Source organism: Physcomitrium patens, chromosome 7, assembly GCF_059467195.1.
Source record: "Physcomitrium patens ecotype Gransden chromosome 7, ASM5946719v1, whole genome shotgun sequence".
Taxonomy (NCBI): domain Eukaryota; kingdom Viridiplantae; phylum Streptophyta; class Bryopsida; order Funariales; family Funariaceae; genus Physcomitrium; species Physcomitrium patens.
The window spans coordinates 18273939-18416853 of record NC_143416.1 but is presented as its reverse complement, the minus strand read 5'-3'; the positions used below and the strand labels follow the sequence as shown (position 1 = coordinate 18416853).

The window sequence follows — 142915 nt, the reverse complement described above, 5'->3', positions numbered from 1 at the left end:
AACTGGACTGATGACTCTCTATTTGATTAATTACATTATTAATTATACTTTTAGAGAAAGTAAGAGTTTGAAAAATCCAATCTATTTGAGGGTTGTATTTTTCTAATCACAATAAACTTAAAATGATTAGATTAGAGGAAGATCTAATGATATTAAATACTACAAAATTATTATGACCATTGATTATTACTTCTATAAGAAAGGTTTCATGAGTAATATCTCTAGAAGACAATAGACGACCATCTATGACTTCTACATGAACAGGTTTAGTTTTCTTTACTAAAGATATGTTATGTCTTTTAGTAAATTCTTCATCTAAGAAACATACTGAGGCTCCTGAATCTAACAAGGTAAAGGCTTTGTAATATTTAGGTCCTAAAATAATATTTAATGTAAAACAAAGAGAAGGCTTTGAGGAGAAAATAGGACCTTTACTAGATATTGTGCAAGATTTTAGCCACATGATCCCTATTGTAGCTGGACAATCTCGTTTTTTGACATATTGTGTTCTTTGATAGCCATACTCCTCATTTTGTGGTTGCGTCATTTCTTTGAACAATGTTGAGCAGTGTGTTTTGGTTTTCCATAATATAAACATAATCCTTCTTGACGACAATGAGTCTTTTCTTGCTCAGAAAGAGGTTTGAAATGTACTTCATCAATTTACATATCCTCTACTTCCAAATGAATTTGTTGAAGTGATATTGGTATTGCCATTGAATTATAGTAACGTTGAGGTTCACTTATATGGTTCTCAGATCGAAATTCAAAAAAGTGATTGTCGCACTTCACAACAAAGTCAATTATTTGACTCAATGTTTGAGGATCAAGTAAGTTGAGCATTAATTTTTTACCCTCATATTGTAATCTATAGAAAAATTGGCTAATAAGTGCAGCATCATTCCACTTGATATCAGTTGCAAGTTATCAAAATTGTGAAGCATACAACGTTACTGATTGATTGACTTATCATAAAATATGGATCTTATTAGTTGCAACATGAATTGCATCATGTTCTCCATACATGGATCAAAACTCTGCCAAAAAAGCCTCTAGATTATCCAATATTGGATCTCGACATTCAAAAAAAGATGAAAATCACAATAGTGCTGAATTTGAAAGAAGTGTATTAATAAATTTAACTTACGATCCTAGACTTGGATAGCTTTGGAGTTGAAGTTCAATCACAAGTTGTACTTGATTGGTAAATCCTCGAAACTTAGATCTAGTACCATCAAACTTCTCAAATAGGACAATTCTTGATTCTCTGACACTGGAAGGGCATTCCACCATAAGAAAAAGAACATGATTTGGTGCAGATGTTGAAGCAGCTCCAACCATTTTTATATTTTCACTTCCTACCAATCTTATTGCTCTTTGTGGTGGTAAATTGAGTTGATGCATCGCAAGCATTAATTTCCTCAATTGCTCTTGCATTTGTGCCATTGCACTCTTCATTTCAATAAGTTCTACCATAATAACACTTAGAAAAGAGAAGATGTCTAATACCATTCAAGACAAATAGAAGAGAGGACTTAGGAACAAAAAAAATACTAAGGACAATATCAGTTTAGAAGAGGGTAATCTGTAACTTCTAATATGCTTATATCTTATTAAAAAAAAAAAGGAGTAATCCGTTCTTACTGAAGATTAGACAAAGCTCTGGTATTATAGGTGTACTCTTATCAATCTGTCAAGGATAAGAATTCGATGAAAAAGCAAAGGGCCAATTCAACCCAATTATGGAGACATCCAATCTAGGTCCTGACATGGGCCCCTTACTCAGTATAAGACCTGAATCGGTTGTGCACCCTAATGAGGTACCAATTATGGAAGCTTCAGTTCTATATTGAGCTATTCTGTTTTCTATACACTTTTGGAAAATATCCTTTTTGTTGAAAGATCCTCTAATAGGCATGAATTCCAAGGAATCAATGTCAGTCCAATTGGGAGATCAATCTTATCCATTGAAAGAACCAATTTTACAAGCTCTGTCAAATTCAATTTCAGTAGCTTTACCAATTTTCAATAAAGAGAAAATGAATTTATCTACATTTGTGCCTAGGACTGAGAAGAAGAAACGGATATTAGACATTACCACTAATACAGAACCATATGATATTCTAAAAGATTTGGATACCATACAGCTCACAATCTCTATGAAGCAACTATTGGTGGTAGCACCTGAGTGCCAAACTATCTTGAATTCCTCATTAATTCATCGTAGATCTCAAAATAAAGAAATCTAAAAAGTAAGTTTGAATCCCGATCCGGATGCACCAACAATTGATGTCTCAATTGATGGAGTGTTATTATCAAAAGTGCAAGTAGACGGAGGATCTTGTATAAATCTTATGAATGCCGCTATAATGGAGGAGCTAGATTTGGATCACTTATTGCCTAATATAGTAGTTTTGAGAATGGCTGACTCCAGTCGAGTTAAACCTATGGATATTTTACAAAGTATTGATATAGTAATTATGGGGATTACTTATAAAATTAATTATATTATTTTTCAATTACGAAGCGCTATATTATCATATCTAATTTTATTGGGGCGACCATGGTTGTATCAAGCTAAAGCTCGAAATGATTGGGGCCATGGTACATTGACAATTGAAAAAGGTAATGATAAAATTGTGCTTCAAATATACCATGTCTAATATCACAGAGAAACTCAAGTGGCCAATTCAGAATTCATGTCGGATTGTGAAGATGAGTCTATAGAAGAAGAAATTGATGTATCTGACCTAATTTATGCTGATACAAGGCAAGTTATCGAGCACACTAGAATAAACTATGAGTGTAGGGGATCGAGAGAGTACTTAGTTCTTCTAGATGTTATTGACGATTTTGATCATATGATTGCATATTGGATGAATAGATGGGATGTTTATCATGTTAGTACTATAGAACTGGAGTTGGAAAGTTCTAATGTGTCGGGTTTTATGAAAGATTTTGGAATTGAGTAGAAGATCAATCCAGGGACACCTGAAATTCTACAATGTCAATCAATTAATTTAGATATAGGGGAGGCTCTTCAAATCATTCAGATTTACGATGGTATAAAAGGCAACGAGAAAGAAATTTGGATGGATTACTTTTTAATACATAAAACTGCTTTTGCATGGTCGTATGCAGATTTGTAAGGAATTCTAGCTGAAGTTTGTGAGCATTGAATTATATTGGAGGAGAATACTACACTAGTATGCCAAAGACAACATTGACTTAATTCAAAATATTCACTTATGATAAAAGAAGAACTAAATAAACTCTTGGAGGTTGGATTTATCTATTTGGTTCTTTTCAATGAATGGATTTTACTAATTATTATGGGACCAAAAAAGAATGGAAAAATTTGCATCTATCAAGATTTATACAAATTAAATACGGCAGTAAGAAGGATTATTTTTCTTTACCATTCACGGATAGTATATTGGATGTTGTCGTTGGACATGAATGTTATTCATTTCTTGATGGATTTTTCGGTTATAATCAAGTTAAGATTGCAAAAGAAGACCACTTAAAAACTACTTTTATTATGGATTGGGGGACATTTGCCTAAAAAGTTATGCTATTTGGATTTTGTAATGCACCAGCTTTATTTCAAAGGATAATGACACAAGCATTCCAAGATTATCTACAAATTTTAATGGAAATATTTTTAGATGATTTTTATACATTTAGTATGACAGTCAGGCATTTAGAATGTCTAGGTCAATGTTTGAATCAATGTGCCAAATATGGAATTTCTTTAAATTTAAAAAAGTTTCAATTTGGTATACCTTCTGGTAATTTCTTGGGTCATAGTTTCGACGACAGGCATTGCTACAGATCCGGATAAAATAAAGATTATAGTAGAATTAAAGCAACCAGACACTGTTATGGGTGTTCGAGTATTTGTCGGCCATGTCAGTTATTATCAAAAATTTATCTATCTATTTGTAGTTATATGCCTTTCTTTGACAAATCTCTTGAAGAAACTATGAACCGATGGAACTAGTCCATTTTCGACAAAAGAATGTACAATTGCATTCAAAACATTGAAATAAAAATTGGTTTCAGCACCAATATTGGAGGCACCTTGTTAAACAAAACCATTCCAAGTTTATATGGATGCATCTAATGTTGCGATTGGTTCTGTGCTAAGCCAGAAAGATGACCGAGATTTTGATCATCTTATTTATTATGCAAGTTGTCAATTGATAGCAGCTGAAAGAAATTATACAACAATCGAAATAGAAGCATTGAGAATGATTTATTCTGTACAAAAGTTTTGACATTATCTTCTTGGTTATAAATTTGTTTTCCATGTCAACTATGATGCTTTAAAATATATGATTAATAAGCCTCAATTGAGTGGTTGTATTACACAATGGATTCTACTCTTGGAAAAATTTGACTTTACTATTCAGATAAGACCAGAAAAATCACATTCCAATACGGACTTTTTATCTCAGTTATCTAATATATTGGATAATGAACCCATTAACAATGCATTACCTGATGCGAAACTGTTTGCGGTAGATGTAATTACTTTGGAGTATCGTGAAATAATTCAATACTTGACATTTCAAATCTTTCAACCCAATTTCAATGAAAAGCTTAAACAACGCTTAATATTAAAATATGCACCTTATATGATGATTGGTGAAGCTTTATATAAACAAGGCAAGGATGGAGTTATGCTATATTGTATTTATTAGACTGAAGTACATACTATATTGGAAGGTTGCCACTTGGACAATTTTGGTGGACATTTTGCGGGAGACAACATAGCTTGTAAAGCTTTACATGCTAGTTATTGGTGGCCAACAATGTTTGTAGATGCCCACCAATTCGTCCGTCATTGTGATCCATGTCAGAGAATGGATTGATCTACCGGAACTTCAGCAATGTCATTGATATCAATTCTGGGTGAAGCACCTTTTAAAAAATGGAGAATTGATTTTGTGGGAACAATTGCACGAGCTTCAAGAAATGAATAAAAATGATATATACTGATAGCAATGGATTACATAACAAAATGGATTGAAGCAGTAGCTACGAAAACCGATAGTGCAAGTACAGTAGCAACCTCTTTGTATGAAAATATTATTACATAGTTCGGTTGTCCATGAGAATTGGTTAGTGATCAAGGAATTCATTTTATAAATAGTACAATTGAAGCACTCACGGCTAAATACGAGATAAAACATTGGAAGACTATACCATATCATCCTAGAGCCAATGGACAAACTTAAAAGACTAATGGAATTTTATGTAAAATCTTAACAAAAATAGTTTTAGGAGTGGAAACAGATTGAGACACTAAGTTGTTCGTAGCTTTATGGGCATACCGTACTGCATATAAAGTTACTACCAATGCTACCCATTTTCAATTGGTTTATGGCCAGGAAGAAATACTACCTATTGAATTGGAAGTCCAAAGTTTATAAATTGCTATAGATACTAGATTGGGAGATCAAGATTTATTATGACACTATTTAGAAGAATTAAAAAAATAAGATGAAACTAGAGCTAATGCATTAATGATAATAGAAAGGATACAAAAATAAAGGAAGATTTATTATGATAGTAAGCTTAGACCAAAAGCTTTTATGCCAAATGATTTGGTACTTCTTTATGATAGTCAATTTAAAAAATTTCTAGGAAAATTTCAAGTTTGATGGCATGGACCATATCAAGTTATTGAAGGATTTTCAAATGATTCAATACAATTGGAAGATTTTATGGATACTAAATTAATGACATGGATTAATGGTAATCGGCTTAAACTTTACTATACATTAATCCGGTGTCGTGTTGTAACACGAGTATACAGTGAAAATAAAAAGAAAGGGGAATTTTATTAATATTCAGTTACCTCGAATATTGGGAGCATCGACCAACTCCAGTACAAATACTGAGTGGTCAAGTTCAGTCACTCCATTACAGTCAGCCGGGGCATACTGAAATGCTCCATTCGATTCCAATAACGGGAGTCAGCAGGAAGAGAAGGACCAATTCACACGACGGGTTCGAGGAGCCAATTGGATCCAATTTCGATAATCCAATCCGGGTCCTCTTATCCAATATGAGACCTGAATTGGCCGGTCAACCCGATGCAGTCTAATTACGGGGAATCCAGGTCTTACTACGGGTCTTAGCCAATCTGACGCGAGGACCAATTTGTCCCAATTACGGGAACATCCAGGTTACTACGGGCATCTTTCCCAATATAGGACCTGAATTGGTCGGGCGACTCAATGTGGCCCCGATTACGGGGTTCGATTCTGTTTCAAGCTGTCCTGTTCTCTGTGCCGTTTCAGGGAACGTTGTTTTCGGTAAATGGATTTCTTAAAGGTAAAAACGGAGGAGAAAGTTTGACGGCGAGAGCCAATTTCGGATCCAAGCTTGAGGTGGGAGCCAATTCCGGATCTAAGACGGAAGATTGAAGAAATTCAGAGGATAAGGTTAGGGGGGGAATTGGGGGAGGGGGAGTTTTTCAAGCTTTTGCAAGGTTACCAGTTCGGGTTTTTCATTGGAGTTTTTTGAAGATCAAGGGAATTAGAGAGAGGAGCTTCATGCTTCGGGTCGGGGAAGGAAAGACATAGAATTTGGATTTTTCTTCTTCATAGAGTTTTGGGAAGACTAAGGCAATCGCTGCTGAAGTCAGTGTTGTAATGGTGAATCGGGATTTTTAAATAAAGTAGGTTTGAATACTCTTGACTGTTTTGTAAAATCGAGTTACGTCTGTGATTGAAGGATTAAAGGGGTGTCTATAGGATTGAGTATGCGGAGTGAATGAAATTTATTGGGTTAATCTAACAAGACAGTCAGTGGATACAAGATCGTAAGTACAAAGGGGTATTGAAGATTAACAGTTTGGGTTGTTCGGGGTTCTCTGTAACGTCTAGAGACCTATCGGCTTGGGCAAAAAAAAGACTTCGACAAGCAGTCGAAGAGCATCTGTATAGATTTATGATACATTGTTGCAGTCGTTTATATTCCAACAGTCAAAAACTGATAGACTGCTTGACTATCGGCGAATCTCCATACTACCTTCTACAGTCAGACGCCCGGCGCGTTCTCGAGCAGGAAAGCACGTGATACGACACCGGGACGAGTTTTCTGTTACAAAAAGGGGAGTCGACCGAATTGATTGGACCATAGTAAGAAGTAGGAGGGAGGCTCTTGATAAGTATCGTATTTTTTTTTGTGGTTAAAGAGAAGATGGCGAACATGGTATCTGAGATAGTAAAGATGGAGACCGATTGGAAGGAATGGCAAGAACGATTATGGGTAGAGGTTGTGATGTTGTAGACTAAATTAGATACATTAGCGAAGAAGGCCAATAATTTAGTACAGACCAATATGCAAGTTTTAGCAACAATACCTTCGAAGATATCTTTGAAACCGATAAAAGAATGATAGAAGATGTTGAAAGAGCGTGACAACCAAATTGCTTCACGTGAGTCTCAAGGATAAAAATTGGGTTTGTTGAATGAAGATCTGATGGTACATTTGCATAGAGAACCATCGAATACCAAGGCAGACGATGAAGATGTAAAGAGGAGAAGGTCATCATTTCAAAAGGTGGTAAGCCAACACCATTGATTGAAGAAACCAATGCTGCTATGTCTTTATAAGTTGAGGTTAAATAAAATTTGTTAAGATACTGCACAATTAGGAGTAGAGCTATGTAGAATAGGTAAATAAACTTTGTGATAAGTTACTAGTTGATTATTGACAACCTTGAGAATTAGATTGATAGTTAGGCAATTTAGTTGGTAACAGTAGGTTGTTAGTGGAATAAATGGTTAAGAATTCAAAAGATCATAACCTTTGGAATCCGCTGGCCTACAGATCATCTTTTTGGTATGAGAGCTAGACTGAAAGTCGTAAGCTCAGAGCCAGACTAAGAGTTGTAAGCCGAGGTAAGCTTGGTACTACCTCTTTCTTTTCTTTATTATTTGCTTATGAAGAATTGTGATTGAGAGAAGTATTGTTGAATTGATAATCGTAGAATGGATTATAAGTTGAATTAAGAGAGAAGTAGTAAGCCTGAATATTTTGTAGTTTTATAATTGATTTCAGATAGCCAGAGTACAGTTAATTGTGACACTAATAGACCCAATTCATATAACCAATCTTTTCTCATGTTTGAACCCACCTCTATTAGTTCAATTGCTTTGGTCTACTGAAACTTGAACGCAATGAGAACAACAACTATCATCAAGATGATTGGACAACTCTTTTGTCATTGACAAAGTTTACATACAATAATTTGGTACATTCTTCTATTCAACAAATACCTTTCTTTAATGATTATGGTTATCATCTATGACTTGATACTTTTCACTTTTTAAAGTTGATAATCCTATAATATAAGATTTAGCAAATTATTTGTCAAAGCTACATCCAACAATAAAGATATAATTAAAAAAAATTCAAAGATGGCAAAAGACCAACGTAGATGCCTATTACAAGGAGCAAGCATAATTTAATATAAATAACAAGGTATGATTATTTCATCGCAATATCAAAACTAATCGTCTATGTGATAAGTTGGACTATCGTAGGTTGAGACTTTTTTCTATTTGTGAACAATCAATATTGTTGCTTATCAATTACATCTACCAGGATCTTTGAAGATCCATCTTATATTTTATGTGTCCCTTCTTGAGCCATATAAGACAATGAATATTTTGAAAAGAAGATAAATGCCACCTTCTCTTATAGAAGTAGATAATAATCAAGAGTTTGAGGTAGAAGAAGTCTTAAATTCAAAGCGGTGCCAAAATAGGTTGAAAAAACTTTTTCATTGGCACAAATATGATATCAGTTAATGTACATGGCAGCTATCAAAGAATCTTCCAAATGGAGCAAAGAAAGTTGAAGCTTTTCATCAACGAAATGTATCAAAATATTAAGATGAAGAATAACAAATCTTTGTTATAAAAAAAATAAGATCAAAAGAAGATAACATTCTGCCTTCTATTTTTATTTATAGCTTATATATATTTATGATGCTAAAGAGATAGAGAACCAATAGCTAGTAGATTTAACTCAAGAGCTTTCATTTGTAGACATACCAGATGAAATATTGCGATTGTTATAACCTTCAAGATAATGAAATTAAGATGAAGATCCTCAAGAATGACATATCTTTCTTTAAATAGATGGTGAGATATAATATATTTGATATCACGATCTTAAAAAAAACTCCCATTGCTTGGTGATTTTATTAGACGTAGGAGCAATTCCAAATAATGTTCCAAATATTTTATTTGAAGGAAGTTACAAAGACCTCAACAATGACCAAATAATAAGGTGGTCTTCTTGCCCTAGTATGAGACACTATCAATGGTTGAGACAGCCTATCAAACATCTTTGAAGAAAATAAAGATTGGAATATATAGCAAATATAATTCGTCGCATCTTAGACTTCCTAAATATATGAAGATTGCTCCTCATGGAACTCGTCTCTAGAGGAGAAGATTATATCATGGATATATATATTTACTTCAATAATTACTTATATGATTAGGTAGAAGTAGGTAAATATAGATTAATTTCATAAAGTCTTTTAGTGAAGCTTTCGAAAAGCTTTATAGATACGATTTTGACTTTAGATGTATTTATAGGTTAAAAACTTGACCAACAAATCAATCATGTATTGCTAGCTTGTGGAACAAGTTAATTCCACATAGTAGCTTGTGAAACAAGCTAATTATGTGGCGCATATATAGATAACTTGCCTTATAAGTTAAGTCATGTGGCTAACAAAGTCAACGTGTTTTAATGGTCTTATAGGACATTACTACATAGCTCCTAGTTAAGAGTATATATGGAAGCTAGAGTAAAGCCTTTTCTACTCTTGTCAATACCATTCTAGTTCTTAGTTTTGTTTCAAGACTTTTTAGTCTTCTTGTTTTTGGTAATAGCCATTTTAGTTAATATTATACTACTTTTTGAGTGACTTTCTAATTCTCTTCAGTGACATAAGAGTATATCGAGGATTCTCTTTTTTTGAGATTTATGTCCTTGATATAGGATTAAAAATGATTACGTAATATCAAAAATAATATGCAAGTAACAATGTATATTAGCACATCTCTAACATGCTTTACAAATGGTATGAGTTACAATTCAATACCTTTCACAACCATAAAATAAATAAAATAAGAATATTTATATACCTCCATTAAAATTAAAAATAGAAGTGGTTCTAGGAACATAAAGAACTATATCAAAGTCAAGGCCAATTAAGCTTCTTTTACTAATAGGTGAGTTGAATAGACATCTAGCAAGTAGAAGGTTTGACTACAAAATATTAAACCAAACCATATATTGGCACTACGAAAGGACTATGATGTACAATGATAGGACTAAGTTTAAGCAATACTCCTCATTTAAAGCCTCAACTTGAAAAAGATGAGCCCTTCTTGGTATTCAAAGAGATCATTGATCTTAAGGTCTTAATTGAGATACCAATAATCCATCCAAAGTCTATATTACTTGTTATTTTAAAGAATGACATCCAAACTTCTTTCTAACTCTCTTATCATTCTTCTATTGTCTTTATATCTTTGCACCATGATCCCATACTAAATAATTCCATATCCAATATATACAAATATTGAGTTATACTATCTTAACAACTATTGTACATAACTATATTTTGTGTATATTAATTTATACAATCAAAAATGATTGTACAATACCAACAATAATATGCAAGTTACAATGTATATTAGTACATTTCCAACATGCTTTATAAATGGTATAAGTAACAACTCAATATCTTTTACAACCATAAAATAAATCAAACAAGAATATTTGTATGCCTCCATTAAAATATAAAATAGAAGTGATTTAAAGAGCACAAAAAACCATAGTAGATCAAAGGCCAAATGAGTTTTTTTTAGGCCAATTTGGCCTCCTATATTCATTCTTTTTACCATCAATGAAGCCCCTTTCATGATGGTATACTACAATCATTATTACTTGATTATAGGATTTTATAATGATAAATTAAATAGCTCCTACCAACATATTAGTATTCCTCAAATTTCTCTTGATATCATAAGCAAATCTATATTAACAAATCTATTTTAATAAGAATTTGATCTAAAGGTGGGATTAAACAACTCATATGCCATTGTGTTGAATAAAGATTGTAAAGAATCAATGTAGTAGTTTCTTGAGCTTTTTCACATAGCATACATTTCAAGCTAGTAGGAGTTATATACAAACTAGGATCAACATTACCATCAATGTTTGGCACATTGCAAGGAGCATAATTCTTAGAATGATTTTTGAATTAAATTATATTCAAAGATTCTAATAATTTTTGTTACTTGTGATTTAGAACAAGCCTTCTAATAGGTGAATTCTCTTAATCCACAACTACTAATTGACTTATAGAATAATCAAATAAAATTATCTCTTTCTTCCTAATAAGACTTTAAATTTTTTCACTAGTTAAAATTCACCTATATCAATTCAATTATAATGTAAATTACATAACTATAAAGAATTATATATAAAATTGAAAGAAATTTAAATTTTTTAAATTTTTTATAAGATTTTTTATTTTAATATAATTTATATTTTATTTTATATTTTATATTATAAAAATGAAATCCTCTAAGTTAAATTTCATCCAATATTTATAGGTTATCGTTGATGTCCTACAAGACAACTTCCACTCATTGATTTTTACATACATAATCCTTGGTCCTAGGATCCCTTGATATCTAACGTACCTTGAAGATATCCTATGGTCTTTGAATCCTTTGGCATCTTACTAACCACAAAGATATCCTATGCCAAACACTAATTATTCTTACCTAATCTTTGAATATTCCCTAGTTCATATTTTATCCTCTTCACTTTGACTTTTGGTCCTTAACTTCGTCCTATATCCATAGGATGCCTTTTCTATACACCAAGAGTCAACCCTTTCACCATTAGCAACTTATTTAAGATAATATCTTTTACAAGGTAACTTATTTTACTTTCAATTTTATTTCAATAGTATTTGCATCTGCATTCGCATGAGGGCACACTACTGCCATCTCTTCCCACATCCATGTAGGTGTTGGTAGATATTAACTCTTTAAATTTTATACGTTCTTTTTCTAGGGGCCTCTACTCTTTGCAACCTCTTTTTCCAAGTACTACTTCCATTTCTATCTTTGGCTTCAATTCCTTGTCCTGAGAGGTTGCTTCCCTTCCAATTTTCTTTCTCTATTATGGTTGTCGAGGTAAAGAGTGTTTGCCTCAAAAAAGCGCTAAGCTTTTGGCTACAACTATTTGCTCAATCAAGTCTTGAAATAAAGAAGACCAAATTTGTATATATGTATAATACTTTTAGGAGCAATTACATCAAATATATAAGTCTTAAGTTTCCAATAACATCCAAAATATGATAAAAAAAAACTCTAAACCTTTATAGATCCTTATGGGGTATTATTTTCAAACTTCAACAACTCATATCTTCCAATCAGATCATTCAAACACATTCAATTTTACATAAAGTATTGATATACTTCTAACAACCATGACAATAATTTTCAACTACAAATTCATCACGGATCTTAAAATATCACCAAAACCCTAATAGTCGCTTTAAACCCTAGTTTTTATACACATGTGTACAATTTTCTTCATATCTCACAAACTAAGTACACAAATGCCACAAAATTTATATATTTAGCTTTCTAACATAATAATCTATCTTCTTCAAAAGGTTTAGCTAAAAATTTGTCAAGAAACTCAAGATATGGCTCAAACCATTATTATGAATAAAATCACTTACTTACTATCCTTGATTTGGATGCACTGACTTCAATCCTCTGTAATATCTTCATCCAAATTCCAAATTTATCAAACAATATACAAAAAATATAATTAAAAAAGTTTTTTCTTTAATCCTTATTGCTGATCTTTTGTTGCTCTTCGTAAACATATGTTATGCCCCAAAGAGTGACAGTAAGTACAAAATTGACACCTTAACTTTAAGTGCCAATAATTCTTTCATAAAAACTCCAAATTATATAAAATTTGCATCCAATTTGTATCCAAAATCCTAAACTTATTGATCCAAACCTCCAAAGCTAAAATGCCCTTATGAAAGAAATCCTAATCTCTAATAAGGCCTCGGGTAGCCTCCATGAAGCCCATTAGGCATGACATTCGACTAATATGGATGAAGGTCTTCATCCCTTACCTTCATCCAACCATACCTTACTTTCATCCTTCCTAATAAGCCTCCTAATAGTTTAGAATTTCATCTTTAAACTCCAACCTTCTTTTAAGTTTTATACTAAATATCTAAATCCTACATAATATAAATATTATAATCAAAATAGATAAATCTCCAAATAAAATTTTTTATATTAATTTCCTTTAAATTTATTTACTAACTACTCTAATCTACTTCAAGACTTATAAACATATTATATGTCTTAATTAATTTTTACATACTATAAGCAATTACAGTATGACACCACTTTCTTCCTAATCCTCTTCTTCTTTCCTACTATGCTCTTTGTCTTTCTCTCTTAGCTTCTCTATGCTTAAAGATCATGTCATAGACTCCATCAAAGTGAGGTATGCTGTTCTATGCATGCTTGGCCAATAGTTGAATGCATGTCTACCAATTAGAATTGTATGGCCACAAATTGAAATTGGCTGCCTTTGTTTACTACCATTGCTCATTTCTAGGGCCTGACATGAAGAAAATTTAGTAGGTTGGTAAGCATAAAAGAATGAGACAATATAATGATATGGACGTTGGCTGATATTGATGGCAATGAACACAACAACATGAGATGAAGGATGAATCCAACGTATTGCTATAGCCACTGCAATATCCAATTACGTGTGGATTATAGAACAGGGATAGAGAGATGGAAGGGAGATTAAGAAATGTCCGATTGAGCATGAGTTGTAATACAAGGTCAAATGATGGAATTTTTTCATTGAGGAACGATTTTAGAGCCTCTCAAAGTTGGATTTTTTTGGATGTGGTGAGGCTTGTGTGACCAAATTAATGATAGAGCTTATTGCAATGCTGTAATAATTGGAAACTTGGGATGCATCTCTAGCATTGGTTGTATAGTGGCTTCAGCAGTAATACACAATGAGGCCATCGTCGCTGTGTTGAAACTCATAAAGTATGACCAAGATGCCGACAAAGGTGTTGAAACAATGGAATCAGAAGGAATAATAGTAAGTAGAGGAGAACGAAGATGGAGAGTCAATGATATAGCAAGTAAAGAGCAGGCAAATCAAGGGATAAAGATATACAAGCCATTGAGCCAAAATTTGTTGAACGAGACAAAAAGCGGTGTGAGAGACTCTTCGGACCTAGACTAGATGAACGACCTATCTATTGGATTTGTTTTGGCTAAGCAGAGTTCTATACGCATTTCAACTCTATACACAATTCTTACATCTTAACAAATAAGAAACTTAAATCTCTAATTATGGTCTTTAAACTCTTAATTAAGATTCTAAAATCCTAAATTATAAGTGAAATACATACTTTCGAAAAAAAAAATATTAGTAAAAGTCTTTGAAAAAATATAAGCCTTGGTAAAATTTTAGAATAGAAAAAATTGTGATAAATTGTGAGATATTTAGAATCAAAAACCTCAAGAATATTCTTGTAATCCTAAATCCTAAACCCTAAAATCCTAAATCGTAAATCCTAAATTATGCTCATTTTTTAGAAATACATATATAACATAAATTCTTAATACTTAACTCCTAAATTCCAAATCTTAAACCCTCAAATGAATCCAATGAACCTTTTAAAAATTTCAAAAACCTTTGTATGACAAAAGTCAATATCTTAAAGTCTAAATCAAAGTAGCTATATCTTTTAAATTATGAATATGTATAGGAAAATAAATACACCATTGAAATCCTAGATGCCACAAATAGGGAGGTAGATCAAGTCAAAACCTAAAAATATTAATGCCTAAAAATCGGACACACCTTTATAATCCTAAATCCTAAATCTTAAAAAGATATATACCTACATATTCTATTTAAAATATTATTATTATATATAGGTACTTCTATGTATTTATTACATATTTTTTTTAAAAAAATTATCATATATTAATCAAAGTCAACTTTTGTGATTTTGAAAACCTCATATCTCTTAAACTATAAACTTGCTCAAGATTTCAAATATACCATTAGAATCAAAAGCATTGTAAATAGTGAGGTAGGTCGAATCAAAACTTCAAAAAGACAAAGTACAAAAAAAATCAACAGAAAATTGTATCAAGTCAAATGCCTTATATTTCAAAATTAAAAAATATTTATAAGATTTCAAGTCCACTACTATATTTCAAGATCCTTAAAATAGAAAGGTAGGTTAATTTAAAATTCAAAATTTCTTATTCATATTCAAAGTCAACTCAAAAGTCAAAATAATCAAATACTTAATATCTCCAAATGTATGCACTTTTTGAAAACTTCAAGTACATGTTTAAAATTGACGATTCTTAAATGGATCCAATGGACTTTTCAAAAATTTCAAAAACCTTTGTATGATAAAAATCAAAATCCTAAAGTCCAAGTCAAAGTAGTTATATCTTTCAAACTATGAATATATATAGAAAAATAATTATACTATTAAAATTTTAGATACCATAAATAAGAAGATAGGTCAAGTCAAAATCTAAAAATATTGATGCTCAAATATTGGAGACACCTATGTAATTCTAAACCTTATATCCTAAACCATAATTCCTAACTCAATTGATTGCTCTTAAAGTAGCTCTCAATGAAAGCACCAATATGTTGTACTAAGATTCTACTTTAGATAGATGTAGGATCCTACTTTGTATTCAAGTTGGGTCTAATATGCACAAAACCTTCTTAGATTTCCCATTGAGTATTTACAAAACTATATTTGTAATAAATGAACAAACTTGAAGCTTGAAAATTTATTATCCAAGATCTAGCTATTCAAATAAGCTTAAAATTTGAAATTATGGAATTTATATCTTTAATCATTGTCACACAAATTCTTAGCCACAAATTTATTACCAATCGTCTAATATCACCAAAACCTTAGCATGTACATTTGAAAGTTAAAATCAAATCAAAAACTTAAAAATTCATATCTCAAGTTCCACCTATTCAAATAAGCTCAAAATTTGGAAATACAAAATCTACATATTTGATCATCATTATACAAATTTTTAATTATAAATTTATTACCAATCGTCTAATATCACTAAAACCATAGCAAGTACTTTTGAAAGTCAAAACCAAACTGGAAACTTAATATTTACATTCCAAGATTTAGCCATTCAAATAAGTTTAAAATTTTGGAGTATAAAACTTATATCTTTGATCATCACAATACAAATTTTTAGCTATAAATTCATTGCTAATTGACTGATATCACCAAATCCTTATCAAATACTTTTGAAAGTAAAAACCTTAGATATCTAAGAACAAATTTTTCCATTTCTCTCAAATCAGAGTCTCAATTGATATGAAATTTTAGAAATAAGCTCTTTATATTATAAATAAGATGTACACAAAAAATGAGCTTTAAATTCGTCTTGAAGCTCAAATTTTAGCTTAAAATCAAAACCCTCTATTTCTCTAATTTCTTCAAAATCCTAGTTTTAGTTTGATGGTTTTAACTAGCCATATCTCACTCATTTTAGATTCAATTCTATTGATCCTTCAATGTATAATATTTAACTTAAATTCTAGTTTTTAATCTAATTCCTTGATTTCTTGTTAGTATCTTAAAACTCTTAATATGCATGAAAAAGTAACAATAGATATCAAATTAGTAGCTTAAGTTTAAACAAGTATATCTCTCTTATTTGAGTTTTAATTCATACATTTTTTTAATCTAAACTCATGCAAAGAAGCTCCTCTATTTGAATACTACTTTTCTACTTATAAAACAAAAAAATACTTTATTGCTTTTGGACTCGTCAAAGAAGTCACAGCCAAGGTATGAATGCATTTATATCACAATTTCAAATGAATTGAGGAAGGAAAATCTTCCATTCCAAGATGATCAAAAAATATGGCTTCTTTAGCACAACATAAAAACCAATAGGCCATGTGATAAATTAGACTACCAAAGGTTGAGACTATTTGTGATTCAGAAACAAATCAATAATGTAACTTATTGCTTGGAATTACCTTCATCCATGAAGATTCATCTAGTCTTTCATGTTTCACTTTTAGAAAGGTATAAAGAATCAAACATATTTGGTTGAAGACAACCACCATATCCTATGGTTGAAATCAATGATTATGTTAAATTTGAGAAAAAAGAGGTATTAGATTTAAGAATAAGACATAGAAGGCTTGAGTATCTTGTCCATTAGCAAAGATATGATATCAATGATTGCACGTTAGAACTAGCTAGCAACCTTATAAATGCACAAATGAAGGTTCATAAGTTCTGTCAATAATATCCATCTAGACCAAAAGTGGCAAAATCAAGAATAGTAGCTTAATAAAATAGCTTGACTATGAAGATTCTTAGTTCTTGGTCATTTAAAGAAGGAGAAGAGGCATTTTTTTTAAATGTTTAGAATAGTATAAGTTAATAATTTAAGTTCAAGACTACAACTTATTTATATTCTTTTGGTCTTATCTACTTCATGTGATATGGATAGTCAAGAGATAGACATTATGTCGGTCATGCCATCTCAACTAAGTAGCTCATAAAGACGATTTTGAGATGAAGAGCTACTTGAACCACGAAGACGTGAAAGGATATCTAATAATAGGTCACTAGTAATTGAGTTTGAAGAATAATCTATCTATAAAGGATGCCCAAAAAGAATATTTGTAAGATAATTCTATAACAAAGATACCAAAGTTCATGTTTGGTCACAAGTAGAAGGCTTAGGGTACTATCAATGGCTATATGAACCTATGAACCATTTGCTTCATAAAAAATAATTAGAATTTATAACAGACACTATACGACAGATTTTCAACTTCTTGCGCATATACTAACTAGAAATAATATTGCTTCTCGAAGACCTCAAAGCTAGAGGAGAAGGTGATGTCACAGATATACAATTGAAGAAGGTTTGAAAAGATTTTCGAAGGTTTTAAGAAGATTCTTATAAATCCTAGAAGATTTTAGAAAGTTCTAGTAGATTTTGAAAAGATTCCAAAAGGTTCTAGTAGATTCTAAGAAAGTTCTAGAATATCATAGGACATCTTGGAAGGTTCTAAGAGACTTTAGATGATTTAAGGAAAGTTACTAAGGTGGCGGTTAGGGTTTAAAGTGACGGCTAGGTTAAGAAGAATCTAGGATTTAGTTAGATGAAAGTAACATGAATACTAGTCAAAATGGATGTAACATCTATCTATAAGTAAAGGGTGTTGGAAGTGAGAGGCATCTCATTCCACACTTTTCTTGTGTCTAACCTTGCTGATTTCTACTTATTTGTGTCTTGCTTATTCTATTTCTTCAATAGGTTATGGGCCCACACACACTTTGTTGTGATATTCAAGTAAGTTGAAGTAATTTGTTGGTTGTTGTTCTTATGTGGAATAGATCTTATAGTGTTTGCTGATGTTAGAGATTGTATGATCTAATCTGGTGTTTTGACTTGTGGAGGTTCTGATTTGGGCCTTATAGATCTCTTACATCAGTTTGAAGGTTCTTAATTCCAAAGATTGAGTGATTAAGACCTTATACAAAGACCTTGATAGTGTCTTTGATTATGTGATGAGAAAGTGAGTTTTTATGAGTAGAAAAATTAGATGGTGACGTTGATTGGAGTTCACATACTTGTTAGAAGCTTCAAAAGTTGATTTGGGAGTGTTTGGAGTGAAAAAAACATTCATTTGTTCATAAGAGGGCATTCTGAGATTTTATTAGTACAAAATTGTTTTAGTAATTTTAAGCACATAGAGACTCTTTTTCTTGATATTTTTTGATAGACCTCTTCTAAGATATGGCTTCAAGTGACAGTGAAGGTTTGAGAGTGATTGAGAAGTTTAGAGGTGACAATTTCTACCATTGGAAGGTCAAAATTGAACTTTTGTTGGCGTCTTTGGACCTTTGGGACATTGTAGATGAAAGTGAAGAGCCTCCAAGCACGCATGCTGATACTAAAGAGAGGAAGGACTTCACAAGATTTGAAAAGAAGGCTTTTGACATGATTGCCAGTAATTTGGATGAAGCCAATTTTTCTCACATCATCTCTTGTAAAGAACGAGCAGAAGTATAGAAGACTCTTTGCAACATATATGAGAGCAAGAACTTATCCAATATCATCTTCACAAGGAGGAAATTCTTCACTTGCAAGATGGAAGAAGGTGAAGACCTCATGACTCATGTCAACAAGGTAAAGGTCCTTGCTAATCAACTTGCTATTATTGACAAGCCTTTAGAAGAGAGTGATATTGTCATGACCTTATTTATGAGCTTTCTTGATTCCTATAACTATGTCATTGTGGCATTGAAATCCATCAAAGTAAAAGAACTCACAATGGATTATGTGATGGCAGGACTTGCCCATGAAGTGACTAAGAGAAAAGAAAAAGAGTCCCAAAGTGAGGATTCGGCTCTCTTTTTTAGGCAAGGCAAGGGGAGTCATCCTAACCAATGTGGCAATGTGAGAACTTGCTTCATTTGTGGAAAACTAGGTCACTTTGTTCGAAATTGCTACAAGGCTAAGAAAGGAGACAGAGAAAGTGCAAACAATACTCATGATGAATATGGAGGTGATGATTATGCATTCATAGAAAGTGAAGGTACTTTCATGGCTGCCATGTCTAAGTAGATCATTGATTCTGGTGCCACCAAGCTCATGATTCCATACAAGTGTTCATTTGACACTTATGAAGAGATTTCAACATCAAATATCGTCATCGGAGACAATGGCATATTACAAGCTATTGGAATGGGCTCTATTGTTATAGAGATTGTTGTGAAAGGCTAAACCAAGAGGATCAGATTCAAGGACGTCTTATATGTGCCAAAGATGAAGAAAAATCTCTTCTCGGTAAATAAACTTGTTTCATATGGTTGTAAAGTGCAATTTGATAAGAATGGGTGTTTTGTGAAGACATTGAAAGGAGATCATATTACAAAAGGCTTTAGAGATGGCAACTTCTACTTCATTAAGTGTAAGAAGGTCAATGGAGTTGAAGTGGCAGTATTTTTTGAATTTCCTCAAGATCAAGACAAATTTGGTATTTGGCATCGACACCTTGGTCATTTGAATGTCAAGAGCATGAAAGAGCTCTAATCCATGGTAAGTGGCTTAGATCTTGGTCATATAAGCCACAATGCTCTGACACTTGCTTGTGAAGGTTGTATTCAAGGCAAACAATAAAGAGCCTCATTTCCAAGTAGAGCTGCAACACATTGTCGTAATACGTGAAATCTTGCTTGAGAATGCTTCAGGCACATGGCTATGGAAGGAAGAATGGAAATTAAAATAACAAAATCCTAATTTTAATAGAATATTAATAATTCTCTAATTAAACTATAATAATGCTAAGCAAGCTTAATCAAATTCAAAAAAACCTCAAAGAAATTTCAAACAAATAATATGAATTTTTAAAGAAACATTAGAAAGGACACAAATGTCATTCAAATACATTTCAATTCAATCTTAATTTAATTCTAGTTAAAATCCTATTGAACTTCATTCAAAATTTAGGCCAAAATTAATAAAATATTAAATCCTAATAAAATCCTAAACCCTAAATCAAACCCTAATCAAATCGTAAACCAAATCTTAACCAAATCCTAAATAAAATCCTAAACCTTAAATCAAATCCTAACCAAATCCTAATCCAAATCCTAAACCCTAAATCAAATTCTAAATCCTAAATCAAATCCTAACCAAACTCTAAACCAAATGCTAATCCAAATCCTAAATCTGAAATCAGACCCTAATCAAATCCTAAACCCTAAACTAAATCCTATCCAAACCTTAAATCCTAAATCAAACCCTAATTCAAACCCTAAACTCTAAACCAAATCCTAAATCTTAAATCAAATCCTAATCCAAACCCTAAATCCCAAACCAAATCCTAACCAAATCCTAAACGAAATCCTAACTAAATCCTAAACCAAATCCTAATAATTCTTACAATAGATTTAAACCTTAATAACTAATGAATAAATTATTGATCTTAATTTAAATTTTTTACCCTTCTAAAAAAATAAGTTAAAAACAAGTACAAAAAAATTGATAAGGATCAGAGTTACCAAATTCACGATATCTTCAAAAATGTGCTCAGATATTGGCCGACCTACTTCTCCAATCTTGATGCCAATCTTTCAGAGCCAATATCTCTCCTTTGCACTATTCGATTGATCTCAAAATTCTCAACCGCATAGAAAAACAAGTTTAATATTCTCTCACATAAGTTTCACTCCAACCCAATCAATAGATTGTAAGAAATCTCAAAAATCCCTACTAGATCTAAAATTCTACTTTCTTATACCTTGACCGACTTAAACCTCAATATTTCTCAATTCAACTATTAGATCAAGCTCAAATTAACAACACATATTAAATACAACTATAACCATAAATCCACAAATTTTCATCTATAGATCTATTACAAAACTCTTGAAATCATCCAAAACGTAAATCCTATTTTATTTCATAAAATCCAAGTCATCTGAAACAAATCTTGACTTTGCAAAGCTCTTACAAAGTCATATCAACTCTAAATCATCCAAACTCAATGCTTATAGAAAGCCTATTTATTTTGCTATCAAACCTCATTCTTTGATCTCCAAAAGAACCCCGAAGTCATCGTCAAGACTCAATTTTGTGCCCTAGGGTCTGATTTCGACCTTGGTTCATAATTGGCCCTCTCTGAGCATCAATATCTAGTTTTTCTAAGTAAATTTTTTCAAGAATTTACTCTTAACTTCTTTCTAAAGATTCCTATATTATTTATTTTTCTAATCTACTTTGATTTGCCTTACTTATGGTGCTACAAACTAAGTAGAAGTCACCTTTCTAAAAGGCAGCATTGGTACCTTTTAATTTTTCTACCCCTTTGATTATTAACTATATTTTTAAGATAATTTGTTCTAATACTTTGAACTAAGATCTCCTAAATTATAATAATCTCCACACTCTTTCACCTATTAGTCGTGTTACATCATGACATCCACCTCCCTTGAATCTGTGTATTCTTTGACATGCCCCAATGATTCTTCAATATGTTGATGTAGAATGTTCTTCATCTTGGTACAATTCTTGATCTTGAATATGCTCTTCTATTTCAATCTCAATATCTTTTATTGGAGTTTATTCTTCATCAAAACAAATACCTTCATCTCTTTGTTTAAATAACTTAATTCGTTTACCTGCTATGGGTACCTTCAATTCTATACTATCAAGTTCTTGTAATGAATATGTTCCATTGTTGTGTGCCTTTTTGACAATATAAGGTCCAAACCATCTCTTTGCAAACTTCTTCATAGTGCTATGTTGATTTTCTAAGCTACTATCATAAACTAATACCCAATCACTATCTTCAATAGCCTTGGGTCGTAGTCGATGTTTTTTATCAAATCTTTTCTTATTCTTTTTTCTTGCTTCTTTCAATTTTTTTATTGCTATTTCAATATCATTGGGTCTTCTTTCTAGTTGTTGAATCCATAATGCTAAAAGTTCTTCTCTACTAAGATCATTCTTCCAAGGCAATACACTCCATGTAGGTACTACATCTTCTATTGGCATTACTGGTTTTTGACCATATATTAATTCAGAAGGCATATAACCTATTACCGAACTATGAGTTGTACAATCTGCCCATAGTACAAATGGTAGTAGTCTAGGCCATTCATGTGCTTTGCCATTGCATGCCTTTACTCTTATATATACTAGCTCCTAGATATTTAATATTTTAAAATTTTATTTCAAAAAATATAAAATTAAATAGAATTTTTAATTTGAAAATTTTAATATCTAAATAAGATTAAAAAAATCTTTATATATAGATCCATCAATTAAGATACATTGGTGGAACTCACAAAAGTTAATATTTTCCTATGTAAAAATCTAAGAATATATTATGATTTGATACCATTGAAATCTTACATGTAAAAGATGAAGAGTTAGATTTAGTTAAAAAATTTAAAAATAATAATTCTGAAGACTTATCAAGACCCTCATGTAACTTCAAATGCTAAAATTTGAAACATAAGTTATATAATTTTTATCATTTAATTTAAAAATCTAAGATCATTTGTTTAAAAATCTTTAGTCTTGTCATTTATTTAATATTAAATTTTTAATTTACAAGATAGAACATCAATATAATCTACTTAAATAATCATTTTTAGTTTAGTATCATATGACAACTAATTTTAAAACTAATAATTTTAGATTGTACGTTTGATAATATAAGCATTATATATAATTAAGTTGTCATAAGACTAAGTAAACAATAGAATAAAATAAATATAAATATCATAGAATATTTTTTGATACATCTATATTTTAATCCATAAAAATAATTTGTAAAAACAGTCACTTGTGAATATAAATATTTATAGATACTAATTATTATAGTTTAATATATTTAAAAGAATTTATCACATAGATTATCAATATGAGTATGTGTGTATACAACTATATATATATATATATATATATATATATATATTTACTTGTAATTTGATAATTCTAAATGATAAATAATAAAAACCGGAGTAAAATCAAATAAAATCTTCAATTTAGCTATAATACAGATTCAAATTATTCTAAAGCTTTTATCAATAATAAAGATTTAATTAAAAAAACATAATCAATACTATAATATATTTAAAATCAACTGAAAGGGAAAAAATTAAAATAAATTAATTAAATATTAGTAAAATTTATATTTTAAATTTAAATTACAAAAAAAATCTAGTAAATTTTATAATAAACTGAAAATGGGTTAGTTTTTTAAAATACTATATATATATATATATATATATATATATATATATATTCGATTTTTTCAGTATAAAAAAAGATAAAAATCATAGATAACTTGTGAATTAATTATACATTTCTAATAGTTTGGTACATAGATACAATATAAACTACTTATCTTGTTTCTACAATATAAACCAAATTAACCAATATATTACTTATTTTATTGATAAAACATAATCAGGGATCTTATTTATACCAGTTTCTTCATTATTATAGTGTAAAACAAATCCGGTAATAAACTAATCTATACAATTAAATTAATAAATTAAACTAATATAATTAAACAAATCACTTCAATACCACAAATAAATAGTGTGAAATACTTAATTTTTTGAATTGGGAGCCATAACACAACAGAAAGTATCCATAACCTAGCTACTTGAATGTTACAGTCCAATTAAAGTTCAACCATAACTTTTATTTAAATACCATAGAGTAATCAAGAATATAGTTTAAACCAATTATATTATTAATCTTGTGTAAGCAAAGAATAATTTGAAATAAAAATTTTAAAAACCATAAAAATGACACTATTTAATTTATGATTTTAATTGTTCTTACTTCCAAATCTGAAAGTCTTTTTAAATCATAAGTATGCCTCTAGAAATGTAACCAACAAAATTAGAAGTCAATGAATTCAACCCCAGAAAAAAGATATAATAATTTTGTAATTCTAAAACCTATAAATTCCAAATTCTAAATGTTAAAATTCTAAATCTCAAATCTTAACTCTATATTGTAACTAAAAATATTTTTTATTTATTTTGTATCTTTTTTAAGGTTATAATATTAATGAAAGTATTTTATAATTTGACGAAATTTTTTTATGCATGATGTCAGATTCTATGTTAGTTTATATATTTAGATTGAAGAATAGTATAGTAATATCAATAATTATTATTTTTTAATGTTTGAAGCTTAATTTTACTGAAATCTCCTCTAATTTTAATTTTGAACTGGATTTATGCACTGTGACAACTTAAGTAAAGAACTGCTTTAAGTAAAGATTTCTTGGGATGATGGATCTAAATTGTAAAAAAATTCTCCCTTTTTTGGAACACATGTTTATAAAAATTTCCTCTACATTTTTCATTCCCTTGAAAAAGAATCTTCAAGGTTTTAATTTAATAATATTATTCCTGAGTTACCCATCATCATATTCTTTCAATGTAAAAATGTGCATTGTTTGTATATGAATGTTCTTATGTATATGTATATGTGTATGTATATACACAAACAAGACTCAGAAGGAAAAATGGAAATAATAAATAGAAATAACATGGAGACAGTTTGATCCATGTTGATCAAGCTTATATTGCAAGCACCCTGATGCAGTTAAAATTTTCAACTGTACATGAGATGCTACATTTTAGGTGGATGCAAATTTGATGTCTTCGTTTGCAGTAAATCCTTTCAAATATTACAATGTGTATGGAGGCATACTTATGATACACCAGGTATAATTATGATACACCAGGTCAGGTATGATACACCAGGTCACAATCATAAGTACGCCTCTAGAAATGTAGTGTCTTTTTTCTTTTCTTTTCTTCAAGCAGGGATAGGTTTGAGGATGTACCAAAAATGATTTAAACCAAGGTACACTATTTTGCCACATTGGATTGGTATAGGTGAATTAAAATGAAGATGTACATGTGTAAGAGCATTGTTGGAGAATGTATGCGTAAAGAGAATTTGTTTGTGAGTTGAGACATGAAGAGGCACCACAACAGCATTAAAATTAAATTAATATTGAAACACAATTCCATTGTCTTGCTCTGGTTCCAACACTGACCACTTGACTAAAATTGGAGCATACACTCAAGATACAAAGAACAAAAACAATCCAATTCTTTTGCAATGGCAACTCAACTGTTGTCAGGGTCACAGCAAAATTAATGCACCTGGTATAGGGAAAGACATCACAGCTTCAACCAATGGCAGGGATGGCAGCAATTGTGCCATCAGGATTAATGTCAACCCAGACACGATCCTTTTGAAAGTCTTGGATGTGCATGAAGCCCTTGGGTCCATATACAATGGTGACACCCAAATAATCTTGCTTGATACTGTTCATGCCTGCTACACAATCTAAACCTGCCAAGTCTGGCCATCCTGGAGCCACTCCTGTCCCATCATGAAGCACCCATCTCACTGGCATTCATCATTCTTGATAATTACATGAAATGAACTTTCAGTGTTATTACACAACCTAATTATAAGAAACCTGGTCCAATGTACCAGTTGATTCCATTATCAAGGGGCCAACCCCTGCCAACATATCTGTCTTGTTTACAACTCATCACCTATCCAAGTGTGTACATGCACACACTTTGGATACATTATTCCAGCATTGTAGTTTCTTTTGAAGGGCTAGAGAGTTTGTGAGGTGTGTGTGAAGAGTGAAGCACACACGATTGGGATGCCAGAGGCCTCGTTTGGGAATTTCATACACAATATCAGCTCCATCTGTGTAGACCCAGATGTCTGCAGGGGTGCCCATGTTGGCAGGGGGCAACCCTGAGCTTGGTGGCTGCACATACACATTCTTCACAATGCCTGCGGTGTTGATGGCAGATAAAGCATCACCCACTGTGGTGTGCAAAAGCTCAGGCCACGCATCCTTCTCACACCCTGTTCAATTGTTGCAGCCAGTTATTGACTAGTTCCAAGGTTTGGTTGCAGGGACACATTACAATGTAAGGGGACCATGTGCTGCCATGCAAATTCAAATGTATACACCATTTGCAGTGGCATTAGTGGCATACAAATGTGGGGGTAATGTGTAAGAAATCCAAGAGTAATATTGAATGCAAAATAGAACAGGAGATGGGAGACAACCCTAAATTACAGCACACAATCAGTCAGCCAGGATTTCCAAGTCAGGGTGTGAGTGGGAGCATGAGAGAGAGTGTCTCACCAAAGAGTGTGAAAGCACCATGCACAGGGCACATCCACACAAAAGGAACCAGCATTACAGCCACCAACACTGGCCATCTTTGCTGCTGAATCACTATTATCATCACTGTTGTTGTGCTCCTCCTCCTCCTAAATCCTTAAATTGTGCCCTCCTGAGTATGTGTGTTCATGGATTTCCCTAACTTCCTCTTAAAGCAGAATTCCAAGCCTACAGACTCTTTTGTTACAGATGTTGGAGAGAGGGAGACACACACAGACATGTACAAAGTTTGGTTGTTGCAAATCAACTGCTTCTTCTATTATACCCCTCAAGATGTGACATTCAGATAACCAAACCATGTTCCTAAAAACAACCACATCATAACCCTAATTGAACCCATTTCAACCCTGTCATGTTCCTTATAAGGATGGAGACCTCCAACTGGTTCATTGCTGTTCAAAGATCTCCACTTTTGCATTAATTTACAGTATTTCATAAAATCACATTACACATGCATTTTCAGTATGTACACAATTTTAAGAATATCAGATTTTGCTAAAATTATGTAAATCAAACTCTCAAAATATTTAATTTTTCCAACATACTCTTTCATTCAATTTATTGCATTGATAAACACTTTAAAAAGACACATATCAAAACAAATAAACTATTAATTAATTGATTAATTATTACATTGAAATTTTGAAATGAATATTTTAAAAGTTGATGAGGAATTGAAGTTTTTAATTCAGTAATTTGAATTATGAATTCATATTTTTATTATGAATTTTTTGTCTTAAAAATAATGAAAAGAATAGAAAAAAAAATCATATTTTCAATTATGAGTCTGTAAAAGTTGTTTGAACATCTATGCTACATATTGAATAATATTTTTAATTAAAAATTAATTTTATTAATTTTACTTACTCATATAGATACCTAATGAATTGAATATTAAATTTTGTATTATGAATATATAATTCGTTCAGTCATCATTACAGTACAGTACAAATATAATTTTGGTATGATATGTGGTAACAAAAATTTTAAAATACTAACAACAAATGCTAAGCCTCAAATTTAGGATTTGAGATTTGTGTTCCATGCACTCTAAATGTATGACGTATTTTCAAAATGATGCAAACTACTTGAAATTGTTGGTACGGTGTATTTTTTTTTAGAATTATTTTTGGTTTGTCATCAATAAATTCAATTTTATTAAAGACATGTAAAACAATATTTTAATTAAACACATGTCAAAAAAATTTGAATAGTGAAAATTAATTACTTAAAAAGTATTTTTAGATAATGATAGCTTCAATGGCTTAATAATGTTAGCAAGGGGTTGTTTAATATTTCTTATCAATTTTATAATTGATTTCAATAGAGTAGAGATGATATATAAGATGCTATTCTTAAGAACGTTTATACAATTAGAATTTAGAAGAAAATAGATTTTGATATCAATAGTTATGTTATAGATCCAAGGTCAGCAAGAGTATGGGCCAAAATCCATTGTCAAAAGATCTTTGGTTTTCTTAAAACTAATTAATTCTTGACATGATAGAAAATGGACTTCGAAAAGCCTTGACGCCACTAAAACTTTTAACAAACCCCCTCTCAAGCAAAGATAATTTCTCTTCTAAAGTTGGGCGATGTAGGCTGCTAAGGCAATTAACCACTCTTTACTTAAATTTTTATTAAAACTCTATCACCATTCTATATATATATATTTTTATCTCTTTAGAAAATGTGACTTAAGGATTTATTACCACTCAAATATATAATAATAACCTTCTCTAGTGCTGACAACCACTCTTCTAAATTAATTTTTAAAATTATTTGTAATTGAAAAAAAAAAAAAAAAGGCTAGTAGAATTTTTAAAATATATATATATATATATATATATATATATATATTAAAAAGTTAAAAATAAAATAAAATATATCTAGTAAAGAGAATTGTTAAAAGGAAGAGCACCTTATTTTCCTTCTTTTGATAATACTCTTAGTTGCTTTGTTTTCAATTAATATTTTATTAAAAAAAATAGTATCCATTATGATCAAACTAAAATCATAATTATCTTAACTAATATCAACTATCTTTATTCACATTCAAGTCAAGTGGTTGTTTCATTTCTTATTTACTTGTATCTATGTTAGTTTTTTTCTATTTTAACATTAGTTATATTTACAATAGAAAAACCCCGAAAAAAAATTAAGAATAAAATAATATTAATAATTATTAATATTATATTACATAACATTTCATTTTTTAATAATAATTTAATTTATATTGAATTAAGGAATAATTATTTAGAAATATTTTTAATATATTTATCCAATTTTTTATAATTATATTTTATATTTTTTTCTATTTAATAAGAAATATAAAGATAATTATAGAAAAGAGTAATATTTTTTTAAAATTAAAGATTTAAAAAAAAATCACTGAAATTTCAAATCAATATTATAAAATTATTCATTTATTTAGTATACATATATTATATTTAATCTTATATTAAACATATTACTATTAAAAATAAATCAAATATAAAATCTATTCAATTGATTTTGATCAAAAAACAATTAATCAAAGATCAAACAAAAGATAGAATAAAAAATCGTTTGCAATTATGTATTTATATTGATTGAAACATCTTATAATCAAAAATAAAATAAAATTTAGAAGCAAAATAAAATAGATCATAAAGCTTTTAAATTTTTGTTAAATTTTATAAATAATATTTATTATTCTTAAGGTTATTATTAACTTTTGTTAGTAATTTTACTAATTCTAATTTGAATAAAAAAAACTTTTTAACTTTGAAGAAAATTTAAGAATTGCAAAAAATCAAAAACACATAAGTTTTACAAAAATGTAGCTTTATGGGGAGAAAAAAAAATAAATAATAAATAAATAAAAAAATGAAGATATTTTTTGTAACCTCAAATATGTAAAGTTTAAGAATAAATTTTAAAACCTTCTGATACTTTTCTTTTTAAGAAAACATTCGACATTGTTAACCATATGAATATTTATAATTTTCATCTATAATAAAACAACCAAGATTATATCTTAATAAGGATCCTATGTGTAATAAGTAAATTATAAATTTATTGGTAACAAGTGAGACAAAATCATTTATTCTATGTAAAAAAATACCATGAAAAATATTTTTGATAATTCATAATCAACTACACAAAAAATGACGAACTTAATATTTTGAATAATTGACTTTAATTTTAAATACATACAAAAACAAAGACATATAAAATACATACCAAATATGAAAGACCTACACAACTGACACTATGAATATATGTACACACACCCATGCATATGTGATTTTAGAAATCTCAATTTATGCTTGCATAATAACAACAATTCTTATCTGTTTCAACTTATTAAAATACAACTGTTTTAATTCTCTTTCTACGAATAATTTTAGAGCTTTTCGAAGTATGGAACTTAGTAGTAAAACTTTAAAACATCATGCTTGGTTCCATTGTTTTCACATATTTTGATGCTTATGATTAAAAAATAAAACTTTAAAATAAATTACATTTGAAAATTTTAGGAAACATTAGAGTGACTAAGATAAAAGATGTAAAGTTTCAAATTGGAATTTTTGAAATAAATGAAATATATTTCAATAAAAATGATAATGTTCTTAATCCTCTTCCTCTCCTCAAATTTTTTCAGATTGATTTGATAGTTAGTTTGAAATGTACAGTTTTCTTCTATTTTAACTTTTCCAACATCTTCAAAATTTATCAAACATGTTTGATTTTCAAGTTGAAAATATATTAAATTCTGTTGCTAGTGAACATTCAAATATTTTTTTTTGGTAAAACTGTATTTGTTTTTTAAATTATATATATTTTAGGGATTATATATATCTATGAGTTCATCTTTACCAAGTATTTTTAACTTTCTAGTTCCAAATATTTTAAAATATGTAAAAGTCAAATATTAAAGTGCAGGTTTATATATATATATATATATATATATATATATATATTATTTTACAATCTATTTCTCAAATATGTGGCTAATATGCTTACTAAAGTGTGTTGATTTCAACTTAAATTTTTTTAAAGAATTGCTTTGCATTACATATTAAGTTGCCTTAGGGTCAAGAATTTACTACTCTTTACCATTTTTTATTATATATGTAAAAAACTCAAATTTTTCCAAATATTATGTAATTTATATGTTTTACAATGAAACTACCAATTCTATTTAATTTTTATTTATTAATAAGTATACAAATGTAAAATAAAATTTCAATGAAAAGTTAGTCTTTATAAGTTAAGTAGTGACATCTTAAAAAAGGTTAACTGTCTAACACTATTTATTTGTTTTTCCAAATTAGATGTGAAAACCTATTTGTGCACAATGCGTGTAAAAACACACATCATGTAGTAGTGTAATTCTACTAGTTATCACTTCTACTTCACAACTTTTCTCTTACATGAAATGGTTGTATTTAGTATATTTTTCTACAATAGCATACTTCTATATTTACATTTTCATTACTGATTAAAACCTGCAATACTTTAGCATAAAAAAAAACCATTTGAATATATATGAGTTTTTTTATATTTTAATTTATATATATAAATTAAAATATCAATGAGCTATATATATATATATATATATATATATATATAGCTCATTGATACCAAGTGATTACAAAATGTGACTATAAATTGATGCATTTTCAGAAAAAAAAGAAAAAAAAATTAAATTAAATTAAAAATATTTTTCGTAATAAAATCGATGGTTTAGTAGTATATTTGTATGTGTCTATATTTATTAATTAAGATAATATATTAATTAAAAGAATTAGTTTTAATAATATCATATAATTAGTGGTATTTTTTGAAAAATAATTAACACGTATTTTCATTAAATTTCGTATGTTTATAATAGATAATATACACAATTATTTTACACTTGTATAAAATAATTAAATTAAATTCAAAATTTGGTTCAAAATCAATCAGTAAAATCATCTCATAAAATCTACCTATGATGATAATAAAACTAATTGTTAATATTCTTTATGATCAATATTTAACTTATTTTCTTCAAAATTCCATTTAAACCTACTTCCAGTATTAACAATGCTATTTCAATCAGAAAAAAGGATTTAGTATGATTAATAATAGAGTAATATGATAATAGATTTCTTCTATACACACACACACACACACACACACACATATATATATATATATATATATACAAAGAAAATTTTAGTTAAAGAAAAATAGAGTTTTTAAATTACAACTTATTGTTTGTATTCCTATTTTATTTTTAAAAATATCTTAGAGTTATTCGAACATCAATTTTTGGCTTAATGTCATTTTTAGTAATTGATCAAGTCTCTTTAGTTTAAAAAATTATGGCTTTATAAATGTTAGCAAATAATTTTTGTTTAAACTGTCTTATATCGTTAAATGTGACGTTATTCTTTTCTAGCTACATAGTTCAGAAAATTATTCTTTGCACAACTTTTTAAATATGTGTCTTCTTTGATAGTTATTTGTATAAATTTTTGAAAAATGACAGAAATTTTTAGTAGATCTCGAATTACTTTGTACAATTAATTTTTGAAAATATCCTCAAAAACCTATAAAGCCAAAATGCCCTACACATTGAGCATGGTTCCAAAATCAATGATGTGTAGTCTTTAAGTTTTATTATAGAATCAAAGAAAAGAAGAAAAACACATTCTTTTCTAATTAAATTTTCTTCTTTGTGAATTAAAAGTAAGTCCTTGTTGCCAAAAGTGGCTATATAAATTCTACTTCTTTGGAGTTGTAAGCTTGATTCTAAAATTCTCTATATTTAAAGGAAGGAAGATTTAAAATTTTATTGTGCCATTCAGAAGAATTTATTGATTTTTATTTTATTTTAAATATTAATATAATTCAATTCAAAAAAAATCTATATTAAAATATAAAAAACTCAATTTTTTCTATTTATTGTAATAAAAATAATTCTTTTGTAAGTGAATTAATTGGATTAGAGTATAAAAAAGAAAAAGAAAAATAAAAATAAATAAATAAATATTTTTAAAATATAGATTTTTTTAGATGATTATTTGCCTTACATTATTTTATTTTCACAATAGTGACGTCACTTGAAATAGCTAATAAAATATTTGGTTTTACCAATATAGTTTTATATAATTATTACTTATATATATGTATATATATATATTGCTGAATCATAAACATGAACTAATTTTTAATTAAAAAGAAAATTTAATAAATATTTTGGAATAAAGTAAGATTATTGGCTGTTTGTTTAAATCCATTAAATAGATTATTGGAGTTGCAAATTTTAGGAAAAAGACCACAACTAGGTGGCGATCTCTAAATTATATTGTTTAATCATAGTTTTAAAGATGGATAATTTATTCAATACATGGAAGTTGGTTGTCTACCTTATTTTTAACGGATTTAAAAATAAAATAAAATGGTTGAATTATTCATAAAAACTACATATATTAACCAATTGGTATCAATTTTTAAATGTTGATATTTATTAACGTCAAATCCTACAATTTTTTAAAAACTATTGTTATGAAATAAAATATATTATTTTTATAATTTTGAATTATTATAGACTTTAAATTTAGATTTCTATTGAGTTCTTGGTAAGAAGATAAAATTAAAATTTAAGGTAGATAGATTTTATTGAGATACTTTAGGAATATCCAAATATTGTAATTCCAAAGATGTCGAATGAAGACAAAACATATTCTATGTTGTATCTAAAGTCAAATCTATTCATTTCTATTTCTTATGCTAAAAGAATCTAAAGTAAATATTGAAGCATGTATTATTAAGATTCTATTACTCAAAAGCCACCCTATATCTTTTTTATAACTCAAGTTAGGTAGGTTATTTTTGTTATAACTTTGCTCCACTTAATATATGTAGGTATACTTTTCCAAACTGTTGTGATATTAAAAAAAAAAAAAAAAAAAAAAAAAAAAAAAAAAAAAAAAACAACAACAACCAGAGTTTGGTTAATGTTAAAAACCTTAACAAGTAAATTAAATTTAGATTAGTTCTTATAATACAAAAATTAATGTTTCAGAGTATATATATATATATATATATATATACATATATATAAATGTCAATTTATATAATGTGAAAAAAGTTAGCCTAAAATTTTTATTTAAGAGCATGCATCAAGTAATTTATAATCTATTTTATTATAAAGAATAGTATAAAATGAGCATAATATTTCCAATGATGTAAACACAAGCTTGAATTTTGAATAATATATCATTTTTTATTGGATTTTAATTAATTTTTTATATATTATTCTTAGTTATACCCAAAATTTTAGTATTATAAATATTATGTGCAAAAATATCTAATATTTAAAAAAAAAAAAAATGGAACGAAAAGACACTTTTGACATTTATCAAGATTAAGTAAAATATAATAATAATTTTTTTATTAAGACCTATTGTAGTCTTTGCATCCAAAATAAATATGTTTAATTAAATGTCTAAATATAAATATATAAATATGATATAAATTTAAAAAATATTTAAGATTTTAAAGTGCTTTGAATTTTTTTAATTCAAGAATAAATGATTTCATATCTTAAATCTTAGTTAAGACCAAGATTTCTTAAAAAAATAAGACGATTTTAAGAATTTATTCTCTTATAAAGAAATTCATCTATTTTGCACAAATATTTTTAGTATAGATATTGAAGCTTTAGTTTTAATGTTTCAAAAAAAGATCTTATATTTTTTAATTGAAGATTAAAAATGACTACTAATTATCAATTCTACATTATATATGCAAAATAGAATATTATAAAAATTAAAAATTTATGAATATATATATATATATATATATATATATATATATTGGATAATATGCATAATATTGTAGAGCATATTAGTATAATCTTTTCTAAACAATGTATACAAAATTTGATAAAAAACTTGTATATTCTCCATTATATCTATATTTTTGGTCTTCTTCCACTTTTTAAACAACTTCCTACAATTTTGAAACTAATAGATGATATATTAGCAATGAATTCATTCCTCTTAAAATCTGTTTAGAATAAAATTTAATGATTATTTTATAAATTTTAGAATTTCAAAATAAGCATCTTTAATATAATTCAATTATGCATTAAAAAAATCAAATCTCTCCCATTATAAGAATTATTTAAATTTCTATTTCTTAATCTTGTGAATATTTTTATATTGAATCTATCCTTGGTTTAATAAAAATGAAAATAAAAAATCATTTTATTTTATTTTATAAAGAAGCTTGAGCATGTTTTTCTTAATAATTATATTTATTGTATCAAAAATAGAAATCTAATAAAATATGTAGTATTTGATATATTAGTATTTAATATTAATTTAAATAATAAATAAAATATTTAGTGTATAATCATATTTATATTAAACTATATATCTTGAATATAATATAAGAAATTCCATTCTCTTGTTTTAACTAAGTATCTTTAGACAAGGTTTAATCCTATAAAAAATATCTAAAGAGCAATAGTAAAAAATTCATAAGAATTTATATTGCACAAGAGTTTTTGTTTGTATATTAATATTTTTTTAAAAAAGAAAATCAAAGAAAAGTATAAAAAAAATAATTCATTTTTATCCTGCATTTGCATTAAATCCTAAACAAAACTCAAATTTTTCTACAAAAAAAAGTTTAGGTTATAATTTATAAGTTTTCCAAATTGTTTAGCAATTGTGTATATTATGTCTTTTATATATATTATAATCTTTAAAATATTATCTTCGTTAATGACTTTAAGTCTATAAAATGATCCATGTTATTATCCACCAATCAAATAAAAAATAAGTATCTAAACTAGTTTTAACAAAGTTAATATTTACATCTATTATAAAGTTTTTGGTTTGATAATTTGTAAATAGAAGAATCTTCTTTTATAATTTCATAGTTAATATATTTTTTTATGGATCTTATATTAGAATTGAAAAAATCAATATATACACTAAAGATAGAGTTGTGCAATGATATTTTTTCACATATGCAACAATAATAATAGTTGTTTTAAGCTTCACTATATTCTATTCTATTATATTATGTTCTAGTAATATCTCATTTGAAATATCCACATGAAAAAAAGATGAAGATGGTTTCTTGTTTAAGCTCCTAATGCTTCTATTTAAGCTACTTTGATTTTCTCCAGGGCAAAATAAAATATTCTTGTTTCTATGTACACAAGGTTACTACTGTTGGCACTTATATCTGCTAAGATTAGGAAGTAAATAAAATTAGCTATGCTTGATTTTTTTGAGCTATATCAAAAATATTTACTATATTTTAATACTGTCCATCAAAACCAAAAATATATATAAAATTCAATTAATTGTGTACACAATAATATTGAATTTATCAGTAAAAATCTTTTGTGATGTTAATATTCATAATATACCACAGAAAGAAAAAGAAAAATACAAGCTCAAAAGTTTTAAAAAATATTGAAAGTAGATGAGCATACATGCAATTTTTTTTTTTTTTTTTCTTTTCTGTTTTAATTGTCTGCAAAATAAATAAATGTTAAAAAAAATCTATTTTATTATTTAAAGAATTTTCAAACATACACCATACATCATATCAAACATACCAAACATACACCATATCATTAACTATATCATAAACCGTGTATATATATATATATATATATATATATATCATTGGATTTATTTAGGCTCATGTTTATGTATTTTTATGTGATTATCTGTATATATTTATATATACACATATATATATATTTAAATAGGAAATAAGTTGATTGGATTTTTACTGTTAAATACATAGTGTACTATACATTTGGCTGTTTTAGTTGTTTTTACAGTTTGAATGTTGCTGCAATAATTGTAAAATATCCAAGAATAAAAGGAAAGAGAAAAGAAAAAAGAAACTAATTTAAAAGTGTCTTTTTATCAACTAAACACATTAGGTATATATTTGAATAAAGTGAAATGTTCCTTTTGAAAATATATGTTCATAAGTATGTGAATATATATATATACATACATAGACGTTTTATCATGTAAAATGTCTTTTATAATCATGTACAGACAAAAGAGGAAAACTGTGGGGTTTAGAATTAATAAAATAATATTTGTGTATGAAAATAAGTATGGTCACCCAGTTTTGATTACAATGAAGCAGACAGTTTGCTCAAGGGAGATGTGTGAATACGCATCCAAGGAGTGCACACTTGAAGGCTACAATGGAGAGATATAAAGGTAAAAAGATACAGATTTGAATGTTAATAGGGAATGGAGGTGGAGGGGGTGTGGCGCTGTGGGATGGATGGATAGATATATGAATATTTGAATGGATGGATGAATGTGTGGATGAGTGGTGGAGGGGTTGTGGTATCAATAGCGTGGTGTGGAGCAGGTGGACATTGCTATTCTCCTCCCTCGTGACCACAGGCCCAGGCGGGCGGGCAGGCACTCACTCACTCACGCAGGTGCCCCGCCACACGAGACGCAGACCGGCACATCACCGCGACAGGCGGGGGAGGGGGGGGGGGGGGGTAGCGAAGTCCACTCGGCGTCTCCTCCTCGCCACGCCGATCCCCCCACCCACGCAAGCAGCGCGCAGGACTGCTGCCTGCTGCCCCTCCTCCTCCTCTTGCTCCTCCTGCTGGAGCGGGGCTCAGATGCTGGCTCGCATGCACATCCTCCGCCCCTGGATTCCCCCACCCCACACCCCTCACACCCCTGCCTTACTATGTGCGACGCTTCTCCTTCTCCTGCTAAATTCATGGTGATGGTGCCCCTGATGACCGTTTTTCTCGGTTTAGCTCTTTGCAGCTAATCTGGGCATGAAAGGGAGGGACTTCCTGCCACTGGCTGTTTGTTCAAGGACATGACATCACGTTCGTGGCTGCTGAGAGGAGGCTCAGTAGAGCTGAAAATTTGGCGGTAGTGGACGGAAAGAACCGAACCCCAATGAGAGTTGAATAGTCGGAAAGCGAAGTTGGTGGCATGAAGAGTGAAACTGACAGTCACACAGAATATCCATTCGGAAGCATTATAGAGGATTGCGTGGGTATGGTACATTCATGAGGTATATTATTGAGCAATCTTTAAGAGTGAAAGTGAAGTCTAAGGAAATGATGATAGGAATGAACCGGGACCACAGCAGGTTCCATATCGGTTCTACCTAGGAAAGGAAAAATGACTGTGAAGGGGAGTCTGAAGTGCTCGCCACACCTGTACACAGTGTCCCTCTTACTTAAGAAATATAAAACAAACTGCCACGAAAATTGAGGTTAGGACAGGAAGGGGCGCAGGTGGTGAGTGCTTACCTGTTCTGCTGACGAGGGACGAAGTCCTCGTGGAGGCTTCTTAGGACACGACAGTACTAGGCCAGCATCACTCACATCTAACAGAAGCGCATCCGCGTGGGCCCTTCATTACCCGAGTCATTGTCAAGCGTCCTCCCTTGCTCTCAGCTGCTCCTAGTTCGGTTTGTGGTTCTGTGTCTCCTCTTTGTTTCTCTGCCGCTGCCCACTTAACCTGGGTACCTTGTCTCGTACCTCTACTCTCCCTTGCTCCTCCGACATCCACATTATCTCTCCGTCTTCGACGTCATCCTCGACTTGCTCCCCCCCCCCCCCTCTCTCTCTCTCTCTCTCTCTCTCTCTTTCTTTTCCTCCCTGCCTTGTACAGTACCTCATCTTTCGAACACTCACGCACCCATTCACTCACTCCACCTGCCTTCTCTTTTCTTCCTTTCTATCATTCTCTTGCATTGACTCTGATACTTCCTCTCCGTGCTGCCAATCCAACTCCTGCACCTAAATGTTCTTCTGTATTTTGTTCTACTCGCTGCGTAACGCATATATTCCGACGTCGCTCTATTCATGATTGGACCCCTGCCTCTGTTCACTCTAGCCCTCGCCCCCAATCCTGCCTTTAAATCTTTGCCTTTTGGTGTGAAGGGAAGTGCAGGAAAAGGAGGGAGAGAAGGATAGTCTGCCATTATCTGAACAGGTGCGCCTTTCTGCTGTGAACCCATTTTCTGTACTATATGGATGATTCTGGAGTTAAGCGTTTGTTCTGGTCCACTGGCGTTCTATAGGTCTTCCTGCTTCGCCAATGACATCTCGTTGATGTGAATGCAGGCCTGCGGATCCGTTATTACTTGAAGGGCATTTTCGTCTGTGAGTTGTGATTTTACAACTATTTTCTGATGTTTTAGGGTAGGATTATCAACGGTATCATTCGGACTTCTTTCAATCCTTCCCTGAATAAACAGGATTTCCAGTGCATTACGTGTTTAGGAAAGTTCGTAGAGAACTGCTAGGTCGCTGGGGCTTACGTAGCTGTGTGAAATTGAGGAAATGGGTGAGATGATGGCAAAAATAAATGATTTGGAGGAGGGGGCGTACGCATCGGAGCTGCATTTTGCGGTGAAAGAGAACGATGTGAAGAGGATTCGAATTTTGCTGCAAGAGGGGGTTGTAAAAGTGACCAGCCGTGATGTCATTGGTCGCACTCCCCTGCATTGGGCCTTAGTGATTGGAAGCGATGAAGCCGCAAAGGTTCTAATAGTTAATACGCCACGAAAAGCTCTTGATACAAGAGACCAGCAGGGTTGCACACCTCTTCACTATGCTACGGCCCGTGCTCACGCTACCATGGCCAGGGTTCTCATTGAGAGAGGAGCCTCCATCAATGCCGTGGACTCTAATGAGAGGACTCCATTGCATTACGCGGCTCTGCAGATGAGCCCTGAGTTGGTCGAGCTACTCATCAGCCGCGGCGCGAGCAAGGACCTTCTGAATGTTTATGGCGAATCTCCTCTTGATGTTGCACAGAAGTGGGGTTGCTTGTCATCAATTCCATGCTTAACACCTGATCCTGTGAACGTGAAGACGACGCCGATTGTCAGTGACAAGGTAAAGGTTTCTGAATTGCCGCTTTTTTTTTATCGACTTCTGGACTTTTCACATATACCCCCAATGTATTAAACATACATATGAGTTTGAATTTGTTGGTTTTTATGATTGTAGCAGCTTATGGAGAAAGTTCGTGCTGGAGGCGACAAAAGTACTGTGAGCCCTGTTTCCGCGGAGAAACCAACTACCAAGACTGGTCCGTCGCTTGAAAAATTGTTGGGTGTGTGGAAGGCCTCAGAGACTGAGGCTCGCAGGAAAAAGGAGGCTGAATTAGAGGCCGCTCACAAGGTGCACAATCAAATTGTGACCTACAGTCACATTGTCTCTCTTTACGTACCTTTCCTTTGTCACCCTGATGCTGGTTCGACTCGTTATGGAATTCCAATCGCTAGTATGATTTTAGCCATTGCTTAGGATTTACTAGCAAACGTTTGGGGAACAGTGCCATATCATGCACTGGTGTTTTCTTCCATGTTTAGTGAATGCTAGCCGGCGATGTTATATGTCGAAGCGAGACCATGGTCAAATCATTCTTGCCGCGTGGAAATAAACTTCTCCTTCACTATGCAGGCCAATGCGGCCTTACAAGAAGCACTGAGAGCATGGAGGCAAATGGAGCAAGAGAGCAGATCCCAGAAACTTGTGGGACAGGAAAGCCCAGGCTCATCGGATGCGTGTTATGCCAAAACATCCGGTGGAGGTGACGCAAAGTTTCTAGCAGGAGGGTATACGGACCAGGCTTCAACGTCCATTTCAGACTTCAAACTTGTTGATTTCAAGGGATTAGCAGTTGAAACTGGCGCTTCCTGCGACGAGGATGACTCTTTGACATCTTGCACCGTAAAAACTGTACTCATCCTCATGTTGAGATAAACGCATTGGATTTTTCTCTGATTCTTTAATGGGGAACGAATGTAGTTATTGACAAGCGTTATGTGTTGTTATGCCGCAGAGGAGAGATTTGTCATGGTGCACAGAATGGGAGACTCAAGAAAGTGTGCCGGAGGTTGCGCAATCTATTTCGCCGAGGGAAAGGAAGCCAATACCTAGTGAACCTAAAGAGGAAAACCTTGCGTGGTTACAGGTACCAACGTACATGCAGACGTTGGACCTCAATTTTGATAACCCTAGACCACTTAAAAGATTCAATTCTTTCGATGGTTCTCATTTCATCATACAGGTCGGGGGACTGGCCACTAAGTTACCCTTCATGTCTAGCTTGGAGGTTTATTGAGCCTACACCATTTTACTGTTTTTTTTACCCCGTAGCACTGAAGTGGATTTTTTTTTTATAAATCCATTTTCCAGCACGTAGCATGTGCCTTGATGGTGGTCTTGCACTAAGTACATTGTGATCATCATTGTACCAATATTTAGTGTAGATATAATATACTAAAGAGATTGATTCTACTTGCTTGAACATATGCGCTTATTGAACACTTTTCTAATATGTTGAGTTGTTTATATTCATTTCCCACTAATGCATTTTTTTTACAAATGGATTAAATTGACATCTTTTCATTTACATCACCTTCAGAATGTTCCGATTTGCTTGCATTGTTTTTCCGAATACTCGCCTTTCCTTCTCTTGTTTTTAACTGGTAACTGCTGCTTTCTTCCCCTAGTTATTCGATACACGTCACTTATTTTTCCAGTTTTTAGCCAGTGTTATAAAACAAGAAGCAAACGGTTCTTGTCAGTTGTAGCAAAGCAGAAACAGTCTGCCTAGCTCTTGGAGTACACTGGACAAGTAGCACATTGCACATGCTGTGACGTCCAGTGTAGATTTGATTTGAGCCTACATGTTACTCTTCGTATAAATGCTATGTCTGACCAAAAGAAGTGTTCCTCTACAGGTTTGGCCTCCGAATAACATAGACGAGGCCTCCTCGTCTGCCTTGATCAACACTTTCTCAACTCGTTAAGCAATCACTGTATTTGAACTACCGCTCAGGGATGGTATAGCTGAACGTTTCATACAAATCTTCCCTTGAGTTCATTCCCATCTTGTGCCACTTCCCCGTATGATCATGGAGGTCCGTCTCCTACCAACTCATGCCACCTCACCTTCAAATCCATTTAACCTTATTCCCCCAATTCTATCCTTCACTTCGAGAGCACTCGTGGTCCCTAACTACCAACTTATGAATGAAGAATGTTGTAACAAAGATGTAAATTGCATTTGTAAATCTACTCTTAAAAAGTCGACGTTCGTATGTTACTGTCCAAATTCTATTTGTCACCAGGTGAATTTCTTAATACCATGATAACACTTTCCGAGTTGAGGTACACAAATTTTCTCCCATTTCATTACATGACACAGTTCGTAGACTGACGAGTTTCAATGCTCACAGGTGTTCAAACCAGAATTCAATAACAAGGGGGGGGGGGGGGGGGAGTCTGGATAGTCATATCTGAGTAACTGAACAGTCGAAGAAGTTGGAGCTAAAACAATAGCCTGGACTCGTTAGTTCCATTGAAGATTAGCAAAAATTGCCTGTTTCATCTTTAGGAGGACTGGATAGAGCCGAAAATCTAGAAATTTCTCCTATTGAAAACACTTCATTAGCTGCAGTCCCTACAGTTCACAATTCCTAAACAATTGTACAATCTACCAACTTCACGATAAGAGATCATCAAAGCAAAGGTTGTGAGACGAGAAAAATAACTAGTCTGTAGGATAGAATCCATTTATAGTGAAGCCTCCATCAATACTGATAGTCTGCCCGGTGATGAAGCCGGCAGTGGGCATGCACAGGAAGGCCACCAAGCCAGCTACCTCATACGGCTCGCCCACTCGCCGCAATGGAGTTCGACCCACCACTTCTGCTTTGAAGTCGGGGTTGGCCAAAACCTGCTGCGCAAGGTCTGTATTTATGTACCAAGGCGCCACACTATTTACACGGATGCCGTCCTTTGCCCATTCACATGCGAAATTCTTTGTTATCTGATTTATAGCTCCTGCACAGCACCATCCCACCCACACCATGAATCCCTCTGCGACAATCATAGGTTTAAAACCAATAAAAACACCCGATGTAGCTGAAAAATCTCCCACTACCTTTAGTTGCAGCATACAGAGTGCCACTTCGAACTGCTACCACACCGGCAACGGAAGAAATGAACACCAAGCAGCCATTCCCCGAGGCTTTCAAGAGAGGGTGCCCTAGCTGGCTGCAATGATATGCTGACTCCAAATTGGTTGACATCACAAATGAAAAATCCTCGGGTGTGAAGTCCACCGTCGACTTCCTTATGTTCGTGCCCACATTATTGACCTGCGCAGAAGACCAGGTCTCAGTGCAAGCCAGAAGTGACAACAGAAGTGGGATTCAAGTATCAACTGGACAAGAGGTACTGAGGGGAAATTCCATGTGCTTACAAGGATGTCGAGAGAGCCACCAAAATGGGCTCGCACATTCCGAAAGAGCTCCTCACGAGCGTCGCGCAGGGATAGATCGCACACCGAGCCTTCCACCGTGAAGCCGGCTTGTCGCCACGAATTCAAGCTGGTATCCAGACCCTCCTTGGACCGGGCACAAGTGTACACGGAAACTCCCAGCCCTGCCAATTCCTCCACAATTGCGCGCCTGCACCCAAAACCCACCCAGGACATGGCTTCACATGCAAAGAAGAAAGGCGGCAATGTGGAGACAATGATCGACCCCGGGAGGGGGGGCAGCACAACGAGAGAGAGAGAGAGGAGGGGTGGTGGTGGAGAGGATACATACCCGAGGCCGCGCGTGCCGCCAGTCACCAATGCCGTCTTGCCGTAGAGCTTCCACCGTTCTGCCAAGGAAGAGGAAGAGGAGGAGAGGGAAGCCATCGCTGGTGCTGGTGATGGTGCGGGGGGTATGTACGAGGCTGGAGTATGTAGGAGCGGGGGGGGGGGGGGGGGGGGGGCATAATAAAGCAAGGCAAAGACAGGGCAAGGCATGGCATTCATCGCCCTTCTAACACCCCTTCTACCCCCCCCAATGTATTCCTATTCAACTATTCTTTTATTATGTCATTTTGATCTATTCAAATGATTCAAATTTTACCTTTTAACTTAAAAAGTTTAACTTTTTTACTTCATCTTACTTTTGATGATAAATCAATATTTTTATGGAAGAAAAAGAACCAAATGATTTTCAGAATTATATTTAAAGGAAATTTTAGAATATATTTCTTTTCTGTAAGAACCCAGGTTGGAAATTTCTTTAAAAATAAAAAAAAAAAAAAACACCTTTTATACTTCTTAGAATCAATATATAAGTTAACACATTTAAATTTATAGTGGAAAATAATTTGATTTATTTCATGATCTATTTTAACTTTACACTATATCTAAAGGCCAAGACTTCTAAAGAAAGGCTTGTCTTCACCAACTAAGAGAGTTTGGTAAGGCTTTTGAACCAAAGTTTTTAAAAGTTGGCTTCTTTGTATAGAAACTTTTTTAGTTCTATAGTACTTTCTAGGTTTTTTGTGAATATATAACAAAATAAGATTTTGGTATTTTATATCCAGGTGTGATATTTTATATTTTATTTTAAATAATTTAAATAATTTTATATGACATAAATGAAATTGAGAGATTTTCCAAATTTTGAATGAAGTTCATATTTATTATCAATTTTAATTGGAGCTTATGTTTATTTTTTATTCTTAATATTAAGAAAGTAGAAATCAATATGAAGTTTAAGTTCAATGATGTTGTTTGTTGTGAAATTATCACATTCACTAGATAAATCAAATGACTATTTGATTTATATGATACCAACTTTGACTATTTGACACCAACTTTGGTTGTTCTTGAATTGTATACTTGAAAATATAGTTAGTTTGATTTACAAGATTCAAATCTTGCAATGTATAATCTTTTTGATAGCCAAGCTAACCTTCTAAACTATGGCAAAATGGATTTTTGAAATAATTCAAAATACTTTGTAAAAAAAACTCTATATCACATGATAGGCATTCGATGCCAAATCATATTGGATAGATGTAGTCTAGTTTAGTATAGTGGATTTTCATCCACTTAGCATTTTATGTTAATTGACCTTGTTAGTGTCAATAAGGATTTGAGGATTTAGGAGGAAAAACCCTCTTGATTTAACATTCTTGTCAAGTTAAGTCTTGTGATTGTTTTTGAGAAGAAAGCTTATATTTGTAAGATTTTGCTTGGCTATGGTGATTTAGCCATTTAGTAAAGTTTTAGGATTCTTCCTCTACACTTGCACACTTGGATTCTCTTTTTGTGGTATAAGAGATAGCTTGACTAATTTATTATTAGATTTTCCATCTTTCTTAAAAAGCAAGTTGCTTGTGCATTCTTATTTGATTTAGATTGCATACTTGATATTGATTTTTGGCACTCAATCTCTTACGTATGACAATTTCTAATTACATGATATCTATATTAGGGTCTTTGAATTAAGTAAATTTATAGCATAATATCATCTTCTTAATCAAAGTTATAATTAAGAATTTTTGTACACAAGACATATAGAAAACATTAAAAAAAAAATGGTTTTTAATTCTTGCCTTATGCTTTTGGAGTTTTGACATCAAATGCTTTCCAATAAAAAAAAACATTTGTCATTTGACACTTGAGATGAAAATCATTTCCTTAGAGAATGCACTTCTCAACCAAATTTTATTACAATTGTACTCTATTATTTTCAAATCAATTTGATATTAATTTTATTTTAGAAATTTATTATTTTCATTATAAAAAAATCAATCTTTTAATTTCAAAAATCCTGAAATTTTTTTTTGATCCTCGTCCTCAAATTTTTTTTCACCAAAATTGTAATTGAAAATATTTTTACTTCATACATCAAACATGATTTTTCTGTTCTTTTCTTTCTAACATATAAAAGCTAAACACTAGCAGTTCAATGTACAGAGATCACTTAACATGGGATTTTGAAGGCTTTGCCATTTTTAATTTTTTTTACTTTGCTATTGAGCACTTGAATGCTTACAACTTCTTGCTTTAACCTTGAAATAAAGAGTCACCAACTTATTTCTCATGAAGGATATTTTAATGTATTGCGAATTCTGGCTGTAGTCTTTAAAGAAGGAGCTAAGTTTCTCATTTTCAATAATTAAAGTAATAAAAAATCATATATGATATTTTGAGATAAACATTCAGTGTTTGCATAGCATTTAATTTTTTAAAATCCTGAAAGGTTTTCTTAAATCAGATTTAATAAATATACATAATACTACAAAAGATTTTGTAAAAACATTTTGAAAAGATTATGCAACATATTTTAGATTCAATTGTATTTATTGTGAGACATGTAGCATTCTTTTATTTTGTTATAAATGTTAACACACTTAAAAACAACATTTTGGACTTTTAATTTTTTTTCATTATTTTTTTAATGTAGGTTGAATGGAATCAATAATGTGCATTTACAGATAAATATTAGAGTTCATGTTCTTAAAGACAATGATCATAAACATTCATAAAGAACCACAATTTACAAGTAAAAGATCAGATGTGAATTTCGGTCATAAAATGGCCATTTAGTACTATGATGATGAAGGTTATTATTATTATTATTATTAATATTTTGGTATATTGGCAATAATGATAAACTACCCAGTTCTATCATTTGTTTGTTCTTCTTTCTCTTTTTCTATCTTTGATTGTGTTGGAACTATTCAAAGTTGGCGGAGAGGAAACTCTGGGATTTTTTTAAAAAAATTGTCGTAATATTATTATTATGTAGATGTTGATTTATTAACTTGTTTATGGTCACAGAGGTGACGATGGAACGGAGATCCAGGCTTTGGCTGGTGTGATGGAGTGTGGAAATCCCTCCCCATCAAGCCCGTCGGGGGCGGGGGGACGTGGCGTAGATGGCTTCGGAGGGCATGGATGACGTGGAGGTGGATTCTGGTCCTGAAATCCTTCACCTCCGCTATGTCAGCCAGCGTGGCACCACGGCTTGCCAGGTCATTCCGGCCTTGGTTCCACCGTGTCAGTGAGTGAGTGAGTGTGTGAGCTCCGACGCAAGACCCGCCTTGTCAGAGCCAGCATGGCCCCCACCATGACTAATTGATGGATTGTTCATTCATTCAATGAACTATAGATGAATAGATAGATGGATGGAGTCACGACGCTCACAACAAGGGGAGATTGTGGGCACGGCTCCGAGCGAGCGAGCCTGCTTCGTCATCCCTGCTCTCCCCAAAGTGTGAATGTGTGTGTGTGTGACTGTGTATGTATGTGTGTTTGCCAGGGGGGGGGGGGTTCTCATTCATGCTCCTCCTCCTGCCCGTCTCCATCCTCACCCTCGTTCTCCTCCTCCTCCTCCTCCCCATCTCCAGCTGCCTCGCTCTCACTGTCCCCACTCCCCTCGTCTCTGGACGCCTTCCTCTCATTGCCAGTTTTGTCCAGATCAAATTGCACCGTTCCTTTGGCAGGAGCATCAACCAGACGAGTCACTTCCGAGTCTCGATCACAAGGAGCACTACCCAGATCGTCACAAACTGAATCTGGTTTGATGGCTCTATCCTGGCTCCCGTTTCTGTCCATACCATTTGAGCCCTGGGTTGGGGTTGGACAAGTCCCCAAGCTGCTGCAATCCTGATGAGCAGCATCCCCGAACTCACGACGAACGTCTTCCAAATGTGCAGTGGCCATTCTCTTTGGTAAGTCAGTGAAAGCCGAATACGTTAAGGTCGAGGAAGGGAGACTCTTGTATTTGGATCCATGACTCGATGCTGGTGTCACTTTGGTAGCCTGGTAAGGAGAGATACGTTGCATGCAGCTCAGTGGATTCCCTCTGCCCGATCCTGGTCACATGAAAACCGTGTGATTTAGGTCAAATTCAATGAAAAGTAGCGATTATTGGTGAAGGATTGTGAAGAATGCACACCACAGTGAATTCCCGAGAAGATTATGTTTCTTGTATTTTTTGATCAAATAACTCTTGAGAAAGTATCCCCACTTTTAATACCAGGTAGAGTGTTACCATGTGGCTTGGAATCAACCCAAGTGGAAGTGGAGTAATCGCTATCAGAGGGGGAAGTCACCTCGTCACTACAAGACCATACACAATATGCATTACATCCTGCACAGTACCATACACTGCTTTATAACTTATGAACAATCCATTCCAGCATCACCACTGTTTTAAGTGTTGCGTAAATCATCAGTCATCAGTAAGTATACAATTACAGAGGAAGAAATGTGAGTTATGTTGACTTGAAAGCTTGCACCACAATATTTTCTTAATGAAGTTATTTCATATGAAATGGGGCAAGGTTAGGAGGATAGTTGGGGCTGCAGAGAGAAACTTAGTAAAGCACTTGCCAGTGGCGTTGCTTGAGGTTGAACGCATTTTGTAGGAAACATTATTCAAGGTGGTACGCCTTGAAGAGTAATATTGTAAAGACGCATGTCCAACACCACGCTTCTGACCCGTGTTGTTTATGTTTCTCATTGGACTGGAACTTGTGCTAGGCCTGCCAACCTCTAATTGAAGTTGTTTTTTCCCTCGGTTTTTCACACTCATTGATGAAACCGGGCGTCTTAAAATTGATGGTCGACTTGTTAAGTCCACGTCCTTCTTCTTTCTCTCTACAGTATAATCCTATTCAACATATCAACTATTCATTATATTTTCTTATAAAATAAACTTCGTTATACAGAATCCTGAAGTCAAAATGATTATCGATAATAAAGTAAAGTACAATTGTGAATGTCAAAACTAGAACAGTTTTTTATTATAGAATCATACGCAATCACAAAATTAACTACAGAATTTCTATGAGAGGCTTGGGTATGAACTGTAAAACCTGACGCTTGATGCGAGCACACATTCCACGAATGTTTTGCAAGTGATTCAACGATTCAAATGGAGCTTCCTGGTAGTTCAAGTGCGAAAGTTCTACAGAGCAAAGGGCACGACGCCGTTGCAATCTATTCTGGCTCAATGTGCCTGCAGATGGAATACGACTCTTCCAAGTACTAATTCCCGTGAACCCACTTTGTCGCACACGATCAACACGCTTAAATAATTCCCGCACCTCCACCATCTCATCCTCCCACACGAATGATTGCCGCAACTTTCGGTTGGGACCCATGTAATTCCTTTATAATCACAACCACCTCAACACAACTCTCTATACACAATCCCACCTGGTCGCACTGGAACAGCAACCTCAACGATTTTCCTGTAAAGAACACCGAAGGCGAAAAATGATTCCGGAGGAAGGTTATTGTAAGAGGAAGTAATGAATTGATTGGATCAGAGTTCCATCTCTAGCAAAATAGACACTAATTGTTAGGGGAAAGAGGGGTCATTATCAGTGACATTGGATGTGGATCTGCTAACTCTTTTCCTTTTCCACAAACCCAGGGAGATGATCAAGAAAATGATCAAGAAATATCAAGAAAACAATCAAGATTGTTCAGATTATAATAACGGCAGGTCGCAGCTAGTTAGGGTTTGAAGGTGACGATGCTATTGTTTCTCGCTGATGCGATCATATGCCCAATGCTACTTGTGTAGAGTCTGATAGTTACTGTTACTTCACTTACGGATAAACCTTAAGAAAACCATGAAATCTACACATGGCATTTACCAATAATGACATCCGCACATCAGTGTCTACGTTCAAAATGAGTGCGAATGATTACACAAATATCCCAATAGCACGCATCCAGATGTCATCAAACAAACTGCTGTTGAAGAGTAAGCAAAATGATACTCTGCACAATCCCACTGCAGCAAATGCAGAAAAGTTTTGTGTAGAAACATGAGCTGCAGTTTCAGTCGTTTTGTGTAGAAACTTTGATTTCAGGCAGATTTGATCGTTGCATGGCACAGGGACAGAACCAGAAGTGCATAGCTGCCATCTACAGCAATCTCGAAGCATTGATCTTGACACTCATCTAATATACTTCTGTTGCAATCATAATCTCAATGAAGATATCTTGAGAATTTCAATCGGTAACTGTATTTTGTTTGAAGTCCCTGAGAAGCTCTACAGACAATTTGGAGATCCATGGTTGGGGGAAGGTCACATGAGGCACGACCTGCAAGATCCATAGCGACCTAGCCACAACTTCGTGGTCAAACATATCACGAACACGAAGAAGCCTCAAAAAGGCACATATCACACCTCTGTTGACTACGCGTCTTCCCTTTGAAGAACTTGCTCAGCATCTGTCCCAGGTCCTTTCGAGTGTACTAGATGGATTTACACTTGTGTGTGTCACAAACTACAGAGCTTCAGAAAGGAAAACAGTGGTAGCACAACTTATTAGCAGATAGGATATTAGGTTCACCCACCCATGTTGGAAAGGGCTAAATGAGACTTGGAAAAATACTTACAAGGACAACGCAATAAATATCCACAAAAGAAAACTTGCTTTAGATATGATAAACGCATCTGGAATCCTATAAGTAGCAGATAGGTTCATAACAACAAAGAAAGAAACGGGAAAAAATAAAAGAAAAGTTCTCAATATGCGTTACAAAGAAGTTCAGGAATCTTCGAATACAAGAGAGAGTAGCTGAAGGGCTTTAGGAATGACCGATGAGCTGATAACAGAACCTCAACACTGCTAACCTGACATCTTCCCTTAGCTCAGTATCTGGTATGGTCTACTGCTTTAGCCAATCCTGTGATTCGTCCAAAAGGCAGGATGGTATTCTTGAATCTCAAATTCTTGAATCTCAGAGATCAAATTCTTGTTTGATTAGTCGCAAAACTCAGTAATTTACCATGAACAGACATACAAAGGCAGGTTTGTATCATGGTCTGTAGCATTCATGATGTTGATCCAAGAACGATAGCCCTTCTACAATAAATCAGCAACTCACAACACTCTTAATTTCTACCAATTTATTTTGATGGGTTCGTCTAACTTTAAAATTTACACAAAATTTCCGTCAGATTCTATACTTTAAAAAGACGAATTCTAAAATTCAATCCTTTTGAATAAACTCTTATGAAATTCAATCCTATTGTTTCAACTCTTATCAAATTCAATCTAAAAATCTAATATGGATTTTTCTATAGAAAATACCTCTTGATGGATTTTGATATATTACTGGAGATGATGTTAAGAACAGTACTAATGATTATTCTTGATTTCGTATTAGGCTAGACTAAACAAACAAGATCAAAATTCTATTTGAAATCATTAATTTTTCAACATTTTTTTTTTAAAATTCAAATTAAAAACCATTTTTATAGATTGCTACTTTTGTGTATTAGATGAAAATATTATCCAAACATTGATAAAAACATAAAAAAAAACAAGATTTGATAAATAAACATAAACAATCTAAAAAAACCTCCAAGATCTTCATCTTTTAATCCTAGACAAAAACTTTTATCTACTACACCAACTTGAGACAATAAAGATGAGTTTACAAAAGAAAGAACTATATATATATATATATATATATATATATGTGTGTGTGTGTGTGTGTGTGTGTATGTATGTATTTTCTCAAACTTGCCAAATTACAATACAATTTAACCTAAAGTTTAATTTACTTTTAACCTTTAATGAAGAAAAAACAAAAAAATATATATTTAAATATAATACATCTATAAATTTTAGGTAGCATTGTAAGTGATCAAAAAAAAAATTAATTATAATACTTATAATAAATTATAACTTAGAGATTTCAAAGTATAACATGTTAAGCAACCAAGCTTACTTAAAGAGACTTCACATCTAGTCTATACATTCCTTGATATCTAAGATTGTGTTACTATTAGGGATTAAATTTGAATTTATAAATTTTGCAAAGATAATAGAATAATAAATTTATCTATATATTTAATAGAAGTTCAATTATTTTTTAAAATTCTCTTAATAAGATTTTATTTTGGAAATTTTGTATTTGTTAAATAGCTTAAACATACATACAAAAATTTTAATAGTAAAAATAATAAAATATTATAATCTCTCATCTGTAAATAAGTTAAAAAAAGATAAATTTAATATACAAAAATAATGATCTCCTTTTATATATATTCTTAATATCAATTCAAACTTGATAAGTACTAAATAAGAAAATATTCTAACTAATACATTCTATTCTATGATCACTTTCATAGAAAGTGACTCAAGTAAACTAGTTCTTTTTTCATAAAATTACAATCTAAACATAATCTATTATCATTTTCAAAAACTTAAAAAAATAAAAATAAATAGACATATATTATTTAATAATAATATCTAATCTATTTTTATATCATAATATATATATTTAGTTAGATTAAAAGAGTTAAATAGAAGTAAATATAAATAAGTAAGTAAATTTAATAATATCTTATGGAGAAGATGCAAATTTGACTTTATACATGTTTGTAGGTAACTAGTAGGTTAAAAACTTGGCCAACAAGTTAGTCATGTATTGCACATATTGATGACTTGCAATAAAAGTTGGCCATGTAGTGCACATATAAGAAACTTGTCTTTTAAGTAAAACACGTGTCTTGCAAGTTGGGTACATGATAGAGGTTTTGTAGAACATTACTATGTTGTTGTATAATGTGAAAACTAATGTGTAAATGTCTTAGGCATTTAACTATGGAAGGATTTGATCTTACTTTGAAGTTTGATTTACAATCTAAAATAATACATAAGGTATTTAGAAATACTCTTTAGCATCCTTAAATAATTTAAGTAAGCTCAAAATTATCTTAAATTAATCCTATTAAAATTTAAAAAATCAAAGATAAATCTTATCATATTCTAATTGTTTTTAAAATAATTATTAAAATATCTTTAATATATTTTAAGTAAATCCTAATCAAATCTTAACTGTATCCTAATAAAATACTAATCAAGTTCTAGAATAGATTAAAATTTCAATAATTGATAATTTAATCTTTGATTTTTACTTAATATTTGCACACTTTTCAAAAACTTAGTTGAAAATATGCACAAATAATTTAGAAAAGATTGAATTTACCAAATGGGGGAAAAAAATCTCATATTTTGTTCAAGTGTAGGTTAGACTCTTTCAACCTTAATGTTGATCTTGTGGTACCAACATCTTTCATTTTTATTATTTAATTAATTTTAAAATATTTAAAATTTTAGGAAATTAATTTTTCTATCAATAAAATAAAATGAATTATCTACATCCAATCGACAAATTGCTGCAAATCTTAGAAACTTTCATTGTTCTTTCAAACTCTAATTTCCAAATATCAACTTTCTTGAGTTTTTATAATCCTAAAATTAACTATTTAATATAATTTAAAATTACACTATATATGATAATAATAATAATAGTAATAAATTTAAAAAATAACTATCATTATAAATTTATAAATTTTTAACGTTAGATCTACTTCAAATCTTAGAAAATGTTCTAAAGTATAAACTCTTTTTATTTCTTAAAAGCTAAAGTCATTCCAAAACAACCTTAACTTTGCAAAGTTCTTACATAGTCATTATAAACTCAAATCTCTTAAAACCAATGTCCAAAAAACTTCTTTTCAGTCTCTTCTAAAACTTTGCTTTTTTACTAGCCTATGTTTTATTGTAAGAGTGTGGTTTTGTGCCTTAGGATTTGATTTTGATCTAAGCTCATAACTGGTCCTCTTTGGTTATCAATATCTAATTTTTAAAATTAATTTTTACCAAAAACCACTATTTATTTTTATCTTAAGATGCACATGATGTTAATTTTGTTATTCTACTTTATTTTGTTTCATTTATGGCTCTACAAAGTAAATAGAAGTCTATTTTGTAAAAATAATAAAATTAAAATTTATTAATTTTATTACCTCTTTAAATATTATCTATCTTTTTAAGATAATTTATTATAATATTTACAATTAAGTTCTTCTATAATATAATCATTACTTTTCTATTTCACATAATAATTGTGCTATAATACAATAATATAGCTCCTAAATAGATAATACATATTGAAGCAAGGATGAGGCATTTCTCAATCTTATTAATATATTTTTTATTCTTACATTGACTCTCAAAACTAAATCAATCAGCAAATCATCAATTTTTGAGAAGCCATACTTAAAAGAATATCGATCTTTTTATCAAATTGCAATTTTTGTGAGATGTACAATTAAGCTGACTATCATCTTTTGAAATTCCAATTTGAAAAGTATAGCAATAAGAGAGAAATTTTATTTCAAATAAATTTAGGTCTATTGACTTAGTTTTGTAAAATATATCTACTTGTAAATTAGTAATTTGTCCATTTTTTCTTAGAAACTAAAACAAATTGGATTTAATAAGATATATTATAATAAAAAATTTAAAATTACTTAATAGTGATGGAATTGAAAGAAGTTTGCACATGCTCCTATAATTGAAGCATTCTTTGGGCTGATAATGGATACCTACTTAATTCTTGTTTCACAAGTGTCTATACATGCTCAATTGGATTAAGGTCAAGTATATGAAGAAGCCAAGTAAATAAATCAAAATTTTGCATTGACAACCATTCTTTGATTGATTTTGCAATATATTTAGGAGTATTATTACACTAAAATATGACAAAAAAAAAAAGATTAAAACTATACCATTCAATTATATTTATGAACTTATCTTGAAGAATGCTAAGATATAAATCTTGTTTCATCTTTTCATCTATCTTATACATGTAACTTATACCACAAGATGTCATACAACTCCACACAAAAATTGCATTACCTCCATGTTTAATTGTTTGATTCATATGTTGATCTAATGATTGAAATTCTCCATCTTTTACCTAATATCAAATACAACCACCAAAATGAAATTAATTGATATTAGTCTCATCACTAAAAATTATTCTATATCAATCATAAACAATTGAATTTGATAAAGTTAAGTAAATTCTAACTTACAATGCATATTCTTAGTTGTGAGCAATAACTTCTTTTACTTCTTTAATGATCAATGACTCGATTCATGAAGTTTATACTTTAGTATGTTGGTACCTAGGACCACATTCAAGTGCTCACTTAAAACATTCTTCATGTCTACAGGATTATCTAGTCCATCAACTATAATGGTTCTTATGTACATTTATCTTTAAGCACAGATAATGCTTTTTAAGCATCTTTTTTTTAAAAGTTCTATATGAAGCACATACTTTCTATAAATCCTAGAGCATGTAGATTAAAAGATATCAAATAATTTTGATACTTCATGTATGCTATATCTATGTTGCAATAAGGTTGTAGCATTCAATCTTTGGTCTTTTAGTAATGCTCTCATGGGCAAAAATACATCCAAAATTATAAAAACAAATAATCCAAAAGATTGTACTACTAATCAAAAGTGAAAAAAATAATCTTAGACAGCATTATAAATTCATTTTTGTAATTAAAGGTGACTGTAGAATAGATATTAATTCGTTTTTGAAAGGTATTGGTAAAATATATTAATAGTCCATATAATAGGAAATTTAGGAGGACGGATGAGTGATTTAGTTCTTAAAAGTGGTTAATTATAGAATTACGGTTAGAATCTGGAGAATCAGGGGAAAGTATATAGGAGTTGTAGAAGTTAATTAAGGTGCCAGACTATGATAGTCATGAGCCGAGGGCCATTGCTCTGATAGTTGTGAGCCGGGGTAAGCTTGGTACTACCTCTTTTCTTTTGTTTGTTATTTTCTTTGAATAAGAGGATTGAGAGTTTCTGAATATTGTAAAGTGAATTATGGAATGGAAATGTGATTGGTATTATTTGAGAAGAAGAAAGATTGAATGCTGAAATTTGATTGTAGTTCAATAGAGAGAATGAGTCTGTGTTTGTATGAAACACCGTAATATGAATGGCAATTTTGTGTGAAGAATTCTAGTGATTGGAATGAGAGTAATTGTGTGCTAAAAGCTATGAGGGCGTAGTATTACAGTTGGAGATTATGAGGGTGAATATATTGGTAGAAATAGCAGTTATTGGTATGATTGAATTACTGTAAGGAAGAGATCGATAAGGTGAAGGAGGAGATTATAGTTTCCTTGTGTGTTCAGATATTGGAAATAGAGACGATACATTCAGGAGGTAATTGATTGTGTGATCCTAACGTGAACGCTTAAGCAACTAGTCATTCTCCATGTTTGAATCCTCCTATATGGATTTATTCCTGGAGCTTTCTTCCAGAATAAGTAAAATGAGCAATCACAGTGACTTATGAAAAAAAAAAAAAAAAAAAAAAAAAAAAAAAACTAAGTCAATAGACCTAAGTTCATTTGAAATGAAATTTTTTTCTTGTTCTTATTTTTTTAAGCTAAAATCTATAAAAGTAAAATAAAATAAAATAAAAACAGCTTAATTACGTACCTTATTTAATTTATGGTTTGGAAAAAAAAAATCAATACTCTTCAAAATGTGGCTTCCTAATTTTTTTTTTTTTCTTTTTTTGTTGATTGATTCAATATTGAGAGTTAATGTAGCCTTAATTCTAGAGTCTTTGGACTTATAATCTTTAGCAACAGCCATTCTAATCTTACTGTTACACTATCTTTGAGTGAACACATTTTCTTTTCTAATAATAGAAGAGTGTATTGATTCTTTGGTTGTTTGTAATTCATGTTCTTTTTACTTTAATACCACTCTTAGTTAAAAAAAACAATATCTCATCCATTAATAAAAATTTTAATTCAAATATTAAGTCTAATAACAATAAGTCTTTGCTAACATAACACTTATATTAACAAGTATAGCTACTTGCAATAATCACAAATCTCTAATAACTCTAAAAAAGTCTTTTTTTTGCTATAACAAAGTCAGTGTATGAAGTTTTGAAAATATTTATTAAAATCAAAGATAAAATCTTTGATAAAATAACTTTAAAAATAAATAAAAATAAAATAAAGTATAAAATTAGATTTTAAAATCTTTTTGAAATAATTTTTTATACCATACTTCTAAAAAAAGGCATAAAGAGGTGATAACTTAATTTTCTTCTATAAATAAATATATCTTATTTAAGTAAATATTTAAATCTTTATTTGATAATATTTCAATTGTTTCTAAAGATTGATAGTTGATATATATACAAGCTAGCAAGGATATATAAGAGAATTATTTCTAATTCCTTAAATATACTTCTATTATCAAATGTAAATAGATTTAGGAGTTAAGGAGTTAGGATTTGGTAGAAATTTTATCTTTTAGATTTAAAATTAATAAAGAATAGTATAATATATATAACTTTATTTAACTATAATATATAATTTTTTAAATTAAATAAATTAATATAAATATAGTAATTTCTTAGATTCTTATTTTAGAATCAATAAATATTTTTTCATGGAAAAAATATTATAAATTTTATTTTAAATAAATTAGAAACTTGATCCATACTATAAATAAATAAAAACGAAATTTTATAAGTCATATCCTAGTAATTAATTATATCAATTTAGTTTCTAATACTTACAATAATATGATTTATAATTGGTTTTTTAAAGCCATAAAATCTATGAAAAAAGAAAAAAGAAATCTAAATCTATGACAAAAAAAAGATATCAATTTGATAGATCTATATATAGCTTTAAATGCCTTAAAATATAGCAGACCCTAAAATCAATTATATCAATAGTCTTTATTTTTATGAATATTATATAATTTAAATTTTAAAATATATAATTTTTTGAAGATAATAATAAATTATCTTTTATCAATATTAAATAACAAAATTATCATCAAAATACTAATCAAGCTCAAAGATTTAGAAGAAAATTTGTAAAAATTTGCAACTTATAAGAAAAGACTTCAAATATATTTTTTAGATAATTTTTTATATTTAATAATATTTAAAAAATAAAACATGTATAAATTTAATTAGAATCACATTTTTTAAGAAAAAAAATATTTGTAAAAAGTAACTCTATAAATCAAAATTAAAAACTTATGGTACAAATAAGCTAAATATTGATTCTTTTTTGAAATAAGGCTTTATGAAACAGGACTAGTCTAACTGAAAACCTAAGATCCTTCCAATCCACAAAAATATAAGGTCTCCTCATAAAATGGGACAAAAAAAACCAAAATAAAATTGAACGGAATTAAACAAAATAGGACATAAAAGACAAAACTCAACAAACAGAAATAAAATAGAACAAAATTGAATAGAAAGATGTAGAACCAAACTTTACTAAGATAAAGGGTCCAAAGCCATACCTCACCAAATGTCCCAAAAGGCCCTCTCTAATCCTATTTATACCTTATTCTACCACCTTAGACTTTTTAGAATCTTCTTAAGTAATAGGCCTCATCTAGATAACCACCTTAATTCCTTTTCTAGAAGGTTCTATACTAGCCCCCATCTAAATAACCGCCCTAAATCCTTTCTAGAATATTGTACAATGATTTCTACTTGGTCCACTAATCTAACCCCAATTCTAGAAACTTCTATGGTTCGAATTATTTATATAACTATCTTATGTATACCTTATTATAGGTAATCACCTTCTACTAAAGCAGAACTTCATCATTTTGCTTCTGATGGTATCTCCAAATTATCTGTTAGCAATAGATGACATTTTGTGCATGTGTTTTATATTGTATTGTGAATGGGATAACTTTTCCAAAGAACTTTGTATTAAAGTTGTAGATGTCTACTACAAGAACAAATATAGCGATGCTTCAAAAGAATGTCCACTTCATATTCTTATTAAGTATCAACTACAACTAGTAGTGGTGGTAGTTGGTATTGATTTAAAAAGCGCTTTGGCTTAGTATAAAATTCCTTCAGTTGAAAAACATAGAAGACTAGATGGATCCAAATATGTAGCAGAAGCTTGAGGCAGTATACAACATCAATTATTACTACAGAAATACAAAAAGATCCAAGCCATCGAGGTGCTAGTTTACAGATTTGGATTGATGTAGCAAGCGTCACGAGATTCTTCTAGTACAAAAACCTAAATCCGTTCACATAGAAGTAATAGATGGATGACCTTTATTATCTAGTACTGTCATCCATGAATCAAAATCTATAGAAGTGACATTTAAAGACCATAGTAGTTATATTATTTTTAATATTATTAGAATCTTATCAAACCTTGTTATTCTTGGTCTTTCTTGGTTAGAAATGCATAATCCATCCATAGATTGGAGGTTATGAAGGATGACATTTTCTATAGAAGATTCTGAGAGTAAGCTTGCTAGAAGATCTCGAATCAAAAAATCCTTATTTATTGGAGCAAGAGCGTTTATAACATCATCCAAAGAAGGCACATTGTTTGTCATTTATGCAACTCCAACTAGCAGAGAGAAGATTTTGACAGCAAATATACTGGAGCAATATAAAGATTTTGAAGATTTTCAAAAGAAGAATGCCAACATGCTATCGGAGCATGGACCATACGATTGTGCCATAGACTTGCAAGAAGGAGCACAACCACCTTTTGGCCCAATCTATAATTTGTCACAGATGGAGTTAGCGGAGTTACGAAAGTACATTGATGAGAATCTAGCCAAAAACTTCATCTGTCATTTGAAGTCGCCAGGTGGGGTACCAATCTTATTTGTGAAGAAGAAAGATGGTTCGTTATAGATGTACATGGATTATTGACGTCTCAACAAGGTGACAAAGAAGAACCGTTATCCATTACCCTTGATATCAAGTCTTCTAGAATAACTTGGGCGTACAAGGATCTTTACAATGATTGATCTAAGGGGAGCTTATAATCTTGTGTGAATTAAGGAAAGAGACGAATTGAAGATAGCTTTCCATACAAGGTATGGCCATTTAGAATATAATATCATATCTTTTGGTCTTATCAATGCTCTAGTGGTCTTTCAACACATGATGAATGACATCTTTTTAGATCACCTTGACAATTTTGTTGTCATCTTTCTAAATAATATTTTGATATTTTTCAAGAATGTAGAAGAATATGAGAGACACATTCGTTTGGTCCTTGAAAAACTCTGCGAGTGAGGACTTTACACCAAGTTGGAGAAGTCTTGTTTAACCAAATTGAGATAGAATTTTTGAGATTCATTGCAATTATAGAAGGCTTGAAGATGGACTCTAAGAAGGTGGAAGCAATCATATTATGGGAAGTTCCAAAGACGATTAGAGATGTAGAATGTTTTCTTGGCTTTGCTAACTTCTATCGGATCTTCATGAAGAATTATTCTCAAGTTATTACTCCGTTCACTTGGTTGACATGTAAAGACAAGTTCAAATGGAGACCTCTAGCAAAAAAAATATTTCAAGATCTTAAGATGGCATTTACTATGGCTCTAATTTTTGTACATTCAGACTTTGCAAAGGCCTTGTATTTGGAAATCGATGCTTTAGATTTTGCTATGGGAGCTATACTTTTGGAGATAGGCACAGATGAGAAGCTTCATTTGGTTGCGTTCTACTCTCGAAAGATTTCTGCTATCGAGATCAACTATGAGATCCATGATAAAGAACTTCTTACGATAGTAAATTCTTTTTGAGAGTAGTATCACTTTCTCGAAGGAGCTGTGCATCTGGTGATTGTACATACGGATCACAAGAATTTGGAGTACTTCATGTCGGCTTGAGTTTTGAATTGTCGTCAAGCTCGATGGAATATGTTGCTATCTAAGTTTGACTTTGTTATTATTTATCGGCCTGGGAAGCAACAAGAACTATCCAATGCATTATTAAGGAGATTATATCTAGCACCAAAGGCTGAAGAATTAGCATTTGATGAACAGTGTACAACATTATTGAAGTCAAAATAATTTAGGCTTTGCTTTGCTATAGTGCCAATTGATGCCGACTTCCTTAACCAGGTATGTACTGCAATTATTGGAGATTCTATAGCCCTCGATATCATACAACGTCTCAATAATAACAAGTTCAAGATAGAAGAAGATCTTTTATACTTTGAAGAGTGGTTGTATATTCCAAAAGGACCGGCACGACTCTAAGTTTTTCAATCTTGACACAACTTTCCAGTTGCGAGATATTTTGGATTTAATAAGATCTTGGAACTTATTTCCCGAGATTTTTGGTGGCTCCAAATGTGGAAGGATGTCAAGGATTTTGTCCTCTCTTGTAACATTTGTTCAAGATCCAAGAACCCTCAGCATCGTCCGTATCGTCTTCTTCAGCCATTGCCTATTCCACGTCGGCCATGGTCTTCAGTTTCTATGGATTTCATTATGGACCTACTGCCATTGAATTCATTTAACATCATCTCTGTTGTGGTAGATCCGCTTACAAAGATGGCACACTTTGTTCCTTGCAAGAAAACATTGTCAAGCAAAGACATAGTAAGGCTCTTCTTTGATAGTCTGTATTAATATCATGCTTAATCAGATGATATCATGTCAGATGAAGGAATCCAATTTGTATCAAAGTTCTGGAGATCTCTCTTTGAGATATTGAAGGTGGATATCAAGCTTTCTTTAGCTTTCCATCCTCAAACAGACAACAAAATAGAACAGGTGAATTAAACTTTCAAGCAATATTTATAATGTAGCATCAACTATCAGTAAGATGATTGGATTGCATATCTATTGTTAGCTAAGTTTGTATGTAACAACACCCTTCATGTGTCGACTCAACAAACACTATTCTTTTCCAACTATGGATATCATCCGAAGCTTGATTTGTTGAGTCCATCAACCAATAATAATTTGGGAGTTAAAGATTTGTGAAACAACTATCGAAGCTTTAAACTACGTTGAAGCTTCAATTGCAAACCCTAAGAAGCTTACAAGGCGTCTGCAAACAAATTTTAGAATTAGACACATACTTTCTAAATTAAAGATAAAATATGGCTACTTGTTACGAACACAAAAATACAAACTTGAGATCTAACAAGAAGTTCAAGAAGAACTGGCAAAAACTAGATTAATCAGATGAATACAAGAACAACACCAAAGAGGTGAGCTAGAGCTCCAAGAGATGTATTGTCGAGACTGAAGAACTCTTCAGCCTCGATTCCAATATATACTCCTATTTAGGAAGCTTCTCAAGCAACTTCTATCAACTAGGAAGCTTCTAGAAGGTTTCAGAGACTTGCTTCTAGAAGGTTCTAGAAACTTGTCTCTAGAAGGTTCTAAAGACTATGTCCCTAACATCTTCTATCAAATAGAAAGCTTCTAGAAGATTCTAGAGACTAGCTTCCCACGCCTTCAAATTCTAACCAAGGATGAACTTTTGTGTCCTCATTGTGAAATTGTCCTGCAAACATGCCTTCTGGCAGACCATCGTAAGCAGGTTCGACCTCAAATATAATAACCAATGATCGGTTACTCCGTATCCTCCATCGTCATCGTAGTGTAGGTAGTTCTTCATCTCCAGGTCGCCTTCGTGAGCTAGTTGGTTGAGATAATCTCAGTGGCATAGTATCTATCTCTTGGCTATCCATATCAGAAGACCAAACTATGGCTACTGAAAAAATTCTACTTTATTTTGGAGAAAATAACTACATCAACTACGAACTTTGGTGGTACTCTCCCACTTTCTTATATTCTTGGGTGAGCAAGCTTCAGAAGGAAGCTATCGTTGAACCGGCTTAGGTTTATGAGGATGTTGTTGATGAAACTCCTGTACCTTTTGCGGCGCATTGGCGAGATTTTTAGTTGGCTCTCACGTTTACTCATTAATGTCGTAGCCACACCAATGAACAAGATACTCCAACTCGCCCCACCTTCGCCATGAATCTAGCACCTTTTCAACCTCATATTCCTCATGGTTCTCGATCTCAATACTAGGTGGCAGACATAGCACTCTTCCAAAAAAAGACGACTCCTGATAAGGCTCCAACAGAGAAACATGAAAGACTAGATGTACCTTCATAGAAGTCGGTAATTCCAGACGATACGCCACTGGATTGATTTGCTTCTGGATGATAAATGGTCCCAATCTTTGATAGTGCAACTTATCACATGGTCGCTTGGTCTTGATATTCCGTCGAAGAAGCCATGCTTTATCTCCAATTTTGAAAGTAGGTGCTTGATTCCGAAATCTATCTATAGACGCCTTGTAGGATTCTTGAGCAGATTATAATTGCAGCTTCAACGTATTTTGAAGCTCTGATAGTTGTTTCGCAAATTCTTCAACTGCTGGATTGTTATTTGTTGATAGACTCAATAAATCAAGGTTCGGATGATACCCATAGTTGGAAAAGAATGGTGTGTATTGAGTCGACGCATGAAGGGTGTTGTTATATGCAAACTCGACTAGCGGCAGATATGTGGTCCAATTGTCTTCCTGATAATTGATGCTACATCGTAAGTATTGTTCCAAGACTTGGTTCACCCGTTCCGTTTGGCCATCAGTTTGAGGATGAAAAGCTGAAGAAAGCTTGATATCGACCTTCAGTACCTCAAAGAGAGATCTCCAAAACTTTGATATAAAATGGATTCCTCGATCTGATACGATATCATCTGGTAGTCCATGATATCGATATATATTATCGAGAAAGAGCCTTGCTGTGACTTCACTGGATGATGTCTTCTTGCAAGGGACAAAGTGCGCCATCTTTGTAAGCCAATCTACCACGACAAAGATGCTGTCAAATGAGTTTGATGATGGAAGGTCCGTGATGAAGTCCATGGAAACTAAAAACCATGGTCGACGTGGAATCGACAATGGCTGTAGGAGTCTATAAGGGCGATTTCGAGGATTCTTGGATCTTGAACAGATGTCGCAGGAGAGGAAAAAATCTTTCACATCCTTTCACATTTGGGACCACCAAAAATCTCGAGAAATAAGCTCCAAGATCTTGTTGAATCCAAAATATCCCGTAGCTGGAAAATCGTGGCGAGATTGAAGAACTCGGAGTCATGCTGGTCCTTTTGGGATATACAACCGCTCCTCAAAGTATAAAAGGTCTCCCTCTACCTTAAACTTGTCGTCATTGGCACGCTGCTTGATATCAATGGCTATTGAATCTTCAATGGTTACGGCACGTACTTGGTTCAGGAAGTCAGCATCAATTGGCACAATAGTAGCGCAAAGTCGAAATTGCTCTGGTTTCAACAACGTCATACAATGTTGATCAAACGCTGCTTCTCCAGCCTTTGGTACAAGATACGATCTCCTCGATAAGGCATCAGATAGTCCTTGCTGCTTTTCAGGTCAATAAGTGATAACAAAATCGAATCTAGATAGCAACATACTCCATTGAGCTTGACGTCGATTTAGAACTCGAGCCGACATGAAATACTCCAAATTCTTGTGATCTATGTATACGGTCACTGGCTGTGCAGCTCCTTCAAAAAAATGACACCATTCTTCGAAAGAATCCACTATAGCAAGAAGTTCCTTATTATGGATCTCATAATTGATTTGAGCAGTAGAGAACTTTCAAGGATAGAATGCAACCGGATGGAGCTTCTTGTCTTCTCTCATTTGTGAAAGTACAGCTCTGAAAGCAAAATCCAAAGCATCAGTTTCTAAATAAAAGGCCTTTGTAAAGTCTGGATGTACCAAGATTGGAGCCGTAGTAAATGCGATCTTCATGTCTTGAAACGCCTTCTCCGCTAGAGGTCTTGATTCCAGCTTATCCTTGCATGTCAACAGAGTGAGACGAGCAACAACTTGAGAGTAATTCTTGATGAAGATCCGATAGAAGTTGGTAAAGCTCAGAAAGCACTGTACGTCTCTCACCGTCTTCGGAACCTCCTAGGACACGATTGCTTCTACCTTCTTTGAGTCCATCTTCAAGCCTTCCGCAGTCGCAACGAACCCCAAAAACTCCATCTCTATTTGGTGAAATAAACACTTCTCCAACTTGGCATAAAGTCCTCGCTCGCATAGTTTCTCTAAGACCAAATGAACATGCTTTTCATGCTTTTCCTCATTTTTGGAGAATATAAGAATATCATTCAAATAGATGACAACAAAATCGTCAAGGTACTCTTGGAAAATGTCATTCATCATATGTTGAAAGACCACTGGAGCATTGGTAAGACCAAAGGGCATGACATTATACTTAAAATGGCCATACCTTGTATGGAACGCCGTCTTCCACTCATCTCCTTCCTTGATTCGTACGAGGTTGTAAGCTCCCCTTAGATCAATTTTTATAAAAATCCTTGCACGTCCAAGTTATTCTAAGAGACCAGAAATCAAGGGTAACATGTAACGATTCTTCTTTGTTACTTTGTTGAGGCCTCGATAGTCCACGCACATCCGCAATGAACCATCTTTCTTCTTCACAAATAAGATGGGTGCTCCAACTGACGATTTTGAATGAGGGATGAAGTTCTTGGCTAGATTCTTGTCGATGTACCTCCGCAACTCCGCCAACTCCATGTGCGGTAGATTCTAGATTGGGCCAAAAGGCGATTGTGCTCCTTCTTGTAAGTCTATGGCACAATCATATGGTCTGTGTTCTAGTAGCATGTTGATATTTTTCTTTTGAAACACGTCTTTAAAATCCTTATATTACTCCGATATACTTGTTGTCGAGATCTTCTGCCCGGTAGTTGGAGCCGCATAAATGACAAACGGTGTGCCTTCCTTGGACGATCTTATAAACGCTCTTGCTCCAATAAATAAGGATTTTTTTATTCTGGGTTTTCTACTAGGCTTGCTCTTGGGTGGTTTTGTGGGAAAGGTCATCTTCCGCAACCTCCAATCTATAGATGGATTATGCTTTTCCAACCAAGAAAGACCAAGAATAACAGGATTTGATGGGATTCTAATAATATTGAAAATAATATGACTACTATGGCCCTTAAATGTCACTTCTATAGATTTTGATTCATAAGTGACACTACCAGACAATAAAGGTCGCCCATCTATGACCTCAACGTGAATAGGTTTGGATTTTTGTACTAAAGGGATCTTATGATGCTTCGCAAATTCTTCGTCTAAGAAACAAGCAGATGCTCCTGAATCTAATAATGCTAAAGTTCTCAGTTTCTGAGGGCCAATAAGCAAAGAGATTATAAAACAAAGGGCAAGTTGAGCGGAAAGAAAGGAACTTGGTTGTTGTTGCGATGTTTCACTGTCTAGCCGCACGGTTCCTATTGTGGCTGGGCATCCTCATTTTCCTGAATAAATGCACCCCTAGTCCTGACAATATGTCGATTTTGCTTCTTGGGGCAGTTTCCAACTTGGTGGCCTTCTTCACCGCAATACAAGCATAGACCTTCCTCCATACATCGCTTTTTTTCTTCTAGAGTAAGGGATTTGATACATACCGCATCAATTTGCATGTCTTCTACCTCTGAATGTGAATTCACGCTGCTTGCCGACATAATTGGAGCATGGCGAATCGTATGTTGTCTTGAACGTTGATCTTGGCGGCGTTGGAATAGGCGGTTATCGCACTTCATAGCTTCGCTAATAGCTTCATTGAGCATTTGTGGATCAGGAAGAGTTAACAGCTAATCTTTCACATCGTCCTTTAAACCCCAATAGAATTGACTCATCAATGCTTTTTCATCCCAATTGATGTCACATACTAATTGCCTGAAGTCTGATGCATAGACTGATGTAGAGTGCATCCCTTGTCATAGTGATCGGATCTTTGTTGTAGCCCATCGAACCTTGTCGTGTTTACCAAATGCTTCTGCAAACGCCTCCAAAAAGGTTTCAAAGTTGTTTAGTATGGACTATCGTTTCTCAAACAAAGGAGCAAACCATGATAGAGCTTGTCTTGTAAGTAAGGTTCCAACAAGCCCAACACATGACTCCTTCGTTGGATAGCGTTCAAGCTGTAAAACTGTTATCAACCTGATTTGGTTGACAAATCCTCGAAACTTGGAACACGTACCATCGAACTTATCTGGAAGGCTAACTCGGGGCTCCTTATGTTGTAGAACCAGCGGTGCTTGTAGAACTTGAGGCAAAGTTGCTTCTCCAAGTGCAGAAGTTTGAGGTTGGTGCAACCTAGATTGTGCCATCTCAGATGCTCCATCATTATGAAGCCTTGCCATGATTCCTTCAATCTCTGGAGTTCTTTACGATAACGTAGCGAGGGCATTCATGATAGCATCCAACTTGGACTCCGAACTTTCCGTCATACTAATGTCTTGGTCCGCGGCCATTCTAAGAGAAGGACAGAAATGACTCTACAAGAAGACAATATTGGTTTAGAGGAGGGTACTCCGCAACCTCTAAAATGCCTTAAAAGCTTCAAGAAAAGCGGTAATCCACTCTCTCCAAGAAGAATAAGACTCCAATATTGTAACAAAAGAAGTATCAGTTTAGAGGAGGGTAATCCACACTCTAACAAAGAAGAAACTAGCTGTGATATCTGAGGTGAGTGCAGTCTTGACAAACTGTTATGGACACAGAAATACAGACTCGAGATCTAACAAGAAGTTCAAGAAGAACTAGCAAGAACTAGATTAATCAGATGAGAACAACACCAGAGAGGTGAGCTAGAGCTCCAAGAGATGTGTTGTCGAGACTGAAGAGCTCTTCAGCCTTGATTCCAATATATACTTCTATTTAGGAAGCTTCTCAAGCAACTTCTACCAACTAGGAAGCTTCTAGAAGGTTTCAGAGCCTTGCTTCTAGAAGGTTCTAGAAACTTATCTCTAGAAGGTTCTAAAGACTATGTCCCTAATATCTTCTACCAACTAAGAAGCTTCTAGGAGGTTCCAGAGACTTGCTTCTAGAAGGTTCTAGAAACTTGTCTCTAGGAGGTTCTAAGGATTATGTCCCTAACATTACTTCGACGGAATATCAAAACGAAGCGGCCATGTGATAAGTTGGACTACTAGAGATTGGGACTATTTGTCATCCAGAAGCAAATCAATCTAGTGGCGTACCATCTGGGATTACCAGCCGCTATGAAGGTACACCCAGTCTTTCATGTTTCTTTGTTGGAGCCTTATCGAGAGTTGTCTTTTCTTGGAAGAGTGCAATATCTGCCACCTAGTATTGAAATTGAGAACCACGAGGAATATGAGGTGGAAAAGGTACTGGATTCGCAGCGTAGGTGGGAAAAATTGAAGTACCTAGTGCATTGGAGCGGTTGTGTTATCAATAAGCGCACATGGGAACCAACGGAAAATCTTATCAATGCGTTGCAAAAGGTATACAATTTTCATTCACACTATCCTCAGAAATCTAAACCCTTTCGATGAAAGTTTTTCAATGAAGTCCCTTCTTCTTGAAGCCTCTTAATCCTCGATCTTACAAAGAAGGGGGAGAAGGAACCTCTAAAAGATGTAGTTAGAGACTATAAATTTATAACCTGAGTCCATTCTTTCATGTTTAGTACTTCTTTTTTTGATCTGATATGGATAGCTAAGAGATAGATACTATACCAGTCATGTCCTTTCAACCGAGTATCTCATGAAGATGATCCAGAGATGAAGAACTGCCTGTACCACAAAGACGACGGAGGATACCTAATAACAAGTCGCTAGTGATTGTGTTTGAGGTAGAACCTACCTATGGTGATCTTTTCGAAGAAATGTTTGTAAGACATTTTCACAATAAAGACACGGAAATTCATGCTTGGTTAGAAATCAAAGGCGTAGGATACCATCATTGGTTATAAGGACCAATGAACTTCTTGTCGTACAAACAATAATTGGAGTATATTGTAGACACTATGGGACAAATTTTCAACTTCTTGCATTGGTACTAACTTGCAATAGGAATGTTTCTCGGAGACCTCGAATCTAGAGGGGGGATTCATGTCAAGGACATACACTAGAAAGTTGTAGAAGATTTTAGAAGGTTCTAAAGAAGCTTTGTAGTTTATAGAATCTACTTGAGAAATTTTCAAGCTCGCAGAAGCTACTTAAAAAGCTTCCTAATTTGTGAAAGCTACTTGAGAAGCTTCTTAGCTTATAGTATACATAAGAGCTGAGACTGTGGAGATCCTCAATTTCGACAACACACCTTTTGGAGCTCTAGCTCATCTTTCTAGTGTTATTTTTGTATTCATTTAATTAATTTAGTTCTTGCCAATTCTTCTTAAGCTTCTTATTTAGATTTCCAGTCAGTATTCTAAATTCGTGATAGGAAGTAGTGTTGCATTACATAGTTATTGTGATATAAATTGGACTGGTGATGCAAATGATAGAAGTTCAACAACTGGATATAAGTTCTTTGTTGGAGTGGAAGCAATCTCATAGAATTGTAAGTGACAACTAAGAATTATAAGATCCATAATGGAGGCATAATACATAGCAGCAAGTCATGGTACAATAGAGGTAATTTGGCTATGACAAATTTTAGAAGACATTGGATTCATGCAAATGGAAGCAATTCCAATGAAGTATAATAACTAAAGATGTCTTGTTTTTGCAAAGAATCCAAAGCATCACTCAAGATCCAAGTGCATTGACATTCAACATTACTTCATAAGAGAGAAGATTGAAATAGGAGTGATTGATATGAAGTATTGTGCAACAGAAGACATGTTTGCTGATTTCCTTACAAAAGCATTAGTGAAGGATAGGCATCAGAAGTTAACAAAGGCATTAGAATTAATAGCCTTTAATATAAAGCAAAGTAGGAGAATTAAAGTAAATAAGTATTACTATAGATATGATAAAATAAATAAATATTATCTTAAATAAGTTATTAATAGTTAAAAGGTAGTAAAAAGGTGAAGAAAAATAATTAAGGTGGTAGCTAGGTTAAGTGGCGGCTAAGATTTTATTGAATGAAGTAAAGATGGATGAAGATGAAGTGCAACCATAATAGATGTAAACTCTACCTATAAATAAAGGTATTGGAAGTGGGAGGCATTTCATTCCACACTTCTCTTGTGTGCAACCTTGTTGATTTCTACTTACTTATATCTTGCTTGTTGTATTTTTTCAATAGATATCGGCTCTCTTGTCTTCAAGGCTTATATTTTCCCTTAAAAAGTAGCTATATCGCCTAAGAGGTGTTGTATTTAAGTCTCCATCTAGAATTGCTCTGCCATATCTCTCATACTATAATTTTTTCATTGGACTCCACTATTATAATGTCTCTTCACCTTCCAGTTGATTTTTTAAGAGTAGCTTGTGATAGCCTCAATGTAGTATCCAATGTGACCACAACTGACCTTAGATTAAATGATGACTATTAACATACCATTAAAAGTGAACATTCTAACACTCGCTCTAATACAAATGAAATAGAGCTACTTTAACTGAAAATCCAAGATCCTTCTAATCTACAACAATATAAAGCCTCCTCGCAAAATATGACAAAATAGACAAAAAAAAATTGAACAAAACTAAACAAAGTAGGACATGAAAGACAAAACTGAGAAAACAAAAACAAAACAAAATCAAAACAAAATAGATCTTAACAGAAAGATGCAGAACCAAACTTTACTAAGAGAAAGGATCTAAAGTCATACTTGATTAGATGCCCCAAAAGGCCCTAGTTAGTGCTATTTATATCTTATTCTACCACCTTAGACTTTCTAAAATATTCTTAGATAATAGGCTCTACGTAGATAACCACCTTAATTTCTTTTTTTAGAATGTTCTATGGTAGATCCTACCTAGATATCTGTCCTAAATCCTTTCTAAAATGTTCTACGGTGGCTCCTATCTGATCCACTAACCTAATCTCAATTCTAGAAACTTCCATGGTTCTAATCATTTATATAATTATCTTATCTATACCCTGTTATATTTTAGCTAAATATCTTTTTTGGTGAATATATAACAATATTAGTTAAAATCTTATATTGCTCAATACTTATATAGTAAAATAAATTATTTTAAGAAGCTTTAAAATTTTTGGATCAGAAATGAAAAGTTAGAACTAAGAAATATAGTCTCTTTAAGAAGATAGAATTCCTCACCACATGTCATGGTAAAAATAATCCATCTCAAAATAATTCATCTCAAATAGATGTAATTTTTTTCAATAAGCAAAGGAGCAAGTCTCATTTTTATTATTTATTTATAAATTCATATTTCTTAAAGTAAAACTTCAAATCCAAACTTTAAAATACAAGCATTATTTACTAATTTATTTAGGTCCAAACAACCCTCCAACATATACTTGCATGTTGCTTAATAATAGGTCGTAGTTTTTGAACCTAGTCATCATCCAATAGGTATTTTTCACTAATCTTACAGGCATTAGCATGTCCATGAGACCAAACAGATTCAATAACTAGTCTTATTAAATGGCCTTATATGCTATTCATCCATGTCAAATAAAATGATGCAATGCAAACATAGATTTTTGAAATGTTTCAATTATCAATAGAAATCACACAATTGAATAAGATGTTCTATTTTTTAATTGGTTTGAATAATTATAACTTGATCACATATGGTTCTAAGTTTACCTACTTTTTGACAAGTTTGATAATGTTACATATATTATTTGCAATGAATATTTGTGGAAGAGTTGAAGCATGACTTGAAGTATGAATTTAGATATATTGATTGATTAATTGATTATATATAAGAAAGATTGATAAATCAATCCAAATTTTTACTAAATCAACCCATCCTAGCTTAATTGTCATTGCATCCTTATAGCCCCCATCCATATTTCCAATTGTTCTCCATTTTCAACTGATATTAAGGATGAAGGTGGAAGGTTGGAAATAGGGATGACAATTGAGAATAAGGAAACAACTAAGAATGGAAATAGGGTTGAAAGGATACAATGATGATTTAAACATGAAGGTTGATTTAGTAAAAAATTAGGCCAAATTATCATTTTCCTCTATATATATATATATATATATATATATATATATATCTCAATCCTTAAATTGGTCTCAATATTTTTTTTTTTTCCCCTACACATTACCTATTTCAACAATAACCATTTAAATCAAAATCAAATTGAATGTTACATGAATATAAATTACAAAAAATAATAATGTGTACAATTCAGTATTGGTTTCAATACATATGTTGTTGGAAAGTCATGGAAAAGAAACAGGTAACAACCTCATATATTGTAATTTATTATTCAACAAAAGAGGGACCTACTTTCAATCAGTACTTGAAATTGAATGAAAATTACTACATACATATCAACTACTTCTGTTATTATTTTACGAAATTAGATACATCAAACTAACACTGCGCTTTGAGGATTCCTGTAGTATTGGACTTCGGATTGGCTCTTCGAAAGCATCACATTCATCCGACCTTGTGATGTTCGAGTGTTCATTGCCCGAGAATACTCAGAAGTATGTTGATTGGTATAGGCTTGTTTCAATGGAATATTGGTGAAGAGACGTACCCTCAAGTATCCCCACTCTGACCAATACCAGTATCCACTGGGGTTTTTAGAATGACAAGGCAGAATGTCAACATCGCTAAGTCATTCTGAGCACTAACCGTGCCCAACACTCCCAAATATTCTGGTCCTTACATATTACAATAAAGTTTCGGTTATGGTACCTACCCTGTAGTTTGCTATTACCAATTGTCTTCTTCAAAGGAGCCTCACTGTTAGAAAGAGTGAGCCTTGAGGGTGAAGGTCGAGGTAACGATTCCCAACTGTTACACCCAGACAGCACCGTCATCACGTTTGCCTATCAGTCCACATGGTTCAGGCTGTACAACACATTCGAAAAGTTGTGTGGACATTGATTAATATATTGCAACTCAATCCACAATCATTAGTTACCATACCAGCATGGGGAGTTCTGTAAAACTATAATTCAACTTACATGTGACGGAATTGTTGGTAAGAACGTGTAAAATAGACTATATGGCATGGAAACCTATTGGAGTTCAATGAGCAAAGTCACTAACCAAGAACGGTTCGCGAAATATTCACTAATCAAACACGCAGGAGCCGCCATTTCACATTGATACTCAAAGGTTATGGACAACAAAACAAGAATAGACTCGGACTGCATGTAATCTCAATATGTGGGAACAATTTGTATACAATGGTCCCACTGAGCAATAAGAAAACTTGCTAGAGTCGCAGGGCTATATATTATAAAATCCCAAAACTCAGTCCTCCTCCTCGGCATCCTGGTCAGCGATGTTGAAGTACCGCAACTCGTACACATTCCTGTCCTTGTTGGACGCGATTACCCGGAGCCAATCTCTCACATTGTGCTTCTTCAAGTACTTCTTCGTTAAGTACTTCAAGTATCTGCAGTTAAACCTGGATCAGAATTGCATTATACCGCAATCACACTACACCAACTACGCCTAAATCACCTAATTGGAGGTCAAAATTCAGCACACCGAGTTCAACACACGAGCTGCAAGCTGCCGCTGGCCTCCGACACCTTCAAATTACTTCAAGCACAAAGAAACCCGCTCATATGCCATATGAACCACCAGAGTATCTCACGTTTGCAAACAAACCCTGATTTTAAACCTTACAATTCTCTCTAATCCTTACTTGCATCGAGTGATGATACGTCTGGGATTAACAGTCCAGAAGTCCTAATAAAGAATCCAGCGGTTCCTGACAGAGGAGAAAAACAGAATGAAGATCATAGGAGGAGAAGCCAAGGGTGAATGCAGAGATCCTACCGCTTGGAGAAAGAACTCTCAGAGATGACGCTGATCTTGTTCTTGTCGCGGGAGATGGAAATAGCATTGCCGAGCACTCCGGCCTTACCGTCCACCTTGATGCGGTCGTTGAGGAACTTCTCGAAGGAGGCGATGTCCATGATCTTGTCCTCGACGGGCTTGCCGCAGTCGATGGTGAAGGTCTGAGCCTTCTTCTTGCCCTTACCGGGGGCTGCGGGTCCCTTCTTCGCCATTAGGGCAGGCATGATGGTGGGCCGGAAATGTGCAAAGCTAAGCTTGAGAGCTTGAGCAGCGACGAGAACAAACGCAAAAGAAATAGAGCTTGTGCCCTCAGGTCCTTGTAAACCCTAGAACCCTCGACTCTCCCGATGGATGGATAGATGGATGGATGCAGGAACGAATAGATGGATGAATTGATGAAAATCCCCATTTGCAACAGCGCTGATGCACCGCGTTGGCAGCGTGAGTGGGTGTGATGTAGACAATACTTGCAATGATATTGCAACATAATTATCTATCTATGACAAAGATTCCTATTTACTATTAAAATTCTTTTCGGATTCAATAATCATCCAACTTGCTAAATGGGTCTCTTTTCTAGCATCCATAAATATATATATATATATATATATTTCGAAAATAATTGTGCATATTAAAAATACTAAATATTCTATAATTTAAACTTGTTTCAATATCTTTTATAATACCATACAAACTTAAAGTATAGCTGTTTTCACAAAAAGTAAAATATTTTATGTATTATTAAAAAAATAAAATGCACCATGCCTATGTAAAAAATTTTGCATATTAAAATCAAGAAGATAAAAACAAAATGAATTAGTGAAGAAACAGCCATGGTACACAATAAATATAATTGCCTTATTAAAACTAGCCAATTTGAATACTTTCTTTGTATACAATAAATACAACAAACTAAAATAGATGTCAAACATAATTTTTGTAATATTTTAGATTATTTATTTTGTTGATTTTTTTGTTCATGGCAAGAAAGAGTTATTATGAACCATATGTTGTATCATGTAGAAATAATTTGGAATTAGTCAAAATTTCTATATAATTCAATTGGGTTGAGTAGATGTAACTGATTATGTAGTTATACTCTCAAAATATAATTGTTATTTTTCAAAAATAAGAAATAATCAGTTGAAAAAAAATGAAGTTTCATTTTCATGTCTATTTATGATATTTTGTGTTATGTCAAAGCAGTTTATAATATATATATATATATATATATACATATATTAAAATATTTTTTTAACACCAATTTTGAAAAAAAAATTAATAATAATATGATTGACAAGAATATCTACAATAAAAATGTTCAATAATCTAATTGATGATAAAATGTTCAAGTCTGTTATTATCATCATATTATTGTTAACTATAATATATTAAAATAAGACTAAGGCAATTTTTAGTCTTTTCTTTTATTCTAGTCTTAAGGATACTTTATATCTAGAACCCACTTTGACAGGCTATGGTTCAAAAGGCTAATTAAGATTCTCTACTCAATAAAGAAAAGTCCTTCTCTAGACGTTTTGTCCTTTGAATACAATATAAATTGACAAGAGGCCATGAGATGAACCAATATTTTAATATTATTGTTAGTCATGGATTGACTCAAAAAATCATAAGTATAAAAAATAATATTTTTATTTTTATTTTTAATGGTTGTTTTAAGCATTTTCATATACAACTTGTTGGATTTTTTAAAAAAAAACCACCTCTTTTTAGATGAGCTGATCAAAAATTCCAAGAGACAATGCTATTTATACCATTTAAGGAAAAAGTGCGTTCCACCTAATTTTTTCATCTTGAGGCCTTTGGAATTTTTCTAAGGATGAAGCAAAGTATAAAAACTTTCTTAATTTCAACTTATGAAAACATATAAAATTTGTGGCTTCTCACATTGTTCCCTTAGTATAAAGTGCCTTTTAGTTCTAGACTAATTTATCTCCTTATATATAATAAAACTCATTAAAAAGTACAATTACTCTTTATCTTGTTAATTTAATTTAATATATTTGGATATAAGTTATTTGTTTTAATGAACTATTGTAGATTTATATCTTTGAAAATACATGTTTTAAAATTATACTAAAATTCATATTAATAATTTTATTAAAATTAAAATGATACAATGGCTTTAGCACGACTGCTTAAAACTACAATAAAATTATAATAAATATAAGAGTAGTAAAAATTATTCAAATAATATTTAATGTATTACACAAAGCACCCAAACTTGGATGATTATTAAATCTAGATTAATATTTTATAAAATTAAAAACTAAAAATAAATTTTAATTCTATAAATCATCATATTATAAAATTAACTTCATAAATGTATATTGTTTAAAAATAAATAATACACTGTAAATTTATTTCCTTTTTAGAATTTAAATTAATGTGTGCAAAAACTTAAGGTTGTTGTGGACTAAACGTTAGGTCTCTTTTGTGTATTGGAGACTACAAGTTGGAGGCTACAAGTTGCAAAATAAAATGCATTTTATGACAATGATAACTACTAGTATTATACAATAAAGTAATGTATTTATTAAAATGACTAAAATTAAAATTTCAGAGGATATATATATATATATATATATATATATATATTTCAGTATTTGTATTTAAAAATAAAGCAACATGAAGAGGACTTATCTATACACACAGATAAGATGCGAAGATGATATAATGAAACGTAGGAGAGTGCGTTTGATATGGTTGTTGGAATTAGCGTAGAAATGAATCCAACAGGGTGTATTTGCAAAATGGGTGGTATAAAGAGAGAAGAGAGTAGAGAGCAATGGAAGGGTGAGAGAGGTGGAGAAACGGGGTGTGCGTGTATGTTGTGGTTCCATGGTTGTAGGTTTGGTGTTGGCCCTGCATCCCCATCCCCATATCTATGCCCGTGCAGGAGCAGGTCGCACAAGACACACGGAGGGAGGGAGCATCGGGGGACTGCTTTGGTGGCTTCGGGCGATTGTTCGCGGCGCCTGCGAGGCGAGGCGAGGCAGGGTAGACATTTCGTCTGTTCTCTCTTGCAATCTCCCATCCTCTTCTCTGCATTCCACGCACTCTGTGTTGCCCCTGCAATCCACTCTTGGCTCGGCTGCGGCTGGGTGTGTTCGTCTGTTGACGTATTTTGCCCTATCCCATTGTCTACTGATTCTCACTCTCTGTCTGCACACTACCTACACATCATGGAGCCCCCTGCACCCCCTGCGTTGTACCAAGGCGTTCTCAAAGACTCCAAAGCCTTCCGCCTAATGACTCGCATGGTATTTTCTCAACCTTTCATTAATTCGATATCTGTCTGCTGTTTCCCATTGTGCATTTCATTCTGGCGCCAACATCCTGCGTCTTTTGTTGTAGGGGTGGGAGGAAGGGTCCGGCCTTGGAAAGGAAAGGCAAGGGATTACATCTCATATCCGTGTCAAAGTTAGAAAAGACAACTCAGGTACGGTATTGCGCTCCTCCGTGACCCTGCCTTAAACCCTAATTTTTTCTAGAAAAATACTGTCCTAAGCATTATTCCTGCAATTCTTCCAATTATAGATAGGGTAAGAGATTAAGTCATGACAATGTTTTCCAGGAATATGAATGGCAACTTCAAAGCTACTTAAACTGCTTTGTTGCCCAGCAAATATTAGAACTAGATCGATGAAATATGGGTTGTTTCTCTTGGATCATAGGCTTCAAGGCTACAGAAGTTAATCATCCGTCGCTAGATTGCCTGTCTACTTTGGTTTCAAGCTACGCCTTGATGTCTTGTGTGATACTAAAACCTGGATAATAGTCTCAGCCGTTTAGTTTATTTGCAAAGAGTCGGAATACTGCGTGTACTGTAGACACGAGTTGTGCCCCTAAGAAGCTTATTCGAAACACCTTGTTTCTGCAACGGTCCTTGCATTTCGTGCTGCTTTTCTGTTTTAGTCGAAGAACCGGCGATTTTAAGAAGCATTACAACATTGACCAGTGTACATCCAGACTGACGATTCAGTACGGAATCCCTATTCGTTAATGTAACTGGACCAGTTTAGCTAATCCCAGCTTTTATGAAACAGTACATTAACAAGAGGCTGTGGTATGAAGGTGTTGGTACGGATGACGCAAAGAAAGCAGCAGCCAACTGGACATTACATACAGTCAGAGTCATGAATTATGACAACATCCTCAAGAACCTGAAAGTGGTTAGATTTAATGTATTGATCTTTTGTTAGGATTTCTGGCATATAAAGTCGTTGTTGAGGGCAAGGAGTCAGTGAAGTCACTCACTTAGTTTATGATGAATTAAATATGAATGTTCCCCACAGAATACATGACTTTTCTTTTGGTCTATGATGAATTTACTGAACCTTGGTCTGCTGGTTGGTGTGGCACGACATAGCAAATGACTGAACCAGAAGTTAAGGAGGGTATGTCTCTGCATACCAACGAAACCGTGTAATTTATTTTTGCTCCCAAACTGTTCGTCTATCCGACTGACGTATGTACAACGCTGCTTTGTTAGAACTAGGATTGTACATGCGTGTTTTTAGTCCTCACAGCTCTATTTCAGAGTGCTGCTGTTTATGCATTTAGATAATGTCTGAGTGGTAAGTGCACGTGTTTTGTTCAACAGACAGTAGAGATGAAGCCAGCAGTGATGAAGACAGTAGTGATGATGATTCTGTTGATGATGTGCCCTCGGTCCAAGAGGAAAGAGAGATTGCTGCGGCAGCTCCTGCACAGGCCCCGACAGTAATTGTTGAAAGTGAGTTACTTTGTTTACCTGTCATTTCTCTATAAATTTCGTGTTTTGTTTGATAATGCTCTTTTGTCCTACTTCGTCCTTGTATCCTCTATTTGCATAAACTGCATCCTTGTAACTTCCAACTTGGGCGATTTCGTTTTGTTTTTGCAGTGGAAAGGACGGTCGTGGAGTCCAAGGAGGAACTTATGTTTGTTGAAATGGAGTGCGAGGAGTCTGTTTCTCTACAAGAACCAGCCGCAGATTGGTGGGGCACTAAATATGGTTTTGTGAGAGGGGGGGCGCTTGGTTCAAAAGTTAGGCAGACTGTCAATGGAGAAAGGCAATGTCAGAATGGTCGAACCGTATTCTCTGAACAAGACCAGGAAAATCTTTACAACCTTGTGAACGTGAGTGGCCTTTATCCTCTCTAACCCCTAATCTATAGGTGCTTATTTGAATTTTGAATGAGAAATGGCATTGCTTCCAGCTGGTCACAATATGAGCCGAGGGTCTGTCACGTCCGACCTTGTCCTGGATGGTCAATCGTAAGAACGAATACGGTGAATGGTTCTTCTCTAGGTAAATCCTAGACGTTTATTATTTTTTGATAGAAATTTTGGCATGCTAGTGCACATTAGATTAAATTTTATCTTGATAAATGCAGGAGAAGGCCACCTCAGGGAAAAAGGGCTTAGGACAAGATCAGAGGGCTTTGAAGATTGGGGGAGTCAAGATTTCAACACGTCCAGGACAGAAGAAAGTATTTGCTAATGCTGAAGCGAGTGATGAAGATGAAGTACAAGGATCAGTTATTAGTGACAGTCAAGAAAGTGAGCCGGTAATTGAGAAGAAACTTGCAAAGAGAAGGAAAAGAGATGAGACTTCCGGTTTCAAAGCTGTCCTCCAGGAGGGATCTAAAATCAAGTTGAAAGAATTGGTAGCACAGTTTCTCGCAGAGGTCAGAACTTTCTTATGTGTAAGCTCGTTGATGGAATTCTCTCTCCATCTCTCTCTCTCTCTTTCTCTTTCCCGCTCCCTCTCCCTCCCTCCCACCACCCCTGCCTCCCTTTCCCGATCGTTCGTTTTTGTTTTTTGTTTTTTGTTTTTTTTTGTTTTTGTTTTTGTTTTTGTTTTTTTTGTTTTTGTTTGTTTTTTTTTTGTTTTGTTTTGTTTTGTTTTGTTGTACCGAAGTCTCAGTAGTAACTGATGAGGTTGCTCCATAAAGTTTTTGTTTGGCTGGTGCTAATCATAAGTATTTTACAGTCTTGAATTTGGAATATTAACCTGCAAAATCTTAGCGTATCGATTGGTTGATATACTTGGGGTTATGATACTTTTTACTTCTTTTAATCGATCTATTTGTTCCTCATTTCCTCTACGAACAGGCTGCTGAGCAGAAGACGAGCTTAAAGAAACTGCAGAGGAGAGTTACGGCATCCACTGGTTTATTCTCAAGTAAAGACGATGCCGTTCGCTTTAGAGATAAGGTATTTAAAATTGTAGTTACATTTTTATGGTAGGTTTGAAGATGTGAAGTTGACACATGTTTGAATGCTCTTTTGTTTGTCTTGTTGAGTGTTGAGTGGTGTGTTTTGAGAACTCTTCAACCCATCTTCGTGTCCGAGCCATTTCAGTCTAGCTTATTTTTTTCGTGTATGATTGGTTGAAGCAATTCTAGTGCCTCAATTTTATTCAGTCTATATAATGTCCATGGCAGAGCATGTTGCCTTTATGCTGTTTGTTTTACTTTGTTTTATCGGGTCTGATGCAGATGCTGAAGAGTTCAAAATTCGTAGTGGAGGGCAATACGATTTCACTCAAGTCCAGACCACAGAGATATCTTCTTACTCGATAAGTTTTTTTTGCCTGTTCGAAATAGGTTAGCACCAGAACATTTCTTGAAGGTATTCTACTGGCCAGTTGCTGGAGCATGAGTGAAAGCTTTTCTTTGATGAAGCTCAACAGGTATTCAAGGACGATTTCTATGACCTGAAAAACCATATTTAGGACTGAAGGATACTCTTGCTTCTTGCGGCCATTGAATTAGTTGTCGGGAGTATAATTAGCACTTCGCCATTCAAATTGAGATGGCTACCATAAGCATTAATATACTAGCTATCATTAGGCTCACGAAGTGAAGTGATGTTTCCCTTGGTTGGACACTTCTGTGTATCACAAGAAAGTTGCTCACAAGACTAATACATCAATTATTCCATCAATTTGGCCTCATTTGTTGTCGGTTCAAACTAAGAATTGCTGCAGATTTTTATTGAGAAGGTTTGCCGCCATATCTTAGCATTAGTTTGGACTCTGGATGCGTTACAGCTAGCGAGTAGTTGGCATGATGGGATGTTGAGATATTAATTACACAACGGCAAGAGGGAAGCTCTTGATAACTCATAGATGGCTTGCACGCGATAAGGAAGGCAACTTTATCTGGTGTTCTTGAGATTGTTTGAAAAGTAAATACGCAGTAGTTGATTCGTGGGGTTGCCGCCCCGGCCTTAAATCCGGGGGTCAGTTCTCTTTGAACGCGGATCACAAAATGTGGAGTATAGGGTTTGATGTGCTGGCAACCTCCCTTATTTTGTCATCCCTTCAACTTGCTTATACTTACTGGCTCTGGCATTATCTTGGCCGGCTGGGACGGCACCACAGTTTTTCATTCGCTACAAGTGCTGCCATGTTCGGTGGAGCGGTTTCGAAGCCAGTCTCCAGTACAGTGGATCATCGGGATGCGTTGTGATGGGTCGTAACCTTGAGAGATGACTGGAGGTGAATGAATCCTGATTGCTGTTTGCATTTGCTTGAACATGAATTAGATCAGCTGAAGTATCTGGCTAGAATTTGTCGATTAGGACGGTTTGAATTGCAGATGATCCGGTTTGTTTTCAGAGTTTGTTAATGATCAGTGGCGAAGTTTTCTCGTGTTGCCCTGTGGAAAGAAACTTGAGATAAGGACGGTGGAGAAGTGTACAAGGGGCAATGCGCTGATTCTCTTTGTTCTATGAGTTTGTCAATTTATCAGATTAAACGAGCCACGTCTTGATGAGGTTCCAGTCGTATCTCATTGATTGGTGAAAGTTTCAAGAGCTCGGGTTCATTTTTAATACTCTTGTTATAGAGATTGTTTGATGCGACATGTTCACGCTAGTGGAACGTCGACAGCCCTTAGATGAATCACAAGGTCTTAATTCGCGGGGTTGCATATGGTTCTTCTGCTGGTCTGGTTTCCTCTTAGATTTGTGAAATCTGAACTGTTGTGCGTTTATGACTTTCCTTTGGGTAAACTGGCTTTACAGTATCTTGTTAGGGAGTATCGATTTCAATGCTCTCTGCGTTTGAGAATAGAGTTTGTTGCGCATATTTTCTTCGAGTCTCATCAGGTTGGAGGTGTCAGGGTGTTGTGAAGTTGCTCTTGCAATAGTCTACTCTTAATACTACCAAGAGCAATGCGGGCGCTGTCACAACCCTCCCTGCAAATGGCGTGGTCACCAACGCAACTGACTTGGTGAGTTGCGCATTCTGTGTTTCTCCAGCAACGCTTTTTGTTATTTGGTTGAATCCCTTGCAAATGAGTGAGCGTACTTCGGAGGAAGGCAATGTTGTTTGTATGCAGAGATTTTAACGTCTGTTTGTGCGATGCCAAGATTTCGAAGTAGTCAGTGGACTTCTGTTGGCAGACTGCTTAAGATGGCTTTGGGATTTTTGTGAATCGGTAACTTGCTAACTGTGACATGTTACCTGGGCGCGAGGTCCTAAATTTGAGCGTGACATCCTGCATAGACACTCAAGAAACTACCATATGTAAAGCCCATCACACTTTATAGGAATGTGGTTCTTGTATATATTTTGTCATAAGAAATGTCATCACGTTAGTGCATCTTTGAACTCAAAAAGATATGGTATTCTATGCAAACTGTGGTATATAAATTTTATCTGTTGCATGAGTGAATGACTTACTTCACTGATTATCAGGAGTTTGTAGTGTACAGGCTTAAAAGCCTGTGCCCATAGCACAAGAGGCGAAAGGAAAGCTGGAAAAGGTACTCACGCATGTGCGTTACGTTAACATGAATCTTCGCGTAAGAAGTGACCACTTGTATTAGGTTTATCCTGGTTTGGCAGGATTGGGCTGGTCTATGAATTTGCCTTCGGTTTTCGGTTAGAGGCACACATTGCGAAGGGCGACTGTAATATCATCCAATAACACATATGTTCGAAGTGTAGTGACTAATGATTTGCAATCCTACCATCTCAACAGATGGTCAACAATCGGATATCGAAATCAGATTTCTATCTGAAAGGTATTTGATGTGTCGGTTTACTTGCAAGGAGTTTGTGTACACCTCTCCGTATATTTGTTAACTCCGCACTTTGTAAAACCAGGAAGCTGTGTCTGTTGTAATTCACGTCGTCGTACAAGAACTTTACAACGTAATTCAGCTCGAGATGATCTAGAGGAATACTTGAATGGGTTAGCAAATGATATTTACGATTTGGAACTTAACGTGGTGTTGGGTTATCTTCCTTGGCACTCTTTTAGTAATGGAAGGCATTAATTGAACGGAATTGGACTTCAAATTGTTGTCTAGTTGAAATGTCAAGAGGCGAGTTATTGGCCATCCTGTCAATCGAAGGAAGTATTTGAACACGATTTTATCTCCATCGATATGTGTCTGGTGTTTTGAACCTTTTCATGGCGGCCGAATTGTCTCTTTTATTTAAAGTGGAGATTTTCGGAGGTCTGGTAGCAGTATGATTCTTCCACTGATCCATGTTACCGCCTTCTCGTCGCTGACATGGCATGCGAGGTTTTTCTCAAATTTGAAAATCAATCATGTCGTAGTTAATATTTTGTTTGAATCTAATTGCAGAGTTTATTAGCAGTCTTTACAGAAGAAAGTTCTGCGATCCAAGCAAAAAATAATTGATTATTGGCAGTCTGGTGCAAGTTGAAAATGAACGCCGTGTTGCATCTGCAGTGCATCCCTACTTCATGTTCGTATATTCTTCCGTCTAGTTTTCTATGAGGCCAAAGTGGGGTTCTATGCCATAGCAGTCACATAGGTTGAGTTTCATTTCATTGAAACCAACCACATTCCACGCAGTAGCCCTGTATGTGACGTGACGGTGGGATGGGTCTAAGGCAGCTAAACCTTGACCTGTATAAGTTCTTTGCAGTATCACGCCCTGTGTGTAAAATCTGTTTCTACAAGGTAGTACAAATACATTTCCACGAACTGAAATCTGTCCCTGCGATCTAATAATGTGCTTGTTCTGAAGCTACTCGGTAGTGTGTTTATCATGTGAAAGTGGATTCAAATGATGCTCATTTGGGACATTTTATTCCAAGTGTATATGTCTGTAGGGTAACAAATCAAATTAAACATTTGCTGAATTGCAACAAAACTAAATCCACAACAGTTCAATTGAAGTCTGCTTGATGCGAAAGGATCAACCAAGGGAAGGCCGGCGACTGGTTGGAAATGGATGGACCTGCTTGGAATGAGTTGATTATTGGATGCGCGGAATATCCTCAATACACATTGCCGAAGATATTCTTCTGTGCAGTTCAGCTGAGGGTAGAAGCTTGTGTTTTCGCGTTGCCTGTTGAGCTCTCGCTGCATTTACAACCATGGCGTTGCTCAAACTCTCCAGCGCAATCTGCTCCTCCGCGTTCGCTCTGGGCGTCGCGCCATCGCTCCCACACGCTGCCTCCACATCTTCTCGCTCCCTCTCATGGAAGCGCTCATCGCCCTTCCATGGTGCTCTTCCCTCGACGGTCTCCTCGCCTAGTGGATTGCCGTCCAGCGTTGTGGCTCCGCGCGCTTCTCAGGCCACTGGGTAAGAATGAGGGTTCAGCATTGGTAGAATTTGGAGGGATTTTTAAGGAATGAGAGAGTTTAGATGCTGGGGTCTGTCGTTGTGATGTGACAATACTGAATCTGGACGGTAGGTCAGATGGACATAGTCTTTGTGGTGGTTTCGCACTTCTGGATTGGACTGGACGATGGTGTCAATGTGGAAGGAATTGAGCACGAAATTTACGTCTCGTCTAGGCCACAGATGCGCACTTCGAAATCCTTTCCGGAATAACCAGAGTTACGATAGTGCTCTTTCATTTAGCTGTAGGTCTAAATCTGAAATTCTCAGGAGCCAAACTTTTGGAACTCTGATTCATATTGAGCAAAGTTTAGAGAGAGACGAAATCATCCTCAAGTTTGCAGCTCTGGGGGATACTTTGTCGTGTTTTGTGATAGGCAATTTGAGGATTAATGATTCACTCAGTGTTGATGTAATGCTATCAAACGACGAGATCCTTTAATCTCCATGACTCAACTTCAATGTGCGTACGATGAAGGTCACAGTACTACAATTCTAGTACTAACTCAATCGTTCCATGTAAGCAGTGTCTCAGCAGAAGCTGAGAATTTAAATGAAAAGTATGGAACCGAAGGAGTGAAGGTGCAAAGTGGGGAGGGTGGCCTTACCAAAGTTGTACTATCAGGTCGAGACGGCAGGTGCTTTTCTCCCAGTACTGTGGTATTATGTTCGTGCTCTCTTGTTGTCTTATTGGTGTGCTAACCACACAAGTTCTTAGTTTCTGCGATTATCTGTCACATAGCAGTATGATGTTGACAATAATGTAAGGACACTCCTTGAATTTGCCCCTATGGAATGGGTTGTGGTGTCGGTGGATATTCACTGGAATTTCTATGTCTACGAGATTTTTACTTAGTAATCTCGTGTTTTCTGTCATATTTGGTAAGTAGTGAGGCAGAGGTTTACTTGTACGGAGGATGCGTTACTTCGTGGAAGGCAGCTGGAGGCAAAGACCTGTTGTTCGTAAGGCCAGATGCTGTCTTTACCGGAAAGAAGCCAATTAGGTGATGCCCCACTCCTCATGCATGTATATTTCTTGTAATCATAGAGGTTGAGAAAAGCTGAAACTTTTTACTGAATTTGACCATATTTGTACAGGTTACTTTAAAGACTCAATACTTCTGTTGATCACAAACATCCTGCAAGTATCGCAACCTTTACTACAGTGTTCTTCTCTTTCCGCATGATGGATCTATGTACTGAGACTGTTTTGACGGTGCAGCGGGGGGCTTCCGCATTGCTTCCCTCAATTTGGTCCAGGAGTTATTCAGCAGGTAATTTCACAAGAATCCATGCAGGTGTAGTGATGAATTCTTAGAAATATCGCTGGGCATTTTTAAGGATCAACTGGAAGGTACAAATCATAGTGTTTACTCCTACTTCAAATCATGCAGCAATTAATGCTAAGTGATGAATTTGTTGAGGAATGCAGATATGAATGTCATATGTGTATGTATTTGACGGGCCTCTGATGGCAGCATGGATTTGCTCGGAACGTTACATGGGATATTGCAAGCACGCAAAACGATGGCGGATCTCCAACTCTTGTGCTAGGTTTGAAACCAAGCGACTACAGTCGCAGTATATGGAACTATGAATTCTCAGTCACTTTCAAGGTAGGCCTTCACTCTTAGAATATATTATAGCCTCAAAATTCTTCTGTACTTGTTGTCTGTGCTCGAGGTTACATGAATCTAGAGTCTGGCATTGGATTCAAGGTAATTTTACTTGCAGGGATCTTGGTTTTTACACTATTGAATTTTGTTTCGACGGGGATTCACTAAGAGAAAGTAGCTCATTGATCCTAAAAAGCCTGTTTTAACAGTAGAAGGTTCTGTGTCTTAATACATAGATTGTGCTGGGAGAGAAGAAACTCACGACGGAGATGGTTGTGGAAAACACCGACACAAAGTCCTTCTCTTTCACTACTGCACTTCACTCGTACTTCCGGGTGAGTGCGTCACATGACTGTACTACAGTCGGGTGCAATTTTGAACACAATTCGATTCTTCATAAATTCCTGACATATATTCTTTTTATTCGTCTTTTTCTTTTATTATTTTTTTCTACTGGATGAAGTCGTACCTTAAATATTTCTTGTAAACAATATTACAGGCTGACGTTTCGAAGACATCAGTGACGGGATTGAAAGGATGCAAGAGATTGGACAAGCCGTATGAGGATCCTGCGAATCCTGTTGAGGGTTCAGAAGATAGGTTAGTTGCCGATCTGAATATTGTTCTTCTACATAGGTGATGATTAGAACTGTAGCAGTATAACTAAAACTTTTGAGGAACAATTTGTATTGGATTTGCATGTATAGAAGAGTTTGGATATGGAAGTTGTAAATGTACCATACGTGCAGGAACGTGATTGAGTTTCCAGGATTTGTGGATACCATGTACATGAACACCCCAAATGTGTTGGTATTGGACAACGGACTTGGCGAGAAGCTTTCCATTAGAAACGAAGGGTTTGTTTCCTTCTCAAGTCCATTTGCATAAAGTTTTATGTACCTAAGTGCATGATGTAGCTACCTTCATTAAGCAGCTTCATTACGGAATCTTACGAAAAGTATCTTGATATCCTTTTATATGACCAATTTAACCTCAAAAATGGACTGGCTTTGCAGATGGACAGATGCAGTGCTTTGGAATCCCTATTTGACGATGGAGGCCTGCTACAAGGATTTCGTCTGTGTTGAAAATGCTCAAGTATGTATTTCTTCTTTCAAACTGATCCCACTCGTCGCCTTCGCTACGTGTTTACTTATTTTCTAGCCAAGTGGAATTAGTCCTTATGACAAACATTTCTATGCATATTTCAGCTTTCACCAGTGGAGCTCCAACCAGGACAGTCATGGACAGCCAAGCAGAGCCTCTCATTGTAAATTTTTCGACTTCATAGGTGGTTTTTTTATAATACAGAGATCGCAGGAATGCTAGGTATGGATTTGTAACACGAAGGCTGCCGAATGAAATACATGAAATCCTCACGATTACTTTTGATTTACAGCTCCATTCAAGTCTAAATGTCTGAATCTGATAGCCAACTCTCACTCCCTCGTAAATCTTGTATTTCAGAGGCTATATGGTGAACTAGATGAAATTCTAATGACACCAATAGCATCAATGACAATCAAGTAGCAAATGCTGTTGAAACGAAGACAAATCTTTCAGTAGGTGTGACGTTCTGCACCTTTCCAGTATTGAATGAGTTTGGACGCTAGTGTTTGGTGTGAAGTTCGGGGGTTAAGCCATCCAGCATGAATGTATTGTTCAACATTGTGAGCATAAGTTTGGTTTCTACAATCCTTTGGTGAATTCAAATTTGTAAAAACACTATCTTGTAAGATACCTTCTTAAATAGATTTGTTATAAATACAAGTATTTGTAAAATCATTTGTTGCCCCATTGTGGGTATTATTGCATGTATAAATGCCAAAAAAAAAAAAGTTATTGCAAAAACAAGCCTTAAATGTCAATCTTACTCTACGCTTATTATAAAATTATGTAAATATATACACATTTTTCATATAGAACAACTTAGGGGAAAAACCAATGGGACAAAGAAGAGGAGACAAAAACCATCTCTAATTGAGTGCATGTATCATTGTTTTCATCAAAAGTGAAGCAAAAGTTGAGTTTACATGGCCTTAATATTACTTGGTTAATGTTGATCATATCAAAAGATTTTTTACAAATCCATGATATTGGAAACAATGTAATCTTAAAGTACAATCCTATGCAATGGATACTCATAGATTTATAATGAATGTCTAAGTTTTTAATTTCTATAATTATTTTGGAGTAGTCGATTGGTTGATAATGTTTTAGATCAATCTAAGAAAGGCTTTGAAGTCGAAGTATTTAAAAGTAATGATGAACCAAAAATGCTTTGGGCTCAATACATGCTTCTATCCATTGGGAGTTCACAACAAGTATGTTTTGATGATCTATTGTACTACATAACCTGCAACTAATCAATCAAATGTTGTCTTGATTTGTTTTTTGAACCATTGCAAGAGATGTTGCATTGAAGGTATGATTTTTTAAGTATAATTTCAAATGAAAAACATGAGGATTTTCTTAACAAATATGTTGAATTGGTGGTATTTATATTAAGTTGTTAGTAGTTTGTTTTAGGATCCAAAAAGGTGAGGAGGATCAACACAAGCAAAAGCAAAGATTGAAAGGCCTTTAAAGTTGCAACATTGCCAAAATAATAAACTAGTGGGGTCCAACCAAGAACCAAAATATCGCAACTCTTACCAAACAAGTGAATGATGGAAGTAGACATTAGCAATTGAAGCATGAGGCTCATAAATGCTTACATGAAGTACAAGATTGGAAAGGAGATTGCTAGACTATGGATTTTGACACATAAGGACAACAATTGTGAGAGATTGGATTTGTACATTGGAGCTCAAGTATTGAAGAAGCCTACTTTGTCTCCCCTACTCCATATATTTATGCTCTTACTTTGTCTACTAGAAAAAGTTTGTATCCATGAATTGGTGACTAAAAAATGTGCATTGTGGTTCATTGTTAGTATTCCTATAAACATAGATTCTATATAGAATTTAAAGCATCTACTTTTTAATCTTTAAATTCTTTGAGCCATTCTCTATGATATTTTTACTTTTATAATTTTAAAATGAATAAAAAATAAATTGTGCATGCATTTTTTATTCTTAAAAATAGAATAGAATATTAAATGATAGATTAGAATTTATACTAAAAACCAAAATATGTTTTTTTGAGGATCTATTTTTATTTTTTATTTTTTATTTATTTTATAAAAGAAAATTTAAATTTTTTATAGAAAATATAATATTTTTTAATTTATTTATTTTTATGTAAGTTTATAATGTATTGTAATTATGTTGCATTAGATATATAACATATGAGTATTTTTCCAAATGCTTTCTTCTTCTTTTAAGTGTCATACATATCTTTTAGTTTTTGAAATTTGATGGATAGGCTTATGGTGCTTTAATTATAAGAGATGATTTTTGTCTTCTTTATGGATAGACTTATTTACTTCAATTGTCAATGGATTTGCTTTCACATCAATCTTACAATGAGAGTTGTTTAAACTGGGTGAAACACAACAAAAAAACTTGCATTGCTTGCAATAAGGACCTTTGATTCCATTCAAGAATAAGTTTTTCATATATAGTTCTATTTGTGCTTATAAGTTCAACTTATTTCTTATAGGCAACTTTTTATCAATGTTTTGACTAAACAAAAAAATATCAATAAATAAATAAATAAATAAATAGGTGATTATTATATTGAAATGTTTCAGCTTAAAAATTAATAAAAATTATAAAATATTTGAATTATAAAATTATATAAGAAAACTTGGATATAATACAAAAGAGACCAAGAAGCCTTTTGATTGGTTGTATAAAAGAAAACACAAAGAAATGTAAATGTGGTTTATTCCAAAGTTCTTTTAACTTAGTTGTTTAAGTAATAAATAAAAATTATGTTTGTCAATTGGAGTAAAGAAATATAAATGATTTCATTGTTATGCATATACTCTTCTTTGTTTCTTTTTTCTTCTAGATCAACATTTCTATGGAAGTGGTCAATTTTTGACTAAGCAACCACAAATTACAACTTTTTAGTGGCCAAACACATGGGTTTTCAATAACACACACCCACACACATACATACACACATTTATATATATATATATATATATATATATATATATATATTTTTATTTGAATAGTATTTATGTTTTCACTTAAGTAAGCTTGTAATTTATTTTTTTTGTATAATATTAAGTATTCAATTTTAATTAATAGTTACCAAATATTACAAAATCAACAATCAAACTATGCAACCAAATTAAGCAACTGAAATAAAATAAAAAATGGTGAAAAAAAATTAGAACAATGTAGTCTATAATGATATTCTTTTGAAGATGTTTGACAGATATCAAAAGCAACAAATCATAGATAAAAAATACTTATCAAAAGCTTATGAAAGGTCAAACAGGAATATTTAAGTCAGTTACTTTTGAAATATATACCCATTAAACATATGAAATGAGCGAAATGCTTGCAAATCCCAATAGGAATACCTGGTCACTATATTCACTAGACATGCAGACGCATGCTGATGGTCAACTCTGTAAAACATCAGAACTTCAGGCCCAAATGCTAAAGGGAAAGCAGAGAGCGGACGGAACTGAAAAGGATAAAACCTTCGAACCAAATGCAAAGAGCCAAGGCCTGGTGCAACACGAAGTATGTGCGGCCCCATAAGGTAATGTAGGTCGTTCATTGCTTCACCTCGTCAGCCCCACCCACCACAACATGGATATGGATCTGCCAGTTTCACGTCATCTGAACGAGGCCAATGCGTTCCGTAGAGACGATTACTTGTTTTTTTTTTTTTTTACGTGTCACCCGTTTCCGTCAGGAAGTAGCTCTTGGGTTTCACCTCTTGGAACCTCTCTATACATTACAACTATTCAATTATACGCTGAATTTTGGTGGAGACGCTACATTGAAGCAAGACACTGCCATCCTCAGTGAGGAAAAACATCACATTTCTTGAACCTTTCTGCAACTTTCGGGGTCTATGAACACTGCTCCAGTGAGGGAATTCAAGACCTCGAGACTGTAATGTGCAGGTTATGAAGAGAACACACTGGTTACAAATCGTGACAGACATGAGTCTCCTCATTTGTCCTGGTTTAGAGGATTGTCGGGCGATTTCTTCCACATCTTCCACAACATATCCTTGTACTGTGTGTGCGTCAGACCCGGTTTCTCTTCTTTCAGTGCTGGTAGCTCTACCTCCTCAAAAGCCTGTTAAACAAAAGTTGGGGTGAGAATAAGAGAATACTACCACTCCTGACGATAAGGTTGCTGATAAAGGATTATGTATGTATATATATATATATATATATATATAGCATAGACTCTCATCATGCCGATTGAAACCAATGATCCGTAACAGTTACACAACATTGGGCTGTTTCAAAAATATGCAGATATACCTTGTAAGAAGCCTTCAATCTTCGCTCTGGATGCCGATCGGCGGGTAATTCAGGAGCATTCAGGGTCCCGATCTGCGCCAACGCCGTCTCCAAGTCCCGCGCGTCGAGAAGATCCTCTTCCCGATTCCGGTTCGCCACATCAACCAACCTCTCATACTCCTCCGGACCACTCGTCCGAAGTTCCTTCTTTTTCGCCGCCGCAGATTGAGCTGCTAACGCCGACTGCTCCTCCTCCTTCCGTCTTGCCAGCTCCACAGCTGTTACTTTCGGCACGGGGACAGCTACGCGCGTGACCTTCTTGTCCTCACGCTTCCCGTATTTTTCCAATTCCTTCTCCTCTTGCTGCGCCAATTTCTTGGCTTCAAGCTTCTTGGCAGCAACCTCGGACCTCCGCTCAGCCTCTTCCTCTCGCTTCTTCGCCGCTTTTGATACATGACCCTCGGCCTCCTTCCAATACATCTCCTCCTTCTGCCGCTCTTCCTTCACTTTCTTTTCCACATGTGCCTCAGCTTTGCGCGTCCGAGCCTCCTCCGCCTTGCTGTTGGTGCCCATTTTCTTGGGCATGGCTGCTCCCTGTGCTCACAAATACAAAGTTCAACGTCTCTGCCTCTCAGAAGTGCGCCAACCTCCCGTCAATTCGGAAGTACAACAAAATTAAAGCACAACCAGGCGCGGTGTTAAGACTGCTCCTGCTAAATGAGGGGTGAATCCGATGCAAGCCCTTGAATTGGCCAAGACCTCAAACCCTAAAGTGACGAGGAAGAGGAAGGAGTGCTGGTTGTGGAGAGTTGGAAGTTGGTCGCTGATCCTTCAAGGTCGAGGCGACACTATGTACTACTCACTGATCAGACACGCATCCAGGGCCCCTTTGTTCGTGGCCATCCCCGTGGAAATATTACATGGATCTATCCATCATCCAGGGTTATTGTTTGTTATATTTTGTGTGCTTTTTGTAAAATTGTGTTCTTTAATTAATTAGGGCTGGAGAGCAGCACCACAGACAACTGCCACGACGTGAGTCCCACCTGCCATAAGCTCAGTACGCTCATAGTAATAGCTCTCTGGGAAATCCGAATTGCACTGAGGAAAGGCCATCAAATTGGGAGAGCCCAGAAAGAAGGGGACTAGAACATGATGAGGAATACAAGACAAGACAACACAGACTGGGGAGGGGGAATTAAGAAGGAAATGGTATAATATATAGTATAGTACGTATAGAAGAGGAGAGAAGAGAATGGTATAGAGGGCATAGAGGAGGAGGAGGAGGGGTGTGGGAGTGGAGTGGAGTAGAGTGGAGATTATGAGCGACACTGCTCGTCCCTCTCCCCCTATAGAACAAGCAAAATCTCATCAATAGGATTGTTCCACTTGCTTCTCCACTTCATGCAGTATTATTTTTTATTATTATCTTTAAAAAAATTATTATAGTTTTAAAATTTATATTTGCTTTACTTGCAATTACATCTAATTAATGTACTATGAATTTTATTGTTATTTAAATATTCTGTAATTGTAACATCTTGAATAGCTGTGACAATTGGTTTAAAACTGGTTAAACTAGTTTGGGTTTTGTTACATTGGTCCTAATCGAGTTGGCCAAATTTTCAATCGGTTTGGAACCAATTTAACATCAGTTTCAAAACCAAGTTTGAATTAATTGAATGTTAGATTTAAACCCGTTTACTGTTGGTTTTAAAGTTTTGTTTTTGTTTATAATTTAAGAAAATGTAGTGTTTTCATGATTGATGTGAGTTGTGGATTAATTTTTGTGTGTCAATAGAATATTTGTGTTTTATATGCTCACTGATTTTGAGTTGGATACATTGGGATTTAAAGTTTCATATCTCAGAAGTATGACACTATAAGAGATGTATTCTTGATAAGAATGAAGAGTTTGTGTGTGTAAATTTGGAATTTTTGCAATTTGATTAACCATAGCAAAGCTTTAAGGCGGACAACGTGTCTTGGAGCACTTCAAAACTTACTTCACACTTACAGATGGCATTAGTAAAACTGTGAAAATCCTTAGGTATCTCAGCAAACTGTTGAGTAGTGCAATGGAAAGCTTTTACAAAATTTTGTACCATCTTAGTGGTGTATTTCTTGTTTGGAAGAAGTCATACAATCACTTATTGCCTCTATGTATCTATATATGTTTCTAAAGCTTAATTGTGACCTAAGTAAGCTAAATTTAATATTTTAGATTGCATGATTTACACTGCAATAGTAGATGAATAGATTTTTATTAAGACAATCATGTTTCAAAGACTAATACACATTCAAATAAGGGAGGTTGATCTTATACTGGCATTAGTTGAATTACTTTCTATGTTAATATTGAAAACTTTTATGCTATGGAAACTCATTGTTTTCTTCTAATATACAAATGTATTGTTTGTCCTTTCTTATTTGTCTTTGTGTTTGTTTTAAATCAAATTAATTTCTTAAAGAATATCAAAAAGATAATATAAATTATTGAAATATTTATTTTAAGCTATTTTTTATTTATCTATTAATTTTTTCTTTAAATTTAAACTAAATAAAATTATTAATGTCATTAATATTGAACAAACACATAATTACTTCAAAAACTAGCCATCTAGGTCTTTAGATTTTTCAGCTGAAAAAAAAGAGTGTTAAAATACTCTCAATTTGTTATAGCAATATTACATGGCAAAAAAAGAGGTTTGTAGAAAGAAACAAAAAGATGGAAAAGACTATTTTATTTAAATGATGAAGAGATTAAATTGTAAGAAGCCCTATAATGACATATTTGTTGATGATCAATAATGATGCAATTTTGAAGGTTTCCTAAGTATAACCATCTTTGTAATATCAAGTTTGTACATTTACTAAAACAAAGAAAGATATTATGACCTATCTTAAATTATCTCCATTAATAAAGATATATAATTCAATGTAAGTTACATTAACACAATCACTATATTAGATGCAAATGAAATTTCTTTTTAATTTTTAATTACAAGAAAAATTGATTTATTTTTCATTAAATTTGAAAAAAGGTTTGAGTTCACAAATGGCTTAAACTTTATTACTACCAAGCTATCCTTAACAAATACTAATAACCAATCTTATTTGTGAAAATATACATTCACTAGGTATTGATGCAATTGTAACATTTAAAACATTATAAACAATTATTTGGATCCTTAGATGCATTGCCATATTTATGTTGAATTATAAACAAACATCATGACTACTTTATTGTAGTTGCCTTAGTGCATGCAACATCCATCATTCTATTCTTTTAGAAGTATGTCATCAAATGCATAATCACTAGATTAATTGTTGTTTGAAAATAAATTATCATGAAAGAAGAAATAGAGGAAGTTTTCTTATTTTTGTTGGAAATTTTACATAATTGCCATCAACTTAAGACATTAAGTATTAGTGACCATGATACTTGAGAAATTGAGTATGAAAATTAGAATTACTTTAAGTCTTTCAAATTATATTCTTGTTCTTTTTCGTGCAACATTTGAAATAGAATAATCCATTTGTTGCTTGATTGACTAGTAAGAAGATGTTGGAAGATGCTTGACTATTGTAATCATACTAATAATTGTTAATATTTTTTAGTTGATGATAACACAACATCTCTTATGTCTTAAATGACTTTCTTAAGGAACCACATGTTCTAATTATCATAGATTGCTAATTAAATTGCAATTAGTTTCTAAGAGCTCAAAATTCATTTTTATAATGTAAAAAAACAAATAATCAAAGTTCATGGATAGTTAGCACATGATTTGAATGTTCTTATGTAAAAAACATTGAGGTTAATTAATATTTAATAATATGCAAATATATTAAGGATTATACTTATTTGAAAGCATTTTAATTGCATATTATTCTAAACTAATGATTTGCCTCCAAATACAAGGTAGAATTGACTCCAAAAAATTGTCTAGTCTTATTTTACTACATCAATTTCTAACTTATAATGAAAATATCTACAGTGATGTTGTAGCATGATCCTATCTAATTCTAACTAAATTGTTCTAATTTGCAACAACGTTGCACAAACCAAGTACCAATAAAAACAATGTGGGCAATCCAAACAATTATGAGATTAAAATCAATCTAGGATACATGCAACTATGACAAGTATGAACATATTCTTCTCATATTAGAGATTTGTTCAAATACTCTAGAAAGATTCTTGCACATTAACAACAATGGTAGTCTAACAGCACGTGACTTTTTGACACAAAGCTTGGAAATGAGTGGAAGTTGCATAGCTATTGGTGTTGCCAGAAGAATGTTGGTTGGAGTCGCCTGAGTGCAAAGGTATGACAGATATTGCAATAGAAAGACATTTGTAAATAGTGAACTTTCTCAGCTCATGCTCTGTCTTTACGCTCAATTTATAAGGATGCGTAGGGACAATACAATTTATCTCATGGATTACAATCTGCCCTTTCTGGAATTTTGCAACACAGCCACAATCGCAGCATCTCTCGTGCATTCATATCCTTTTGGCAACAACCAAACAAACAATATTGAGAATGGGTTCAAAGACGGAGGAGCTGGCGGCCTTGCTCTCCCTGCTCTTAAAGCTTTTCTTGCTACTGAAGCATAGGAAAACAAAACAAAAACAAAACAAATCGAACCAAAATATTTAAAAAGAAAAAAGAAAGAAAAAAAAAAGTTCGAAGACGTGGTGATGATATGGCGGCAGAAGCACAAGAAAGGACCATCAAGAGAAGCAAATGAGGAGATGCGATGCAACAGAGGAGAATCCACGAGTGTGTTGTGAGGGACTGGTGGCTGGCTGACAGAATCGAATGTGTCCTGCCTGAATATAAATAAATCCATCGTCAATCATCCTGCAAAAATGTGCTAAACCTTCTCTTGCCCCACCTGTATGAAATGAACGGGGCTGAGCACCGAAGAGGAAGACTACCGCTAATGCCAGAATTCAAACAGATGATCATGATCATGGTCATTCATGATCTGTGTTTCTTCTAATCTTGCTACGCCTTGAGAATGTCGACTAATGTTGTAGCGGCGAAGACCAGGAACAGGGCGCCTCCCACGTACGCTATCAGCTTCTCAGAGACGTACTCGCTTAAAAATCTGCCTCCCAGAACGGCGAGGATGGTCGCCACGCCGTGGCCCGCTATAGCGCCCGTTACCACCCCAAGTGGCGACGATGCCGCCGCAAGCGCAATGGTGGAGAAGAAGGATTTGTCTCCCCACTCCGCCACAAACACGAGGGCAAATGTCGCTACCACCGTGCTGGCTGCTGCCGCCGAAACACCCAAATTACCGTCCCCTGCCACGCCCGCTATCGCCAGCTCCGCGTCCTGCTTTTCGTCCTCAGCTTTCGACCCCTCCATCGAAACTGCGTCCACCAGCGTTGATACACCAAAGTACACCAGCAGCACCACGGCCGCCAGATCGTCGAAGGGGAATTGCCCTGTTCCCTGACTGCTCGGGATTAAGTTGTCGATGTAGTGAAACGCCCGTCCTAGTGCTACTGAGATAACGGTCATGGCTGCCAGGGCGCCGAACGTGCCTGTGAATACCGCGAGGTTAGATTTCCGTGTTGCTAAGAGAGCTGCAATGAAGAACGTCTTGTCTCCTATTTCAGAGAAGAAGATGAGCAGGAATGCCGACGAGAAACCATTCTCGAACTCTGTCCAATCAGTTATGGCAAACCCCGAGGAGTCGCTGGAGCGCGCAACTTCTATGCCCAGGCTCTCTGCGGCCGCGGGCAAGCAAACCTGCAAGGCTACCAAACCTACCAACACAGCGACCTTCAACGATTCCGCTCGCCGATCACGAGAAACCACATGATCAACCTCTACTATCTCTACCTGACGCACTAATTTGGAGGTGTCTTGGTCTAGTTCTTCTTTCCCGCTGGCTTCGTGATAACTGCTGACCTTTGAGCTCTTCCATTTCCTAACCGTTCGTGGTCCTCCTACAATGCTGCGGCTAGCTAGAAATCCTGAGGTCAGCGATAAGGAGAAAAGAGCCAAGTCTGGCCGTAAAGGCGATGCACTACTCCTCCTCACGAAACGTCGGCAACTACTCGGTACAGAATCTACTGCTGCCTTGGAATTCAATAGTGATGATATGCGACTATCAGGCGGAGCCTGAAATGTGAGTGGCATGTTTCTGAAATATTTAGCACCTCAAGAAGAAGGAGGAGGAGAAGAAGAAGCAGGTCCCAGCTAAGGTTATGGCGCGTGTATCTGGAATGAAGAGGACCTCTGCTGCAGAGCAGCTTCTCCCCCTTCAAAAACTGCTCTTGGCAATGCAGAAGCAAACTCCGCCTGGAAGCCCACCCCGCACCAGCACCCCTGAATGAGAATGTGGAGTTGCATCCCTGTTGAGTCCACGTCCTCATACAAGCGGAGGTCCTTTTTGATCCCTAAATTTCTTTATGCGAGTGGCAGGCACATGAAGAAATCCTCCCTTCCCGGTGCATCCACCTGGGCGGAGGCTAGTCCTTCGCTTTCTAAACCGCACCAATGACGAGAATCCAAGGTCTGTCTAGATCCCGGCTGCGTTTAGTTGCAAAACCCTGCTGAAGAGTGTCCCCGAGAACCCTGTCCACAGATTTGGCGATGATGCGAGGGGTAAACCAAAAGATACTTTTATCCAGTGACTCCGCTGCATCGTTCTCCATGTTGGTCACGCTGGCAAAAAGTAGTGCTTACATGTCCCTGCCTTTTTGGCTAAGTTGAGCCCCTCTTACTCCGTGTCACAGCTCGGGTTGTATTATCGCTCTTTCGGGATTCAACCATGCGATTTCCGTGAGCAGAAGCTTCCTTCTAAGTGTGGAAACGTGCACCACATTTTCCTAATTGCTAGAGAAAACATCAAATTCTATCTCAAGTCCAATCATCAATTTCAGTAATCCGCCAAATGGCTTCGGAAACGTGGTCATTCATTCAGCTAGTCTAAATTAAACCGACAAGATGAACATTGCATCATCAACAAAGTTTCAGCCAATTTCAAACATAGATACTTTCTCACAAGTTGCAGACGGTGAGCCTAGGATATGTGTATACAAGTGACTAATGAGTGGAACGAAAGAAAATGATTTCTGCTCTAATCAGTTTTTTCATCTGTACCTTAAAAGATTGATATCGGTACAATATGGTCAGGCTAATGCTCAGCATTGTGATAAGCCCTCTCTTCAAAGGCCTCTAATTGAGAATCACCCTTCAGTAAAGTATTCACCCTTATGCTCTCCAAATTCGATAACGATAGATCGATGACTGCCACATCTTAGGAATTTCCCCGCTATTATACTGTGGCGCACGATTGCTGGGATGTACTGTTACCCAGAAAGTTTATCGTCATTATGTAAAATGCAATTTATGCAAATTGCTTCTTCCCTGCCAATCTCTGTTTAAAGATCTTGTATCAGGGCACATCAAAATCCTCCATCGAGAGGGCGATGAAACAAGTATCACAAGTTGGTAATAAAAATCAGTTTGATGAGTAACAGAGACTTCATTCAACCGCCAAGAAAAGCATCGGAAGCTTACCTTTTTGATGTGGCCTAAGAACCTCGTGTTTCTGAGACTTATACCATGTGCTGCTTAATGGGTAAAGTATATTGATCAAAGCAGAACCTGCATTCGAACATTATAACATCCATGATCGTTGTTTCAACAACACATTGTGTCCTAGTCTCATGACGTTCACAGTTTTTTAGAAACATCTTCAAGCGACGCTGGTTGTTAGCATAGTGAATAAACCCATGAAAAAGAAAAAGAAAACACAAAAAGTCAAAAACACACACACACACGGAGTACCTAGTGGGGTTTACAAAAACTACCCAACTAGTTACCATACTCTCAGCATAGTAAGTAAACCCTACTAGTTACTACCTTGGGCTGAATCCTGATCGGAACCAACAAAATTGCTGAGCACAGACGTTATTCTGATCAGGACGTTTAACAGTCCGATTAGACCCTATCACGATTGTGTTGATCTCGATACATAACTAAAGGTGTTTACAAAAAGTTCTGCTTCATATGCAGCTAAATCAATATGAAAATTCAAAATAATGCTCCCGAGGTTTTGTTGAAACTATTTTTTGACCTACAGCGCAGACGAACACTCGTTATGACCTGAGATTTCTTCAAAATTTGTTCATGCACAAGTCTTGGTAATTCTATAACTACTGGCTTGTATGATAGAATGTGTACCAATTGAATACGAAAATGGTTAAACAAAAACCCCGTCGAAGGATCCGAGGACCACCATCGCTCACGCGGGAAACACGCAGAATGCCGCTCCAATCTAACACTGCCACTATGCTACTTTTAAGAGAGGCCAAAGATAAATCGACTGCCAGACTGTAAACCTTGATAAGCTCATGGACCTACTGCTAACAAAGCAACTTGACACATTTCAAAGTTACTAATCCATCAATGATTTCTGAGTCACTCACGCAGTGGCTGCTCCTACAGAGGTTGATGCAGTGCGGTCCTTCTCCAGTGGCATCTGTGCGTTAAAACCTATCTGACCACACTCTTTACGCCAATGTCAGCATGCAACTCATAGAGCGCCCATTCCTTCGACCTAGTTTGCTCTTAGCTCCTCATTACTTGCAAGCGCACAGCAGCGTGTGTTGCCCAAGTCTTCATGTACAATCCCCCTTGGAAGTGAAAGAAGCAAAGACAAATGCTCTGTAGTCTGATTCGGTATCCATAATAAGATAGTCGATTTTGAAGCAGAATTACAGAGACAAAACAGCAGCCTCAGCTTGGGCCATGAGATGTCTACAGGACAGTGTAGGGTCAACATTTTGCTCTGCTCACTGTTCCGACTCTAACCAGGAAACCTCTTATCATCAGTGGGCTCTGTGCTGGTGAATCCCCGTTCGTAATTGTTCAAAGGAAAACTTCTCTTAGCATGTCCACAAATTCACTTGTCGAGGGGTGACACATTTGTTATAGAAGCAGATGCAACCCTGCTAGTGCATCTGTAGAATGGAAACAAAGACACTAAAATTAATTTCACCGTCTGCAATCCTTAGGACGCCTCCCCCAGATTCACTCACGAAGCATCTTCACCACACTTCTCCACATGCACCTGCAACTGCAAAAACCAGTTCCACACTGCTCGAACAAATCAGAGGAGAGTCATTTATCAGTCCATCGAGGTGCCCATTCATTACCCCGTTAGTTACGTATAATATTGTGGTATGAAAAAGTTAAGACGCTCATAAACCTATTGAGAAATTCTGATTGCTTGAGTGATGGTTCCTTCTGTATCTCTCCATTTAAGTATTAACGTAGGAATACCTTAAACCGTCAACTTAAGATTTTTCAGCTATCTCGGGGGGGTTTGGGGGAAAAAAATTGTTTTGGGTGGAGAAATAAGGTTCTGATGTGCTGCAGAAGAAAAAAAATTGAATCGCCGCAGTGGTTGAGTTGATAAAAATTATGAAAGCAGTTTTTGCATTTTACCCCTGAACCGAGTCGTAGACTTGAGAAAAACCGTCCGTGAAAACAGGTTAAACCACCACCTCCATCGCACAAAACCACCGCCTTCGTCGTTGTAAAATCTGCCGATCATTAGTGGACTTGGAATCCATTCGGAATATTTCTGACGCCGTTTCTGACAAGGTCTACGAGTTGGTTCAAGGGCCTGACACGGTTTAAGGTATTCCTACGTTAATGCTTTCATCCCACAACGCTCTTCCATAACTCGGTTATAATTTGATCGGGGCTCCGACTAAAAGACAATTCTGTGCAAAGCCAGGCCCCGACGCAAAAATACATCGCAAAATCGGGCGTTGCGATACTCTTGCAGGATATCACCAAAATTAGAAGATGAACTTCCTTTACAAAACAGCAACACTCCTTTCTTAAGCAAGTTACCCAGGAGGTACTGGATTGTCCGGACGTATCTAAGGTCCCACCCAGTCAGAGAATTAAAAATGTTTTCGCAACTATCTGGGATCGTTGAACCTTGAGGAAAACACCAGCACCAACTTCATGTGCACAATTTCCGCCCAAGCTCAATTTTCAAACGTCTACAGAAATGTATTCAAAAAAGAAATCCAAGACATCTACAATTATTCTCTCTAAGCCTCCACTAAGATTTAGCTCTGCAACTGCCCTCCAAATGGAAAAATAGAGCAAAGCATTATACATAGCAGAGATTCAAGAAACCTGGAGATATGCTTCACTCAGAAAGTCGGATGCCGACCTGGTGGAGTCTACTGCCGAATAAACTTGGGCATTAACAACCAGGTGAGACGAGTACGAGTAGGGGCGGAAATGGACACAAGGAGACCTCATAAATCTCATTCAGCAGGCATCCCTGTAAATTCCTGGCAAAGAGACTATGCGCGAGTGAGGCCAACTGGTTGCGGATGAAGGTGAAAGTAGGAGTGGGGGTTTGGTAAATATGCGAAATAGGTCTTCGTGCATCACCAGTAAGATCCGGCAAACCTCTCCATCGCAGTGCATCGTAACCCTACACTTTTACACCTTCCGTTCAAGTCTAGCTCACCGAACAAGACTGTTTCAGACGGAATTTGTCTCCGCCTTCCCATTGCTCATCACCAATTTATGGTTTAGCGACTGGCAACATTTCTGAAAGAGCTTTGAGCAAAATCTCTTTAATGTTCTTTCTAAAACGAGTGTTGTTTAAAAATGACGCAAAGTGGGAAACACCCAAGTTGCAGGTGCTCAATCAGTTTTATTGCTCTCTTTTTCTGAGTAAAGAAGCGTATCCAACTCCTACTGAATGAACGGCGCAGCTCCTTATGGTTTTTAGATTATTGAAGGCCCAGAATGATGCTTTAAGGATTGATGCCAAGAACCTGCTGATTTTTATTCTATTCTTCTTTAAATTTAAAGAGCATAGCGGGGGTAAGGGACGAAGCGGGAAAACATCCACTGGAATGTTTTGTTCGATCTTGGTCATGTTGGGAAAAATGTGAGCTACACCACGCTGCAGTGTCGGCATTCAATACACAGAAGCAGTACCCATCAGCAATGCTCCGTTGTTTCAATTGTTTGTATTTAACGAGAAACAGACAAGCATCTCATCGTGGTCCTTAATCGCCGGTAGGTTGCGGTGCATCCGTACACATCATTGCAGCTTACAAGTAAACAGTGGAGGGCTGAATAGAAATACCGAGATATGACCGTGTTCATTAACGTTTTCTACCTTTCACATTTGTAAGTTTGTTTGGAATAGGTTTTAGAGCAAGTCAGAATATTCTACTGCAAGTGGTTGGGACTCAACATCCAGGTGAGGACTCAGAATATTCCGTAGTCCTCCATGACGAAGCTTGAGCGAGCTCCATCACGGTTGTTGAAGTTGTTGATGCTCGCATTGGTGTCCTCTGCCGTTTATTACGTCAAACTTGCTTCAAACGGTACTTTCTTCCCAAGTATAGAGCTGATTTGCTTCCATTGGTAGTTGAACTGTGATGCTTGAAGGGAATTAACTGATCAACTCCATCGACCTATGTCGACTGATTGTTTCAAATTATTGAATTAGTAATTGGTTTGAACGTTGTCTCGCCCTTGCTGTACTGTGCAGCTAGATCACGGTCGAACCGATATATGAACTTGGATGCTGATCGCTCAACAATGGTTAACTTTCAGCAGGAGTTTATTCAATGTGTTGTAAGTTGTTGACACATGAACTTTGGCACTTCAGGTCGATGTGATTTTGCTTAAATGCTTAACCACCAACAGAAATGAAGACCGTTATACGCGTGCTGGTTTTCTATTTCTGTCAGTATAGATTTCTTTTGACAATCAAGATTCTGAACGTTTGAGTCCAAAATTATTGTAGACTGCATTTTTACACGCTTGAGCTCAAGCTTTATGTCTCAGACAAGAAAATGTGCTCGATTCAAGGACATGTTTACTTGCCATGTGCAGAGGGAGAAAGGGATGGGAATGGATGTCCGCCCTGTTACCGAGTGCAAGGTGAAATTATTGTTCACTGATCCTTCCGCAGCAATTTGGGTAAGCAATTACAGGATTTAGTTGTCTGTTGCCTTTCACAGAATGACGAATGTTCTTCTATTTTTGATAGGAAGGACGAGACACAACTAACGCTGGCACCAATTCTTGATTCCTTTGTAGTGCAGAAAGAGCCAGCATCTGGAGAATTGGAGGGTATTGTCTACGAATTTGACCTTTGCAGCCTGATAGGTCTGTGGGAAAAGGCACGACGCAGGATCTTTCGCCCTCGCAGCATCTTTTTCTGTCAAACTACTCGCTTTTGCATCTCATGTGCTGCAACTTGTTAGTATTGACCTGAATTCAAATATTTGAGTAAGACGATTCGAGTGCAAAATGCTCGTTACTCATGTTAAATCATATTACTCCTCAGGCACATGCTGAAAATATTTGTCTCGTATCATACATTATGTTGACTGAAGTTCGCACATTCCGAAATTTGTGATTGGTTTTTGCTACAGCTGTGAGCCATTGCGCTTTCTTCTATCTTTGAAAAAGTCTGATAGAGCTTGTGATGAGTCCACCACCTTAATCCCTCGTGCCAGGTGCGAAACAGCATCACAATACTTACCAGAGAATATATCGACGGACTCCCAAATGGTTGGCGAGATTATGCTTGGAAGCGCATCAATAAAGGCTACAGGTCTGCTTTACCCCTAATCCTTTATATTTTATCCTCCTGTTGGAGTTGATGGTAATTGAAAACACCTCCACTGATACCATACATCTTTCCTACTTGCAGAAGCATGTGCTCCAACATCACATTGTGCAACGAGAAGCTGGCACCAGTAATTCCTTCCACACCTCCCTTCATCCCCCGTCAATACGGTCGATGTGCAGTGGTGGGAAACTCAAATGACCTACTCCAGGATCTTTTTGGGGCTGAGATCGATGAATTTGACGCTGTCATACGAATGAATGGTGCCCCTGTTGAGGTAAGGAAATCTCCCTGAGCACCTTGGAATTAGCTGGGTTTGCAAGGACACTTCACAGCATTTCAGTTTTCTTATAAATTGGTGCTCTTGCCACTCCAGAACTACACTCACTACGTGGGAGAGAAGACCACATTTCGAATTCTAAATCGTGGATCTGCTAAAGCTCTTGACAAAATTGTAGCATTGTCGGGTAAGGAGGACCATGAGGCAATGTGTAAATTTACATCCCATAATGGTTCATACTGCAATCGGTATGATGTGTTGAGTCTTCTGCGTTGATCAGCGTCTGCGCAGGAAACCATTATCGTGAAGACAACTATCCACGACTTCATGAGCCGAATGATACGGGTACGAGCAACAAGGTCGAGAGTACTTCACCAAGTGCATTTTGCTGATTTGAATGTCTATCGCGCAACTGCATCAATATCAGTAATACTATGCCGTTACGCCGCTGCAGGAGGTTCCCATTTTGAACCCAGTATACCTAATGGTTGGTGCACCCTTGGGAAAATCAGCAAAAGGAACAGGAGTTAAGGCAATAGAGTTTGCACTGTCAGTATGCGAGATGGTGGACATTTATGGATTCACTGTCGATCCTGGTTACCTCGAATGGTATGAATCAGTTACCCAATTCGTATATTCTTCGACCTTTTCGGTGAAGGCGCTCGTTACTTGAAAACCATGAAATTTATGTACCATTCATAAGAAACACAATTACTTGCACCAATATAAAGAAGTTGGTAGGCCATAGGCCATAGAGTATGTTCCACTTCCATGTTCCTAGGGAGCCCATCATGTTGGAGTTGAGCCCTTGATGTTGATCCTACTGCATATGTTGACTTCGTGAATAGTTGTCTTCATGCAGGACCAGATATTTCTCAGAATCAAGAAGAGGGCATGCGCCGCTCCAAGGAAGAGCCTACTATCAAACTATGGAGTGTCTTGGGGTAATCTGCAACCATTTCCATACCCAACTTTAGAATCCTAGTTGGAAAAAATAGGGTGGGTTACAGGTAGTTCCTATGTCCTTGTGAATGTCGTTAAAGTATCCATCATATGCTACCAACCTCACACTGGACCATTTTGTTGTGAACAGTTTATCAGGATTCATTCACCCCAACGGAAATTCTCTACGAACAAGCAACGTGTGAACTTGAACAGCAGCATTTGGAACGCCGCGGCCCACCTGGATTTGTCTCTCAAGTGAGAAATACCTCCATTCCTTTTCATTTATGTAGACGCTTGATCAATTTTCAATGTCTGTTCTGCTTTGTTTCTGTTGTGGTATAAAAGCGGGTTGCGATCATCTTAAATAGCAGGAGAGCGCATCGTAGTAATCTATTGGACGCATGTAAGCTTTGGGCGCAAGGAGCAACTTTGACGCTAAATATGAGCACTTCAGCAATGGATCATCAAAAAGCAGTAAGTGGTATTCGACAGTACGCACTTGATCAAGAATCAGGGAGCGGAATGTTGTGCATCAAGCCTGAGTAAATAAATTGAATATCGATCGCCTGTGACATGAAGTCACCTGGTGCACAGTAAATTTTCTTTCACGCATATAAAATTGCATTACATAGAGAGGTTTAATACCAAAAAGCTGTGAATTTTTAGCAGCCACAATTTCCTGTGCTTTCTTTACTAAGAAAGAATGAAATCTTTCATGTCTCCAAATTGTATGCGCAGTTAGATGTTCAGTACTCGATGTCGACATATATAATTCAATCAATGAATATAAAAATTTAAACTTGCGAAGATGCACATGTGAAGTTTCACCTATAATGTCTTTGCGACGTTCAGTTCAAATGAATGTTACATATAATGATAACAGTACTTGAGGCAATTTGTAGCATATTTCTTGAGGCTTTCCACATGAAATGACTCAACAATAGAAACGCATCGCACCTGAATCATTTTTGGAATACCCTAGTCATATAGACATTAGTCAATATTAACCTTGAATTGCAGTACTCCATCCTTCAGATAATCAGATTTTCAAAGAAAACCTTTCAAAAGTAGATAGAATTAACTGACCAAAATGTAATGTACACGGGCCTGGTGAGCCTGGTGTTGCTGACGGCAACGCAAAAGCAGGTTTACTTAGATGTTTTCTACTACACTATATCGAGTTCGTAGTCAAGGTGAATGTAGGTGTCACTGAGGTCAGCATGGCAGCCTTTACCCTCATCTACATTACTCGCGGATTCCCGTAGTCGCAAGGCTTCCAGAATAGTGACCTGTTAAGCATCTAGTCTACGCATACTGCTATTTTTTGTACCCACTATTTGACAAGACCTGTGAAGAATCATGTTGTATCCACTTCCTAAGTGAAGAATGTATCCTCAACAATATTCAGTTGATATTAACCCATTCCCGGCAAAGACGAACATATAAGCACTCGTGCTTTTACCAGAAACTTGGACAAACTACCAGATTTAGAGCTGATTATCAATTCACGAGCTGAGGCTTAGAATAAACGGTGACAGATGAGACGTTGCCTAGAGCTGCAGCAGCGGACTCAACGTGCTGGAGGAGGAAATCATAGATCTTCCGTTTCAGCCGTGCTTTGGTTTCAATCAACTTGGTGTCTAATCCATCGCCCACCTGATCCAACCAGTCATTGACGCGCTTCAATTGCGACAACATGGTAGCAATGTGGCTATTCTCCTGCTGGCTCATGACCTTGGCACCATAGATATCTTCTCTTTCACCAATACCTGAAGTGGCTATGTGGAAGCCCACGTCAAGAGCACCCTCCATGAAGTTGAGGAACCACCGTTGGGATTCATTCTGCACCTTCTTCGCCAGCTCCGAGGTTTCGGCCACCCCCTTACCCCTCACCCACGCAGCTGGTGGCGTCGCAGGCGTTGGTGCAGGCGGTGGTATCTTAAGCTGATCAGGTGGTTGCGCTTCCGGGACCACCTTGCTCGATGTTTTGGTGATCTTTCCTAGCCCAATTCTACTAATTGCATTGCAACGTCTGGAAGTCAACACAGGGACAGGAGAATGTGATCTTGATTCCGCAGCAGACTTCTTTTCGTTCGTCACAGTTGCCAGGGCAGCCCGGGTCTTAGGAGATGATGTAGCCCTGCTGCTCATTGAAGGCGAGGAACTCCTACCCCTGGGCACCGTACTTGGGCCATTGTCAAGCATGACCTGCAACTGCTGACTACTGGCTCTTTTGGGAAAGTTCCGATGTGTACCTGAACCTGCTTGCTTGCTCTGTACTGAAAACGAGGCTAAATCGGAGGTAAGAGCTGCATTGACCCAGCTTGTGGCACTTCGTGACTTATCCATCACTACTTGTGCCTTATCATACGAGACGTCGTTGGCATCCTCCGTTGGGGTGGGCATTTCTGCCGAATTCCGAGCTGTAGATAGAGCATCTGATACCGCCACAGCATTCTTCAGGGACTGGGAAAGGCTCAGAAATTGCTCTACCGATGGTTGCGGATGGTCAGTCCGCGCAACAGAGCATAATTCAGCGAACATGCTGAGACTTCGAAGAACGCTCTCTGCTGCCGAAGCTTCTTGCAGAGCGTCCACTGCTGCCAATGCTGCGGTCTCCCTCGATTGCAAAGCCTCCTGAAAAGTTAGCGAATTCAAAAGTGAGCTTCCGCACAAACTGAGTTCATTGAATCATCCAGCGCAGAAATTATCAACTATCACTCAATCGAGTCATCATTCACAGGCGCACACAACAGTTCCCTTAGCTTAGAAGCAAGAAAGTAGAGTGTCGACGACGCAAGTGGTAATTACTGACCATTCCATACATCGCCAGGTTTCCCGGAAGTGACTCCCAGAAATTTCCACTCGAAAGTCCCAGGATACTTGACACTTCAATATCGTTGCATGTTGTTATACTTGAAATGGAATGTGTGGGAGATCCAGGGCCGTTAACAGAGACGTTGCTGTCTGCTTTAACTTTAATTTTTCCAAGTCCTACATGCGGTGAACCCGGACCCCCATCTAGAGAGGAATTTGAGTTGCAGTCCACGAGCTTGTTCCTCGACCCAGAAAGCTGCAAGAAAACGAAACATCTTAGAGGAGAGTTACATGTAGTGCAATCTTTCATGAGATGCTCAACCCGTTGAATCTCAAAGACTGCCTAGCCAGGAAATGAAGTTGAGTGAAAATTGGCAAATATGAGCAATAATTAAGTGAAATTGAGAGGAAGGGAGGAATGAACCCTCACCGAAGACCAGAGCGTTGCCTTAACATCTTTGATGGAGGGCTTAGGCTGAGTGCGGTCTTTCCCGTTCTTCGTTGCTGCGCCCTCCCAGCTCTTGCGGACACTCTTGGCAGCCACATTCACAGGCTCAGCAGCTCGACCAGTACAACCAAGTGAGCCTCGCCTCTTGGTAGCATCCAAGCCATTAACAACTCTGCCAGTACTGACCGACCTTTTGGTGATGGGCGATGTTTGCTTAGCTCTACTAGATGTCACAGGAGTGTCTCTGTAGGGAATAATACGATCTTCAGGGCAAGCCACCACGCTTCTTGTGAATAAAGAGGCGGGCGATCTTCTGTCAGTAAATAGGGAACTCATGATAGATTGAGACCTTGAAGGGGACGAATTCTTGGTCACCTCTTTCTGCACTGAGGTGCAATCTACATATGCTTTAGGTTTGTCTTGCCGCATTTTGGACCTGGAGAGAGGCCTTCCTTCCTCCTGCGGGTTGTTAGATCTCACAGACTCTATCGAGGAATGTGGCTTGAAGGAAGTATTCCTTGACATCGTGCCTCGAGCCAACCTCTCGCTGAGTTGAGCCCCAAAGTCATCAGACGATATCTCAATCGTCTTCTCAACCGTTACGTCAACGTCATAAAACTTGTGAGAACTGTTGGATAAAGTAGAATTAGACCTCCCAACGAGACCATTCGACCTTTCTGCGTTCTTCCCAGCGATGCTCTCAGCTGAGGACGGGTCGAACCTGTCAAACCACGCATTCCACGTCAAATCCATGCTGAGCGGACGATGAGTCTAAGGCCAGCGACTTCATCCATAGAAAAATCAAAATAAGAAAAAACTTCTTGACAGCGCAGGACCTCACCCACCTGTCTATAGTGTCCGATGTGCGCAAGTCGGGTTGAAAGAGATCGGGTTGGAAAGAGGTGTCCAAACTGAATGATGTCGGGACTACAGTCGCAACCAGATCTTCTGGATTTCCTACGCATTGGTGCCGTCCAGGAAGAGGTCTTACACCGCGGAGAAGTGGAACCGGAGATCCAGCCTCGAGTCGGTCCACGTGAATGAACTGCCCCAACTGCAGCTTATCGCTGAGAATTAGATCGTCGTGCTCCTCCCCGAGAGAGACATATGTGGCGTGGGACGAGTCTGAAACTTTGATGTAGAATCCTTGGTTTGGCCAGAGCTCGCCCCCCGCAAGAGCTGGCACAATGGAAATCACTTGCAAGAGAGCGGATCGGTGTTCTCCAGTGACCTTCACGTCCGAGTTGATATGTTTCAGGAGCTTGAGTAAAACCCCAGGGGTTAGAGTGGCCATCGTCGAGTTTGCGAACTACCTATTTATCTGGGACGCCTGTACTAAAATGTCTCGGATACGAATGCAACGGAGGTTTTCACTAAGTTCTCAGTTTGTAAGCTCTGAGCACCAAAATTCGCACAAAGGCGTCTCTATCACGAAGAATTCGAAAGGAACATTGCGAACGGTTTGTTAGGAGACTCGCATTGCTCAAGAGAAGGCTGCAACCCCAAGAAAATTGGAATCTCCACGATAAACAAAGTCACCTCAATTCCCCAGAAGATCTGAAGACAGACATTGCATTGAAGAGTTTTGAAGTACAAAATAGGAACCTCCCGCCTCAATTAAAAGGATCCAGGAGCGGAAAATCATTTGTATTGATAAATACACCTACGATACCACGTTAAACACCATCTGAACACCTATCGGTGTCCTACAGATTCACAAGATGCTGGGTGCAAAAAGTCATGAGTAGAAGAATAGCGAGACTCAGGTCCGTAGCATCGAAGTTGGCGATAAGAGCCAATACTTCGGAAAGGTGTGGATTCTTCAATCCCAGCACAGTTCTTACGGATTATGAAAACTAAAGTGGTTGAACTATCAGAAGCATACCACTAAAGCTAAAAATCTGGTGTAATCAACGGCACCCGTCTGAACGGACCACCACAGTCTGCTAAACTTCCATTTGAGTGCTTCAATGCCAAAGCACTCGAAATGATTTCAGATTCATGCACGCCCCTCCGACTTCAGAATCGTAGGAAAGCGGCACCAAGAAGAAAAAACTGTGTATACCTGATCCCCTTTCCCAGACCTTAAAAACTACTCCTGATAGAGAGAACCCGCTCTATGAAGGATCCAGTTCGCGCAACCCAACCACTTGCACCTAACGTATCACCCCATGCAAAGCATGTATCTGCGTTCAAGTCCTCCGCTACGAGGACCTCGAAGAAGAAAATGAAATGAAGTTGGCCGAAGGAGGGAATGTTGGATCAGGACCAGAACCAACAGCTCGAAGCTAGATATCCGCTTGTCTAAGCACTGCCCTCTTCGGAGTCCCTGGCTTGAGCGCGATCCAGGTTGAGGCAGCAAAATGCACCAGGTCACGGAAGTATTAGAGATCGGTGAAACCAAAATAACAAGAACGAAAAAGAAGGCAATTGGAGTGGGAATGGAAGCGGGAAGCATAGAGGCGGAGGTGGTGCAGTGAGGGGGGGGGGGGTGGGGAGTGCGGGAGGGAGAGAACGGTGAATAGCCGCAATAATAAAGCAGCGAAGGGGTATTATTCTAGTAACAAAGCCCTCGCTCGCTCCCTTCTCCCCCCCTCCCTCGTATAATAGAACATCATGACGTTAGGTGATCCCTTGCATGCGGCGTTCTCTCCGCTTCCCTCTCTCTTTCGCATCCAGCAGCATGCCTTCCTGTTGCTCTTCGTCGCCATCTAACGACGGCGATGTTCGTTGACGACGCAGGCAAAGGAGTCGATGTCGGTTGCTGGTGACAATGGAACCTACTGAGTGGTCCGACTCCGGGAGGCTACTACTGCTCGTCTTCGTCGTCGTCGTCGTGGTTCAGTTGGACGGAGGAGGAGGGGGTTAGTTGCGGGAGTGCCAGCCTGGCGTAGAGAGAGAGAGAGTCCAGCGTGTCCAGTGCTCCCCTGCTGGGTGAGCCATGTCTCCCGCGTCACTTCCCCCCGCCCTTGTGCCGTGCCCTTCTTTCCCTCCCTTCCTCCCCCCCCCTTCCTTCTTTTCAGGGGTTCCTCTCACCCAATTTCCGCAACGCACCAAAATTTGAAATTGCTCCTCGCCCGAATCATGTCAAACCCTCTCTCATCCATCCGGATATTCATCCCTTCGTTCATTCTCGTCTAATCAAATATATATATAATTGCATTCCATCGACACCCATAGCCCACCCATTCTCAAAAAACCCACACACCAAAGGCCTCTGAAAAGAAAGAGGAGCCTCTGTCTGATATTGTTGTTGTTGTTGTTAACTTCGAAGAAGTAAATTCAATCCTACACAGCTCTCGATCTTCTGGTATGTATACGTGTTGTGCCATGGCTGTCGATCAGGATGACAGGCAATCGGGACTTTGAAGCTGCCATGGTGGACTTCTCTGTCGTCCCTTTTCGCTCTTCACTTTTCTCTTTTTGCCCATTTTTCTCTTCTTCCTCTTGCTTTCAGCTACCCCCCCCCTCTATTCACAGCAATGCCATGGGAGACCAGGCGAGAGTGCAAGGTCCCTCTTCACTCCAGTGCACAATGGATAATGCCCTCCTCCTCCTCCACCTATGTCGTCACAATAACAAATAATAATAACAACGAGTATAAGCGTGTGTGATTTAAAATGCTCATAAGACATACTTCATCAAAATGGTATTTTGGGGAGGAATATGTATGTATATATATATATATATATATATATATTATTCTTTGTCATTGATTTGTTCAAAATGATTGTTATTGTCAAAAATGTGTACTACACGTATTACAGGATGTTGCTGTATGTATGTGTATATATATATATATATATATATGAATGAATGTATGTATCCACAAGAATACAAACATTCAACAAAGTAAAGAGTTTGCACATGGTAACTTCAAAATATACTATTTATTTTACAGTGTAGGATGCAAGTTGGAGCTTCTCCGAACTTGCCATTTCCAAAAGAATAAAGTTAACGTTCCTTTGTCAGGGAGCAAGGTGCAAGAACAGGTGGATGGGACATTATTAATTATTTCCCCTTCAACCATGTGTTTCGGTGATATAGGAACCTCACTTGAAATTTGAATTAAACTTTGCATTCACCAAAACGATCAATATTTACTCATGCCTGTTCAACCTAAACTGTATTTGATATTGATTGATTGATTGATTGATTGATTTATTATTTTTTAGAAGGAATGGTACTTTGAAGAACATGGATCTTGACCAGAAGGACATGACTATGGGTTGGAAGAACCTGATGATCAATCGCGGAGTCCAATAGAAGTAGGGCTGCTGCAGCTGAAGAAGTTAAAGAAACTGATCTGGTGAAGTGATAAATGCTTCACTGTGGAAGAGGAAACTGTGAGCACGCGCAAGTGTCTGCTTGTAACCACTCGCAGCATTCCACACTCCGGGGTCACGCATGGACTGATGAGTGTAAAGCCCTCATTCCATTTTGGAGATACTGTCATGAACTTTTGTCAACTAATGCAAAGTGGAAAGAGGTCGTACATCATGTCTTGTATCCATCGTGGTTTTGCAGGCCCAAGACATATCCAAACAAAACCCAAGCAGAAAAAAATAGAAAGAAGCAGAAAAAGGAGTAAAAAGGACGATTGTGTTGCTTATACTTGCAGTCCCTGTAGCAACTCTCTTCCGGGTTACACCGTGAGGGGTGCAGAGCATTACGCTACAAATAAAGCTCTGACAAAAATTATGGGGAAGACGTAGATGGTGGTGGCGGTTCCTGCAACGAGGTAAGCAGTCTCATGATACTGGTGATTGAGTCCAGGTTTATTTAATAGCAGAGGCAACTGGTGGGGATGTTTATAGCCCGAGCGCGCCACTTCAATTTTGGCCTCATCGCCATTGTTGGCTGCCTGGTCACTGTGCTTCGAAACGGTTTCATTCTCTATGGATTTCGTTGTGGTATTGTGATGCACTGATCGTGGATGGGTCTAGTCGACCAAATATAGCACCTGGCACAAGCTTGTCTGTTTTGGATTTAGCCCCCTCCGCTTCGCTGCATTTACACTCTATGCAGTCGTACTCTCCGGGGGGGGGGGGGGGTTAGGATGGCGATATGATCGATTGAGTATTGCTATATTTGCAATGCTGATTGCATTGAATCCTGTGTTTTGATTCTATTATATTAACTAGCAGGCACTTCCAACCATCCTGCCAATCGATTCCCTGTTTTCGACGTTTCCAGCTATGGGCCTTGAGATCCAGCTTTGAATCACAACGTAGCTCCACAGTTCATTAATTCTGCATCGGTGGATCGACAAACACCTGATATGCTTGAATCAAGCAGATGTGAGACGCGATACGATTAAGAATGAGATCTGAAATAGATTCGGGGTTGAGGACTTCACCAGGTTCAGGGTTTACCGTCGAGGTTTGCATGTACTAACACCTGTCTTTGCACAAATCTTTAGACTTTTGAAAAACATGTTTCAACATTTGCTGCCCACAATGAACAAGAGTTCATCAAGGAGGTCCCCAAAAAGCATACAGTTCAAGATGTCGCTGGAATTTTGCTATGTCTCCGTCGCTTCAATAAGGCATTCATGAAATGAAAGTTTACCCAGTGTTGACGTGAGGCGTACGCGGTGCAACTGTGATCAAAGCTATCGAGATGTAGTTGTACAAATATGGCTCTAAAGATATTAAGAAGACAGAAAAGCAGTTAAGCTTACAAAAGTAGCCCCTGAATCACCTTACTCGACCATTCTGCCCAGGTAGGCATTGCGTAAAACCTTGAATCGCGTCAACCGTTCATGTCAAGGACGCCCAAACACGAGCCTCCCCACAGCCTATCGGAAAGGCAAAGCTAGATGTGGAGCCTGTATTCACAATCCATAATCCAAGCAACTGAATTGCCGCAGATAATGAATTTTGGAATGCCTTGTCGAATCAGAAAAGCCAACTGGTCGCTGGAGTTCTGTTGCTGCTTGTAAGAACATCGTCGTCCTTTTATTCTGAATGATCTTCATGGATATACAAGGTCATTCCCTCTATCTCTAAATTTCGGTCAGAACAGATGTGCAGGCCAAACTCCCAAAAGATTTCGGCGGGAGTAATGTCGGAATTTCTCTGTGCAGCGTAAAGGATTGAAAAGAACATGATTCTGCATGTATCGTGTGGTTGGATGTGGACACTGGCAGCAATCACATTAGTAACAAGTTCCCAGACGATGGTTATGAGGGACCCCATGTCATTCTTACACCGAATGCGAGCTCTGCCAGTTATTCTTCACCGACAACCACACCCCACCTACAGAAGCACGTGCAGCCCGGCCCAGCCCAGCATCTGATCCCCCACTTGTTCCCTCCACGTTCTGTATTGGGAACTTCGTTCGAATGTTCTCCAGTTCCCAGTTCCCAGTTCCCAAAAAGATGTTGCTGTAAGACAGCGAGGCATTTGGCTAATTCTTCCAGAATATTTGTCTCAAAATGGAAAATCTAGTATTTGAATGGTTAATTTTTTAATGTGAGATTTAGAATCTAATAATGTATCCTATCAAAATTCGAAAAATCCAGTTGTTGTGGTGTTGTGTTTTCTGTTCAGAGGCATTTGAATTAATACAGTACTTAATGTTAAATGAAAATGAATGAGTTGCTTGTTGAAGCTATTCTATCTCTCAGCACATCGTTGTGTTTTGCTTTGTTTCCTCTGGGAGGAATTCCTTTCTTTACAGAATTTGTTTTTTGTTGATCCAACAATCACATGTATACTATTTTGTATTTTTGTTATGAAATTCTGTTACTGTAAATAATTTAGTCATCGTGAAGTTTTCTTGGGAGAGTATGTTCTTAACTTCAACCCCACTTCCAATGCTCCTCTTAAAATTTAACTTCTTATTTCTTATTTAAAAAAGGATTTTTATAAAAAAAAATAAAAATTCCATACATATGTTTGATAAAATAAATATATTTTTCACGTGTTTCTTCTTTTAGAAAGTTATAATTGTCATCTATTTTATTTTAATACATTTAAATTTGTGTATGGAAGTTTTAGTAAATTGCTGCAATTTTCTTGAAAATAACATATTTCATTGCTCTCTTTTCAATAAATGTTTTAATAATCTTGATTGTATTTTGAATAACAATATGTACAGCATGAATTAAAAGAATAATATGTATAGCATGAATTAAAAGAATAATATGTACAACATGAATTAAAAGATTAGAATTTAAAAAATATATTAACAAGTCTAGAGCTTAAACTTGTCTTCATACATACTAGCTACAAAGTATCATAGACATACATATTTATTCTAATATTTACTTATATGATTAAGTAGAAATATATAAAAATATGTTTATTTTATAATATTTTCTAAAAAATCTTTTTTCGAGCTTCATAGATATTTTTTTGACTTTACATATGTTTGTAGTTGATTGGTAGGTGTCAAAGACATAAACTGGAAGATGATATATAAACTAATGAAATTCATGTCAAAGAAAAAGTGATAAAAGAGAAATAAGGAAGTACATATACTAAAAAGAAATTAGAATGGCTTATTGGTAAAAGACAAGAAAACTTGAGACTCTTGAAACTGGACTACAAGCAAGAAAAGAGTTGACAAGAGTAAAGAGGACTTCACTCTTGTCTCTATATATACTATCTAATTAGAGGCTACATTGCAATGTTCTATACGACCTTCAATATGTGTTGACTTTGTAAGATACATGCCTTGACTTATAAGACAAGTTTTTCTATATGTATGCCACATAATTAGCTTGTTTTTCAAGCTACCAACATGTGTGGCACATAATTAACTTATTGATCAAGTTTCTAATCTAAAAGTCAACAACTAACACCTATAAAATCAAAGCATCATCTATAAAACTTCTAAGAAGCTTCTTTAGAAGATATTATAGAATTAACTTACGTTTATCTACTTTTATCTACTTTTATCTATTTATATAGGTAATAACTAGCTTATATATATATGTTTGTACCATTACCCCTCTTTTGGAAGTAAGTTCTATGAGGAGCGGTCATCACATGTTAAAAAAGTCTATGATGCGACAAATTGTATTTGCCACATACTCAGATCTTTGTTCTCTTTGAAGATGGTTGATAGGGCCTCTCAACCATCGATAGTGTTTTGTATCAAAGCAAGAAAATTACCCTATTATTTGGTCATTATTGAGGCCTTCATAACTTTCTTCAAATAAAACATTGTCAAAAGTTATTCTTATTTCTAATAAAATTACCAAACATCATGAGTCTCTTCTAAAGTTGTGATACTAAACGCATTATATCTCGTCATCTATTTGAGAAAAAACATGTCGTTCATGAAGATCTTCATCTCGATTGTGTTGTCTTGAAGGTTGTAACAATTAAAATGTCTTGTTTAGCAAATTAGGAAATGAAGGCTCCTTAGTCGAATCTGTTGGTTGTTGGTTTTCTATCTCTTTAGCATCACAAAATCAAAAAAGCTACAAACAAGGATTGAAAATAGAATATTATCTTACCTAAATCTTGTTTCTTTTATAAGAAAGATCTTCATCTTGATTTTGATGGATGTCATCGATGAAAAGCCTCCATCTTCTTTACTATATTTGTAAGATTCTTTACTAGCTCCTATGTGCATTCACTAATATTATATCCGCACAAATGAACAAGATATTTCAACTTATTTTGGCACCACCTTGAGTCTAAGACTTCTTTCACTTTAAATTCTTTATTATTATCTACTTCTATAAGTGGAGGTGGCATTTGTCTTCTTTTTGGTATGTCCATTGTCTTGTATGGTTCAAAAAGAGACACGTGAAATACTTGATGAATTTTCATTGACTATGGTAGGTGTAAATGATATGCAACTAGATTGATTTGTGTAGAAATAAGAAATGGTTGAAGCCTACAATAGTCCAACTTGTCACAAGGACGAATAATCTTGATATTGCAATGAAGTAATTGTATCTTGTCATCTACATGGAATGGTGGTTGTTCCTTTCAATAGACATCCACATTGATCTTTTATTGTTCTTGAAATTCTTTTAACTATGCCTTCATTGTTATATGAAGCTCTCACAAATGATTTGCCAAATCTTCTTCCGTAGGATTATTAGCTTGTGAAAATTTAAAAATATCAAGTTGTGGATAATAACCATAATTGGTAAAGAAAAGGATTTATTTTATAGAAGAATGTACTATATTATTATGAAAAAACTTTACCAATGATAAAAGAATTATCCAATCATATTCTTGGTATTTGATAATACATCTTAAATACTACTCTAAAATTTGATTAATACGCTCCATTTATCCATCAGTTTGAAGATGGAATACAAAAGATAATTTTATATCCACTTTTAGAATCTTGAAAAGAGTTTGCCAAAATCTTAATAAAAATTGAGTTCCTCTATTTGATATGATATCCTTGGATAATCTATAATAGCAATAGATATTGTCAAGAAAGAGTTTAGATATTTCTTCACTTGAGATAGATTTTGTACATAGTATAAAATGTGCCATCTTAGTAAAACGATATACTATCATAAATATAGAGTCATAAGAACCTGCAATTAGAAGATCTATAGTGAAATCTATAGAAATAAAAGACCATGGTTGTTCTAAAATAGATAATAGTTGAAGAAGTCTATAAGGTCGATGATAGGGAGTTTTTGAACTTGAATAAATGTTGTATGACTGAACAAAGTCTTTCACATCCTTTTACATTTGTAGCCACCAAAAATCTCTAAGTATAAGTTATAAAGTCTTATCGTATCTAAAATATCATGATACTAGAAAGTCGTCATGTGCTTGAAGAACATGTAATTATGCTTCTCTTTTTGGAACATATAATCAACCTTCAAAATAGTGTAGGTTGTTTTTGAATTCAAACTTAGAAGTATCTTAAGGCTTAAAAGAAGGATTCTTGATATTGTGAATAAGTGGATTAGAAGACATACTTAATTGGATTTATTTCACAAGAGTGGAATCAACAGTCCATGTTGATTTCATTACTCAAAGATGAAAATGCTCTGTTTTCAAAAAAATTATTCTTTGTTGATCAAAAGATGCATCTCCTTCTTTTGATGCAAGATAAGAATGTCTAAAAAGAGTGTCTAATAAACCTTATTATTTTTCAAATTGATATGTGATCTTGAAATTAAATCTTGATAAAGACTTGCTCCAACGGGCTTGGCAATGATTCAAAATACGTGCTGAAATGAAGTACTTGAGATTCTTATGGTCTGTATATATGATGACTGGATTGGAAGTGCCTTCTAGATGATGATGCCATTCTTGAAATGAATCCACAATTGCAAGAAGCTCTTTATCATGGATTTTATAATTAATCTTAGTTACTGAAATTTTTTTGGAATAAAAAGCTACTGGATGAAGTTTATCATTTGTTTCCATTTGTAATAATACATCACTCAAAGTAAAGTTTGATGTGTCTCTTTCCATAAAAAAATACCTTAAAAAGTCAATGCGATATAAGATTGGTGCAAAAATAAAAATTCATTTCAAAGATTCAAAAGATGCTTCAGCTTCTTTGCTCTACTCAAATTTGTCTTTGCAAGTCAAACATGTAAGTGGAGCTACAATTCGAGAAAAGTCTTTGATGAAGATTTGATAATAATTGGAAAAGTTCAAAAAGCATTAGACATCTCTAACCATTTTTAAAATCTTCCAATCCATAATAGTTTGAACTTTCTTAGGATCTATCACAAGTTTATCATTTAAAATAATGTATCCTAAGAAGTCAACTTGAGTAGTATAGAATACGCACTTTTCTATCTTGGTATAGAGTACCACATCTCTTAATTTTTATAATACATGACAAACATGAAGTTCATGTTTATTTATATTCTTAGTATAGATTAAGATGTTATTTATATAATAAATAATAAAATTATCCAAAATTCTCAAAAAATATCATTCATTAGATATTAAAAAGCTGTCGGTGCATTTATAAGTCTAAAAGGCATGACATTGTATTTAAAATGTCCATATCTAGTTTGAAACACACTCTTCCATTCACCTCCTTCTTTAATACGTACTAGATTGTATGCTCCTCGTTTTGTGGTTTTGTCGCTTCTTTAGACAATGCTGAGCTGTGTGTTTAGATTCTCTACAATATAAGTATAATCTTTTGTGATGGCGACAAGTCTTTTCTTACTTGGTAAGAGGTTTAATACATACTGCATCAATTTGCATATCCTCTATTTTTGAATGTATGTGTTGAAGAGATATTGATATTGCCATTGAATTGTAATATTATTGAGACCCACTTCTGTGATTCTCAGATTGAAATTCAAAAAGTTGATTGTCACACTTCACAACAAAGTCAATTGCTTAACTCAATGTTTGAGGATCAAGTAAGTTAAGCATCAATTTCTTTACTTCATATTATAATCCATAGAAAAATTGGCTAATAAGTGCAAAATTATCCTACTTCATATCAATTGTAAGTTGTCAAAATTATGAAGTATATAATGTTATAGATTGATTGCCTTGTCACAAAATGTGGATCTTGTTGGTTGCAACATGAGTTGCATCATGTTCTCCATACATGGATGAAAATTTTGCCAAAAATGCCTCCAGATTATCTAATATTGGATCTTGTTTTTTAAGAAAAGATGAAAAATCATAATAGTGTTGAATCTAAAAGAAGTGTACTAATGAATTTAACTTGTAATCCTTGAGTTGGATAGCTTTGAGGCTGAAGTTCAATCACGAGTTGTACTTAATTGATAAATCCTTGAAATTTGGATCTTATACCATTAAACTTCTTGGATATGATAACTCTTGGTTCTGTAACACTTGAAAGATGTTCCATCATGGATGGAGGGATATAATTTGGTGCAGATATTCAAGTAGCTCTAATCATCTCTATATCCTCACTTTTGTCATTCTTATTGATAATTGTGGTAGTAAGAAAAATTGATGCATTGCAAGCATCAATTCTCTCAATTGCTCTTACATTTGTATCATTGCATTCTTCATTTCAACAAGCTTTGCCATAATAACACTCAAAAAAATATCTAATACCACTCAAGATAAGTAGAAGAAAGGACTTTGAGGACTAATAAAATACTAAGAACAATATTAGTGTAGAAGAAGGTAATCTGTAACTTCTAATAGGCTTATGTCTTATCATGAAAAAGGAGTAATCCACTCTTAATCAAGATAAGACAAAGCTTTGATATTATAAGTGTACTCTTGTCAATATGCCAAGGAGATGAATTAGAAGATGATGCATAAATAAATGAAATTTTTGTAAAAGAAAAAATAAAAAATAAAAATAAAGAAGTTCATATATTAAAAAGAAACTAAAATGGCTAATTGCTAAAAGGTAAGAAAACTTGAGACTCTTGAAACTGGACTAGAAGCAAGAAAGGAGTTGACAAGAGTAAAGATGACTTCACTTTTATCTCTATATATATTATCTAACTTGCAGCTATGTAGTAATGTTCTATAGGACCTTTAATATATATTGACTTTGTAGGATACATGCTTTGACTTATAAGACAAGTTTTTTTATATGTATGCCACATAATTAGCTTGTTCTTCAAGCTACCAATATGTATGGTACTTGATTAACTTATTGATCAAGTTTCTAATCTAAAAGTCAACAATGAATACCTATAAAGTCAAAAGATCATCTATGAAGCTCCCGAAAAGCTTTATTAGAAGATATTATAGAATTAACTTATTTTAATCTACTTCTATCTACTTCTACTTATTTATATAGGTAATTATTGACTTACATGTGTATGTCTGTAACAATAGATTAGAAACTTGATCAAAAAATTAACCACATGTTAGCAACTTATAGAATAAGCTAATTATGTAGCAGTCATATATATATATATATATATATATATATATATATATATATTGTAATTGCTACCTAGATTATATGAATAGGTAGAAGTAGATAAAAATAAATTAATTTCATAATACTTTATAGAAAAAATTTCTAAAAGATTTTTAGATGCTATTTTGACTTTACATGTATTTGTAGTTGATTAGTTGTTTAGAAACTTAGTCAATAAGCTAACCACATGCCACATGTATTGATAGCTTGTAGAATAAGCTAATTATGTAGCACCCATATAGAAAAATTTCCTTGTAAATTAAGATACATGTCATGCAAAGTCAACTTATTTTTGGAAGTCCTATAAGACATCGCCACATAGATCCTAAATAGATAGTATATATAGAGGTAAAAGTGAATCCTTTTTCACTCTTGTTAATTCTTTTCTTGCTTCTAGTCTAATTTCAAGAGTCTCTAGTTTCTTTGGCAATAGCCATTCTATTTTTTTTAAATATACATACTTCTCTATTTCTATTTTGTCATATTTCTTTGAAAGAGTCTCACTTTTTTTATTTTCTTTTATTGAGTTCTTATCCTTGAAAAATTGACAAGAATACACTTATAAAATTAGAGCTTTGTCTTTTCTTGATTATGAATATATATATATATTTTTTCTTAATAAGAATTAAGAGTATTAAGAGTTGCAGATTATCTTCTTCTAAATTAATATTATTTTTAGTATTTTTTTTTATTTTCAAGTCTTTTCTTCTATTTTTCTTAAGCAATATTAAATATCTTTGCTTCTTTAAGTATTATTATATGAGAGCTTCTTGAAATAAAAAATATAGTAGCACAAATATAAGAACAATTGAGGGGGTTAATGCTTGCAATGCATCAACTCAATTTACCTCCATAGAGAGCAATATGAATGGTAGGAAGCAAAGATATAGAGATAATTGGAGCTGCTTCAACATCTGCATCAAATCATATCTCTTTTCCTATGGTAGAACATCCTTCTTGTGTTAGAGAACCAAAGATTGTATTGTCCAAAAAGTTTGATGGCACAAGATCCAAGTTTTAAAGATTTATCAATCAAATACAACTTGTAATTGAAATTCAATCCTATAGCTATTCAACTCCAAGCTTGCAAGTTAGATTCATTGATACATTCCTTTTAAGTTCAGCATTATCATGATTTTAAACTTTTTTGAATAATAAGATTTAATATTGGATAATTTAGAGGTTTTTTTTGGCAAAGTTTTGATCTATATATGGAAAATATAATGTAATTTGTGTTGCAATCAATAAGATTCATATTTTGCGATAAAAAAATTGATTATTAATATTATATATTTTATAGTTTTGACAACTTGTAATTAATATTAAGTACAATGATGCTGTACTTATTAATTAATTTTTCTATAGATTACAATATAAGATAAAATATTAATGCTTAACTTAATTGATCCTCAAACATTGAATCAAACAATTGACTTTGCTATGATGTGTGATAATCAACTTTTTAAATTTTGATCTAAGAATTCTACAAGTGCACTTGAACATTACTATAATTCAATGATAATACCAATATCTTTTCAACACAAATATTTAGAAGTAGAAGATATACAAATTGATGGAATTCATTTTAAACTTCTTAATGAATAAAAAAAGACTTCTTGTTATCAAGAAGGATTGTGCTCGTATTGTGGAGAACCTAAGTACATTGCTCAATATTATCCAATGAAACAATATAACTACAAAATGAGGAGTATGGCCATCAAAGAAAATAGTATGTCAAGTAACAAGTTTGTCAAACTACCATAGGATCTATGTGGCTAGAACCTTATACAATACTTAGTGAAGGTCCTATTTTCTCATTAGAATCTTCTCTTTCTTTTATAATATATTTATTTTGGACCTAAATATCATAAAGTCTTTATCTTGTTAAATTTAGGAGCCTTAGTATGTTTCTTAGATAAAGAATTTGCTAAAAGATATTGCATGCCTTTATTGAAGAAAACCAAACCTATTCATGTAGAAGTCATAGATGGTCGTCTATTGTCTTTATGAAATGCTACTCGTAAAATCTTTCTTATAGAAATAACAATTAATGGTTATAGTAGCTTTGTAATATTTAATATCATTAAATCTCTCTTTAATCTAATTATTTTATATTTATCATGATTAAAAAAATATAATCTAAAAATAGATTAAATTTTTTATAGACTTAAATTTAAAAAAAATATAATTAAGAGTATAGTTGATCAAATAGAAAGTCATAAGCCTAGTGCAATTAAACTTGTATTTATAATTGCAAGAACTTTCTTGCACAATGCAAAAGAAAGATTATCTTATATCATTTATGCTTTATTTTTTTTAATGGTAAAAAGACTTCAAGTAATACTCTAAGTCAATATCAAGATTTTCATGATGTATTTCAAAAGAAAAATACAGATACTCTATCAGAACATTGTCCCTATGACTACTCAATTTACCTTCAAAAAAGAGCTCAATTGCTATTTGGACTAATTTACAATTTATCACAAAATGAATTGGCTAAATTTAAAGAATATATTAAAGAAAATCTACCTAATAACTTTATATGTAATTTTAAATTTCCTACAAAAGTTCTAATTTTATTTGTGAAAAAAAAATCATTGCAAATGTATATTGATTATTAAGGACTCAATAAAATCACCATTAAGAATAGATATCCCTATCTTTGATATCTAGACTTCTTAATCAATTGAATCAAGCTAAGATCTATACAAAAATAGATCTACTAGGAGAATATAATCTGATATACATCAAAGAAAGAAATGAATTGAAGAGTGCATTTTGAATAAGATATGGATATTTTGAATACAATGTCATGCCTTTTGGACTTATAAATGTACCAACAGCTTTCCAATATCTAATAAATGATCTTTTTTAATAATTTTTAGACGACTTTGTTGTCTGTTACCTAGATGATATCTTAATCTATTCTAAGAACACAAAAGAACATGAACTTCATATTCATCATGTGTTATAAAAACTAAGAAATGAAAGTTTTTATATCAACATAGAAAAGTATGTATTCTATACTACTCAAGTTGATTTTTTAGAATATATCATTTCAAATGATGGATTTATGATGGATCTTAAAAAAGTTCAAATTATTATAGATTGAAAGATCTCAAAAACGATAAGAGATATCTAATATTTTTTAGGATTTGTTAACTACCACTAGATCCTCATTAAAAACTTCTCTCAAGTTTTAGCTTCACTTACACATTTGATTTGTAAAGACAAACTTCAATGAAATCAAGAAGCGGAAGAAACATTTGAAGCTTTGAAGACATCATTTATTTTTGTACCAATCTTATATCATGTTGACTTTTTAAAACTATTTTTTATAAAAATAGATATATCAAACTTTATTTTAGATGCTATATTATCACAAATGGGAGAAAATGATAAACTTCATGCATTAGCTTTTCATTCAAGAAAATTTTCAATAGTCAAGATCAACTACAAGATTTACAATAAAGAACTTCTTGTAATTATGGATTTATTTGAAGAATGGCACCATTATTTAAAATATACTTTAATCTAGTCACTATTTATACCAACCATAAGAAACTTGAATATTTTATGTCAACACATGTTTTGAATTATTGCTAAGCTTGTTAGAACATGTCTTTACGAAGATTTGATTTTAAGATCATTTATTAATCCAAAAAAAAAATGGTTGTGAAACATCTTTTTTAGATGTTATTATCTTATATTAAAAGATAAAGATGCATCTTTTTATTAACAAAGAACAATTTTCTTGAAGTTAGAACATTTTCATCTTTGAGCAATAAAATCAACATTAATTATTGATTCAATTCTTGTCAAATAAATTCAATTAAGTATGTCTTCTAATCTTCTTGTTCATGATAGTAAGAATCTTATTTTTAAGTTTCATGATACTTCCAAGTTTGAGTTCAAAAACAACTTACTCTATTTCAAAAGATACTTATACATTCCAATAAGAGAAGTATATTTACGTATTCTTCACTTTCTACCAATCAAATATTTTAGATACAATAAGACTTTAGAACTTATATCCAAAGATTTTTGGAGGCCACAAATATAAAAGGCAATGAAAGACTTTGATAATCATATGATGTTTGTTCAAGGTCAAAAACTCCTTATTATCAATCCTATGGACTTTTTCAACCATGGTCTTTTATTTCTATGGATTTTATGATAGATCTTTTAGTCTCAAGTTCTTATGACTCTATATTCATGATAATAGATTATTTCACTAAGATGGCATATTTTGTACCATGTATAAAAACTATCACAAGGAAAGAAACATCCAAACTTTTCTTTGACAACATCTATTACTATTATGGATTACCTAAAGATATTATATCAAATAGGAAAACTTAATTTGTATCAAGATATTAGAGAATTCTTTTTAAGATTTTAAAAGTAGATATAAAACTCTCTTCAATTTTCCATCTTCAAAGTGATAGACAAAAAAAGCATGTAAATCAAGTTTTAGAGTAGTATTTGAGGTGTACCATTAACTATCAACAAGATGATTGGACAATTCTTTTATAATTTATAGAATTTTTTTATAATAATATGATACATTTTTTTATATAATAATAATTTTTTTACTAATTATAATTATCATTCATAATTTGATACTTTTGACTTTTTAAAAGTTAATAATCTTGTAGCAAAAGATTCAAAAAATTATTTATTTGAGCTACATATAATAATGGAGGTGCAACTAAAAGAAGCTCAAGAACAACAAAAAAACAATGTGGATGCTTATCACAAGGAATAACCTCATTTTCACGTTATTGATAAGGAATAGTTACTTTGTCAAAATATTAAAACTATTCACTCTTGTAACAAGTTGGATTATTGTAGACTTAGACCATTTCCTATTTGTGAATAAGTCAATTTAATGACTTATCAATTATATCTATTGGACTCTATGAAAAATCATCTTATATTTTACATTGTTGTATAGCATGATTTGTAATTTGAAAATACACAAGGTATTTAATTATAGAGAGTTTATTTTAAACTTATTGGCTAAGCTCCAATAAGTGATTTATTCCACCTTTAACTTATATACCTAGTCTTGGCTCCTAAAACCTCTTCACTTTATATAAAATACTCAAATTGAAGAAAAATCCCTCAATATATATTTTTTCTGCAAAAGATTTTTTCTTCTCAAACTTTAGAAATTCATATCTTTTGATTCAATAATTTAATTTCTTTCAAATTTTTATATAATTTAGTTATTATCCTTAAGTTTTACAAAAAAAAAATTAAACTATAAAATTACTACTAATCTTTTGGCATCTTAGAAATCCTAGCAAGTACTCTAAATCCTAACTTACAAGCACTTGAGCACTATTTTTTTCATATCTCAAAAATCCAAAATTCAAAAAGTCACTATAAAAAAAAAATAAAAGTTATATAAATTCTAATAGTAGTTTTTTTAAATAAAATCTTTTTTAAAATAATAATCTAATTATATTCTATAACCAATTAAAATCCATTAATATGGCTCTTATCATGTTACTTAATAAATCATATATCAAACATATAAATATAATATTTTCACATAGTAGCCAAATCACAACATGACAACGTGTCTCTTTTAGTACTATACAAGACAATGAATATTTTGAGAATAAGACAATTACCACCGCCTCTTATAGAAGTGAATAATAATTAAGAATTTAAGGTGGAAGAAATCTTAGATTTAAGGTAGTGCTAACATAGGTTGAAATAACTTATTCATTAGTATAGATACAATATTAGCAAACATATGTAAGAGCGAGAAAAAAATCTTACAAATGCAATATAGAAGGTCAAAACTTTTCATCAACAACATTCATAAAAACTAAGATAAAAGATAACAAACCTTTGCTATTAAAAAAACACAATTTAAGAAAGATTGCATTCTATCTTTTATCTTTGTTTATAGTATTTATATAATTATAGCATTAAGGAGATAAAAAACCAACAACTAGAAATTTTAATTTAAGAGCCATCATTTGCTTATTTATTAGACAAGATATTATAATTATTATAGCCTTTGTTGGAATAAAAGAGATATTGGAAGTTGAAGTCAGCAGTTTAAATCTAAGACAATGTAATAAAAATAAAGACCTTCAAGAATGACATATTTTTTTTTAAATAGATGGTAAGATATAACGTACTTAGTATCACAACCTGAAAAGACACTCTCAATGTTTGGTGATTTTATTGGAGGTAAAAACAACTTCTGATAGTGTTACAAATATTTTTTTTTTGAAGGAAGTTACAAAGGTTTCAATAATAATCAAATAATAGGATGGTCTTTTTACCATGAAATGGAACATTACCAATGGCTAAGAAGACCTATCAACTACCTTCAAAAGAAACAAAGATCAGAGTATATTATAAATATAATTTTTCACATCTTAGACTTCTTCAACATCTAATTACCGCTCTTCATGGAACTCGGTTCTAGAAAAGAGGATAATATCAAGATGTCATGTTATGGTTTGGCTACCATGTAAAAATAATGTGTTTATATATTTAATGTATAATTTACTTAGTAACATGATGAGAGCCATGTTAGAGAATTTTAGTTCGTTGTAGAATGTGGTTAGATTACTGCTTAAAAAGATGTTGCTTAAAAAGACTAATATTAGAATTTGTATAAGATTACTTTCTTTTAATAGTGGCTTTTGAAGTTGATTTTGTTGATAATAATTTTTATACATTTAGAGTCACCTTTGTTAGATATTGGTGACCTTTAAAGTCTCATTTTAGTTCTTTGATTTGGTGTTTAGGACATATATTATATAAATCTTATAAGAAAAAAGGTTGGAGAGGGATTTTGGTAGTAAAAAAGTTAGTTAGGGCATCCATATAGATGAATGGAGATGGATGATATAAATCTCAATTCCTATTGATCAAAAATCATGACCAATGCGCTTCAAGGAGGATATCCAAGGCCATATTAGGAGTTAAGATTAATCTTTTGGAGGAATTTGAACATCGAAGGCTAGAGTCTATAAATTCAAGTTTTTGGCTATGATTTCAATGCAAATTTTGAGTCATTTGCAATTTTTATGAAGGACATATAGGCACTCAAAGTCAAGGTATTGGTTTGGTACCTACTATCACTCTTTTAGATATAATGCATGTGTACTGAAAGCAATTAAGGATTGGTAATTAGGATTAAAGAGAGCACTTTTTTAGCTATATTTTACGTATATTGATTGATGAATTCTAAGCTAAAATGAAGGAGATATTTAAAGTTGAAGTCAATGCTTAGAATATAAAGAGTAAAAAGTGATTCGAATTACTAGTAGTTGTATTTTGACCTATATCTTGTGCAATTTGAAAAGATTTTAGCTAAATATTTTAAAAAATGTGTAGTTTCATATTATTAAACTTTATAGATAAGATTTTTAGTATTTGGATTTTGGATTTGTGAGATATAAAGAAAATAATACTTAGGTGCTTGTGAATTAGGATTTTAGATCACTTGCTAGGGGTTTTTAGATACCAAACAATCGGTAGTGAATTTAGAGTTGAATTTTTTTGAAATAGAATTTAAGAATAAATTATATAATATCTATAAATTTAAAAAAATTAAATGGTTTGATCAAGAGTATGAATTTTAGAAGTTTGAAAAGAAAAAATAATTTGTAAGAATATTATATGTTGAAGAGATTTTATTATAATTTAAACATTTTATACAAAGTAAAGGAATTTTGGAAGTCAAGACTATATATATATATATATATATACATATATATTAAAGATGGATATATGGAGCTATGGTTAAATTTTGATATAAAGGTGAGCTTTTGAGAGGAAATTATGGATTTTCTTTGGAATTATTAAAAATCTAACTTATTAATAAATGATTAATTATGATTTGGTATAGCTAAGAATGTTAGGAAATTTTTAGATATTTTAGAAAGCCTTATATACAAACCTTCTTAAATATAAAAGATTTTACTAGTATAATATCTTTTTGATATTTTACTATTTATTTTTCTTCTATTTTAAAGGTTAAATAACTTATTAAAGCTTAGCCAATAAGTTAAAACTAAACTCTTGACAGCTAAGTATCTAGTGTATTTCCAGATAGAAAATCATGCAATACAATAACAGATGTATATCTATTGTAAATATTAACTAAGTAATATGAATATGTAGAAGTAGATAAAAATAAATTAATTTCATATTATCTTCTAGAAAAGCTACTCCAAAGCTTTCTAGATGCTATTTTGACTTTATATATATTTATGATGTAAAGTCAATATTTTTTTGGAAGTCCTATAAAAAATTGTTACATAGATCCTAGGTAGATAGTATAAATAAAAGTAAGAGTGAAGTCTTTTTCACTCTTATCAATTTTTCTATTGCTTCTAGTCTAGTTTCAAGAGTTTCTAGTTTTCTTATCTTTTGGCAATAGCCATTCTAGTTTTCTTTCTAATATACATTCTTTTTTATTTCTATTTTATCATATTTCTTTGAGAGAGTCTCACTTGTTTATTTATTTTCATCAAGTTCTTATCCTTAATAGTAGTGCACATATAGAAAACTTACCTTATAAGTAAAGATATGTGTCTTGTAAAGTCAACATGCTTTGGAGGTCCTATAAGACATTGCCACATAGTTTCTATTTAAGAGTATATATGGAGGCAAGAATGAAGCCTTCTTTACTCTTGTCAAGACCTTTCTAGTCCTTAACCTTATTTCAAGACTTTCTAATCTTCTTTCCTTTGGCATAGCCATTCTAATTTAATACTATATCATCTTTGAATGATTTTCTAGTTTTTTCAAGTAATATAAGAGTGTATCGATATTTTAGTTCTTTGAGATTTATATCCTTGATATTAAAAAGATCTTATAGAAGTTTTTTAAATATTGTAAGGCTTTTGGCGTTTGTATCAAGTTATAAGTTGTTTCCAATACAACTTCTTTAAAAATATAAAAAAATAAAAAATTGAAGATTTTTTTTTACAAAATTAATTTTAAAAATATTTATTAATAAAGATAATTGATAATTTATAATACATATTTTTTTAAATATAAATAATTATAAAATATTCAATCCTCAAAAAATATTTAATATTTTTTAAAAAATAAGATCATTCAAAAATATATATAATAATTTAAATCTTATTAAATATAGACAATTTTTTTTCTTATAAGATTATAAGATTTCAGTAGTGATTGGAGAAGAAAAATTAAATCTATTAAAAATTGGAATTTTCATATGTTTGTAATAATTAATATATTTGGCTATTGACAAGACTTCATAGTTTAAGGTATCAAACCAAAAAACTTATTATATAGGTATAAAAATGAATATTTATATTTTTATAGAAGTGTATAGTGAAAGTGTAAAAGAATTTTTCATGTGAATATCTTACAAAGATACAAGTCAAAATTATAGTATATAGCTATTATAAAATTAAGAAAAAAATTGACTTAATCCCATGTCTTTCTTTAATTTAAAGTGTTATATTTTTCTTATTGATTTTGTCAATATAGTGGTCAACTATTCTTTCATATATATATATATATATATATAAAAACTTGATCTTTATTATATTGAATCTTTATTATAGACATATATATTTATTTAGATAAGAAGTATTAGATAGAAAATAAATATAGGTAGATTTGATACGATCTTAAGGTAAAGCTTTTTAGAAGCTTTTTAAATATATATTTGACTTCATACATGTTTGTAGTTGATTGATAGAAACTTAGTCACTAAGCTAGTCACATATTGTACATGTTGGTAGCTTATAATAAAAATTAATAATGTGTTGTGCATATAAGAAACTTGCTTTGTAAGTTAAGACATATATTTTGCTAAGTTAACATGTATTGGAGGTCCTATAGAACATCACCACATATCTCTTCATTAAATAGTATATATAGAAGCAAGAGTGAAGTCTTCTTCATTCTTATCAATGCCTTTTTAGTCCTTAATCTTTTTTCAAATCTTTCCAATCTTCTTGTCTTTGGCAAAAGCTATTCTAGTTTAATATTATACCATATTTGAGTAAATCTTTAGTCTTTTTAAGTGATGTAAGAGTTTTTTAATATTTTAGTTTTTTAAAATTTATGTCTTTGACAATTTGACAAGATTCTTAAGTCATTGTTCTTGTTTGACAAGAGACTTAATTCATTGTTCTTGTTTAATAAGAGTCTTAACTCATTGTTCAAGAAGTAAGTAGATTATTCTATTTTTATTATTCTATTTTTGAAGATTGTAGACCACCTATCTTTAAAATAACTTGTAGTTTTTGAATAATATTTTTTTTTCTTAATAAGAATAAATTATTTGTCTTTGTGGAAATTTTCATTTAATATTTAAGATTGTAGATTATCCTCATATAATTTAAATTTTTGAAAATTATTTGAGTAGTCTATGGAAGAAAAATTATAGATGCTACTCTTAGTAACTATTGTGTATCTTCACAAGCTTATTAATACTCTTAGAGTAGAAATTTCACATATTTTCAATGTGAATTATGGAAGTACTATTCCTATACCCATGGAAGAAATCAACAATGAAGTTCAAAGCGTAAGCTAAAAAATTGTGCAATTAAGAAAAACAAATAGATCAAATTTACAACTAAATCTGACAAGTCTTCCTACTATAAATATAAAAGAGACAAGAATAATTATATTGAAAAAGTTTGATGGAACAAGATCAAAATTTCAAGAGTTTTTACAATAAGTAAATTTCTATCTAACATTGCATCTTTTCAATACTTTAATGGATTTACTCAAGTTGGATTCATAAGAGCACTTCTATTTATGAATATACTTTTTAAATTTACATCTTTTATAGAAAAGATTTCATGATTATTTTATAATTTGAGTTCATTCTTAAATATATTTAAGGCTACTTTTAGAGAAAGAGATTGAGAAAGGATAGCAAAGACTAAGCTTGTATCTCTATGACAAGAATTATATTCAACCACTTCATATATTTTTAAATTCTAAAATCTTCCTTATGATGTGGATTGAAATGACAAAGTCTTTATTAATCAATTTTAATATGAATTGAAGGATAATATCAAAGATTTATTTTTGGCAATACCAATAGTAGATTTATTAGAGCAATTTATTGGTTAAGTCATTACATAAGATAATTAACCTCTTTAAAAGATGCTAAGAATAAAGATTTGATTGAAGAGATACAAGTCAAGCCATGGTGATACCTTCTAAGTTTTTAGAAGCTTATTTGTCTAAATCAAAGCCTATGCAAATTGACTTGATATGTTTAGGGTTTAGGATTTAGAATTTATATCTTATATAATATCTAATAAAGGTCTTATTTTCTCCTTCTATCTCTCAATTTATTTCATAATAGAAGTTTATTTAGAGCCAAATAATTAAAAAGTCTTAGTCTTATTAGATTTAAGAGCCTCAACTTGTTCTACAAATAAAGACTTTTTCAAAAAACAAGAAATAAATTTAATTGAAAAAACCAAACATATCCATGTAGGAATAATAGATGGATGTTTATTATCTTTTAGAGATATTATATATAAAATTCTTTTTTTTAGATATAGAAATTAGTAGTTATAATAGTTTATTAATATTTAATGTACTTAGATCTTTTTTTAGTTTAATTATTTTAGAATTATTATGGGTATAAAAGTATAACCTTCAAATAGATTAGATTTTTTATAATCTTAATTATTTTTATAATTTAGTCTAAGATTTTTTCGGGCAAATAGAAATCTATAAGATCAATACATGCAAACTATTATTAATAAGTACAAGATCTTTCATGTATGCTACAAAAGAAGGGTCAACTTTTGCTATATATTCCATGCCTATTTTTGATGAAAAAAAGATTTTAAGTAGCATTCCAAGTTAATACTAAGATTATTAAGATGTTTTTGAAAAAAAAACTTAATATTCTTTTAGAGCATTATCTCTATGATTGTTCTATCAATCTTCAAGAAGAAGCTCAATCACTATTTAGATCAATCTATAGCCTATTATAAAACAAGTTAATTGCACTTCAAGAGTACATTGATGAAAATTTGGCTAAAAATTCCATATGCTATTATAAATCCCCAATTAAGGCTCCTATCTTATTTATGATGAAAAAAGATAGATCTTTAGGAATGTGTACGGACTATTGACGACTCAACAAGATTACTATCAAGAATAAATATATTCTATCTTTGATTTCAAGACTTCTTGATCAATTGAATCAAACAAAGATCTATACAAAAATAGATCTATGATGAATATACAACTTAATATACATTAAAAAAAGAAATAAATAAAAAACTACATTTCGAACTAGGTATAGGAATTTTGAATATAATATTGTATCATTTGGATTCACAAATGTATCAAGTATTTTTCAACATTTAATAAATGATGTCTTTTGTAAATTTCATGACGACTTTGTTATCTATTATCTGGAAAATATCATAGTTTTTTCTAAAAACATTAAAAAATATGAAGATCACATTTGTCATATATTATAAAAACTAAAAGATACAAGATTATACACCAAGATAGAAAAGTGCGTATTTCACATCATTCAAGTTGATTTTTTAGGATACGTTATTTCAAACAATAGTCTTATGATGGATCTAAAGAAGGTTCAAACTATCATAAATTAAAAGATTTCAAAAAAAATGAGAAATGTGTAATATTTTTTAATTTTTTTAATTATTATAGAATCTTTATTAAGAATTTTTTAAAGAAAATTTAAAAATTATTATAAAATCTTCGTTAAGAATTTATTCTTAAGAAAATTTATCCTTAAGAAGAATTTTCTTAAGAAGAATTTTCTTAAGAATAAATTTCTTAAGGATAAAATTTCTTAAAGATAAAATTTCTTAGAATAAAATTTAGGTTTATAATATAAAAAAATTTTATTCTAAATATCATGATTTTTAAAATTTGAATTTAAAAATAATCTATTTTATTTTAATGAATAATCATATATTCTAAAAAATAAAGCATAATTACATGTTTTCTAAATTCATCACGACTCTCTAGATATTTTGAATACAACAAGACTTTGGAGCTAATATTGAAAGATTTTTAGTGGCCTCAAATGTTGAAGGTACTTAAAGACTTTATAAATTTATGTGATATTTATTCAAGGTCAAAAATTTCTCATCATCAACCTTCTTGATTTCTTGAGCTATTACTTATTTTAGAATAATCATAGTCTTTTGTTTCTATGGATTTTATCATGGATCCTTTAGTCTTAGGTTTTTATGATTCTATATTTGTGATAATAGATTGATTCATCAACATTTCATATTTTTTACCATGTAAAAAATCTATTATAAATAAAGAAACAGCTAAGCTTTTTTCTGACAACATTTATTGCTATCATAGATTGCTTAAAGATATTATATCAAATACAAAGATTCAATTTGTATCAAGATTTTAGAGAATTATTTTCAAGATTTTAAATGTGGACATAAAATTATTTTTGGCTTTCTATCTTTAAATTAATGGATAAATAGAGAGCATAAATCAAGTTTTAGAATAATATTTAATATGTACCATTAACTACCGAGAAGATGATTGGACATATCTTTTTTCATTGGTAAAGTTTGCACATAATAATATAATACATTCTTCTATACAAAAAAAATCTTTTCTTTCCTAATTATGATTATCATCTATAATTTGATGCTTTTGACTTCTCAAAAGTTGATAATCTTGTAGCAAAAGATTTGGCAAATTATTTATTTGAGTCATATACAACAATAAAGGCACAATTAATAGAAGCTTAAAAATAACAAAAGACCAATATGGATGCCTATTATAAGGAACAAACTTATTCTATATTGACGACAATATATGATTACTTTATTACAATATCAAGACTAACTATTCTTATAATAAGTTGGATTACTATTATCATATTATGTGAAATTTGGCTTGAGTATGTACTTGGCATCTAGCTGTGGAAGATAAAACGAAAATTGCAACAAAATGTCCTAACAACTCTAATAGATTCTTAAACAAATTATAATTAAAGATTAATAAATATAATCAAACATTGATCAAATTCAATTAAAATTTCAAAAGAATCATATAAGAAATACAAAAAAATTCCTACAAATCTTTTAAAGAAATTATGAAGAAATAATATAGAAATTCAAAAATATAATAAAATAGAAATCTTAATAAAATATTATAATAGAAACCTTAATTAAATATTAGTCAAAACTTAATCAAATTCTAATCAAATCTTAGTCAAATTCTAAACAAATTCTAAACAAATGCCAGTCAAATTCTAAATAAATTCTAAATAAATCCTAAAAAAATCCTAAAAAAATCCTAAACAAGCCTTAAATAAACCGTAATCAAATCCTAAATATATCCTAACCAAATCCTAAATAATTCCAAGTATTTCTTATAACATTTTTAAACCTCAATAAGTAATAAATGAACCATTGATTTTAACTCAAAGTTTGCATACCTCTTAAAAATTAAGTTGAAAAGAGGAACAAAAAATTTAAAGAAGATCGAATACACCAAAAAGAAGATCAATCCTAATATTTGCTTGGATGTTGGCCAGCCTCTTTCTTCAATCTAAATGTTGAATTTTTAGTGCCAATATTTCCTTATCAAACTATTCAATTGATTTCAAATTTTTCATATACATAGAAAAATAAGTCTACTATCTGCATACATAATTTTTTTTCCAATCCAATTAATATATTGCAAGAAATCTTAGAAATCCTCACTTGACCTAAATCTCTACTTTCTAAGACCTTGATCCACTTAAACCTCAATAATCCTCAATCCAATCCTTCGATCAAGGTCTAACTCACAGCATATATTGAACACATATAAATCCACAAACCTTCAAAATTTTACTTGTGGATCTATTGCCAAACTTACAAAATCTTCAAAAAGTATCACCTACTTTATTTCACAAATCTAAAGTCATCCAAAATAAATTCCGACTTTGTAAAGTACTTATAAAATCAATACACACTTAAACCATTCTAAATCAATGCTCAAAAAAATCTTATTAAGTCAGCTCCCAAATCTTACTCTCCGATCTCCAAAAGAATCCTAGAATCATTGTTGAGGCTTGATTTTGTGCCTTGGGGTTTGATTTCGACCTTGGTTCATAATCGGCCCTCTTTGAGTATAAATATCTAGTTTTTCTAGGTAATTTTTACTAGAATTTATCCTTAACTTCTTTCTAAAGTTTCCTATATCATTCATTTTTCCAATCTAATTTGTTTTGTTTTATTTATGGCCCTACAAAATAAGTAGAAGTCACTTTTTTACAAAGATAGCATTACTATTAAAAGTTTTACTACCTTCCTATCTTTTATCCATATTTTTCTACTTTATCTTTTAACTTGGCTCTTCTATAATAAGTTCGATACTATCATCTTTCATCATATAGTCATGTTACAATATAATATCATAGGCTTGAACTATTTTTTATTTGTGAATAAATCAATCTAGTTTCTTATTGATTACATCTACCAAAGTCTATGATGATCCATTTTTTATTCTATGTATCTCTTTTTGAGCAATATAATACAATAAATATTTCAAGAAGAAGACAAATGTCCTTTCTTCTTATTAAAATAGATAATAATCAAGAATTCAAGGTAGAAGAAGTTTTAAATTCAAGATGGTGCCAAAATAGATTGAAATATCATATTCATTGATATGGATATGATATTAGTGAATGCACATAGAAGTTTGCCAAGAATCTTATAAATACAATGAAGAAGATTGATGTTTTTTTATTGAAAACATCTATTAAAATTAAGATAAGAATAATAAGATCCATAAAAGATAATGATTGCTCATCATAGGATTTATCCCTAGAAGAAAAAGTAATGTCACAAACATATATATTTATTTAGATAAGAAATAACAGATATAAAATAAATATAGGTAGATTTAATATTATCTTATGACAAAGCTTTTTAGAAGCTATATAGATGCATATTTGACTTTAAACATATTTTTAGTTGATTAATAGGTTAGAAATTTGATCAATAAGCTAGTCACATATTGTACATGTTATTAGCTTATGATGTAAGCTAACAATGTGGCGTGCATATAAGAAACTTACCTTGCAAGTTAAGACATGAGTTTTATAAAATCAACACATGTTTGAGGTCCTATTGAACATTGCCACGTAGATTTGAATTTGATAGTATATATGGAAGCAAGAGTAAAGCCTTCTTCACTCTTATTAATGCCTTTCAAGTCCTTACTCTTGTTTGAAGTTATTTTAGTCTTCTTATCTTTAACAAAAGCCATTTTAGTTTAATATTATACTATCTTTGAGTGATTTTTTAATCTTTTTGAGTAATATAAGAATATATTGATCTTTTAGTTTTTTGAGATTCATGTCTTTGATAGTCTTTTTTTGAATGAAATAATAAATTTTAATATTTTTAATTCATGTATATAGTATTATATTAGATAATAATTTTATAATCTTTAATTTTTGTTTATAATTGATATTATTTTATTGATTTGAATATATAGATCTTTGAATATTTTTTAAAGCCAGATAATAATATTTTTTGTTTCAAATAATACTTTATATTTTGCCTCAATAGTCAAAAAAGTAATAGTGCTTTAAAGTTTTGAAGTCCAATAAAGTAAAAAATCTCTGATTATATATAAAAGTTCAGATGTAGACTTACTTGAGTCTACGTTTGATCTCTAATTTGTATTAATATAAACTATAAGCTTTTGTAATTTTTTTTAAAGTAGTAGATTTTAAGATTTATTATACTTTACAAATAATTTAGAATGTATATTTTTGCCATCTAGTGTAACTTCTATGGTACTCTATAATATTTTCTTATAAAATTTACTACAAAATCAATATCTAATTGTCTAATAATTGATAAGTATTTAAGAGTTCTAATAAGCCTTTGATATTTTATATTACCAATTAGCTTGTTGTCTATTTTATTTTATAATTTGGTTCTTTCATTCATAGAAGTTGCACTAGGGTTGCAATCCAACGTTTCAAATCTATCAAATATGATATTAATATAATTTTTTTGATAGAGAGTTGTACCAATTTTGAAGTACTTAAATTTAATTCAAAAGTAAGTTAAAATAGATCCTATGTTTGTCATTTTGAATTCAAATAATAACTTTTTAATTTTTATTATTTCTTTTAATCACCACTTGTAATTATCAAATCATATACATATAATAGTATAAGTATACACTTTACTTATCTTTATGATATTGAATGTAGAGATTGGAATCTATATATAACTTGTTTAGTTCTATTTTTTATAAATACTCATCAATTCTCTCATATCAAACTTAAAAAGACTAATAAAAATTATATAGGGCTGGTTTGAATTTGCATAATTTTTTATCACTTCTATGTTCTTTAAAGCCAAGTAAGATAATCATATATACATCTTCTTTCAGTATTCTAATTATAAATATTTTTTAAAAAATATATTACTTCAGTTTTATTACTAAGCAATTGCTAATATGATAAAAATTTTAATAGTGTTCCATTATATGATAGAAGCAAATGTTTCAAAGAAGTCTTTTCTTTCTTGCTAATTAAATCTTCATACAATAACTTAAACTTTGTATTTTTTAATAGTTTGTGCATCTCTATTTTTTTTTAAAGATCTATTTTTTTGTTATGGACTACTTTTTAAATGGTAAGTTACAAATTTTCCATGTATTATTTTTATTTATACTTTGAACTTCTTAATTAAGGCTAATTTCTATTTTTTATCTTTAATTGCTTTAAAATAAGCAATAGGATCGAAATTAGCATATACACTTAATAACTAGCTATTTCTAAGCTTTATTAAATATTTTTTATGTTTTTTTATTCTTTTTTATATAGATAGTTGGCTTGCTTTAGTAGGCAAATTGAAAAATATTAGTGAATGCATTATAGGAGAATTTGATGAACTTCAAGCAAAAGAAGGTTACTTTGAAGTTTCTATTGGAGTTTGTAGCTAATAATATAAGTCTTTTGATTCTATATGTTGATAATATTTTGTTTAAGTTTTTTTCACCATGTATTTGTATAGCACCTCTTTTTGAGCTGCTTGTTAGTATGGAGAATATACTTTCAAAATTTCCATCATCATTTCTATCTTTAAGATTTTAATAATTTATTTTTAATTCATCAAAGATAACATCTCTATTGATAATTATTCTTTCTCTTATAGGATTATAAACTCAATATGCTTTCTTTTTGGAGTCATATCAAACAAAAATACACTTTCTTATTTTACTATCAAGCTTTGAATAATATTCCTATGACACATGTAGATAGGTTATATAATTAAATATTCTAAGATGGTGCACTTCTGGTTTTATTTTATAATATAATTATATTGATGTCTTTCCGTTGTTGGTATTTGTTGGATATAGATTTACCAAGTAATTTAATATGTTGATAGCTTCAAGCTATAAGATCAAAGATAATTTGCTTTCATAAAGCATATTTTTTTTCTCAACTATAATTAGATTGTACCTTAACTCTATTTTTTTGATGAATCAATGCTTGTATTAATTATCCTATTATTCCATATTTTTAACAAAAATCTTGAAATTCTTATGATAAAAATTTGGCTCTTTTGTCTGTTGTCAACATTAATAATTTTTCACTTATTTTTTTTATAATTTATATTTTAAACATGTAAAATTTGGAAAAGTTTTCTTTCTTGATTTTAAAGAAATAAATCTAAATTCTTCAAGAATAATCATTAATAAATATTACAAAATATTTGGTGCCACTTAAAGAAGCTTTGAAGATTGATCCAACTAAATCAACTTGAATTAGTTGTAGTAGTTTCTTTGATCTATTAAGACTTTATTAAGGAAACTTCTTCTTGGATTGATGATCTACATTACAAGCTTTGCAAATCTCTTCAAATATAGTATTAATAGGAGGTATATCTTTTACTCTTTTGTTTGTGTGAAATTACCTCGAATAAAGTAATTAAGATGTCCAAACCTAATATGCTACAATTTGGTCTTTTTTGCAATGGATGAATTAATTTTTGATGTGGATTATTTTATGAAATACATACCATTACATAGTTCTTAAAATCTAGTAGTAATTATGCTTTATTCTCCTTCTTAGATTTTCTATTGTCTATTTATATAACAAATTTATTCTTCTTTAGATATAATGTATAGTTTACTATTTTTAATCTTCATTTTGTAGAATTGACTTATTAATTTGAAATAACTTAATGTTGTCTTTTTACTTGTTACATGTTATGAAGCTCTACTATCAAGATACCAATTGAAATCTTCTTTTTTTTTTTCCTTTGAAGTTTTGATAAAATTAACCTCCACTAATCAAAAAACTTCTTATTTAAAATTAGATGAATTATCTTTTACTTCAATAATACTTATTATAGATTTATTAATATTTTATGATAATTTTTTAAACTTTAAATCTTTTGCTATATGCTTTGACTTTCCACAAACATAAAAATATATTAAATATACATTTCTATCAAAATTAAGACTTCTCATGATACCTTATCTTTTTAAAAAATGACAACTTTTTTTGCAAGATAAATAATTTTCTTTACATCTTATAAATCTTCTATTGAATTTAATTCTTGAAGTTTGTATCAATAGTGCTTTACTTTCAAATTTATTGTTGATATTAGCTCTTTGTTGTAGTATGTGTCTTTTTATTATTATTGAAAAAGAAAAAAGTTAAAAGCGACAACACTTAGCATCAGCAAAGTTATATCTAAGATAAGTATGGAGTAAGATGAATCTCACTTCCAACACTCTTTACTTATAATTGGAGTCTTTATCTTCAATCATATTCATCTTTCTTTGCTACACCCAACTAAATTCTAAATTCTTCTTAATCTAATTTCTACCTAAAATCCTAGATGCTACTATAGTAACTTATTTTAATCTTTTATTATTTTTTGACTATTAGCAACTTACTATGATTTAACTCTATTTGGTGGAAATTATGTAAGATCTTATTAATCTTCAACACTCTTATTTTACTAATTATTAAAAGGCTTTCAAATACAATGCCTTTATTAATTTATAGTCTTTATTCTTTACCAATGCTTTTGTAAGCACATCAGCAAGCATATCTTTTGTAGCTTAATACTTTATACTTATTATTCCATTTTCAATTTTCTCTCATATGAAATGATATTGAATATCAATGTGTTTGATTCTTCAATGGTGTTTTAGATTCTTCGTAAATACAAGACATCTTTGATTGTCACACATTATTGAAGTTTCTTGTAATTGTACTAGTTGAATGTCTTCAAAGAGTTGTCTTATCCAATATTCTTTCAATGCATAATGACTTACTATCATGTACTCAACTTCTATGGTTGATCTTTCAATGGTAGGCTGTCTCTTGTAATTCCATGAAATGGCTCCTACTTCAATAAAAAATACATATTTCATTATAGATCTTTTATCATTTACAACTTTAATCCAATCTACATCACAATAATCTTACAAATCAATGTTCTTACCACCAAGGCATAATTTGAAGTCTTTTGTACCTTTTAAGTACTTCAATATCTTCTTTATCATTCTTCAATGCAAAGGTCCTACCTTAGACATGTGCTGGCTCACAACACTTATACTAAATGAAAGATCTACTCTTGTGGCTACCATTGCATATATAAGTGAGTTTACTCATGCTTTATATAAAATACTTTGTCTTTTACCTTCAACTTATATATACTCTTCATCCGTAAGTTTTATCAACTTTAAATAGGCTTTCAAAGATGTTCTAATGAGCTTGCACTTCTTCATATTGAATTACTTCAATACTTCTTCAATATACTTGGTTTGGCTCATTGTAATGGTCTTATTATCATGATCTTTTATAACCTCTACTTTGAAGCAATATTAGAGTTCTTTCAAATCACTCATTTCATACTCTTTTTTTAATATGGCCTTCATTCAAATCCATATTTTTCATATTATTAGCTAAGATGATCAAATCATTAATGTAAAAGATTAAAACTAGTAAGAATTCTTTAGATTGCATTACATATAATGAATGATCAGCGTCATTCCTTACAAATTCTTTATTGACAAAAAATGTGTTAATACATTGGTATCATGCTCTTGGTGATTATTTTGATTCATATAAAGATTTCTTCAACTTACACACAAGGTGTTCTTTGCTTTGTTGTACAAATATTTGAAGTTAGTCTATGTAAATGTCTTAGTAGAATTTTTCATTCAAAAAGACTATCTTCACATCTATTTGGTAAATTTTAAGTCTATTGCTGCCCTAATTGCCATAATAATTCTTATCATGGTGAATTTGGCAATAGGTATATAAGTCTCATTAAAGACAAAATTAATAATTTATAAATATTTTTTAGTAACTAATCTTGCCTTGTACCTCACTACCACATCCATTGCATCTCTTTTAGTCTTAATCACCTATTTACAAATAATACTAGATTGATTTGTTGGAAGAAGTACCAATTCCTATGTACTATTGCCTTAAGAAATTGGTATTCTTTTTCTGTAGCCTTCTTCTACTAAATTTCATCTTAAGACCTTAGAATTGTGAAGGTAAATTTCACCCTTCAGTCCAAATTATAAGATGGCCTCAATTAAGACTTACTTGTAATTGGTAGTATAAAGTGGAAGTAGCAAGAACAAGAAAAAAAAAGAAAAATACAAAATAAGTGAAAGAAGTGCAACTAAGCAATTATACGTTATAAAACTAGTCACAGTCTATTCATTGAATTTTTTTCTAATAAAATATAAAAAATATAAATATAAAATCTATTTTAAAAAATATAATTTTATATCTTTTCAATGGTGTAAGAAAAATATAAATTTGAGATATTATGAATAAGTTATGAAGGTTTAAAAATAACAAGTAAATAATAAAAAAAATTAAGTGAATAATTTTTATCTCAAGAGTAATTTTCTTAAAAGATCAAGAGTTTGACCTTCATCAAGGCTCACAAGTAATATATATGAGTATTAAGAGAGGCCAAAAGGCCTTAGGCTTATCTTCATAGCTATATCCAAGGTGCTACAATCCATATGGAACTTGTGCACCTCCTTTTTTTATAAGGACTAGACTAGCTGCTGGTCCTCATATTTTCTACTAATAAAAC

At 33.3% G+C, this 142915-nt stretch overlaps 12 protein-coding genes and 3 long non-coding RNA genes across 31 annotated transcripts; 5 read left to right on the top strand and 10 right to left on the bottom strand.

Moving 5' to 3' along the window:
* Positions 1-25695: 25695 nt before the first annotated feature.
* Positions 25696-27912, bottom strand: LOC112284551 (uncharacterized). The gene is made up of 3 exons (XM_024524435.3): positions 26896-27912; positions 26391-26609; positions 25696-26102 (listed from the first exon to the last, which is right to left on the bottom strand). The coding sequence occupies exons 1-3, from the start codon at positions 26996-26998 to the stop codon at positions 25906-25908; spliced, it is 519 nt and encodes a 172-aa protein (XP_024380203.1). The 5' UTR covers positions 26999-27912; the 3' UTR covers positions 25696-25905.
* Positions 27913-37960: 10048 nt separating this feature from the next.
* On the bottom strand, positions 37961-38392 carry LOC112284959 (uncharacterized). Its single transcript, XR_002970573.2, has 2 exons — positions 38252-38392; positions 37961-38156 (listed from the first exon to the last, which is right to left on the bottom strand). It is a non-coding gene; the product is annotated as an uncharacterized LOC112284959 (long non-coding RNA).
* A 629-nt stretch (positions 38393-39021) lies between these two features.
* LOC112284957 (uncharacterized) lies at positions 39022-42440 on the top strand. 6 transcript variants are annotated; one of them, XR_012217913.2, is made up of 6 exons: positions 39290-39847; positions 39962-40135; positions 40418-40696; positions 40800-41027; positions 41704-41883; positions 42202-42440. XR_012217913.2 is itself a non-coding variant. In XM_024525377.3 (5 exons), the coding sequence occupies exons 1-5, from the start codon at positions 39290-39292 to the stop codon at positions 41770-41772; spliced, it is 1308 nt and encodes a 435-aa protein (XP_024381145.2). In that variant the 5' UTR covers positions 39022-39289; the 3' UTR covers positions 41773-42077. The 6 variants fall into 6 exon arrangements, 5 of the variants coding, with proteins under 5 accessions (XP_024381145.2, XP_024381146.2, XP_024381148.2 ...); XM_024525377.3 differs by lacking the exon at positions 42202-42440 and having other exon boundaries at positions 39022-39847; positions 41704-42077; XM_024525378.3 differs by lacking the exon at positions 42202-42440 and having other exon boundaries at positions 39965-40135; positions 41704-42077.
* LOC112284958 (tropinone reductase homolog At5g06060) lies at positions 42287-43731 on the bottom strand. 2 transcript variants are annotated; one of them, XM_024525382.3, is made up of 4 exons: positions 43579-43731; positions 43230-43437; positions 42909-43125; positions 42287-42808 (listed from the first exon to the last, which is right to left on the bottom strand). In XM_024525382.3, exons 1-4 carry the CDS (start codon positions 43671-43673, stop codon positions 42516-42518), a joined length of 813 nt encoding a protein of 270 aa, XP_024381150.1. In that variant the 5' UTR covers positions 43674-43731; the 3' UTR covers positions 42287-42515. The 2 variants fall into 2 exon arrangements, with proteins under 2 accessions (XP_024381150.1, XP_024381149.1); XM_024525381.3 differs by having other exon boundaries at positions 43230-43706.
* Positions 43730-44945, top strand: LOC141045619 (uncharacterized). The gene is made up of 2 exons (XR_012217914.1): positions 43730-44230; positions 44357-44945. It is a non-coding gene; the product is annotated as an uncharacterized LOC141045619 (long non-coding RNA).
* A 1318-nt stretch (positions 44946-46263) lies between these two features.
* Positions 46264-50536, bottom strand: LOC112285000 (uncharacterized). Of its 3 annotated transcripts, none has more exons than XM_073535174.2 (5): positions 49976-50536; positions 48647-49024; positions 48162-48441; positions 47821-47919; positions 46264-47641 (listed from the first exon to the last, which is right to left on the bottom strand). In XM_073535174.2, the coding sequence occupies exons 2-5, from the start codon at positions 48932-48934 to the stop codon at positions 47100-47102; spliced, it is 1209 nt and encodes a 402-aa protein (XP_073391275.1). In that variant the 5' UTR covers positions 48935-49024; positions 49976-50536; the 3' UTR covers positions 46264-47099. The 3 variants fall into 3 exon arrangements, with proteins under 3 accessions (XP_073391275.1, XP_073391273.1, XP_073391274.1); XM_073535172.1 differs by lacking the exon at positions 49976-50536 and adding an exon at positions 49436-49969; XM_073535173.1 differs by lacking the exon at positions 49976-50536 and adding an exon at positions 49491-49969.
* A 21074-nt stretch (positions 50537-71610) lies between these two features.
* LOC112285150 (uncharacterized) lies at positions 71611-72588 on the bottom strand. The gene is made up of 3 exons (XM_024525727.2): positions 72447-72588; positions 72094-72188; positions 71611-71945 (listed from the first exon to the last, which is right to left on the bottom strand). Exons 1-3 carry the CDS (start codon positions 72551-72553, stop codon positions 71755-71757), a joined length of 393 nt encoding a protein of 130 aa, XP_024381495.1. The 5' UTR covers positions 72554-72588; the 3' UTR covers positions 71611-71754.
* LOC141044379 (large ribosomal subunit protein eL22y-like) lies at positions 72467-73485 on the bottom strand. The gene is made up of 2 exons (XM_024525728.3): positions 73188-73485; positions 72467-72798 (listed from the first exon to the last, which is right to left on the bottom strand). Exons 1-2 carry the CDS (start codon positions 73430-73432, stop codon positions 72654-72656), a joined length of 390 nt encoding a protein of 129 aa, XP_024381496.1. The 5' UTR covers positions 73433-73485; the 3' UTR covers positions 72467-72653.
* A 2564-nt stretch (positions 73486-76049) lies between these two features.
* LOC112284765 (G-patch domain-containing protein 1) lies at positions 76050-80165 on the top strand. Of its 6 annotated transcripts, none has more exons than XM_024524946.3 (10): positions 76050-76229; positions 76421-76492; positions 76587-76671; positions 77307-77416; positions 77602-77629; positions 77836-77967; positions 78118-78353; positions 78611-78922; positions 79332-79433; positions 79718-80165. In XM_024524946.3, exons 1-10 carry the CDS (start codon positions 76071-76073, stop codon positions 79799-79801), a joined length of 1320 nt encoding a protein of 439 aa, XP_024380714.1. In that variant the 5' UTR covers positions 76050-76070; the 3' UTR covers positions 79802-80165. The 6 variants fall into 6 exon arrangements, with proteins under 6 accessions (XP_024380714.1, XP_090108359.1, XP_024380717.1 ...); XM_090252233.1 differs by having other exon boundaries at positions 76056-76229; positions 77307-77404; positions 78611-78904; XM_024524949.2 differs by having other exon boundaries at positions 76056-76229; positions 78611-78904.
* A 3380-nt stretch (positions 80166-83545) lies between these two features.
* LOC112284766 (putative glucose-6-phosphate 1-epimerase) lies at positions 83546-87173 on the top strand. Of its 2 annotated transcripts, XR_002970532.3 has the most exons (11): positions 83546-83793; positions 84360-84470; positions 84723-84836; positions 85055-85106; positions 85311-85448; positions 85685-85783; positions 85948-86048; positions 86198-86305; positions 86465-86546; positions 86660-86777; positions 86916-87173. XR_002970532.3 is itself a non-coding variant. In XM_024524952.2 (10 exons), exons 1-10 carry the CDS (start codon positions 83585-83587, stop codon positions 86720-86722), a joined length of 1077 nt encoding a protein of 358 aa, XP_024380720.1. In that variant the 5' UTR covers positions 83546-83584; the 3' UTR covers positions 86723-86852. The 2 variants fall into 2 exon arrangements, 1 of the variants encoding a protein (XP_024380720.1); XM_024524952.2 differs by lacking the exon at positions 86916-87173 and having other exon boundaries at positions 86660-86852.
* A 3056-nt stretch (positions 87174-90229) lies between these two features.
* Positions 90230-92357, bottom strand: LOC112284357 (uncharacterized). Its single transcript, XM_024524088.3, has 2 exons — positions 90853-92357; positions 90230-90661 (listed from the first exon to the last, which is right to left on the bottom strand). Exons 1-2 carry the CDS (start codon positions 91414-91416, stop codon positions 90533-90535), a joined length of 693 nt encoding a protein of 230 aa, XP_024379856.1. The 5' UTR covers positions 91417-92357; the 3' UTR covers positions 90230-90532.
* Positions 92358-95626: 3269 nt separating this feature from the next.
* On the bottom strand, positions 95627-97350 carry LOC112284191 (GDT1-like protein 1, chloroplastic). Its single transcript, XM_024523764.3, has one exon. The coding sequence runs from the start codon at positions 96993-96995 to the stop codon at positions 95850-95852; it is 1146 nt and encodes a 381-aa protein (XP_024379532.1). The 5' UTR covers positions 96996-97350; the 3' UTR covers positions 95627-95849.
* Positions 97351-97553: 203 nt separating this feature from the next.
* Positions 97554-101330, bottom strand: LOC149988605 (uncharacterized). Its single transcript, XR_016504324.1, has 4 exons — positions 99293-101330; positions 99048-99147; positions 98382-98468; positions 97554-98238 (listed from the first exon to the last, which is right to left on the bottom strand). It is a non-coding gene; the product is annotated as an uncharacterized LOC149988605 (long non-coding RNA).
* Positions 101147-105534, top strand: LOC112284192 (sialyltransferase-like protein 2). Of its 3 annotated transcripts, none has more exons than XM_073535018.2 (14): positions 101147-101287; positions 101534-101924; positions 102058-102238; positions 102406-102491; positions 102753-102839; positions 102965-103042; positions 103382-103479; positions 103579-103771; positions 103871-103961; positions 104055-104119; positions 104229-104383; positions 104637-104718; positions 104868-104974; positions 105091-105534. In XM_073535018.2, the coding sequence occupies exons 3-14, from the start codon at positions 102142-102144 to the stop codon at positions 105263-105265; spliced, it is 1314 nt and encodes a 437-aa protein (XP_073391119.1). In that variant the 5' UTR covers positions 101147-101287; positions 101534-101924; positions 102058-102141; the 3' UTR covers positions 105266-105534. The 3 variants fall into 3 exon arrangements, with proteins under 3 accessions (XP_073391119.1, XP_073391118.1, XP_090108355.1); XM_073535017.2 differs by having other exon boundaries at positions 105088-105534; XM_090252229.1 differs by lacking the exon at positions 101147-101287 and having other exon boundaries at positions 101502-101924; positions 105088-105534.
* Positions 105535-105749: 215 nt separating this feature from the next.
* Positions 105750-110457, bottom strand: LOC112284445 (protein CORTICAL MICROTUBULE DISORDERING 2). The gene is made up of 4 exons (XM_024524237.3): positions 108830-110457; positions 107967-108705; positions 107535-107792; positions 105750-107356 (listed from the first exon to the last, which is right to left on the bottom strand). The coding sequence occupies exons 1-4, from the start codon at positions 109276-109278 to the stop codon at positions 106220-106222; spliced, it is 2583 nt and encodes an 860-aa protein (XP_024380005.1). The 5' UTR covers positions 109279-110457; the 3' UTR covers positions 105750-106219.
* Positions 110458-142915: the final 32458 nt, after the last annotated feature.

Excerpts from the sequence above, each read along its gene's own strand:
- LOC112284551 (XM_024524435.3), bottom strand. The coding sequence starts at position 26,998 with ATGATAATAGTGATTCAGCAGCAAAGATGGCCAGTGTTGGTGGCTGTA. Across the intron at positions 26,610-26,895 it reads TGGTGCTTTCACACTCTTTG|GGTGTGAGAAGGATGCGTGG; the intron begins GTGAGACACTCT and ends ACAATTGAACAG. Across the intron at positions 26,103-26,390 it reads AGGCCTCTGGCATCCCAATC|GAGTGGCTCCAGGATGGCCA; the intron begins GTGTGTGCTTCA and ends ATGATGGGACAG.
- LOC112284957 (XM_024525377.3), top strand. The coding sequence starts at position 39,290 with ATGGGTGAGATGATGGCAAAAATAAATGATTTGGAGGAGGGGGCGTAC. Across the intron at positions 39,848-39,961 it reads CGCCGATTGTCAGTGACAAG|CAGCTTATGGAGAAAGTTCG; the intron begins GTAAAGGTTTCT and ends TTATGATTGTAG. Across the intron at positions 40,697-40,799 it reads CATCTTGCACCGTAAAAACT|AGGAGAGATTTGTCATGGTG; the intron begins GTACTCATCCTC and ends GTTATGCCGCAG.
- LOC112284958 (XM_024525381.3), bottom strand. The coding sequence starts at position 43,673 with ATGGCTTCCCTCTCCTCCTCTTCCTCTTCCTTGGCAGAACGGTGGAAG. Across the intron at positions 43,126-43,229 it reads GTGGCTCTCTCGACATCCTT|GTCAATAATGTGGGCACGAA; the intron begins GTAAGCACATGG and ends TCTTCTGCGCAG. Across the intron at positions 42,809-42,908 it reads TCTGTATGCTGCAACTAAAG|GAGCTATAAATCAGATAACA; the intron begins GTAGTGGGAGAT and ends GGTGCTGTGCAG.
- LOC112285000 (XM_073535174.2), bottom strand. The coding sequence starts at position 48,934 with ATGGGTCCCAACCGAAAGTTGCGGCAATCATTCGTGTGGGAGGATGAG. Across the intron at positions 48,442-48,646 it reads GTGCTCGCATCAAGCGTCAG|GATTATACTGTAGAGAGAAA; the intron begins GTTTTACAGTTC and ends TATGTTGAATAG. Across the intron at positions 47,642-47,820 it reads GGTTGATTCCAAGCCACATG|GATCGGGCAGAGGGAATCCA; the intron begins GTAACACTCTAC and ends TCATGTGACCAG.
- LOC112285150 (XM_024525727.2), bottom strand. The coding sequence starts at position 72,553 with ATGCAGTCCGAGTCTATTCTTGTTTTGTTGTCCATAACCTTTGAGTAT. Across the intron at positions 72,189-72,446 it reads TATTTCGCGAACCGTTCTTG|TTGGGAATCGTTACCTCGAC; the intron begins GTTAGTGACTTT and ends TGGGTGTAACAG. Across the intron at positions 71,946-72,093 it reads TGGTAATAGCAAACTACAGG|AGTGGGGATACTTGAGGGTA; the intron begins GTAGGTACCATA and ends GGTATTGGTCAG.
- LOC141044379 (XM_024525728.3), bottom strand. The coding sequence starts at position 73,432 with ATGCCTGCCCTAATGGCGAAGAAGGGACCCGCAGCCCCCGGTAAGGGC. Across the intron at positions 72,799-73,187 it reads GAGAGTTCTTTCTCCAAGCG|ATACTTGAAGTACTTAACGA; the intron begins GTAGGATCTCTG and ends GTTTAACTGCAG.
- LOC112284765 (XM_024524951.3), top strand. The coding sequence starts at position 76,058 with ATGTTGTGGTTCCATGGTTGTAGGTTTGGTGTTGGCCCTGCATCCCCA. Across the intron at positions 78,354-78,610 it reads ATCTTTACAACCTTGTGAAC|GAGAAGGCCACCTCAGGGAA; the intron begins GTGAGTGGCCTT and ends TGATAAATGCAG. Across the intron at positions 78,923-79,331 it reads AGGTCAGAACTTTCTTATGT|GCTGCTGAGCAGAAGACGAG; the intron begins GTAAGCTCGTTG and ends CTCTACGAACAG.
- LOC112284766 (XM_024524952.2), top strand. The coding sequence starts at position 83,585 with ATGGCGTTGCTCAAACTCTCCAGCGCAATCTGCTCCTCCGCGTTCGCT. Across the intron at positions 83,794-84,359 it reads CGCGCTTCTCAGGCCACTGG|TGTCTCAGCAGAAGCTGAGA; the intron begins GTAAGAATGAGG and ends CCATGTAAGCAG. Across the intron at positions 85,107-85,310 it reads GTCCAGGAGTTATTCAGCAG|CATGGATTTGCTCGGAACGT; the intron begins GTAATTTCACAA and ends CTCTGATGGCAG.
- LOC112284357 (XM_024524088.3), bottom strand. The coding sequence starts at position 91,416 with ATGCCCAAGAAAATGGGCACCAACAGCAAGGCGGAGGAGGCTCGGACG. Across the intron at positions 90,662-90,852 it reads GATTGAAGGCTTCTTACAAG|GCTTTTGAGGAGGTAGAGCT; the intron begins GTATATCTGCAT and ends TTTGTTTAACAG.
- LOC112284191 (XM_024523764.3), bottom strand. The coding sequence starts at position 96,995 with ATGCCACTCACATTTCAGGCTCCGCCTGATAGTCGCATATCATCACTA.
- LOC112284192 (XM_073535017.2), top strand. The coding sequence starts at position 102,142 with ATGACGAAGCTTGAGCGAGCTCCATCACGGTTGTTGAAGTTGTTGATG. Across the intron at positions 102,840-102,964 it reads ATCCTTCCGCAGCAATTTGG|AAAGAGCCAGCATCTGGAGA; the intron begins GTAAGCAATTAC and ends TTTGTAGTGCAG. Across the intron at positions 104,384-104,636 it reads GATCCTGGTTACCTCGAATG|GACCAGATATTTCTCAGAAT; the intron begins GTATGAATCAGT and ends GTCTTCATGCAG.
- LOC112284445 (XM_024524237.3), bottom strand. The coding sequence starts at position 109,278 with ATGGCCACTCTAACCCCTGGGGTTTTACTCAAGCTCCTGAAACATATC. Across the intron at positions 108,706-108,829 it reads ACATCGGACACTATAGACAG|GTTCGACCCGTCCTCAGCTG; the intron begins GTGGGTGAGGTC and ends GTGGTTTGACAG. Across the intron at positions 107,793-107,966 it reads AGGCAACGCTCTGGTCTTCG|CTTTCTGGGTCGAGGAACAA; the intron begins GTGAGGGTTCAT and ends GTTTTCTTGCAG.